This window comes from Polypterus senegalus, chromosome 14 (assembly GCF_016835505.1).
Source record: "Polypterus senegalus isolate Bchr_013 chromosome 14, ASM1683550v1, whole genome shotgun sequence".
In the NCBI taxonomy this organism is placed as follows: domain Eukaryota; kingdom Metazoa; phylum Chordata; class Cladistia; order Polypteriformes; family Polypteridae; genus Polypterus; species Polypterus senegalus.
In genome coordinates, this window is record NC_053167.1 from 10441436 (window position 1) to 10560367 (window position 118932).

General features: G+C 38.5%; 2 protein-coding genes across 7 annotated transcripts; one reads left to right on the top strand and one right to left on the bottom strand.

Annotated features, from left to right (window-relative positions):
* Positions 1-9086: 9086 nt before the first annotated feature.
* ppp4r1l (protein phosphatase 4, regulatory subunit 1-like) lies at positions 9087-75454 on the bottom strand. Of its 6 annotated transcripts, XR_005630539.1 has the most exons (24): positions 75304-75454; positions 51833-51874; positions 42599-42728; positions 41076-41182; positions 39302-39444; positions 39065-39211; positions 38876-38983; positions 35297-35362; positions 34980-35138; positions 34758-34888; positions 32065-32471; positions 31075-31301; positions 30915-30986; positions 29322-29507; positions 27975-28136; positions 27753-27853; positions 27532-27652; positions 27086-27220; positions 26799-26940; positions 26001-26646; positions 22652-23693; positions 20784-21042; positions 14983-15183; positions 9087-9319 (listed from the first exon to the last, which is right to left on the bottom strand). XR_005630539.1 is itself a non-coding variant. In XM_039735540.1 (20 exons), the coding sequence occupies exons 1-20, from the start codon at positions 75308-75310 to the stop codon at positions 26501-26503; spliced, it is 2739 nt and encodes a 912-aa protein (XP_039591474.1). In that variant the 5' UTR covers positions 75311-75454; the 3' UTR covers positions 24818-26500. The 6 variants fall into 6 exon arrangements, 1 of the variants encoding a protein (XP_039591474.1); XR_005630540.1 differs by lacking the exon at positions 14983-15183 and having other exon boundaries at positions 9088-9319; XR_005630537.1 differs by lacking the exon at positions 20784-21042 and having other exon boundaries at positions 9089-9319.
* A 54-nt stretch (positions 75455-75508) lies between these two features.
* Positions 75509-114750, top strand: rab22a (RAB22A, member RAS oncogene family). Its single transcript, XM_039735541.1, has 7 exons — positions 75509-75695; positions 86341-86420; positions 87051-87132; positions 112238-112309; positions 112387-112493; positions 112733-112842; positions 113051-114750. Exons 1-7 carry the CDS (start codon positions 75660-75662, stop codon positions 113146-113148), a joined length of 585 nt encoding a protein of 194 aa, XP_039591475.1. The 5' UTR covers positions 75509-75659; the 3' UTR covers positions 113149-114750.
* Positions 114751-118932: the final 4182 nt, after the last annotated feature.

A 118932-nucleotide genomic window follows, 5' to 3' on the forward strand; every position in this document is an offset into this window, starting at 1 on the left:
AATGATTGTGCAAAGCAGGGCGATTGGTGCTTTAATGGATGAAAGTAGTTTTCAAAGGAAAAAGCAGCGATGCACTTGGCAAAACTACAAACACTCTAACAATGATGACCACAGAATAAGAAAATGATTGTTGTAGACAAAAAATCAAAAAGAAAAACTTTTTGGGGGGCCACAATTTATTATTCAAGCCTTATCTGCATTCCCCTCCCCCACTTTACGTATCACTCAGCAAAGGTGCTGAGTCACGTCCATTTTGAAATCAATAGGAACATGCGCTAAATATGATGTATGAGTTAATTATAAAGGCAAGGCCCCTCCTTCCTGGGCCACTAAATGGTGTCCAAGCACAGGAAGTTGCATTTGATTGAAAAAATAAAATACAAAATATGGGAAACACATTCCCCAGAACCTTTAGACCCCCATGGATATGTAATTCATTTTGGAGAATTACTTGCAGTGCACCATTGTATACTGTGATTATGTAGGGCAAGACTCAAAATTTAAGTTTTAATCAGAGTTTAGAACAGGTGTTATGAAAGCCAAAGGGTGCCATTCAAGTGCCAGGCCCTCACAGACGTATGTGGCAGGGTTGAGGGTCACACCCCATCAGGCCCTGCTGGTGAATGTAATTGAATGGTCCCATGGGCCCCACTAAGCAACACAAATGTCAATCCACCGGGCACGTCGATGTGTGCGGCACGATTAATGAGCTGGGCCTCCCGCTTTCTGCGCCTCGCTGATTACTTCTGGGAGCTGACAAGGGCCGACAGCTAATGGGACCTTGAAGCGATTCATCAAAAGTGCAGCAGGCGAGGCGACGTCCTTCTCTGCTTTAAAGGGACAGTACAGTGACTAGGAAATCTCAAACAGTTTGCATTTTGATTCGGGTCTAAGGCATAGCCTTGAACCTGCGGTCAGGTGTTAGAAATGAACAAGTCCGCGAAGATATAAAACTGTAGTCAAACATTTCAAAAACGCTGTAAACAAATTCGAGAACAAAATGTTTAAGCAGCACATACCAGCCAGTCAGGTTGTTTGTGGCATGCTGTAGGCAACCGAGTGAAGAAGTAGGTTCATTGCTGCCATGAATTGTATTTTACAAAATGTCCCTATACTGCTACTATTTCAGCGTACAACTTCCCCATACAACTATCACCTGAGACTTACCGCCTGATATTTAAAACGTCACTACAGTCATGTAACCACCATTCTAGACTGGGAGCCATCAGGTGGCCAGGTGACTGACTGGGAGATCCCAAGTGAGCCCCTTAACAGAAACACACCAACAGTTGTACATTTTATGAACTGTATAGCTTAATCTTATCCACTCTCTCTATATATAAAATCCTAAGCCTAAAAGTGCAACGATTTTGTGCAACGATTTTATGTGACTTTTTTGTCAGGCTTATTTTAAAACCAACATATATATGTTTGTTATCATTCTTTTCAGACTTTATCAAACTTTAATGTGATGTTGTTAGATTTTCAGATTTGCATTCCGTTTTTAAATTATAAAAATGAAAAAATATCAAGAACTCACGTCCCACGAGATGAGACTTTGTGCCAAGACATTTAACCACGGCCAGCGCTGGAAATAAAAGACAAAGAGTAGGACAGCAACTGTACAGGCTTTTAAATGTTCGAAACACCATGTGAGATGCAGATCACGCGGCATGGCAGCAGCAGCAGCAATCAGCAGCTGATCGAGCAAAGAGGAGATAAAAAAAGAAACTGTATTTGTTTCCCATTATATCACCATTTAAGAGGGGGTTTCAGTGGAGCGACTGCATCTCCTTGGGGTGTGTTCAGCCCCCCTCTGCACAACGCCAGTGGCAGAGATGAAGTGGCTGGTGCGTATCGCAGGCGAGCGAAGCAAGCAGGGAGGAACCCTGTAGTTGTACTATAAGATTTTGGGGAGCCGTAGAATGTCCTGGCGGGCATTAGGTAGCCCCATAAATGGCACATGTTCATCACACTTACTCACAACAGTCCATCTTAAGAGTTGCCAGTTTGGGAGCCGACAATTGACTGTAACTGTGCTGGGAATTCAACTCAAGTTCTTAGAGCAGTGAAGTAGGAGCATTGGCTTGTGTGCCACTGATCTGCCCAGTACGTGTAATAAGCAGTCAGCCTAACAAATAAAGTGGCTACCATATTTGTATGATTACAGGACTGACTACAAGTTGATAAATTTGTTTTGAGTCCTGCAGCGTGGCCATCACTGACCGTTCCTCATCTTCGGCGCACCTCAAAGTCACGCTTATTTTGCACTCTCCATTTGTTTATGTCATAATGACAAAAATGGTTTTGTATGAGGCTAACTATAGAAGGTGCTATAAAAAAAGATCAATGGACATGCACTCTAAACAGAGAGCCCCTCTCACACACATACACAAACCTCACAGGCATCCCAAAAACTGTATGGTACGCTGTGCCAAATTGAAATTCAAAAGCAGCTTTGTGTGTTTCATAGTATTGTCAAAATATTAGCGACAAAAAAAAAAAAAAAAATTAGAAATAAAGAGGATGTCGTTCATGAAATTGTTAGAGAAGATTTGAACAAAAAGTATCTCTGTATTCAGACGACAAGGCACTTTGTATTTACTGGTCTATGCGCAAAACGTACTCAATGTATTGTCAAACTTTTTTTATATTTTATTAATTTTATCCATCCATCCATTATCCAACCCGTTACATCCTAACTACAGGGTCACGGGGGTCTGCAGGAGCCAATCCCAGCCAACACAGGGCACAAGGCAGGAAACAAACCCCAGGCAGGGTGCCAGCCCACCTCAGTATTGATTTTATTAATATCAAATAACAATCCATACACATAACTCAAGTTTTACAACAACAAAAAATAAATAAAAAGTTCTAAACAAATCAACCTCCACCCCGAGAAAGAGAGCAGAGCTAGGCCAGCAAAGTAAAACTTTATGCTAGTAAAGATAAGTGAATAAATACATTAATAAATGAATAAAGATAAAAGGAGTAAAAGACGGGAGAGAACCTGCTTCCTCCATTTAAATGCTTATTCTAAAATGTCATTGATTAGATCCTGTCAGGTTTTGAAAAAGATTTGCACAGATCCTCTAACTGAGAATTTGATTTTTTTCCAATTTCAAATAACATTTAACATCAGTTACCCACTGACTTAGAATTGGAGAGTTAGGATTCTTCCAGTTGAGCAAGAGAAGTCTACGTGCCAATAGTGTACTAAAGGCGATCACAGTTTGTTTGTCCTTCTCCACGTTAAGCCATCAGTGAGCCCACCAAAGACGGCTGTTAGTGGATTAGAGGGGATTGTGACACCAAGGCTGTCTGATAGGCATTTAAAGATTTTGGTCCAGAATGATGATAATTTGGTGCAGGCCCAAAACATGTGACCCAGTGAGGCTGGAGCTCGATTGCAACGTTCACAGGTTGGATCTTACCCTGGAAACATCTTGGGTAATTTTAAATGAGAGAGATGTGCTCGATATATAATTGTATGCTTTGTGCATATGGAGCTCGAGTGAATTCTCTGCATTGCTACCTTCCATTCCTTTTCTGAGAAGTCGAGTCAGAGATCCTTTTTTCATTGTTCTCTTGGGTCTTTGAAAGGGAGGGACAGTAAAACGGTATATATTACAGAAATGCGCAAGACTAATAAATATTTTTTCTGGCATAGAGGTGGGTGGGAGGTGAGGAAAACTGGGCAGGTTTAGTTTAACAAAGTTTCGAATTTGAAGGTAGTGAAAGAAATGTGTTGCTGGAAAGTTAAATTTGGAGTGTAATTGTTCGTTGGATGCAAAGACATTGTCTATGTACAGATGTCTAAGTGATTTCATCCCAAATGTTTTCCAGACATTAAAAACTGTGTACTTTGAGATGGTGGAAAAGGGTGGTTCTCGTGCAGAGATGCCACAGATAAAAGCTTCTCTGTCTTCAAATACTTTCTACACTGGCCGCATTTTCTGAGTGATTGAAGCACAATATTTGACAAACTTTATACAGTATATAAAAAAATTACTTACTCCCACATCATCTTGAATTTGATCAGTTCATTTTAACTGTCTCATGGAAGTTCACGTTCTTAGGCATCATAAGTATACAACCACTTAAAGACCAAAGACTTAACATGCATCACAGGAAAATTAATTGAAGGAATTATTAAGGATAAGATTGAGCAACACATGGCAAGGACAGGAGTTCTTCTGAACAGTCAGCAGTGGGTTCAGAAGAAGGAGGTTGTGTTTTACTAACATGTTGGAATTCTGTGAGGAGGCAACAAAAGGATACGATCAAAGTGGAGCTTATGATATTATTTATCTGGACTTTCAGAAAGCATTTGATAAGGTGCCACATGAGAGGTTGGGCATCAAGTTAAAAGAAGTGGGAGTTCAGGGTGATGTTTTTAGATGGGTGCAGAATTGGCTGAGACACAGGAAGCAGAGGGTGATGGTGTGAGGAACCTCATCAGAACTGACCGATGTTAAGAGTGGTGATCAGCAGGGGGCAGTGCTAGGGCCGCTGCTATTTTTATTAGATAGGAATATAAGTAACAAGCTGGTTAAGTTTGCAGATGATACCAAAATAGGTGGATTAGCAGATAATTTGGAATCCATTAATTACATCATTACAGAAGGACTTGGATAGCATACAGGCTTGGGCAGATTTGTGGCAGATGAAATTTAATATCACTAAAAGTAAAGTATTACACATAGGAAGTAAAAATATTAGGCTTGAAAATCGAGAGTACACCTTATGAGAAGGATTTAGGAGTCATAGTGGACTCTAAGCTATCAACTTCCCAACAGTGTTCAGAAGCCATTAAGAAGGCAAACAGAATATTAGGTTATATTGCACGATGTGTGGAGGAGGTTCTGCTCAACCTTTATGATGCACTGGTGAGGTCTCACCTTCAGTACTTTGGTCTCCGGGCTACAAAAAGGACATAGCAGTGCTAGAAAAGGTCCAGAGAAGAGCGTGGTCTTGGAAAGGAAGTGGGTGGACCTCTAGCTGGGCTTCTCTTCTGGTGTTCTGTGGAAGAGGGAGAAAAGACAATCCCTGACTCTGCTCCGTACCCTCCGTTAATCCCTTAGACTGCCTCCCATGTACGTGTGTGTGACAACATGCTGCGAGACTCTGGAGGGGATCTGGGAGAAATGACCTCATAGCAGCTCGGGTAACCATGGAAAGTACATCATGCAGAAATCCCTACCTGCATGCTTTGTTCTGTGCACCCCTGTTGAAAGTAACCTGGCCAACCTCTCTGAAATCCACAGATATAGACAGCATCTTCTAGTTAATCAGCTTTGGGACCTTTCAATTTAATTTTCCAATAATGAATAGAAGTCAGTTGTCAATAAAATATCCGTGAAACAGGGCCTACCCTGTCTCGAAATTATACTTCCCTTGTATCACACTCGACTATCCCACGTGTATCTGGGTCAAGACTTCAGGCACCTGCTTCACTGGGTCATACGCCCCCTGCTCAGAACTCACTGGAATAAAATGTTTCTGGATAAAACCCAACGGGGCAACATTATTTAATGAAAAATCTGTTGTGATGGCTTATACTGGGCTACAAGCCTGCATGACCATCTTGCTCCGCGAGATGAATCCTAACCCAATTACCCACTTACATCAAACTATCTCGCATGTTGCATCATAAGAATACTAAATAGCTCTGACATACTGTACAGATTTACTGCGAGGTCTTTTAACCTTCATGTTCTCCAACATCCCATCAGCCACCTTGACCTTTGTTTTGCTCTCATCCCTGACTATAAGACATTATAACTAGCAGAGGTCTACTTATAAATTGTCTATAAATCAACAGGAATTTAATTTATGCTTAAATCCTTTAAATAATCTACTACTTTTGATTCTTTCATAATTGTATCTGCTTTTTGTAAAGAAGTTTCAGCTGCACTTTTTTTCTATGAACATGTACAATGGGAAAAGGAAATCCTGTTTTTGTTAAAAATTAGGGAAAACCTAACTCACTTTACAAGGAATAGTTCACAGATCTTTTAGAATTTAGCAGGCACACATCAATGTTATGGGTGGCACGGTGGCGCAGTGGGTTCACTTCCCGAGTCCTCCCTGCATGGAGTTTGCATGATCTCCCCGTGTCTGCGTGGGTTTTCTCCCACAGTCCAAAGACATGTAGGTTAGGTGCATTGGTGATCCTAAATTGTGCTTGGTGTGTGTGTGCCCTGTGGTGGGCTGGCGCCCTGCCCGGGGTTTGTTGCTAGCTGGGATTAGCTCCAACAGACCCCTGTGTTACGATATAGTGGGTTGGACAAACTGCCGGACTGACCTCAACGTTATCCTCAATTAAGTGTACATCTTCGAATGATGAGCGCATGTGAAATGTTTTCTTCCTCTGCTCTCTAGACTTTACAAATCTCAAATGAGGAACCATTTGATCTGAATAAGACAGTACTGCATGTCTTACAGATCTGTATTGGGTGCATTACAATAAAAGCTTGAATTTATTAAATAAAATAAATGGACAACATGGTGGTTCAGTGGTTAGCACTGCTGACATATTAAAACGCCTGGGAGTCTGTATATTTTCTTAATTTCCGGGTTGGTTTTCTTACTAGTACTCCCATTTACCTCTCACATCCCAAAAACATGCATATTAAGTTTAATTGGCAATCTAGTACTGGCCCAGTATGAATACGTGTGGGTCTGGGAACAATTTTCTTTTTTTTTTTTTCTGGTGTGGAGAGCAGAAAGCCTAATAATCCATCACTTAGTCTGCGGTAGACACACATACCAGCTGGAGGATTTGCTTGTGCTTTATTTTCAGTTTCTCTCTTGTTGTGTCAGCGTATACCACCCAAAGGAAGAGGACCTCAGATATAAACACATGTGAAAGAATATGTCTGTCTCTCTGTTTGATTAACACACACAGCTATCAGTGTCTGAGCTGCTCTCACACACACACACACACCAGGAGCGAAGGCTCATGCAGGAAATACTAGCAACAGTTGGCAGTGTCACACTGAAGTGAGGGGGTGATGGTAGGCATCTCCCATACAATCCGTAAATAGATGATACACTACCCACTACAGGGCGGCTTATTCTTATTCTCTCTTTCCAACTTCCACATACACCCTCACTAAAATGTCACTGTCTTGCCTTCATGCAGCCTTCCCCAAAGACCTTCTTTTACATGCATACTGTAAACAGCTTCACAAAAATGTGAGACTCTATAATGTACACAGCCTCGTTACAGTATCACAGATATACTTTCACACAAACATAGGGTTGGCAGATTAGAAAATCAGAAACTATATACACATAAATTACTATATAGATAAATTTATACATGACCCCTTTGCTTTCAGTATCTGCTGTGACCCCCCTTTGCAGCAATAACTGCAACTAAACGTTTCTGGTAACTTTTGATCATTCCTGCACACCGGCTTGGAGGAATTTTAGCCCATTCCTCCGTACAGAACAGCTTCTACTCTGGGATGTTGGTGGGTTTCCTCACATTAACTGCTCGCTTCAGGTCCTTCCACAACATTTCGATTGGATTAAGGACAGGACTTTGACTCGGCCATTCCAAAACATTAACTTTATTCTTCTTTAACCATTCTTTGGTAGAACGACTTGTGTGCTTAGGGTCGTTGTCTTGCTGCATGACCCACCTTCTCTTGAGACTCAGTTCATGGACAGATGTCCTGACATTTTCCTTTAGAATTCTCTGATATAATTCAGAATTCATTGTTCCATCAATGAAGGCAAGCCGTCCGGGCCCAGATGCAGCAAAACAGGCCCAAACCATGATACTACCACCACCATGTTTCACAGATGGGATAAGGTTCTTATGCTGGAATGCAGTGTTTTCCTTTCTCCAAACATAACGCTTTTCATTTAAACCAAGAAGTTCTATTTTGGTCTCATCCAACCACAAAACATTCTTCCAATAGCCTTCTGGTTTGTCCACGTGATCTTTAGAAAACTGCAGAAGAACAGCAATGATTTTTTTGGAGAGCACTGGCTTTCTCCTTGCAACCCTGCCTCGCACACCATTGTTGTTCAGTGTTCTCCTGATGGTGGACTCATGAACATGAGCCAACGTGAGAGAGGCCATCAGTTGCTTCGCAGTTACCCTGAGGTCCTTTGTGACCTCGCCGACTATTACACTCCTTGCTCTTGGAGTGATCTTTGTTGGTCGACCACTCCTGGGGAGGGTAACAATGGTCTTGAATTTCCTCCATTTGTACACAATCTGTCTGACTGTGGATTGGTGAAGTCCAAACTCTTTAGAGATGGTTTTGTAACCTTTTCCAGCCTGATGAGCATCATCAACTCTTTTCCTGAGGTCCTCAGAAATCTCCTTTGTTCGTGCCATGATACACTTCCACAAACGTGTTATGAAGAGCAGACTTTGATAGATCCTGTTCTTTAAATAACACAGGGTGCCCACTCACACCTGATTGGCATCCCATTGACTCAAATTTCACCTTCAAACTAACTGCTAATCCTAGAGGTTCACATACATTTGCCACTCACAAATATGTAATATTCGATCATTTTCCTCAATAAATAAATGACCAAGTATAATATTTTAGTCTCATTTGTTTAACTGGTTTCTCTTTATCTACTTTTAGGACTTGAGTGAAAATCTGATGATGTTTTAGGTCATATTTATGCAGAAATATAGAAAATTCTAAAGGGTTCACAAACTTTCAAGCACAACCGTAAGTACCGTAAGAAGGTACTAAAAATATATTTTTATTATGAAATTTGAAAATGAACTAAATACGGGACATTTGGGTGTCCCTGAAAGGTCAGTACGGGACAGGAGACAAAATGATCAAATATGGGACATGTCCCATATATAAGGGATGTCTGGCAACCCTACACAAGCACACTCCAGGCAGAGCCTCTTTTGCTCATACACATTGTACTATGGGTATAATTCACACTACAGATTTTCCGTCTCTTTGACGCTCCCCACCCCAAAGTGCCCATTTGCACTTATTCTCTCTCTCCTTCCCTCCCACACATACGGTTACATATTCCTTTGCAAAAGAATACACAAAACAACGTGTAAGGTTTGGGGATCCACCCCGTATACTTGAAGTGAGGTCTTTACAGACATGAGCTCAAAACAGAACTGAAGAGGAAACAAAATGGCTGCCGTATATGTTTGGCAAATGGGAGGTGATATAATGGATGAGTGAATGGCATTCTGGGAACCGGAAATGACATCAGAAGGAGGTTGGATCGTGAGATCCACAAGAGGAGGTGATGTTGGTTGTCTTCTGAAGATCGGAAGTGGCTTTAGGATGAGGGTTTGTCGGCTGGTCTGCAGGGAAAGAGGAGAAAGAGTTAGATGGCAGTGCCAATCCCTGGTCTGGTGGGAACATACACATATTTGTGCCCATATACTGTCTCCCAAATGCACATGTGCGACACCTTACTATAGACAAGATGTAGGAGCAGACACACTAAGTACATATAGGCACACTGTGTCTGACACACGCTCCCCAAACGTGCTGTGCCACTTGTTCCATGTCTCAATACAATACCACACACATACCCACCGCCCCAAGTGAACATCGAGTACGTCCATATCATAAGGTCGGACTCGCACTCTGTTACTGACCACTTGTGCCACTCGCATGCACCTGCCAGGCACACACTCCACAAAGTGTATGCACTGCCCATGTTTAGTACTGAGACACATCAGTTGTGCTCAGGGCAGACTAACCCCAAACCCACCAATGCCACAGACACAGGGTCCGGTACTCCTCCTCACCCTTTTCAGTTGAAGTTGGCCTGGGTTACTTTAAAAATCTGTAGTTTCCACAGCATCTGCAGTGTCATACAACCTTGCTAATTTTATGCTGACGGCTCAAGCAGCAGCCAGCCCTTCATTATCCCCATGAAGCTAGCGTGCGTCTCTGCCCATCTGCACTGCCACCCTGCCATTACCAGTCTCTTGTAACATTCTGCCCGATTACACTAGCAGTCAAGTGCAACTGGAGTGGCAGAGGCTGAATTACTTTCACCATGTGCTTAAGCCAATGTAGCGCATGACAGTTCGTCGCCAAGCACAGCGGTGTGCTGGGCAGCTTAACTGATGACATGGAGTGTGCAAATCTGGAGTGATCACATCATCCTATTGCTTTGGCATCGCTCTTCAAAGGGTGCCTTCCCCCCTGGACCAGGTCACATGGCTGCTGCAGCCATACTGGGGTCAGCAACTGACCCTGAGAATCAATTTAATGACTCAATCTTCTTGTCCCCTCATTACAAACGCAATAAACCAGTTCTATTAGAAATATAATTGACCACTTGGGACGGTTTATGGCGGTGATTTGATTTTGTCTGAAATTGCCTTTCTGCACACAGCCATACTCCCCAATACTAAAAGGCACAGATGGTTCATTCAGGTATAAAAAGCACAATGCAGTCTGCTTGGGGGATCTTTCAGGCCAGAGCCGCACTGGAGGTGGAAGGTTCTGTCTTAATGCTTTCTCCTGCCTCGGCACAAGTTTAACTCTGAAGAAAACAAACTTTGAAGGCTCATCTCTCTAAAGCATTTGACAAAGTGGACACGATGGTTAGTGCTGCTGCCGCACAGCTCTAGAATTCTTCTTTCCAAGATCATACAATACAATACAATTTATTTTTGTAAAGCCCAAAATCACAGGAGGAGTGCCGCAATGGGCTTTAACAGCCCCCCTAGCCTTGACTCTCTAAGATGACAAGGAAAAAAAAAAACCCTTGTAGAGAAAAAATGGAAGAAACTTTGGGAAAGGCAGTGCAAAGAGAGACCCCTTTCCAGGTAGACTGGGCATGCAGTGGGTGTCAAGAAAAAGGGGGGTAAATACAATACACACAACAGAACAGAACACAAGTAATCCTCCATCTTCTTCTATAATATGCTACCATGGCTGTCCATTTGTCTGTCCAGAATTTTAAATCACCTGTAGCTCGCAAACCGTTTCACCCATTGACTTAAAATTTGGTACACATATGCTACGTGACGTCTACTATCCGCTTTCGGGGTGATGATTTTTATTACTCTTTTTTTTTTATTTTATTGTAGAATCAACTCTCGGCAGCATGATGCATGTGTATGGGCACCGTTCTCATTCCATACCACCTAACGCTAATCGTTCTTGAAGCAGATGGCACTTAAGTGAAAAATTAAAGAAAACGTACTAAGTAATTGCAACACAAAAACTAACTTAATCAGTTTTAATGCGAAAAGATGCCAACAGAAGAAGAGAAGCAGCGGGCTACTAGGGTGGAGAAAATAAGAATTGCTCAGAAAGCAGCAAACGAATGCTAAACGTACAGAGAAAGAGGAGGAAAACTATGAACGCTCAAGTCAAGTGGATTCACTGAACATTATCATGCAGTACGCCATCACTGGTCTGGAAGTGTGCGTGTCTGTCCGGCCCGGAAATGAGAGGTGGAGTCGGGGTAAGAAAACAGAAAACTAAATGTCTACACGTGGCCGTCCGGCCCGGAAATGTGAGGCTACTACAGCAAAGCGGCCCCAAGTTAGCGAGTCGGAAGAAGAAAGCGACTTTGTTGCCAAAGTAAAACCGCCAAGCAAAGCGGGAAACTCTAGAAGAAAGACAAAGCCGAGACTAGGACATCGGCAAAACGGTATCCCTTTTACTTTCCTCCTAACGCTAATATCCAAGCAATGCCAGCATGTCGGCAAAATGAATCCGCCTAGAAGAGAGATGCCCAGAGTTGTTCCTTTCAATTACCTGACATTTCTAGATTTCAATTTTTTTTTTCCTGATGATTTCAATGGTTTCTAGGACCCCGGGCTTTTCACAGCACAAGCTTACACAGCTAATCTATATATATAATTCACTAAGGGCACGCAAGACTCTGCCCGCCAACTCTAACTAAGGGCATGCAAGACAGAGCCCCGCCCGCCAACTCTAACTAAGGGCAAGCCAACTCTGACTAAGGGCAACTCTAACAAGACAGAGAGCCCCGCCCACCAACTCTAACTAAGGGCAAGCAAGACAGAGAGCCCCGCCCACCAACTCTAAGACCATGGGATACGCACGCATTTAGTGTATAAATGGATATAAGTAATTGCATGTAAACGATTCACCAAAATCTGTTGTATGTAAACGATACTGTATTTAACGTTATTGTTTTTCACCAGAAAGCCCGGTTTCCACGTCTACCTGTATTAGTTTAAATGGAACTCTTGCCACTTGCAATAGGGCAAAAGCGCTGACTTATCGTGTCGACTGGGCAACACAGTGAATGCGGCGTCTATCTATATATGCCTATGTTTTTGCTATTTTCGTAGTGGCCTGCTACAGCTCAAAGGTACTCTCATAAGTCAACATTAATTAACATTGGCATTGGCTGGAGAAAAAATAAAATCTGTAGGGGTTCCAGACCAAGAGACCGCCCAGTCCCCTCTGGGCATTCTACCTAACATAAATCATCATATTTTCATGGAAGGACCTGATGATGATGGTCACGTAGACTTCTGGCTTTCAGTCCATCATTGTTGGAGCATCATGATGCTTTTGTCAGTACGGATTTTAGAGCCACCTATTCAGCAGTGTTTTAAAGTGCTCTACTGTATTTGCCTATACATTTGAAGATCTAAGGTTACGATTTGGAATATAACGTGTCAGGCATTCCGATATATAAGATGGAGCGAGATTATTTAAGGTGGTTTCCTAGTGTAGTGACATCAAAACTGGAGAAATGATTTTCTTTTCCCAGTTAGGATTCTAGCAGCTGCATTCTGCACTTTCTCTTTTTGGGTAGTCCTTTACAGTAATCTAGTTCGTGAATTAATTTCTCAGCATCTTTCAATGATATAAGAGGTCTAACTTTAGCTATGTTTCTTAAATGAAAAATGCTGTCCTAGTGGTCTGATGAATATGCGATTTAAAATTCAGATTACAGTCAACGGTTACCCCTAAATTTAACTTTAGTCTTAACTTTTAATCCTAGTGCATTAAGTTTATTTCTGATAACCTCGCTGAATCCATTATTGCCAATTACCAAAATTTCAGTTTTCTCTTTATTTAGTTTGAGAAAATTACTATTCATCCATTCAGAAATACCAGTAAGACATAGTGTCATCAGGTGCGCAGCTGTGTGTCATCAGCATAGCTGTGGTAGCTCACGTTGTAACCTGAGATTTTCATTAGATTTTATTTGGAACACCCGGATATTTTCAGTTCAATGTAGGATTCAAACCAATTTAAGACACTGCCAGAGAGGCCCACCCATTGACTAAGGCGATTTCTAAGAATATTATGATCAATGGTGTCAAATGCAGACCTGATGCAAACCAGTAACTCACTTAGTACTGTATCAAGAATAGCATGTTTATTGAGGTGGTCATTTAACTGCATAATGACTGCCTTCTCTAAATTTTACTTAAGAAGGGCAGGTTAGAAATGGGTCTAAAATTTTCAAAGGCAGAGGGGTCAAGATTATGTTTCTTAAGAAGGGGTTTAACTACAGCAGTCTTAAGACAGTCTGGAAAGACCCCGTATCTAATACAATTTACTATGTCCAGAATATTGTTTAGAACGCCTGATATTTCTTTGAAAAACCTGGTTGGTATTGGGTCAAGGACGAGGTGGAGGATTTCAGTTGAGAGATTATACTATGTAATTCAGGTAAATCTATCCTGGTGAAAGCATTTAATTTGTTTATCAGTACCGGGCTTTGGAGGTTCTGCAGTGTTGATATACTATGTTATCTCTAATATCATTAATTTTTGAGTGAAAAATACAGCAATGTTCTCACAGGTTTCACTGGAAGTATTCTGGGGCATTCCTTTGTGTTACCTGGGTTTACGGTCAATTGTTGAAAATAAGACTCTGGGATTACTAGCATTGTTATTTATAATATTTTTCAGTGTTATTGATTCTGGATTGTATCAACTGTATATTGTTGTGATTAAGTAAATTTTTGGATAGTTAGTTTAGTTTTCCTCCATTTACGCTCAGCTCTGTGTTTTTAAAATCAGACACTCTTTGGGTCTTCCATGGAATAACAGTACTAGAGGCTGTCTTTTCAGGTGCAACTATGTCAACAGCAGTTCTTACTTTAATGAGTTTTCCACTTTACTATTTACATTATCCTCGCTATTATAGCTGGCATTATAAGCGCAACTGATTCTTAGAATAAAGCTTTAAGCTGCTGATGAGTCAGTAACAAGTTTTTTGGAGTTTAGTTTTACGTTGACAGTTGAAGACAGGCCGCATTGTGTACGGCGTATGAAAGTTTTGGCACCACAGTGCTTGCTACCAAGTAAGTTGAAACAGCATTTAGAAACCAATCATCCCAGCTTGGTTAGTAAAACTCATGACTGCTTTACCAGAAAGTTAAAAGAGTTAAATCAACAAAAAGCTTGTATTTATAAGCAGGCATCAATACCAAGCAATGCATTGCTAGCATCTTATAAGGTGGCACAGAGAATCACGTGGACTTCATTCATTCATTTATTCATGCTGGCTGGCAGGCTCGTCCTCTTTCTTTCACCCCAATGCCACGCTCTCACGCTCCAAGCCTTTTTCCTTTCCGTCTCTTTTTTTTTTCCCTCTCCTTCCGTGCCGGCCTGTTCTTAGCGTCTCAATTGCGTTCAATTACATTTTTTTTGTGATCTTAAATACATGTTTTATTTATTTTTACTTAACCCTTTAATCAAAAATATTATTGGCCATTTCGCAAATTACAGTTTGACGGGTGGCTGGACGTTGTGCACCTTGGGAAAACCTGGATTCAGCAAGGGCGCCAAGAATCACAAAAGTTTGGGAACCACAGTAATAGTGCAATAGAAACATTACAAGTACAGAGCAGAATTCAACAGTAGATGAAATCACATAATACGATTTGGATTTGTTCAGAGTCCTGGAGACCTCGGCCATCGCACTGCCAACCCCTACTGGCCATTCCACAGCGGAGTCAGCGCTAGGCCAGCCCAGCCGATGAAAGGACTCCTCTACCCACCGATTCCTCATCTGGTCATCAGTCCATGTGAAGTTTGCATGTTCTCCTTGTGTCTGCATTGGCTTTTTTTGCATCTCCTCCGAGTTTTCCTCCCACATCCCCAAATCACGTGTGCAGAGGTTACTGGCTTCAGGAGGGGGTGTTAGTGTAGGCATACGTGTCCTGCAGTGGATTGACACCCTGTCCGTATTTGGTTCCAGTCTTAATAAAAAATAAAAGAAAAAGAAATAGATGGATCCCTTGAATGTGGCTAAGCAGGCCAATAAAGATCTGGGCAAGAGCCTGCTTTCAAATATCGGGGTCATACAACCAGACAGTAAATAAATTCAATTATTAGTCATGTAGCTAATTGGAGCTCTGTTAGCAGAGTAATTAGGTGCTCAAATTGCCTGTGCAAGTTTCTTTCAGTTCTCGCCCCAGACACGATCGCCACCTTTCAAGAAGCAACAATTATGCAAATTAAGACTATTAGTAGCTGGGTGAAGTCGGCTTATAAAATCAACAGCTGCGTTTCAGAGGCAGAAGCACACAGAAGGAAATGTCTACTTAGGATCGGAAGGCGCCAATGTGGGAGGTTGTTTACTGACACTATACCATGGCTCATGTGTCATGGAAACATCCTGCGGGTAGCTCCTGTAGGACAATGGCCATCCCAGGTGAGACAGGGAAATGTACATTACTGGGTTAGGAGGTCAGGGCAACGACAAAAGCATATTGGCCGGTGGACCAGAAAAATAACTTTGTGTCCAAGAAATAATGGATGGACCAGCAACAGCCTGGAATCGGGAGTTGTTCCATCCCCTATACACTAGGCGGCAGTGGTCCTCATATGGGAATCCAGTCAGGACACCTGCAGGGATGCTGGGGAATTGGAGTGCAGCCCTGGCGGCGTCTCAGTGTATCGATTGTGGGTGCTGTCAGGGCAGGATCCTCCCTACTTTTCTCACGATGCCACGTCATATCCTCCGGGAAACACTTCCAGGCCATAAGAAAAGTAGGGTGGTCCTCCCTCGACAGTGCCCTCTATTGATACGTATTCCTACATGAGGATCACTGCCACCTAGCTTACGGGGATGGAACAACTCCCACTTTACAACAATTGCTGGTTATGTGTTATTCCTGCCAGCTGGACACAAAGTTATTTCTTTGGTCTGCCAGCCACTATGTTTTCATCGAAGCTCTGGCCTCCTGTTACCTTGTGTAATTTCTTTTTTTCTGTTTGTAATATTATAATTTTAGGGTTACTTAACCACTTTACAATGCACATGACTATAGAGGAATATTTCTGACATAAAATGTAAATAAATGTGTTTTGATATCCCTCTATTATTAAAGAAAATCCTGAGATGAGACAAGACTATTTTCAAGAGATTTTCTCAAGTCCTGTCCTCTTCTCAACCATATTCAACCACGCACATGGCCCTCTCACCTCTCATTCGTGTGAATGACACAGTTCCTGCTCTCTCAGCTCTTATAAATTTTGATGTTTTCCTCACTTTAAGATCCCAAATAAAGAAGACGTATTCTGTCCAAATCCTAGCACCGAGAAACGATGAAGTCAAACGAATTACCGTGAAAATTGTCGATCGGTTACGCGGCAAATTGGTTAAATGTGTATCAATGGACTATGGTGAAACAGTGGGTTGTGATCGTGTGGAAGATGAAAACATCAACTTACAATATCCCGAAGAATATCTACAACCGTTAACACCATCGAGCGGCAGAGACGCAAAGTGGCTAGGGCCTAGTGCCGGCCTGGGGGTTGGCGAGCAAACAAGCAGGGGGTAAAGCCCCCTACTATGACAAATAATAAAATGATACATGCGCCATGAAAGATGTTTTTGTTGCTTATGTACTCGTTACTTCACTTATTTATTTCAGTGACTCTGGAGACAATATAGAATACGAGGCGTTTCTAGCGAGTACTGTTTTTTGAAAGGTGAGTCGTTGCTAGTATGGACCTAAATCTACAGGAGATACTTCAAATGTAGACTCCTGTTGATGACGTTGGATCATCTTGAATCACAGTAATCGTTGGCAACTCTTTCTTGAAATTGTACCCTCCACAGACACACACAGTCACAACTTTGAAAAATGCACTTTTCGGGATGGGCCATTCGCAAAATATTTAATCATTTTGCACGACTCTTTTCCGAGAATCACATGAATTGGTTCGCAAGCCCTAATGAATTGAGTCAGCGTAGCTCTAAGGGACTGCTGAAGCGCATGCGTGTCGTGGGTGACTGTCACTGACATTTGTTTCGCTCACTCAGTAATATTCAACTGCAGACCCAGAGCACCATGCGTCACCACAGGTCTACACCAGCAGTTCTAGACCAGTAGATACAGGATGGAAGTTAAGGTTTGGGGTTAGCATGGTTAGTATGTAGTATAAAGTATTAAGGTTAGGGATTAGCTTTGTTAAGGTTAGGGTTTGGTGTGGTTGCATGTCAATCAATTTGATTTATGATGACCTATAAACGTTTAGTGCCAAACTGCTGGTTTAGATGTGTGGTGATGTCACTTCCTCCCTGAAACTGCTGGCAGAGACCTGTGGTGACATATGGTTCTGTGGCTCTGCAGGTCGATACATCTCCGCTGAATGTGGTAGATGTTAAAAGCACAGGAGCATGAATCTCAATTCATTTCTCATTACAGAGGGGTAGAGGTTAGTACCATGCACTGATACAGCACATTGCTGCACCCACCACACGATGAACCACCTCAGAAACCCACATTAGGCCCAGAGTACACCCATGCAACGAGTGACACCTCAGCACTGCACTAGTTGATTCGTTAACAAGTCACCAACCGACAACACGTCTAACGATTCTCATTCAATTGATTAACAAACGAATCATTAGAAGTTGCACAATTCTCATTAACTTGTCATTCTGTAAACATGCATCTTAAATGTGTTATCATCAATCATGCTTTATGTATGGCATATAAATTGTCATATTAAATTATTATATATAAGCTAATAATGATATTATATGCATCCACACATACATCTCTCTATTATATAAAAAAAAATCCTGGGGCGAGACGTGACTTTTTCAGAGAGATACTTTCATGTCTTTTGAGATGAGACTTAGGAAATAAAAGACAAAGAGTAAACGGCAAAGCAGAACGTCATAAGGAGGTTCCAAAATGTTGGCGCGATACACTTGCAGTGCAGGCCTGAGATAATGAAAGTACTAAAATTCAAAAGTCTAAAAAAAAAAAAAAGATAGTAAAGATTGCATTAGCACAAACAAACGGAAATTATTACTCTGTGAAATAATGGAACCGCGAAAAGAGATCAAATATATTGTTTGGCTTTAAACTTTAAGTCGGAGACTTGTAGATCGTCTAATTCATGTTGCCATCAGGGAAAAGTAGTGTTTCTTCCCAATGAAGAGGCCTATCCACGAGAATTAAAAGATTTGTTCTTTGGTGAAAATGAAATCCACATACGTGAGTGGCAGAGACGCAAAGTGGCTGGCATGTAGGCGAGCGAAGTGAACAGGGGGCAAAGCCCCCTAGTATATATTATAATAAAGTACATATTCTTAAATTAGTTATGATGTGTCAGAGTGGACCACCCCACCCCTGTCAATGGACTTCCCACATATCAAAGAATGAAATGAATCAAAAGAATCGATGCACTTCAACGGTTAGTTCAGATGAATCGAATTAGTAAAGTGAACTGAATTGACCATCGCTGTGAGTCACCAATCAAAGCACAGGACTCGCTAGACCCCACCCACTCAACTTTGATGGGTGAAAATGACAGGCATAAGACAGGAGTGCTGCGTCACTGAAATTCATAAGTATATAAATCAATAACTGACAAAACACATTTAATTTCATGATTTATTTAGTCTAATATTTACAATGCACTTATTTGCATATTTTGTATTTCATTTTGTTCAAAATATTCCTCCATACGAGACACTCAAGTTCTTTAATGAAACCTTATTTGCTTTATTGTTTATGGATAAATAAAATCCACGGCGTAGTAGAAACTCTCACTATTTGCTGGTTTTGACGTCCAGTACATTATATCAATTAGTGATTATCACTGAAGCAGAATCAATAAACTAAACGAAACCAAGTACTGAAAACAGCAAAAGGTGATTTTCTTATCAACTACTTGGGTAAATTCACAGGTGCTGGTCTCTTACGACCCAATGGATCAGTAAGAACTGCATTGGTCTTTCGATGGCCGCCTTTGATGTTTACCTTCATAAATAGGTGCAGGTCAAGTTAATTGCTGACTGTAAATTGGTATGATTCTGTGACATTGCGGGGGGGCTTTAGGGGCTTAATCCCCTGATATTGTGCCAAGCCTCAGATCTTTACGTCTGTTTTTTGTTGCCCCAACCATATCTTACTAAATGTGTATCAGCACACACAAAACCCCAAGGGGCAAGTCCAGCGTCAACTCCGCTCTTCAAGTTACACGCATATATGAACGTGCTCAAGGCATAACCCAGTGTGTTTATACCTAGACCCCCATAAAAGGGGGCTAAAGACACTGACACCATCAAATCATAGAAATGCCCCAAGTATGAATTGACTCGATGATGCTGGGATAAATTCCGCCTCCCCATGCCCCCTGAACTGGCTAACCGGGTACTGAGAATCGTCATATTTGCTTGTCCAGTGGGCCGGTTTATTTTAGCACTGTTGACTGGATTATCTTAGTTATAATGTGATGTCAGTTTGGCAGTCTGTTTACTTTGAAACAACAATAAAACCAAATTTAACTGAAACTAAGCATGCACCCATGTTCGTTTGCCCAAAACGCTGATTGACAAATAACCACAATTACAATAATAATGAAATAAACCAATGGCTGTACACTTAACGCTAGTTCAGGATTTCACACGTGTATGAGTGGGTTTTCCTCCCATACCCCAAATTACTCTGAAGTGCCCATATCAGCGAGTGCTGGGTTGGTTCCTACATTGTACCCAGTGCAGCCAGAACAGGCCCAGGCCCCAGTGACCCTGAACTCAACAAGACACACCTAAACATGTATTGTTGGATGGGTGGCCATTTTTAATTGTACAGTAACATGAAATATGTATACCTGTATATAGTTATTGTTTAAGAATTCTGTATGTATTGAGGTGTAGTGGTTACGGGTGCTGCAGCCAATCATCCTCCGGGTTTTTCTCCAATCACAACCCCATAACGAGCCTGTGACTTGAAGTTTCTCTTATGTGGGTCAGTGTGCCAGTTTAAGTAACGGCATTATATCCAACGCTGCCAGGATAGGCTTCAGCCAACCACAAATTTACAACTGAATTGTGTTCACTCAGAAACTTGACTGACAAATGGAGGAATGTGTGCAACTTAATGAGTTGTAACAAAATACAAAAATATATACAGTATATGGATGATGCAGGAGTAATCTTAAGCCAGTTAGTTAAAATAATGAACATCGACAGGCTAACTACAGACAAGCATGAATGCACAATTTATGATAATTAAGTGGTTTAACAAAATGTTTTGTAAAAAGAACAAAATTGATCCATCTACATTATCTGTAGTTGCAGGATGGCTGGTTTAATTGACCAATACATACAAAGATTCAATAACCGTGAACAGATTTATTTTTAAATGGAGGCCAAGACATTTTATGAAGATATCTAACCATTGTGAAATAGACCTGTCTTTACACTTGAAAATAACTGTTTGGCGAGGACTACAGCAGTAATACCGTTAACAGAACAGCCAGGTGCTAAAATATCATCTTTTGAAAGACATAAAAGGGGGGCTGGGGGATACAGAATTAAAAAAAACCAAACCTGATAATCTGATAGAAGTTTCCAAAGGCACAGTTAGGAAGTGTGGCAACAACTGTGACTAGTACTGCAGTTACAGTGACACAGGAGAACTCAGGCGGCTCCTGTCTTGCACCCGATGCTGCCAGGTGGAACTGCCAGCTGCAACCCCGGACTGGACTAAGTGGGTTTGGTAATGGTGAATGGACGTGTACCAATGTTCAAAAGCAATTGAATTATGGCACTTTTTGGAGGTCTTTGTTAGCAGTATTTCTGTATACTCCTGTGCAAAGAAAATACAGTATTAAAAGAAAGATTTAAATTGATTTGAGATTTCAATGATTAACCATCAAGAATTGACATCATCTATCTGAGGAAACTCATATTGTGTAACCATTCATTTCATAGTTACTTAGCTTTATATTAAACTAGGAGGCTCTGCCCCCTGCTCACTTTGCTTGCCAACCCCCGGGCGGGCAGTACACACTAGCCACTTCACGGCTCTGCCGCTCGCGTAGGGGGAAGCAGATGTACAATTTAAACAGATTGTTATTTTCATGGGAATTGTTACATATGCATATTAAACCTGAATATTTTGCATTACATCGAGTAATTAGACAATGCAACATAGAACTGCCCGTGAGTGAATGTCGTTTCTTTCTCTCTAATAAATAAACCGACTTTTTCGAATGTCTGTCCCTGTGATTTGTTAACTGTCATAGCAAAAACTATTCTAATGGGAAACTGTAAACGTTTTAATACGAATGGCATATCAAGATCTCCTTTGGTGTCTAATGTTTTCCGTGGAAGATGTACTACATTACCTTTCTTGTCACCTGTTAAAATTTTATGTCAGAATTGTTTGACCAATTTTGAATACAACTAATCTTGTCCTATTACATAGCCCATCACTCATACATAAATTACGTGACAACATTACGATACATCCTTCTTTCAACAGTAATTCAGCTGGTGGAAAACTGGATGGTGCTACCGGTTGTAGATATTCTACATGATATTGTAAGTTGATGTTTTCATCTTCCGCACCATCACCACCAACTGTTTCAGCACAGTCTATTGATACGCATTTAACCAATTTGCCGTGTAACCGATCAATAGTTTTCATATTAATTCGTTTGACTTCATTCATTTCTTGGTGCTAGCGTTGCCTGTGTACTCATTTCTTCTGTTGATAATGAAGAATTTCATCTGAAGGGTTAAGACTTGGACATAATAAGTCTTTTATTGGAAACTTAAAAGTGAGGAACATGTAAAAATTTATAAGAGCTGAGAGCGCCGGAACTGTGTCTGACAAAAGCTTTCACACTAATGAGAGGTGAGAGGACCGTGGGCATGGGCCGTTAACCATAAATGGTTAAGAGGACGGCGGGACTTGAAAAAATCTCTTGGAAATAGTCTCAAGATTTTTTTCTCTCTCCATTATATCCATCTATTACAAAATGATAGGTCTCCCACCTTGCTTTTCTATGGAAAAATAGAACAGTCTGCATTTTTTTTTTTGTTTTAATAGTTTTTTGGTACTTAGCTGTTTTTTGCATATACTGTAATAGAGAGATACACAAAAAAGGGGCTAAGTACCAAAAAGCTATTAAAACAAAAAAAATGCAGACTGTTCTATTTCTCCAGTGGGAGACCCATCATTTTGTTCTACTAAACAGTATGTCATATTGAATATTACAATAATAAAGGCAAACTGGCAATATCTTTTGCCCACCAGAGGATATCTGCTTTCAGACGGGGGATCTCAGGCCATGTTGTTCCTCCAGTACTGGCTGCAGCTGTACAACTGTCAAGCCTTTAAAAGGAGCTGGCCAGAGCTTCAGATTAACCCACCATAAAGACAAACCCCAAAGTGAAGTGCACTTGATTACCTTGCTTTCAGGTACGATGTGGCCTTCCACCGCACACGACTGATAACAGGCTTGTTGCTGTGTCCTTCGCAAAGTGTGACTCCTTTAGGCACAACAATGTATGTGTTAAAAGTCCCTTTCTTGAAGTATAGCTTCTTCTCCCAGACTGAGTTTAGTCACCGGCTCAGGAGATTGGCTCTTCCAGCAAATGATCTCCCAAGATGTTCAAGGGGACTCTATAAAATCACCAAGCAGAGTGAACTTCCAAAAAGAAGAAGAACAGAAAAGGAAAGATGTGTGTCTACTTTTTCATGGAAGGTGTTATTTCTGTCGATTGGACTGCAATTCACTTTAAGGTACTGGTAGAAGTCTGCTCATAGGTGCCAGGATGTGTTCTTCAGAGTAACCATGAAGTCAGTTTACAATTGTAGAGTTTAAGATGAATGTTTTTCCAGGTACTTCTTGGTCAATAGGAAAGATTCACATTGGTGGTAACAAAATAAAACTAAGTAGACCAGCTACTTAATAATAAAGCTGTAGAAGGATCTTTGTTTAGATCAGAAATGTAAAAAATAAGACACAGAGACACAAACACTACATATGCGATTTTGTAAGTAGCGTGCTGCTCAAATTTCGTACTTCCTGCTCTGAAAATGGCAGTTTGTGGTGTACGGCTGGATGGGTGCTGCGTCACTGATGCTGTTACTGTCCAACCAATACCCCTTTATCAACACCAAACTTGTAGCTTTACACAAAATAATTATTCAGGCAAGTTTTTCTCCCTTTAGCAGTGTCTTGGTGCTGCTTGTGTTGCAATAAATGAATCCATAAATGACCACAAACAATGCACAGGCAAGATCGAGGCTTTTACCATGGCGACATCCTTCGCAGCTAATGAATGTGTTTTAACAGCACAGTTCAAGGCTGACGTTTTCAGTGAGGCTTCTTGTGTGTTGAGTCGTCATTTCTTGGCAGTACAGTGCCCTCTGCTGGTCCTCCAAAGCAGATTTTATACATCAACCTTTCATTCTCTCCTGTGATTTGTCTTCAAGTTGCATAAACACTGTACAGGTAGTTCAAAACATAAAAATATCTTTTTAGCAGTCAAGGATTCTACAAATATATTGTATGACTGTCAGCAGCCAGGAGACTTAATATCAAACTCCAGAACTTATTCTAATGGCCTCTTCAAAAAAATATTAATGAACAATTTAAAATGATTTCCGATTTAAAATTTACACCACAATAATATACCCCTTTTGCCCAGACACACAAGACAATGACCTTTTCAATGACAGTTTAAACAAAGAGAATGGCTAGAAATTGACAGTTGCAGTGGCTTGGGGAGGAGGGCTCGCTACTTTGAGAATGCTGGCCTCCTTGAGCACACAAAGCACCTTAACGTAAAATCTATCCATTTTACAGATCCACTTACTCCATTTTAAGGTCATAGTGCCCCTATGGTCTCTTCCAGATTTACTGGGCACAAGGCAGAAATCCATTTAGCACAGGTCACAGTAACCTAACCAATACATTTTTGCAATTTGAGAGTAAACTGGAGAACCCTCAAGAAAACACACAAACACGGTGAGGTTGCAGACTTACAGTCATACAGTGAACCCTGATTCTTTGTGCCATTCGATGGCAGGTTTAAATACTGCACAAACACAACTGTTATATTAACTCCACACAGCCAAAATGCAACTTTCACAGACACAACCCAAATGGTTAGTATCTTCTGACAGGTCAGTCATTTGTGTTATCATGGTATAAAAAGCTCAAAAAAGTTCCAGCAGATTACGAAGTATGCAGCTAAAGTTACTGGGGTTGATGTAGATGATGTGACTAGTGTATGGGCAGAGGGCAATGTTAAAAAAACTGGAAATCATCTCAACTGATGACAATCATCCATTACGTGGAGAACTAAAGTTCAGTAAATCAGGAAGGATAGTCACTTTGAAAACCCACACAAATCGCTCCACAAACTCCTTTCTTCCTAGGGCCATATGACTTTTCAATAAGAAATATCAGAGATAATGATTAAGGTTTTGATATATAATCCTGTAACCTTTTTTTTTTTGGTGTAAATATGTATTATCTAACTTCTTTACCTTAACCTTTCTTGTTTCAATTTGTCTGTTTTATCTCATTCTGTCTGTTATTAGATGCAACTGAGAAGGCAAATTTCATGTTTTCTTGTGTAAACATGACTAAATAAAGAAACCTTAAACCTTATATTACTGGTGTTAAGAAAAAGACAGGCCTGCAAACTGGGAATATGCCGCAGCTATCCAGCTATTAATGCTACCGTTATAAAATATGATTTTAACTAGCCCTGATTATAAAGTTTTAAACCAAAACCAATCTTACTAATTTCTCATTGTTGTTACTGTATTAGTGAATAACTGAATCATCTGCACCTGAAATATGAAACCTCAGCTTTACAGATTAAAGCACAGAAGCTGCATACTGCTTTTAACCCTGTTTTTTTTTTTTTTAATTATAGAGCACTCTAAAAATCATAGACCGTCAATATACAGCTAAAACATGACATCTGGTATAAAAACTGATAGCGTAACCAAATAGTGTTTTGTTTTAGTGACAATAATTAAATTGATACACATCTCTCTACATATGTACTGAAAGCGGTTTGGATCACTTGCCAGTTCTGATCACATGAATAGCTAGAGTCAATTAACCCAAATCACACTATTGTCATTTTCCTTCATTTCAAAATATAGATTCTGTCTAGTTCTCCTTTTCTGCGAAATAATATTTGACCTTGGAAATAAAAGACATTTATATTGGCTGTTTCTGTTATAAATGTGCAGCTTTATACATCTTTCTGAATTTGAGTTATCACAGGGAGTGCCTTATCATTGGCACGGATTACCACGTTTGTTTTTCTTTTTTAACTAATCACACGTTTACATCAGAGAAATCTTTAAAGCAGCAAAATTATGTACAAAGACTTTCAGATAAACAAATGTCATAATAATAAAAATTAAACTCTTCATAAAAATTTATAAATATTTCTAAAACAAAAAAGAAAAAAAAAAACCCTAGCAAGTCCGTAGGACCCTGAGGGAAGCGTGGAACGAGCTGGTTGCGCAACCACGCCTTTCATTTGCATATCAGAGGATTCAATTGTGAAAATGTCCTGGCAGCTTTCTCTTTAAAATGAAGAGAATCACTGAGGCTAGGGAACACACAGTAATGAACTGGATGTGTGAACTAACCTCCCCTCCAATCAAACTGGCAAAAACACCCAACTAGATGTTACCTCTGGAGCAGAAATTGAACTCTCTCTCACACCCCAGTCCTCCATGCAAGAAGCTAAGTTGAAGTAGAAACGTTATAAAAATTATACCTCCAATCAAGAAATGCAGAGATCATGACAGCCCGGGAGTCCATTTAGGCCACTGAAGCACTTGGGAAACGAGATAAAACTGTTACGAAACTATCTCAAATACTGGGAGAGTCTCTTTCACCTCCTGAGGGAACTCCAATTCAGTTCCCTGTTGTCCATCCCCATCTAGTGTGTTGGCAAGTGCACCATTTTATCTCCACATTTTGTCCTCTAATGTCCTAGCTGGTGCCTGAGTTACCCTGAGTATTTTTAGAGTCCACCATCACAAGCTTCGACAATGCAGCTTGCAGAAGTTATGATGGGTATTATTTGATTGCTTTGCTACCAGCACCATTTTTTATTAATTTAAAAACCACAGCTTTTAGGGAAATGCTAATGCAATGTGCAAAGGATTCATCCACTCACAATGCAAGGAATGTCTATAGCAACTGATCAGTGGTATGGATGTCCAAGAATGTATAGAAGCCATTCTTATTTGTATGAAATAAAGGGAGTCACATTTAAATTAAGGCAAAGGTATCCATGGCATTTTTTGAGGGTTCCAGTGTGGCAAAGTAGCGCACATCCCGGTCTCTGTCCGACTGCAGGGTTATTATAGTTTCCTCTATAGCTTCGTTATGGGGTCCATTTGCCTCCTTGAAATAAGCTGTTGGAAAGAAGGGAGAGCAAACAAAAAATGATTACATTTCATTTTAGACAAGAAGACTGTAAAGAAACTCATCAAGTAACAACTTTGTACATTTCAGAATAAGACTTACTTAGTAAACATCTGAAACTGAACAAAGTTGTAAAACATACCTTTCTCTAACACAGTTTGTCGAAGGGCCTTAGCAACAAGCACTCTAACATTTGCTACTGGATCTGTAGAAAGCCCAAGGAGACTAGGAAGCAAATTCTGAGAAAACTGGTCCATTGGCATGAAGTCCTCTTCTACTACAGCCTGTGTACATCACACAATAGGCAGTCAAAAACTATAATGCATTCAGTTTCAGAATTGTGAGCATGCAGCTATCAAATATGGCAATTGCTGTCTTTTATTTTATTTTTTTTTTTTTTTAACGATGAATGAAGCTTGGATATCTCACCTGGCAAATGAAAGCAAATGCTTGCCTTCCCACCCACTTGGGAGAGTGGCAGAATCGGACAATGAGTTCATTGATGAAGTTCAAGCCCAGCTCGTCTGCCTCACTCAAGTAGAATTTACGCAGAATTTCTACAACCTACATAAATTGAATTAAGTATCACATAAACAAATCTGACTATTCTGAAGGAAAAACAAGTTAAAAAAAAAAAGTTTTACAATTTATGTTTTTTCCTTTTCTAGAAGTAGGAAAGCAGGTGGACTGCGATCAAACATACACATGCAGCTGTAACAACTCTGTTATGCAGTATCACACTGCACTGGCCAGCAGCTAGCTAATATGTCTACTATATCCCATACAATGATGCAAGACTTTCAACAAAGGAAACAAGTATTCTTGTGGTTATGACCACATATATTACTGCATTAGGGTGAATGTAAAGCACTTACTAGCTTGTACGAGATCCATCGCACTTGGGCCACCTTGTCAGAGCAAAGTGTTAGTGCAATCTGCCGTAGGTAGTCATAAACATCGTTGTGACTATATAGCTCCACAATGAGGATCAGCTGCCTGTTGGAATAGAAGGACCAATCAGACACATGTTTACTCGTAGACATACACTTCTGATGCTCTGTATAATATATAGTACTTTGACCTAGCCACTACTCACTCAGCCAGCTCATATCTGAACCTCCAGTTACGGCTGTTGTCTGTCACCATGAACTCTTGAAGCTGAAAAAGATACTCACGCCTCTTATCTGCATGAAGAAGCTTAAAAGAAGAACAAAATATACATCTCATTGAGATACTTGCAGTAATGTAACTGAAGTACAATTAACACACAAAAACAAAGAAGCTTTTTCTAAAATTGAAATTTTTTTGGCTTGCATACCTTTAAGAAATCGTAGAGATGTTTTAAGACTCCAATTCGCACTTCGTCAAGGTCTTTCAAAAAGCCGTTGAAGATGGGTACCAGGTCAGCTGCAGTCAACTGATCACCTAGTATCACTGCTAACTCGTGGATTGAAAATGCTAAAGTTCGGCGGACCTTCCACTGCAGAGAAAGCAGGCAACAAAGTCTTTATGAATTAATTCTTATTAGATTGCAGTCTTCCACAGTCCCATTTCGCTCCCAAGTATTGTGAAACAGCAATACTAGATACTACACCAGTATGTTAACTAACATTCTTTATATTAAATGCCTCCATCTTCTAAATAATTATTATAGTGGAGTTGAACAGCTACTGGTTCAGAATACTTCATCAAGTGCCGACTTAGAAAAAGATCAGGGGTTCTAGAAGCATGTCCTGAATGAAAACTGTGAATTATGGCCTACCTTCCAAATACATTTCTTAGTGAGAAGGCCAATTTCACCATATAAACTCAACACCATATTTAAATATGCTTGTTGTCTCCTCAGTTGATTAGCTACATTAGTGTTAAAACCTTCAAATAATTTGACTTTTCAGAAATGTTCATAGCTTTCTGTACTCAGGAGCCTATTCATTTATAGTTTCAGTTCAAAATTACCCTAAGTGATGAGATTAATTCTGATTATTTTTAAAATGATGTATCATCTCAACATTAAAAATATGCACATTAAAGAAGCAATAAATTCATGTCACAAACAAGCTCTCCAACCTGGGATATAGTTGAGATGAAGCCATACTAGTGCAAGGGGAGTCAACCCACTGGTCACAGTGAAAAAGAAGTGTGGGAATTTGAAGAGAGAATTATAAAAGACAAACAGAGTCTCAGAGCTTAAATGTTTATGTGCAAACAACTTTGTTTACATTTATCAAGCATCTCCATCTATTATTTAACAACCAATTATTGGCAGCACAAATACTGAAGACCTTTGAAAATGTGATGACAAGAATTGGCGAGTGTTCATTTTAAATCCATATGTCAATTTCTTTATAATTTGTGCTTCCTCTGCATGCATTCTTCAGAACTGTGTATCATGTGTAGCTTGCACAGAAGGACAAGTAAATCAAACCAGTTTCTTAAAACGTAACGTGCAATGAAATACCAACCTGAGTTACCACCTGAACCAAAAAAGTAGAGTTATAAACTGGACTTAAGCATTATTATGAAAATGGCTATAAAAATCTTTTGTAATTGTAATTATATAAAATACAATTGAAGAAAAATGTATTCAGATTTTACATAACACATTAATTTATTGCAGACTTAACAGTGAACATTACACTTTATTTTGTGACCACCTCTAACCTACCTGGACATCAGTGGCAAGAGTTTCATAGGTGCCCTTCAGGCAGTGCCAATTCTGCCGGCCCAGAGTCAAAGCTACGCCTGGAAGGCTAAAGGCACAGTGTTTGGCAATCTCCGTATCCACTGTCTGTGCTCGTGCTGGATCAGTCATTGACAGGTACTGGTCAAGGAGCTGCTGTGGAATAACATCCTAGGAAAAAGAAAAATGAACATCAAGCCTCTGACATTTTGGCATGAAAACAAAACTTTAGATAATTTAACTTAATTTTTCAATGACAAAGAACTGGCTACAGATTTGTGATTAGAATTTAGAAATTAAGCATCAGGTAAGGAGGAAGAGGAATGAATACAAGGTAAAGATTCATCAGGTCAAGGGACCCCTCGATTTAAGTGCAACTAAGTGGCATTTGACCCATAAACAGTATTTTTCTGTGGACCGTTGTTTTATAAAAAAAAATAAAAATAAAAGCATGCTAACATGAATAAAAATGCAAGATATTACTGATTTTGTTTTGTTAGAGTTCCTTTTAAAAAAAATAACATTTATCTGCATTTTAATTGATTGATAGGCATGCTGTTAAAAGGGCATATTACTAAGCTGGAAGTTGACATTTGAAATGAGCGCACAATAAAAGCAATATGAAAGTAATGTTAAGTTCATGAAGATTTATCAAGTTATTTTATAATTCATAGCAGTTAAATTTTTCCCCATCTTTATCAGTAGTTTTGTTAATGATAGTACTGTAATGCTGCATAATGCTGAAAAAAGTCAAAAGAATTTCTAATCTAATTTATATTAGAATGCCCTCTAGTCAAACATTTTCTGACAGATCAAACAGACACTGTACTAAATAACTCTTAACCTCAAACCTCCATCCCTAACCCCACCAAATAAAACTTTTGGGTATTGATGTAACAAAATGAAACCGATTCTAAAATCCTTAAGCAGCCCACTGAAGTCTGCCTTCTCTCTTGAGAATGGAAAAAAACCTATGAACATTTTCACAAGTTTGTAACAGTTGCTAATATTAGCAAATTTGTAAAGATTCTGATGCAAAATGCTTTGTCCACTTTAAAGTTAAGTGTTTGGGCTCAGTTTTGTTTTCACAGTGCTATAGACAAGAAAAATTTGAAATGAGCAGTTTGTAAGCATAACATTAAGATAAAGGACTCTGGTACACTACAAACCAGTGGAAAAATGTAACTTCTTGGACATACACTATTGCAGCGTTTCTCAACCCTTAAGTATTTGCGACCCGAGTTTTCATAACAGTTTTAATCGCCCCCCCCTAACATTTTTTTGAAATGTAGATGCATATTTTATTATACCTACTTAACTTTTATCGACATTTATCTAACTCTATATTTATTGTTCTAGTATCAGAATGTAGTTTAAGTTAATTTGTTTTGGTTTCAACAGATATTTTTTTCATATTTTTGATTCTTGTTTTCTTTTTTTCACATCTTGGCGCCCCCCTTTTTGTTACTTCATGCCCCCCTAGGGGGGGCCTACCCCACAGGTTGAGAACCACTGCACTATTGCAATCCTTCAATATTTCAGCATCCATACTGCCTATATAGCATAATAAAATTCTACCTGAACTTTTGTCTTCTCTTCATCAAATAGCAGATCTGGATCCTTTGCCATCTCCTGCACGTTTTCAATCAGCTAACGACAAGACATGGTTGGAATTATTTGTATGGTCAAAAGTATTGAAAGTCTATCTGCCTAATGCCAAGTAGGTGTTGAAACTCACCAAGTCAGAATCACTTGAAGACGTCTGTTCAGAAGCATGATGGTCTTCATCTTGCACTATGGGTTCCATAATTGATTCCTCTTTTCCCTCTTGTAGCTGAGATACAGACATGTCAAGTGATCCCTTATCAACTTTCTGAAGAAGCTCACTTTCTTCTTCCTCCTCCTCTTCTACCTCAGATTCTAGTTTGGATACTTTGAGGGCAGCAGAAAGGACCTGGACCTGTGCTGTATACATAAGAACATGAAAAGTAAACTTGCCAATACAGTTCTTTAAAAATATGTTACTACATGCTTCTACTTTCTTGTGCAGGGGTGTCCTATTCTGATCGTGAAGGGCCACAGTGGCTACAAGTTTACATTCAGCTTATGTTGCTAATTAACTTCATTTGATTAATTTGCTTTTTAAGACTCAGACCCTTTAAATCAGTGGTGAGCAATATCCGTCCTGGAGGGCTTCAGTGGGTGCAGGCTTTTGTTCCAACCCAATTGTTTCATGAAAAAGAATTTATTTTGATGAAGTATTTATTGCTCAAGTGACATTTTTATGTTTCATTTTATAGTAGTCTTGTTAAGATTTTGAACCCTTAATTACTTATTTTAGTCTTAAAACAGCTGGATTCACTGTTTTTTAATTGGCTGCTTATTAGCAATAAAATGCAAATGACAAACAAACCAGCGGTTCTCCATCTAGCTTGTTTCATACATAAAGAGAGTCTAATAAAAGTATTCAGAAGGAAACTAAACAGAAAATGAAGAACTGAAAATTACTCTTCCACTTATGCTTCAAATTTTCAAAGGAAAAAAAAATCTGATTTAAGACCGACCTGACACTGCAGAGTTAAAATACTAACAAGTCATGAAATTAAATAAGACCTGCTATTGTGAAGGATTTTCTAATTAAGCAACTGGATTGGAACAAAAACCTACTACTACTGCTACTGTGGCTCTCCAGGACCAATTTTGACCATCAAAAAATCTTTGTGCTTACCAAGCACATCTGGGTCATCCATCCGATGCTGAAGACTCTCCAGAACTTTCTGAATTGCACTGGTGGCTGGGTCCTCAGGTTTCCTATTTTGTTCATCAATTTCATCCTTCTCTCTTTGCATTTGTTCCAATTCCAGGCTGATATCTGGAAGTGGTGGTCTCCAGTAATTGAAGGTACTGTAGTGGTCCTCTGAAATATCTGAACAATCACTCTTCTGGGCCTCTTTCAAGGGCAGTTCTACAGTATGTGCTGATACTGCGCCCTGGTTACATAATACAGCACTAACACAATCTTTAGGGGCATGACAGCTATCAGCAGGTGGAGAGGCAGCATTAGTGAAGTTTCCAGACATACATGGAGGTTTTTGGGAGTCTCGAGTGTCTGACAATTCTCCAAGATTGTTGCACCTATGTTAACCAACAAAAAGAGAGGGGATATTTAAGGGAAAATAGAAGGCAAATTAAAGGAATTATCAGCAAAAGGAAGCTCAAGGGACACTTCATAGACACAATGCTCCTAAACAGAGTGAGCAGCAACATAATTTTCATATGTACAATTTGGCATTACTAAACATTCTCAAACTGTCTTAATTCAATTTGTGGATTCAGAGGCTGCAGCCTACCCATGCAGCACCAAGGCAAAACAGAAAACAAGCCTTAACAAATCACTAGCCCATCACAGGGTCCACTCACTCAAAACACCCGCACTCATATTCACACAGAGCCAACATGGAATCATATTAAAGATACCCAGTGGAATCCCACTTAGAAACTATGAGAAAGTACAAAACTCCACCAGACAGTGCCTCGGGCACAATATTTCAAACCTCAATGAGGAATAATGAGGCAGCAGCTTTAACCACTGAACCAGTGTGCTGCTCCATCTGCAATACACACATTACAAATTATTATAATTGGATACAAATGTACAATTTCAAGTGCTTTCTAAAATATTTACAGGATATTCCAGCTGCTCTTCAAATATGGATGAAGTGAAGTTTAATCAAACCTAAAGCATCATTAATGAAGTAGTTGCCCCTATTTGACAAGGCAACCACAAATAGAAGGCTTCTTTCTTGGTTGTTGTCTATGTCACCACTTTTCACCATCGAGTATAAAGTTGTGGTAAAAAGTTTTGGCAGTGACACAAATTTTGTGATTTGCAATATTTGCAGCTTCAGTTTTTGTTGTGGCAATTCACATTGTTTTTTTATTATTGCGCAGAGTGATCAGATGCATATTAATTAATTGCAAAGAGTTTTATTAACATAAAAATTTAACATTGTCACAAAAACCCATTTTCACTTATTTTAGCCCTGACTGAGTCGTCAGCTACAGAATCATGTTGCCACCAGTGCAGAGCTTGTTCAGTACTGGTAGCAGGTGGTTGTGAGTGCATCCGCATGCACAGTGAGGTGACGACTTTTGGACAATGGCCTTGTGTCAAGAAGGGCAGCAAAAAAGCCACTTCTTTCCAAGAAAAACCATCAAGGACAGATTGACAATACCAAGACTGGACAGCTGAAGACTGGTGCATTATTTTTGTGGATGAATCCTCCTTTAAACTGTTTAGGACATCTGGAAAATTGATTGTCTGGAGAAGGAAAAGGTGAACGCTACCATGTATCCATGTGTGGGGCTGCTTACCATCCAATAGAGTGAGCCCACTCACAATTCTGCCCAAGAACACTATTACAAATAAAAAGTGGTATCAAAACATCACCCAAGAGCAACTTCTCCCAATAATCCAGGTGCAATCTGGTGAAGATCTGTGCATTTTCCAGAATGATGGAGCACCATGTCACAAGGCAAAGTGATAACAAAGTGTCTTGGAGATCATAATATTGAATGTTTGGATACATGGCCAGGAAACTCCCCAGATCTTAATATCATTGAGAACCTGTGGTCAATTCTCAAAAGGCAGGTGGGCAAGCAGAAGCCCACAAATAGGGAGTGATTAACTCCAAGCACTAAGAAGTCAAGAATGGATCACTGTCAGACAAGACGACAGGATTTAGCCCAGAAGCCGATATCCTGCATGCCAGAGCAAATTGCACAAAATATGAAGAAAAAGGGTCAACACTGTAAATACCGTGTTTACATAAATTAATAAATAAACTTGATGTATTTGCCAATAAAACCCTTTGAAACTTATGAAATGTTTATAATTGTTCTTCATTATGCCACAGAAACGTAAAAGGTTCATAAGGCTCCCCTACCTTTCCCCTCCACTTCTCCATAAATGGGCTTAACACTAGATCCTCTAACCCAGGACGCAACTTTCCTTCTTTCAAACTAGTTAACTCAGATTTGTGTTTTGTTTTATAGTGTATTTTGCAAAAGCAGTAGAACTCTGCTATTAAGAGGTAATAACATACTACACAGGATATAAAAATCTTCACATTGGGAAGTGATGTCCTTCAAAAATAAGTATATATCCCAAGTTTAAAAACTAATGTTCAGTGACAGTTGGCAATACATTATATCAAAAGGCCACCCCTCTATGTGCTGCCATTCATAAATGCTTTGTTGCTTTTAATGTGGTCAGCTAGCTAAAAGGGTGAATAGCAACCCAGAGGTAACACCCTGATACAAACTGATACTTTCAAACTTGCTTGGAGTGCTTATGTGAAAGGGGGCCCTTGTTTCTCTGAAACCAGCTAACACTCAGTAAATAAAAGATAAGCTTCTCACCTAGACATGTCTGAACTGCATTTAGCAATCTCACAAAGGGCACCTTGCTCCTTAAATGGTAGCCCAGAGGCAGCAGAACTGGCAAAGGTCGAAATGAATCGCCCAAGGGACTGAAATGCTGCCTGCCTGACCTGGAAGAATTAAAAGGAAGCCAAAATGATAAAGTTTAGTAATTATTTCAACACATTTCTTGTTCTAATAAAATAGCAAATCTATACCCACCCAGCGTGAAGGGTCACTGATAAGATTGATGAATAGAGGAGAAAGTTTTGTACGCCGCACCTCTGCAGATGTGCAGTTGGACACCGTCATGAAGCACTCTGCACAGGCTTTACGTACTCCCCATACAGTGTCCGAGCATAGCTCAAAGAATTTGGCAATCTGAACCAAAGATAAGACGTCAGTTTCAAGGTACAGAAAAATCACATTTGGCATGAGTAACAAAACACAGGCCCTGCTGCAATGAACTATAGGCTATTCTTGCAGGAAATTCAGGTGTTATTCACTCAAGCACAATTTAGCCTCTTCAATTTGCTCACCAGAAGTTTTTCAGTGGCATCCTGTCCCACGATTGTACAGAAGTCTCCAAAATTAGATGCACAGACCTACAAACAGAGGTAACCCATTCTAAGAACAAACTTGTAACTTACAAGGAGCCAAAAGTCAAACAAATACCATTTCATAGAAATCAATATAAGAAATAGGTTAAAGTATATATTTCAGTAATTTATAGATATTAACTGATCATTTTACAATACTATACAACATATTTGTAAATAAAGAAATATACTAAATAGGTCCTAGGAAGTTTATCAGAAATTGTAAGTTACAGTACTTCCATGAATTTAACATGATTACATCCAACATCAGAAACATAAAGACAACTTGCATTCAATGCCATAATAAAATCAGTTTTAAAACCTATTAAACCATTATATTGTGAATATGGTATCTCATCGATTCCCAGTTTAAAACTGCATGGATTATTACTACCATCCCTATGCACTAGAAGAGGTAGATACTACTTATTTCTTAAATGCAAGTAGTTCACTTATTTTTTCTGGTTTATACATTTGTTTGATGGGTATGCCAAATTAAACATCATTAAATCCTTGTCAGTATTTTCCATATTTTAATTGCTTGTTCATTAAGCTAATGCTGTTCTGGACAACAAGACACTGCTTATCACTTGTTAAGTATGTCTATTTAAAATCTATACCAATGCTCAGAAAGTAAAACTTTATGAATTTACAGCAAGTACTATTTAACAACAGGTACTGCAGATATGAGGACTGAAAAAATATAACATAAGGAATGTAAATTGGTATTCAGTTCTTTATAATTGCTATTCATTTTAGACTGTTATTTTTGAGGTTTAATCTTTCTATAAGTAAAGGCAAAGTGCCAACTCCAATGTAAACAAACAATCATATGTAAAAGTATGAAATAGTCATTTTGCAAAACAAGCAAGCAGCCAAGAAATACTGCACCATAAATACTTTATGAGTTCGACAATGATATCTGGTTGGAAAATTCTAATCTTGACTGGCCTCTTGGATTTGTAGACTCAGTGATCAAATAGTAACAATGATGACAATGAACTGAAAACGTTTACAGCCATAGATCTAATGTTTTATACCTTTTTAATATGTTTCTTCCCCAAACAAGATGTTTTTTGAAATCAAAGGTGTATTAAATGAAATGAAAGTAAAATTAGATAAGCAAATCAAGAGCCCGAGAACACTTGAGCTTCTGGCTAAATGAGAATGAGGCAAGAGCAAACATTTGAAAATGCTGACACAAGATCATACAATTTGCCAACAAGAGTAGCCCGTTCGGTTCCTCCAACATCTTAAAATGCTTTAAAACCAATGTTGGGTTTTTATGCTTCAACAACATGACTTGCTTGATCCACACACTCTCATAAGACTTTGAATGAAATCAATTCCTTAATAGTTTGTCTTGAATGCATGCCCCTTGATTCCCACTGGTACACACACTTTTGTTATTTCCTAAATTGCATTAGAAATTTCTAAGCAGTCTGAGTGAAGCCAATGTCACATTACACAGTAAGGTCCATAAGTATTGGGAAAATGACAATTTTCATAATTTTGGTACTGTATACGACAATTGATTTGAAATAAAGAAATCATTATGCAATTGAAGTGTAAATGTTCAGCTTTAATTCAAGGGGTTTAATGTAACTACCATATGAGCCATTTAGGAACGACAGCAATTTTTATACATGGTCCCCCCATTTTTAGGGGCTCAAAAATATTTGGACAATTGACCAACGTTATTTCATTAACTAGTAAGCAGGTAGAAGTTCTGGAATTGATTCCATGTAGGGAATTTGCATTTGGAAGCTATCACTATGAAATCTCAATACGAGGTCCAAAGAGCTCTTCATGCAAGTAAAAACAGGCCATCATTAGAAAGAGAAAACAAGAAACCCATCCAAGAGATAGCAGAAACACTAGAAGTGGTCAAATCTTAAAAAGAAGGGCTTACAACAAGGTACAAATCACTGGTTAGCCACAAACATAGGAAGAAGAGATTGAACTTGGACAGTCCAGTCCAATTTTGGACCAGTTTCCCTTTGACAAAGGAAACTAAGATCAATATGTACCAGAATGATGGTTAGAGTATGGAGAATGGAAAGAACAGCTCACGATCGGTAGCATACTACATCATCTGTGAAACATGGTGGAGGCAGTGCAATGGCATGGATGTGTATGTGCATGACTTCAAATAAAAATGGATCACTACTGTTTATTGGTGATATGACTGCACATAGAAGTAGCAGTATGAATTCTGAAGTGTACAGAGCTACATCATCTACTCAGATTTGGACAAATGCTGCAAAACTGATAGAACGCTTCATGGTACAGATGCGCAATGAGCCAAAACATACTACAAAAGTAAACTAACTGCTTTTCAAGGCAAATAAGTGGAATATTCTTTAATGGCCACATCAGTCAACTCACCTCAACCCAACTGCATTGAACTTGCTGAAGACAAAACTGATAATACTAATAAAACTAATAAACAAGCAGCACCTGAAGACAGCTGAAGTAAAGGCTTGACAAAGTATCACTAAGGTGGAAACTCTGCACTTGGAGATTGTCATGATTTCCAGGCTTCAGGCAGTCATTGACTGCAAAGGGATTTCAACCAAATATTGAAAATGATTACATTTATAGTGGGTTTGGGTTACCATGTATAATAAATGGCTGCCTTTCCTAAATGACTCATTCAAAATTTTTCTTAAACTCATTTAAATTAAAGCTCCAAGTCTCACATCTTGATTGCCTCATTTCAAATTCACTGTGGTGGTGTACAGACCCAAAATTGTGAAAAGTGTGTCACTGTCCAAATACTTAACGGACCTAACTGTAGTTATAGGGTATGCCAGACATGGCAACTACAGCTGCTGATCTTGTAGCCAGAGCAGGTCACATTACAAAAACAGAAATTGAAAGGCATGTCAGATTAGCCACTGCCTGTGGGAAGGTTTACAGGTTTGGGGATTTCAGCTGCAATCTCTGCCCCCTTTTTCTTCTTCTGTTCTACTGTGGTGTACTAAATATTTCATATCAGACAGATGAACCTCTCTTCTGTTTGCGAGGTCCAAAAACACTTGCATTTTTATTCCTAATCTATTATATGCATTGTACCTCTGGGTAAGCAATCATTTGTTGTCCACTCTAGCATACACTGAGCCCATCCCTATGATTTAAGAAAAATCATTATCAGGGTGAGCTGCAGAACAGTCAAACTGAGTCACTATGTCACACAATGGGACTGGTGCTCACAAGAGCATACTGCAACTGTCCCGACTTGCTGAGAATATGTAAATGAAGTCAGCAGCTGAAAATCACTGTAAAAGTCATGTAAGGTGACATGCAATTAAACAAACTAAACTAACAATCATGAATCTATCCATCTGTATAAATCCCATATGCCCTGATGCTAATTATGTGGTAAAAAATGTTTTTTGGATAACCTACACACCTCATTAAATGAGATCCTTGAACAGTTTACAGAAATCTTTTGCTGAAATTGGCACACTTCTGCCAATTATTAAAGGAAAAAAAAAACCACAAAAACAAACTTACCTTGCGAACCTGAAAGAGTCGGCTATCGCTGCAGAGATCACAGAAACGTCGCAGCAGCAGATGCTCCACCGTGTCCCTTGTTAGCATGGACACAAGCTTGCACATGATCTATGAAGATTACAGATGTTAAAGTGACAAAACTCTAAAGATGAATGCTCTCCATTTCACATTTCCCCATCATCAACTTACAGCCACAGCTTCAATTTTGTAGTCATCGTCACTGTTTGGAGTAGTCAGTTCTAAAAGCACCGGGCAAACCTTAGACTCAACATCTCGCTTATTAATGACACCTTGTTCTAGAAGTACAAGCAAAGCTGCCTGGCTGGTCTTTCGCACCTGTAAACATAAGAAGATCCAGGAAAGCAAACATGCACTTAGTGTGTTTTACTAGTATATTATCAGAGTAGTTTCATACAGAACACTAACCTGGTTATTTGGATCTGTGAGGTAGCGAACAACAATTGGTACAAGATATCGTGAGAATGCTACTGGGAAATTTGGTCGGCTCTCATGCAGAAACATGGCAATATTGGGCAGTTGCTCCATGAGTTCTGCTCGAACTGTAGGCTCTAGAAGTGAAAAAATAAACATTAATACAGATCCTGCACACTGGGATGATCTACAAAAAAGTGCAAAGAGTTGAGGTTTGTAAAATCATTTCTCCACAAGGCTTATTTTTGACAATTTGAAATGGCTTGCTTAAGTGTGAAATTTCAGCCCGACTGTAAAAAATTTTGAGTTTGCCTCATTCTGCACATTTTATTTGTACAGTATTGTTACTGCATACATACTCTTGTGCAGGGTACTTATTAGGCTAAGTGATTAGTAAACAATTAAAAAAAATGAAAGAACAAATTGTAGTACTAAGGTAGAATTCACAGAACATTCTAGTAGTAAGTGGATGTTCCCAGAACATTCTAGTATGCATTAGGAGTTTTAAGAACAAGCTAGTAGTAAGTAGGAAATTATATTTTATTCCTACTTTATTCACAGTTCACACAGAAATATTTTTAGAAGCATTTGGTAACAAATGGTGCCTATGTAATTGTTGAAAACTTCACAACTTATAATGGCCGTAACAGTGTGTTACTTTAATAGAGGAGTTATTGACGTAATATGGCTTAATCTACTGTAGTTTAGGTCCGACCCAGAGAACTGATTGCTTGGAAAGCTAATCTTCCATTAATTCACAGCAACTACTAGGTGGACTAAACATGCTATAACTAGTCCAGGTGTTTATGTGTTGAAAATTTTTCACTTTAAATCTCATGTTAAGATGACCAAATGTGAATCCAAGATTATCACAAATATTGCTCTGTTTGTCAGTCTTGTTTTTATGTCAAACAGTGGAATGAAGTACGATTTGCAATCCAGGTTCCTTTCAATGCCATTGAGTTTTTATCAGTTCTTAAGAATTGTCCAAACCAGGCTGTTGCCAGCAATGCATATGCAGTATTTTCAAGGCACCTCTGTTTTGTGTCATAACATTTGACAGTCTTGGCCCTTTTTTGATGACAGAGTCTCAGCAGAAACAAAGGAACAGATATGCAAAGCCTGCAGCAGCCACTGTTACCTGACATTTTTTGATATCTTAACTTTACGAATGATTCTGAACAGCTGAATTTGGAGGATCTGGTAACTGAAACAACATTCTTCTTTGATGTCCTTATTGAAAAAGGCAAAGTCTTAGGCATTTCTCAAGAAACCATCAGAATGGTGGACAGATGATGCAGTCTTCAACAAATTTTGTGAACCGTTGGCATGCATGATAGTAGTGAATGACACAGATGAAGAGGTATAACTCTCATTAAAAAGTATAATGAAATACAGAGAAAGGAGGAGAAACAGAAGCAGTTTATTCTTCAAATGGTTACAAACCATCTCAAGAATTTCCCAACTTCATCTAATGTCGTAGTCCAGCTAGTGTGGAACAGATGTCTGCTGCTCTGTTCAGATGACATAAAAAACTGCCAAATGGAGTAATCTCTAAATGTTGCTTATTTTCATTAAAATGTTGTATGTTTGTTACACATAACACACAAAATATTTTATATGATAAAGAATAAAAATAGCCTTGTGGAGAAATTGAAGCTGTTAGTTTTTTTAATTTAATTTTGGAGCACCCAACTGCCGCATATCCAAGTGTTATAACCAAATTACATACCCAGTCTAGAAACCAACCACATCATTGAATACATACCACAGTCTTCTGACATCCGAGACACTGTTTCCATAACTGTGAGGAAATCATTCTCATTGTCACTAAATTCACGCAGGACATCTAGAAGTCCACGTGCCACTATCTGTCTTTAAAAGAAAAAAAAAATTCAAAATGACTGTAAAGATGATTACTGTATTCTCCTTAATAAGCAGTTCAAAATCTGGCTGCTTCCTAAAGTATTACATTTTCCATGACCAGTCCCAATATACACGCAAGCCCTGAATTATGCATAGTTTACCTCTGAAAACTGTTACACATGCAAAAGCTATTTTATTATATTAATTGAGCAGAAACTATATACATAGTAAGGGTACTGTTAAAGATTTAACTTGCTCTACACAATATGCTTTCTATTCAAGGAGAAACCTAGTCTATAAACACGGTACTGAGAGAGATGCAATGTACTGACAACTAGTGAAGTTTACAAATTAAGTTCAGTGGTGTGATGAACAGTTCAGATCAAGTTCCAGTTATAGACTGGAAAAAAACAAACCAGAGAAACTCCAACTTCTCTTCACATGCAGGTCTAAAAAGGCAAAAGCAGTAACCTTCAAAGTGAACCAGCTAAATAGCCCCTCTGTGGCTATTATTTGGAACTGAGCAGCTTTCAGTAATAACTTGAAATCCTGAGGCATAACACACTAGTTGGAGGTGTTACGGAGCTGTCAACATCAGCCAAACTCTTGTGGTAACATACTGTAGTGCAGACAAAGAGCCGAGCCAAACCACATATCTCTACAAGACAAACATCCCAATGTTGAATAGTGGCTGACAGGCCTGTTTGGCACATTTCCTGGTTTCTGCCACACACATCAAGGCATTCAAGCAAAGTCTTACCCCAATGCCTCCCCATGCTCTTTTATTAGGAAATAAACCACACCCGACAGTTAACAGTGCAGAAGTTCATAATGTGGGGATCATGGGAAAGATTTCTGAAAGGGGTATTAGCAGTACTTTTTAAAACCTCAATACATTCACACAAAAACTACCAAATGGAGTCTTAATGTGAAGCTTTTCTATTTAGCACTTCATTCTAACAGAATGTTAATGAAACATTTTTGTTGGCGGGAAAAACACCAGTTCCCTGCCCTTCCCCAGCCCCCATCCATTAGGCATGGTATTACAAATGGTTTTAAGAACAGACAATTAACATTCACTTGAAACTGGAACAACCAGTATCCATGAACCACACCCCCTTATAAAATTAAACCATAGTTCAAAAAAGGGATACAATAAGAAAGGATATATGGAGGACTCACTAGACCCAGCAGAATCAAATCTAAATCTTCACAGATGAAGTGTTTCTCTGCATCCATTACACATAAAATAATCCAAAAGCCAAGATGTCAACCAGGCTTTCCCATCCCATCCCCTTTCCCACTAGTCAACAGAATAAGAGTCAAGATACTGTTCTGGATATGTGAAATAACTCTATTGAGTCTATTTTCTGGCAGTGAAGTAAATCTAGTCAGTCTATTTTGTGGCAGAACTTAAATACCTACCTATTGAATACATTTTCACTGAAGGCATATTTTTCCAGTCGGCCCAAAGGAGTCAGATTATCCTGGCCAGCATCCAGAAAAGCTGTAATTCTAATGCCATCACATTCTCCTCCATAGTCATCAAACCCAACTGTAAAAAGATTTCAATCCAAGAGTTAGTGTCTACATTTGTAGTAAACATGTCTTCTTTATTTGAGACTGTCACACTGAACTGCATTCTTAGCTACTAAATGGTTTACTGTTACAGTATCTTTAAATTTTGAAGTTACTGAATAAATAAGTCAGTTCTACAAGCCAGTGTTTTGGAGTTGTCTTGCCAGTGGAACCCTTAGCAAAAGTATGAAGCTACAAGCCCTCATGAGCTGACAGTAGTTTGCCTGTAGCAAGCTTTCCCTAACAGATTTGTGCACAACAGCCAGTATTCATGGCTAATAAACTGACAAAAAGATTAATATCATCATAAAAAGTGCTTCTCAGCACAGAAATAAAGTGTGTTGTGTGCTCCACTTCTGTCTCTGCCGGTCCATGTCAGGTTAGGGCGGCTGTAAGCACCCCTGGACTTCACACTAGAAATTGAACCAAAACCTAAAGCAGCAGACTAGATGGATAGCTTGGTTATCAAACACAGGCCAAGATTCACAAGAGCGGTTTTTGTCTCTCTATTATAAAAAAAAAATCTTTGGGAGGGAGGCTAGGGAGACGAGACGTGATCTTCTCAGAAGACAATTTGAAGTCCCGTGAGAGACACTTTAACTTGCTCCCAGCTCTTAAAACAATGACAAGCAAAACGTGCAGCCTGCCAGGAGCAGAAAGCCAGCAGATGGTCCGACCGCTTCTCCTTCTGCGAGTTCAGCCACCCTAACCCAGCCCTTAATCTCCTCCCCCCACCAACAACACGAGCGGCAGAGACGCTATCTGGCAAAAGGACATCTGCTGTATAGGCTTTGAAATGATCGGGTAGCGCAACAAGCCAGCAAATGATCAGACCGCTTCACCTTAGCATGTGTTCAGCCCCCCACCCCCACCCCCACCCCAAAACACAACAAGCAGAGACACAAAGTGACAAAAGTACAGCTGCTGTACAGGCTTTAAAATGATTGACACGGAGCGTGACAGCAGCAAAAAGACAGCAGATGATCCGATGGCATCTCCTTAGCATGTGTTCAGCCGCTCCCGCCCCCTTCACAACGCGTGCAGGATTATATGTCCTGCGAGATAAATAAAGGACAAGTATTGTTTTTACAATGTCACACGTCAATGACAAGCAAAACACGCAGCTCGCCAGCAGTAGAAAGCCTGCAGATGATCTGACCACTTCTCCTTAGCATGCGTTCAGCCAACCTAACCAACGCCCTCCCCTCCCCACCCCGCCCACCATCCAAACGCAAGCGGCAGAGACACAAAGTGGCAAAAGTACAGGTGCTGTACAGGCTTTGAAATGATAAGGCAATGACACAAGCAAAACACTCAGCTAGCCAGCAGTAGAAAGACAGCAGATGATCCGAGGGCATCTCCCTAGCGTGCGTTCAGACGCACACCCTTCACAACACGAGCAGCGTTATACATCCTGCGAGAAAGAGATGTAACCACGCCCAGAGCCGGAAATAAAGGGCAAGTATTATTTTTACAAAAGTTTTAAAGTAAAAATGAAAATAATGCATATGTCATAATTTCCATGAAAATAATCTCTTTAAATTGGATATCCGGTAAACCAAACCCGGGGGTGGGCGAAGCCCCCTAGTCTTTTAAAGTAAAATAAAACATGCAGACAGGGAAAATAGCTTTCTGCTCTTTTCTAACCCTAATCCTAATTGCTATCCACTCTCTAAACTGATACACGTCTTTTTTTGTGAAACATATTTACATCAGTAATTAAATAAATGTTCTGTTTTTTCAATTAAAATACTTTTGACACTTTTTTGTATATAAACAAACATATACATTTTTTTAAAACTAAACATTAACTACATAAATGATCAGTTAACTAATGCTCTATAGCTTACGTCTAGAACATAAAATTATCCAATTTATAACGAAAATACAAACCTGGAGTAAATCTTTGGTCAATATATAAGATTCATTCTAGCTATTAAATTAGATTTAATTTCTGTTTGAATTTCTCATATATGTCTTAATTATCTGTGTTACAAATAACATCCTAGGTTTACATACTTAGATTGCACGCATGACTGTCAGAACAATCATCACTATTTGAACATATTTCAAATCTAAATAAAAAAATTGTCCCTTTTATTTTTTTTAAACATAGCACTAATTTCAGCTTTGCTATTCCAGAGACACTACGCTGCAAAACTATGCATTTTGCACATCTTTACCTGGAAAAGCATTTTTATAGTTATTTTAGACAGATTATTCTACCTCAATGCTCTGCATTTTGGTTAACAGGTGTAAAACAAAAGATTATAAACATGTCTCCAGCTCCCTAGAAGTACTGTTTTGCTCCTGATCATGTTCAGTTTCATTCTTGAACCTGGGAACCAGATGTACTGTTGTAAAACTGTTAAGCATTCATCACAGCAAACAAAAGCTGGTTTCCTTTTTATTAAACAATAATGGGAAATAGCGGTCATATTTCTGATTTTACTTTTATTATTAAAATGGCTGTATAATCACCATTTTAAACAGCACTTTCAGTGCAAGTAAAGCATACTTTGCTACCTTAACCATCACATATCTTTGAAGGCTCCTGGCCTGACATACAGTTCCTACACAAAGGCGAAATGAAAAATTAAGTTTACATGTGTTATATTTTTGCTGAATTTGCATAGGGGTAAAAGAATCTGATACAGTATAATCCTGTATGCTAGTCTGACTACCAGCACCCACTCTGCAAATTAATCAAAATCAGGCTGCTCTGCACGCTTGATTTATATTCCATAAGGTGTTTTTTTAAAAAACAAAAAACTATAGCCTACATGTCTTTAATTATGTTTTAAAATTTTGCTGTGCAATATTTTTTTACTTAGTAGAATTTTTAAGCTGATGTTAATGAAGGTTCTGCCAAATAAAAAAAAAATGAGGTGTGAATACTTAAAGATCCTTATAATGCAACATTTAATTTTACCAACTCCTTTTGTGTAATGTGAATAGACTCAACGAGCTAAAACCTATATAAGATATAGATGGCCACTGACTTCTCATCTTTTGCACCAGTAGAAAGGGACAGAGCAGAGCAGAGGGATAGAGGAGGAGGCCAGGTGAGCGATTTTGTATGGGATTCATATATACAGTTTTCATGTCAAGCGTACTGGTTCCACTTTCCGATTTCATCATATCGCTTTCAATGCACAGAGAATACTACGTAATAATACGTAATTGAACGTACAGTACAGGTTTTCAAATTTTTTCTTTTAAACAAGTATATGTATATGCTGTTGTAACACTCAAATGTATGGTTTTAAAGCAAATATCATCATTAGATATGAGCATTCCAAAATTTTACTATTTATTATTCTAACACAAAAATAAAATTATTTCAGCAATAAATGATAAAATGTCTATGTTGGTGCATACTTCGAAAGTTTTCTACCATCATACTACATTAGTAGGAAATGGTTTCACAATGGCCCCATGATTAGCACTGTTCACTCTATGTATTGTGTTTGCAGGTTCACTCAAATTTCTTCAGTTTTCCACACACAACACAAAGATGCGTGTGATATATTGATTAGTAACTAAAAAAAAAAAACTGTTCTTGGATGAGTTAGTGTAAGTGTGTGCAGAAGTCAACTCCGTGACAGACTGGTGCCCTTAAAAGGTTTGGTTGTCTTATGGTCGGTACTGCTCCTAGGATGGGCACTGGTGCATTTGACCCTGAATTAAACAAAGTGGCCAGGGATAATGAATAAAAGGGGGTGGGGTTAACTGACTTACTGAATGATCTGGCTTCAGTATTTGTGTTGGCTAATCACCCAAATGTCAAAGCATAAAAAAGACAAGTATTTGTTGTGTACTGTTCTATTCACCACATTTCCATCCATATTCTTATGTATGATGTTTCACCAATCAGCACACCACCTCACCAACCCCCTACCCCAAGACCAACGCTACACGGCAGCCACGTCGCATATGTGGGTTTCACTTTCACCAAATAAGAAATCTATTAATTATCGCAGATATGCCTCTTCATTGGGAAGAAACACTACTTTTTCCTGATGGCAACACGAATTAGACAATCTACAAGTCTCCAAGTTTAAATCTAAATAATATAATATTCAATCTCTTTTCACTGTTCTGTTATTTCACTGAGTAATAATTTCCATTTTTTTGCGTTAATGCGATCTTTACTATCAGTTTTTGAGACTTTCGAATTTTAGTACTTTCATTATCTCTAACCTGCTCTGCATGTGTATCGCTCCAATGCTTCTGAATTCTTTACGACGTTCTATTTTGTCATCTACTCTTTGTCTTTTATTTCTGGCCCTAGGTGTGGTTAAATCTCTTGCCACAAAGTCTTGTCTCGCGGGACGTGAAAGTATCTCTCTGAAAAAGTCACATCTTGTCCCAGGATAAAAAGTCTCGTCTCAGGATTTTTTTATTATAATAAAGACTGTGATAGACGGCTGGCAGCTCAATCCGACCGGGACGTCCCAGAACAGGAAGAGTGGAGAAGAGCAGCTTTTCCAGGAAACTGCCTCCCTCAGGACGATAGGTGGCAGCTCCCATGGACATTAACTGTACCCCAGATTCTGCAGGGCACCATTGGACATGGAGTTTATTTTCTCAGCCCTGTTGGGTGCCACCAGGGGGAGCTCATAAAGGATCTGGGGACTTCTACTTTTCCTACAACCCAGAAGTACTTTGGAGTCATGAAGACGGAAACCCACAGTACTTCTGGGATGCTTGAGGAAGGATGATGTGGTGTTTGACCCGGAAGAAGAGGAGACGCACTTCCAGGTCATGGAATATATAAAGGATTGTTTGAGGCCGGAGTTGGGAGGTTGGGTGACGAAGCTGCTAGGAGTGGAGGATTATTGTTATTGAATTATTATTGAGTATTGTTAATGGAGAATTGTGCAAGTGTGATGCTTTGTGCACTTTATTGAAGAAAATAATTAAACATTCTTCTTGGTGCTTTTATACGTGTGTCCTGGACGTCTGTCTGTTGGGTTTCATGGGGCAACAGCGACCCCTAGCGTCCACAAGACATATATTACATTTACAGCCTATTTTAATTAACTGTGTTTACTTTAAGAAAATGTCTTCAAGCCATAGTAAACAAGCTGTCTGCTTCAACAATTTAGGGCTATGCGTGAGTGTGCCTTGAGATTCATTGTTTCCTCAGCTAGAATTGGCTTTCATCTTTGTCTGTGACCATGAACTGGATAAATGGATCAGAAAAAGGACAAACTATGACTGCAGTTACTTACCAAGTAGCTGCAATATATTTATTAACACAGGCAATTTAAGTAAAATAGTTAGTTGGTGGAGATGGATTTTCTTGCTTATTATAATGAGATGGTTTGCAAAGTGCAAAATGAGTTGTGATCACTAATCAGCTCCCACATATTTAACACTAGATCATATTTATAAAACAGCTTTCATTTTTTCCATCCATTATTCAGTGAAAGCAAATAAAGCAGAAATCTGATAAAGTTTGACATACTGCTCATGCAAGGGCATGTAAGTGAAGCTGATGGTTCACAGAACGCATTTCAAACCAGTTGTTTTTATTTGTTGGTGTGCATTACCTTGATCACTTGTCGATGCATTTTACATTAGAGTTTAACCCTGATAAACAAATACAGGGTTGCTATTTCTTTAAATGCACTAACCATGTTTTAAACACTAAGAGAGACATACAGTCAACTCCAGCTTTAAAAGCATTTAGTATGGAAACAAGAAATCAAGCCTCCCAGCCTAGTTGGAGGAGAACTTCAGAAAGGCATTTCCCAATCTTATACTTGTCAAAAGTGGGTTCAGAAAATGAATAGCAATGATCATTAACAGTAAGAGTAATGGCTTTCTTCTTGCTATCCTGCAATGCTTGCTAATAAAATCAGCAAATTTTTCTTTTTATGCAAATCACATTTTATTTTCAACCAGCATTTTTTTTAAGCTTGCGAACAAAGCAAACTAGTTTTGATAAGGATGAATGTCTGGCAGCCATCACTAGCATTTAGGCATAGTATAGTAAGGTCACCATTTTCACTTACTTTGTGATTTCATTCATGGATGGCACTGAATGTAAATGGTAAAAACAAGCTCTGTCACAGATAAGCAGCTACACTGACTGTGCCATCAGGGAATATAGCTGCTGAGAGGGGAGTAACTCACTGAACAATTACTCAGAGACAACATGCATCTCACAATCATCAGTTAAGTGGTGGCTTTTATGCTATTTCCATCTACATGTGATACCATATCATTATCAAAAACTGTATGTTTAAACGTAAGGTTAACATTCTGTTTATACCCATGGCTCATAATTTAAATAACTTGTGTTTCGTGAATTACAGTACAGAAATATTGCTTCACTGTCATTTTAATTCATTTGAAATTATTTATTAATTTATTATTAAATAAGTAATTCAGCATTATAAATGATTGCAAATTTCTCATTAACATACATTATAGTGTTTTCATTCATTTATAACACAAGACACTCCTATATTCTTGTTCAGTGTTTGCCCTACAATTCTGTACTAATGACAGATATTCTAGCACTGCTGAACAAACAATATTTCATAAAGCAAGTAGGAAAGGACAAATTGATCCATTTAAGTTGATTTAGTATTTAAGGAGTGACTCAACTTAGACTCTCTCCAATGGGGCGACACGCCAAAACGCGATTGACACATCTGTCAAGGGCTACTTGTCCGTCGCCAAAGCAACCGCAGGTTCATAGCACCACACTGGTTTGCAGCACCTCAAAATTTCACAGCACCACAGAATCAATAGCAAGCTCACCACCTCCTCGCACAATGCATCTGCTGCCTGATGGGCGATTCGGGGAACACCAACTTGGCCAGTGACCTGGCCCCCCAGCCTTGCCTGTTTGCTGTGTCTGTGTGTAGTAGAGTGGTAGTTGCCACTGCAATAAATAACCTTACTGTTCCTGTTTCAAATTGAGTAAGACTGATTTTCCTGAAATCAGTCTCAGCCTTGTCTTTTGGGTGCAAGGCAGCGACTCACGGGTCACAATAGCTTAAAATATTTAATTTTCCATCCGTTTACATTTAAAGATGGTGTAATGCCCCAAAATTGGAAAAAAAATCTTCCTTTTCTAATTGCTTTCAAAATATACTTACAAAGCATATACAGTAATTGTAACACTGTTGATCTAGAAGACTAAACAGTTTTCTATAAGTAATAAAAAATCTTGTCAGTGCCCTACTATTATTCAGGCACTAATAAGAACTATGCTTTAACCCATATATTCTTTTGAATTCACATATTCTATTACAGGGTCATTGCAATTTTAAGTTACTTGCAGTTTCTCATCATTAAAACAGTTTTACTTATGAAATAAGCTTATTTTCTTTGTGGTAACCTGGAAATCATCAACCCAATTTTAACATTAGCTCAAGTTACTGAAAACAAATCTCAGCTTATGAGTAGAAAAGCAAAATAGATCTCATCACTCTTTTGATATACAGCTCTTAAAACATATCAACCTTTGTACTTAGTATAAAACAAAGCTAATTAACAACAGCTTTTTTTTTTAGCATTCTGTCATGCAGCTGTCTTTAACAATGAATAAATAACATCATAATGTAAATTGCTGTAACTTTAACCAGCCTCACATTATACCATTTGAAATATGCTTTCTGATGCAACATCTGTTCAGATTTTAGTATTTGGCAGACTGGTGTTAAAGGGATTTTGCTTGTAAAGCAGTACTGGCATTTCACTGGAAATGTTTTGGAAGTATGTTGGTATAAATTCAGCTTTAATTTGGAGACTGACAATAACAGTAATATTATTTAAAATGCCTACAAAGAATAGTTACTCAGTTACTTATGTTACTTGCTGTTTAATACAAGATGTCTGTTCTGGTTATTGCTCCATCTATATTCTATATGGCGGAGTGGTGGCTCTGAGGCTAGGGATCTGCATTGGCAATCGGAAGGTTGCCGGTTCGAATCCCGTAAAATGCCAAAAGGGTCTCTGCTCTGTTGAGCCGTTGAGCAAGGCCCTTAACCTGCAATTGCTCCGTCTTGGGTATGACATTAATCTGCATCCGTCTCTGCATGTAGGCCCTCCAACCTGCAGGGAAAAACTTGGGGGTTGGTGGCAGAATTGGCATAGTTACATGCACTGGATCCTGAGTTGGTTTGTCATGTGGTGGGTGCGGCAATGCACTGTATCAGTGCGTGTTCCTAACCTCTCCTCTCCATTCTGTATATGAATTATGGGTATTTTGATTTGTGCAGTCTCTCGACACTGAAGTGGAAAGTGAAATATTCAGTACAATGGCTACCACCCTACGCACACTGAACAGTCGCTACTGTCTACAAAACAACTGATTTTTTTTTTCTTCAAATAAGACAGAAATTTAAAGATCATTGAAATTCAAGTCAATGCCATTACAGTTCTGAATAATTTTGGATGACTCTGAACTGTGGATTTTGTTTAAGGATGGAGTACCAAAGCTCACTGTGGCTTTAGAGTTAATCAGAAGGTACATGCTGCAGCATTAAAAATATGTAACCTAAAGCAAATAGAATCTTGAAGAGTAAATTATAGGTACATAATACAATGAATCATACCAATATTAATTTATTTACTTTCACTCAAGGGTCAGAAACTGTAAACCTGATGGAATTACAGTATGTATTGTGTTCTTTATTACACTTGCTTTACGTATCACTTACTGTAAAAATAACTGCTTCTAGATTTGTAGCTAACATAACTATATGCACTACTGGTCACTCTGTGGTGGCATACAGTAAAGAATTGAATGGGTGTTCTCAAAGAAAACAACATGTTGACTTTAAGTAAAGAATTACACCAAACAGTAGTAGTAGTTTTATCTGAGCAAAGGAAGCAAATCAAGCGGATTTTCTGACTGCGCGTCACTAAGCTGCTAACAACGAACTTTCATAGTATACTGGACAGTGTTTAAAATTATAATTCTTTCCCATTACATTTTTCCTGTTTCTTTTTTGCAGCAAACTCCTGAAAATTATCATTTTATTAATAAGACAAAATCTGCAAGACAGCTATGATTAACCCATCTAAAATTGATATGGAAAAAATAATCACACTTACAGTCATCTAGGTCATCATGTGCATCCTCAAAGTAAGACAGCCCTGGAGGGTAAGGAAGATTTGATCAATCTTTTATCATAAGATAGGATGACTTAAGAATTCTACAGGCTAGCACTTAGGTACTGTGTTAAGTTTTTTATTTTAAAGGTTGCTGGTCAATCACTTTACAGTAAGCATAGCTTAAAATGAGTAGATATTTTTTCTATAAAACAGATATGGGCAAGTCTTAACAAAGATCCATAGAATTAGAAAATGAAACAGGTTGGTAGAACAAGTAATAAACAGTGAAATAGATAACCTAGAGATTTACAGTAACTTAAAATTATGCAACTCCAAAAACCTGTCGAGACAGGATTAGTTGAGAATTCAAAGCACAGACAATACATCAATACAGCCTAGGTATTGTGTTTCAATTTCTATTACAATGTCACACTATGGCAAGAATAGCAAAAAATAGTACTATAAAAACAGCTGTGACCAAAACTAAATAAGGTTTCTTATAAATAAGAAATGAAACTGGGTGTACAGAATAACACACATAAATATAGACAAGAAAGATATACAACTTTGATAACCAATTTTAAGCATTAGAATGGTGCGGACAATATATCCATAAATAATTAACATAAAAAACATCAACAACAATCATACACAAAAATACTATTTATTGGATATTGGAAAATAGAAACAGGACTTTCAGTTAAACTCTAATAAGACAAAAGTGCACATGAATCAGAAATTCATAAATGAAGTACACATAAATGAAGTAGTCACACAGTTGCAGCATCCTCATTTCTAATCCCACCATTAAAGTCCACATATTCTCCCTTTGTCTGTGTGCCCCGACTTTCTGCCTACCCTACCAAAGTTCACTCTGGCGATTCCAAACCTGCCCTTAATATGATTGCACATACACTGTAATTCTTTATTCTTCAGGACACAATCAAAATTCAGCACTAATATATTGAGATTATCTAGTAAAAAAAAAATATATCCAGCAAAAGTTCTGTTGGTTCTATTCTGTTCATGTTTCCAATTTCAGATGCCCTCCAGGTAGTTCATCGTGTGGGGGGTGTGGCAATGCACTATAATCAGTGCCTGCTCCCAACCTCAACCTCCTCATCTTCCGCTCAAAACAAAAGCTAAAAGGAAGCCAACTTGCATACAGATTATTATTAATATGTGAATAACTTATTGGGAAAGACAAGGAGGTGGGAAAATTGCATATATATATACTCACCTAAAGCATTATTAGGAACACCATACTAATACGGTGTTTGACCCCCTTTCGCCTTCAGAACTGCCTTAATTCTACGTGGCATTGACTCAACAAGGTGCTGAAAGAATTCTTTAGAAATGTTGGCCCATATTGATAGGATAGCATCTTGCAGTTGATGGAGATTTGTGGGATGCACATCCAGGGCACGAAGCTCCCATTCCATCACATCCCAAAGATGCTCTATTGGGTTGAGATCTGGTGACTGTGGGGGGCATTTTAGTACAGTGAACTCATTGTCATGTTCAAGAAACCAATTTGAAATGATTTGAGCTTTGTAACATGGTGCATTATCCTGCTGGAAGTAGCCATCAGAGGATGGGTACATGGTGGTCATGAAGGGATGGACATGGTCAGAAACAATGCTCAGGTAGCCCGTGGCATTTAAACGATGCCCAATTGGCACTAAGGGGCCTAAAGTGTGCCAAGAAAACATCCCCCACACCATTACACCACCACCACCAGCCTGCACAGTGGTAACAAGGCATGATGGATTCATGTTCTCATTCTGTTAACGCCAAATTCTGACTCTACCATTTGAATGTCTCAACAGAAATCGAGACTCATCAGACCAGGCAACATTTTTCCAGTCTTCAACTGTCCAATTTTGGTGAGCTTGTGCAAATTGTAGCCTCTTTTTCCTATTTGTAGTGGAGATGAGAGGTACCCGGTGGGGTCTTCTGCTGTTGTAGCCCATCCGCCTCAAGGTTGTGCGTGTTGTGGCTTCACAAAATCCTAGTAACTGAGCAGATTGTGAAATACTCAGTCCGGCCTGTCTGGCACCAACAACCATGCCAGACTCAAAATTGCTTAAATCACCTTTCTTTCCCATTCTGACATTCAGTTTGGAGTTCAAGAGATTGTCTTGACCAGGACCACACCCCTAAATGCATTGAAGCAACTGCCATGTGATCGGTTGATTAGATAATTGCATTAATGAGAAATTGAACAGGTGTTCCTAATAATCCTTTATATATATATATATATATATATATATATATATGTGTGTGTGTATGTAAAAATAGGAAAAAAGCGCATGAAAAAGTACACTCCTTGATTTTTTATTTTTTTAAACATACAAGGGGGCTTTGCCACCTGCTCGCTTCGCTTGGCAACCCCCATGTTTCGTTTTCCGGATACACACTTTTAAGATTTTTTTTTTCTTTGAATTGTTGCTATTTCATTAGTTTCACTTTTATTTCAGAACTTCTGTTAAAACAATACATTGGTACCTTGGTATACGTCCGCTTTGGAATAAGTCCATCTTAGTATACGTCCTGTTTGGACACGAAAAATTTTGCTTGGTATACGACCTTTGTTTGGAATACGACTCGTGTGTTAGAACACCGTGTGCTACCCTGGTTTACCTCTCTCGAGACGAAGCCACGATTGCCCACGAGCGTCCAATACGCCAGTTGCTAGCATTCAGTGAACAACGCACGCGCTACCCTTGTTTACCTCTCTCTCTCACCACAAAGCCACGATTGCCCACGAGCGTCAGTATGTCAGTTGCTAACATTCAGTGAACAACAAATCACGATTATTTCATGCCAGACTGTTTTGATGCCTGCCACTTGTGGTTGCACATCCTGTTCTGGGCTCCAGTGCATGTCTTACCTCATCTACTCATGTCTGTCAACCTGTGAATGTCACCCTGATGTCTCTGCATTAACATGATTAAAATGAATAATAATCGAATTAAAATAACAACCAGTGAAACATATGAATTTGAAGATAATCAGATGGTTTTTATATTAGTATGACCATCACAATAAAAAAGAAATACATTAAACAATACAAACTAAAGTGCACATAGTCTTTAAACAAAAAAAGTGCATTTAAGTTAACCAAAAAATGCATTGTTAAAACTGAAACACTTTTCATATTTTAGTAATAAATGACAAAATGTAGACCTAAACTATATAATGTGTAAAGCCTAAAGTGCAATGATCAAATAAACACTTTCACAAAAAGTTCAAGTGACGATACAATGGCTTCCGTGGTGCAACGGTAGGAATTGTTGACTTATAATCAAGAGTCCCCCGGTTTGATCCTGACTGCCTTGTATATTTACCGTTATGAGCAATGAGTTGCTCTTATTGTTATTATACAATAAACACATACATTTGATTTGTGTCTGTAACAGCCACTGTAAAATGTACAGTTCTTGAAAAAGTTACATTTTTTACTTTTATTCTCTCAGTCACAATCACGATACATACTACTGTCCGCCAGGGATCTGACACTGTTACTTTTTATCTGAAACTGGGAATAACTGTAGATGTGTGTGGTGTTTTGAGACAATCAAACTGGAAATTCTCAAATCTGGATGGATAAAAGCTGCCTTATTCTTATCTCATTGTCACTTGCTTTTTTTTTTTATTCAGTTTTATTGAGTGTTCCTGTTTATGCTGAATTAGTATGCGCCTTATGGCCTGTGATGTCAAAGCTGCAGTGACAAAAAAACAGAGACAAAGGTAAATATGATATTTGGAATTATTCATTTTATGACCTTATAGTACATTTCGGAAAACATTGTGGCACGGATGCAACATTATTCATTTTCATTAGCCTACCTTCTTGCGGTTGTAATCAGTGACTGCGTTTTTTTTTTTTCTCCCCGATCTTGCCTAGTCTGCACAGGACTCCAGGACATGCAGAGGAAAGAATGTTTCTCTGCAAGGTGAGCCATGAATGCTCTTCTTTCTCAGTGGACCCTGTACATGCCTTGCACAGTACATGTGCTTTGATCGCCGCCAGGTCAAGCTTGTTATAGCACAAGAAACCGGCCACCTGCGTGCTCCTACTAGCACTGAATAAGCTCACACTTTCTGCTGTACTTGTAAAAGCTAGCTTTTTTCACTTTTATTTTCTCAGTCTCATTCACGCTCTCCCTCCCCTCCTGATCTGACCCTAACTAACTAACTAACAGCGCCAGCATAAATTCTCAAGAGACGGTGGCGTCACAGCTCACTAACTAAATAACAACAATAGCATAAATTCTCAAGAGACGGTGGCATCACAGCTCCAGGATGCTTGCGTTTCAGATGCTCATGCATCGCGGTGGTGCTGCGGTGAAAAGAAAGCTCTGCTTTGTATAATCTGCATTCAACTTTTTTTTCTTTTTCGGTGAAGTGATCCCACACTTTAGAAAGTTTCTGTCTCAATTTTTTTTCCATCTCCTTCCCCCTCCTCTATCTGACTCGCCACTGCAACCACGTTTATTTTCCTCTACGTTCTTCTTCTCCTCAGACGTTCTTCTTCGTTGGTAGGACTGTGTGCAGTCATGACAAACAGTAACAAATGATACTACCCCCTGACATTCATGAAGTACATTCCAGTTGCAAAAACCAATGTGGTTCTTTGTGACTGGAGCCTCTATTGAAGGTTCTGTTTAAGACGTATCGACATTAAAAAATCCACGTTGACAATTTTTTGTAGTCGACGTCCTCGATTACGTCGACTAATTGTTGCAGCCCTATCTTTGAATACGCAAATCAACATAAATATCCCATTACATTCAGTGTTCTGTGAAATGACAATGGCAAATGCAGAGGGGAAAAAGAAGAATTTCAGCGAATACCAAGAGGAGGCAAGGAAAACGTACTATTTGTTGGTTTAAGCAGTGGTATAAACAACAAAGGAAGATGATCGAGTGACACAGAGTGGCGGAGAAACTTTAAAGTTGAAGTTCAGAAAGCCGCACAGTACCTGAAATAAATGAGATGTGGTCAGATATCAAAGTCTCTGTGAAAAGGCAAGTCATAGCCCACTATCTCAGTGTCATAAGGAGGTGTATTAGGGTACAGAGAAAAGAAAAAAAAAAATAAGAACACAGTAGAAATGTCAACTTTAATCTCAAAATTTCCACTTTAATCACGTAGTTTATTTTGTCATTAAAGCAGAATGTCATAAACTTCGTCTTATAATCTTTTAATTTACTATTTTCTCAAATCCCATGGTAACTAAAGTAGCAAGTTGAATGCTATGTGTGTGTGTCGTATTCTATGTGTTCTTCTATGTACTCTGTGTGTGTGAATCACTACGTGTTTCTTAAATTGGCTTCCTCTTACACCGACAGGACACAGAATACATTACGTTCATGATATTACAGCTCTCTGAGCAATTTAAATACTAAGATGTATAATTGATATAATTTTCATGATAATAGGAATTAAAGCATGTATTAAACATGTGTGCATGGTGGCACAGTGGTAGTGACGAGCTGGCACTCCGTCCGGTGATTGTTCCTGCCTCCTACAAGACGCTTGCTGTGCCGTCCGCAACCCTCAATGAAATAATTTATTGGAGCAGTACTGTCTCTTTCAAACATACAAACCCCCAATTCCTGTCCTTCCTTTTCTTTCTCCATGCAACCAATCATCACACAATTAGCTCTTTAATAATTATCACGCCATCTGTGAGCTTAAAATATCGATTCTTCAAAAGTTAAGGAACTTTGAAATTGCTTCATAGTATATGTTTAATTACTCACTCACTCCATCCATCCATCCAGGGTTACGCCAGTTCCAGCAAGCATACAGTGCAAAGCAGGAACAATCCCTGAACGGGGCGCCAGCTCATCGCTACCGCTCCACCACCGTGCCCACACATTAACAGTATACCTTATTTAAATCAAGTTAAAAATTTATCTGTATAATGTAATATACATACTTCGCAATATATTGAATTGTAACCCCTGCATGATGATACGTATCGTCTCACAAAATTCTTGCCAATACACAGCCGTAAACAGATGCCTTAAACTAATAAGCAATATGCGGTAAATTTCAGTGTATTTCATAAATCCGCTTTAGGGATGTGAATCTAAAAAATAAAGGGAAACTACACAATAACAGTAGCACTGCTTTGATGCTGGGTGTAACCACTTTGCAAAACTGAGCCAAAAATTTGCATACACAATGGACTGAGCAGGCATGAGAATATGCGTGGCTTTATGCCAAGTTTAGTTTTTATACATCTCATTGTGAGTGTGGGAACAGGCATACGCAACATTTTTGTGCATATGCACCATTTATACATGAGGCCCCTGATCTTTGCCTAACTGATCATGGGTGCGTTTCCTTCTTGCCACAATGTTCTTTCTGGACAGCAAAGGTTTCCTCCTGGCACACTTCTCATGTAGGTCTAATTTGTATTACCTTTTCCTAATAATAGACACATGCACTTTGATATCAACAGTGGCAAGATCTACCTGTAAGTTCCGTGATAAAATTCTGGAGCTCTTAGAGACTTCTTTTAGCATCTTGCGCTCTGCTCCGAGGTTGAATTTTCTGGGAGCATCTGACTTGGACAACTTGGCAGTTTGAAATATCCTCCATCTGCAGATGATCTTCCAGGCAGTACAACAGTTTCTAATTGTTTGGAAATCTTTTTAAATCCCTTACTAGAATCACAGCCACAGGCATCTACTGTATGATCTTCTTTCTGAGGGCCTCAAATAACTCTTTTGATGTATAATATAACAATAACAAAGTGCAAACCAAACTAAAAGCCCTGAGGTTTATATGTGGATGCCCTACCAAATTATTGAACTCAGGCGTTTCAGACACACTCACTGCTAACACATGTATAAAATCAACTGCACAACCTTGTTATCTCTATTGTCAAACACTGGCCATCGAATAGGTAGTACTGAAGAGCTCAGTGGTCATAAACCTGAAACTGTCACAGGATTCCACCTTTGCCATAAGTCAGTATATGTAATTGCAACTCTGATACATCTGCCCCAGTCAACTGTGGGTGCTATTACTGTGGAGTGGAAGCGCCTACAAGCAACAACTCATTCACAAAGTTTTAGACTATGCAAACTCCCAGAGTGGGCCTGCCAAGTGCTCAAGTACATAACACATTTAAATAAACTAAAATCGGCTGTCTTCTATTGCATCACTTAAAACAGAGTGCCAAACTGCCTCTGGACACAACATCTACTAAAAACTGTATCAGGAGCTTCACAAAATGGTTTTTCATGGCCAAGCACCTGCACACAAGACTAAGATTAATACGCAAATGCAAAGAATTAGCTGGAGTGCTGCAAACCGCAGTACTATTGGACTCTAGAACAGTGGAAATGTGTTCTCTGGAGTGATGAATCACATTTTACTATCTGCAAGTCTAATGGAGGAATCTGGGTTTGGTGGATTTCAGGAGAATGCCACCTTCTGGACTGTAGAGTTGCCTACTCTAAAGTTTGATGCAGGAGAGATCATGGTCTAGGTCTGTTTCTCAGGGTTTGTGTAAGGCTTCCTGGTTCCAGTGAAGGTTACTGTTAATGCTATGCATACAAATTTTAGACAATTATGCATTTTCAACTTTGTGGCAACAGTTTGGAGAAGACCTTTTCTCTTTCAGCATGACTGTTCCCATGCACAAAAAGCCAGGTACATAAAGACATGGTTTGACGAATTTGGTGTGAAAGAACTCGATGAACCGTAATGTCGACTATAAACTATGTTTTCTCATCCAACCACAGTACCTAAATTCAAAGCTCTTTTGGCTGAATCAGCACCAATTCCCACAGGCATACTAGAACATCTCTTCCCAGATTATAGCTCCAAAGGTGGATGGGTTAGGAGGACTAATGCCATTGGTTTTGGAATGGGATATCCAACAAGTTCATATAGGTATGAAGGTCAGATGTCACCCATATATACTGTAGTGACTCATATTCCCAGCTACAAGCCTGTTATTAGACTGCAACCAGTTATCACCAGAATAGTGGAGCTTGGAGGCTGAAATGGCTCTGAATGACAGCTTCTAAATGACAAGACTGGGAAAAGATGCACAAGTCAAATGGGGAACAATATTCAGGGACTCTCACTGCATCACCAACTATATTAGCTTTTGTGTCAAAACAATGATACCCACAAAGACAGTATTGTGTTGCTTTCCTAACGAGCCCTACAATTCTAAGGGTCTAAAAGGTCTCCTGAATGAGAAAAAGACAGCATTCAAATCCACTGACAAAGAGGCTCGGAAGAACATAGACTGCACCCCAAAAGCTGTTAAGTCACGTGCCTATAAGAACACTTTCGCAAATTTACAAAAACACTTGGAAGTAAGATGATTTTTAAACTTGTTGTGTGCTCAAAATACTTTATAAATAACAAAAAAAATAGTTAGTTGCACTGAAAAATACCACAGTAAATTTCTGATAACCTCTTTTTGACTTGAACACAGCTTTGTCCAGTTGTCCAAAACAATAAGCTAGTACGACAGGCGGCATCATTTTTAAAAAGAGGCTCCCCTTCATTATATAATGAGAGGTACATTTAGCACAAGTACCTTTTTCTTAAACATGTCTAGTGTGCACTGGTAAGTTTAATATATTTAGTGATAACTTTCTGTATAAGAATAAAAGCACTTTCAAAATGTCTGGTTTCTAAAAGCTCAACACCAAGAATCCCTTGTTCCTGCATTATATGGTGCATCCAACATCCAAGGATTGGGCTTAGTCAAACAAAAAAAAAACAACAAAACAAAAAATCCTTTGACATTATACTGACCACACACTCATGCTGTATTTATCTTCCTTTGATATTATACTTACAACAAACTCATGCTACAATTGACAAAATATAGTTCTTACTTATCACCTGATAACTTCTGTAACCCCTGTTTACATTTTTTTTCGTTTCAACACTCATATACTTAAGGTTCTGCAGCTCAATGACAAACATTTTACTGTAGCTTATTAATCAATGTTTTAATTTGCTATTTAGAGACAACATATTAAATGTGTTTTTTTAAAGTTTTAAAAAAGTTTGCTCTTTATGCTGGTTCTATGCAGACTGTGCTTGCCTAATGTGAACAGGATTCAAAAGCCTTTTGTTTGCTAATGCACTTGATTTGCAGAACTATTTTTCTTTATAGGATTCTTTTCCGTCTCAAATTATACAATAAAATGACTAGGGGTCTCCGCCCCGTGCTCATTTTGCTCGCCACCAACTGGGGGTGGCCACTGGATACCCACTATCTCAGCTGAGCCGCTTGAAAGGCAGCTTACAGAAGGGTAAGCAGGGCGACAGTGAAAGACAGTTTGGTGCTTAGTTATTATGGAGAGAAAATCAGTTACTTGAGTATTTCACTACAACTGTCTATTTTAAATATCAATGAATAATAAAACGCAGTAAAAGTAAGTAAAAAATTTAATTACATTAATGCTTCATCAAAAACAATATCATGAATTACTTTATCCTCCAATTTACATTCTGTAAACGTTGCTTTTTTACATTTCTGTTCGCAGATTATTCGGGATATTTTTCTCTTTTTCATTTATTGGACGTATCTCTTTGTTCTTGATTTTTATTATGTGCAGCTCTTTTTTGTTCATTTCCTTTTTTTGATGTTCTTTATCAGCTCTTGACACTCTTTTTCTATAGCGATATAAAGTTCAATGTTCTTGAATACATAATTTGCTTTTCTGCCTTGCCATTGTAACTGGCTGTGTTGAAGGGCAAGTTAGCACTGAGAGTGTCACGGGGTGGTAAGGAGAGAAGATATGTGGGTAGGAAAAACAATTGGGCGAGCAATATGGAGTGCAGAGGTCATGGCTGAATATTTCGGACACAACAGAAGACTTTTTTTAATAGATAACTACATTTTGCATTGTCAACTGATATTTAGAGATGATTTTGATTACTTGCTTACCATGCATTTGTTATCATGATGTAATTTTATGCAAATTTTAGTTTTTGAAATATACATATTATTTCAGTGAGGTGCACTGTTAGTATAATAATCCAAGATGAGTATGATCAATTACAAGGTTAACAATATAGTAGCCTCATCGATTTCAAAGTGCAAATAGTATAGTGCACATGAATTAATAAAAATATTTGACTTGTTTTCATAAGTTTAAAGTAGACAATAATAAATACAGTTTGAAACCACTGCAGCTGCAGTATGTTAAAGTGGATTTTGGTTTAAAAATTTAAATGTTTTCATATGTTGAAATCCAGATAATACTGCATTGTCATATTGTCTCAATGCTTAAATCGGTCAATTTTTTCACATTTAATAGAAAAATTGACAGTTGCAGTTTTGCATTCAAGATTTTCTACAGAGTTTATCTACAATAAATGAAAACATTTTTCTATACAAGATCTAAATAAAGAACATACAAGCCTTATTAAATTCATATTTTAATTATCATTGTAAACTTATACCAGTAAAAACACTGTCTGCTTCCATAAATTTGAATCTCATTCCACTTGAGGAGAGTACAATGAGCTTTTCAACTAATGATAGGCCTACTTTTGAAAGAAGTGTACAATAATAACTTACACGTTGAAACGAATAAAGATGTGTGCTTTGTTTATATTTACGAGGAGTTTTTTTTATATTTCATAAATTTCAAAAACGTTAGCCTTAAGTCTATTTACCACATAAAGTGTAGTACACCATTTCCTATACAGGCAGTCCCCGGGTTACGTACAAGATAAGGACTATAGGTTGATACTTACGTTGAATTTGTATGCAAGTCAGAACAGGTACATTATTTTAATAAATGCTATTGTTGACCGATTGTAACCAAGTGCTCTGCCAATGAATGATGGAGTTTCACCTCAATCTAACTTTTTTATTATTTCTATTATTTTCAATGGTGATGGTTCTTTTCTTCTTTACTGTATCACCAGCACTTGCATCAGATTTGTGTTTCAGAGACATTCTTGAAGGGTGAAGACAAAAGGTTAAGATGAGCTCTTCTGCACAGCACTGTACACGCTATCACAGCAGGAAGGCACCCGTCGTCAAGACGTCTGATGTACTGACAAGAGACAACTTCCTGCTATGTGCATAACAGCACAAGCAGGCTTGCTATTAAGAATGAATGGGGGCGGTGAGGAGCGGTTCACCACCCTACCACCACACCGTCACCACAGTATGCTGCCTGCAGCGTCTGCCCACTGAGAACAAACACGGTGCGGCCAAAGGCAGGTAGTGAATCGCCCACCACCGCCCCCATTCAACAGGCAGCCATCCAAGGCACACTACAATGCTACCCTCTGCAACCCCGTTCACCCTCAATGGCCTCTGTTCAGCCACAACTGGGTAACGGCTTGCAGCATTACCAGCCGTCCACCGAGAACGAACGGGGCAGCCGTGTGTGGTGGGCGGGCAGTGAAACGCCCCCCTCCTCCCACTCCATCCGGCCTGCGTCCAGTTAGGAGCAGTAGCTGTGGCGGCGTGGTGGCGGGCAGTGAACCGCCCCATCAAGCCTCCATCCTGCACATGAGCGATAGCTGTGGCCCCGGTGACTATGGACCACGGGTCACTGCTTGCCGATGGGAGCCGTCTGAGGGACACTACACTTGCAGCATCCCCAGGCCGAAGATGATGGAGCGGCAGTTACTGAGGCGCATGCGTCGCAGCTGCAGCCCCATTCGTACGTTGTAGGTCGGATGTCCGGAACTTGGGGACTACCTGTACACACATATTATCTAACTGCTACGTAAAATAAAGTAAGTTTGTTTCTACTTTCCAATGCACAGCACAATTTGAGAATATTTGCTATCAATTAATACTAATTGATTTGTTTTCTAAAGTAACTGAACTGTACTTTGCCTTGAGTAATTTGTCTGTGCCTACTTTTTCATATATATTTTTTTTTTACTTTTAATTGAGTAGTTTCCATGTCAGATACTTTTATGTGAGTTAATTTTTGTCAATGTAGTAATACTTCTACTTGAGTAGATGGAGGCATATAAATCATAGGAACCCTAAAAGTAAGAAATACAGCAATTAGATTGAAGTCTAGTATGTGTCACTGGCAGCTTATAACCAATACAAAAAGACATACATTCGAAGGGAAAGAGAGACAATTTCTGTTCAGCACATTGTCTTATGTTTCAAGCTACATGCACAAGAGATAATGAAATCACAAATTATGCCCTTTATAGCTAGCCAAGCATAAAAGCAGGGTCATACACAAAATGACTACTTAAAAGAGACAAACCAGGGTTCCACAGGACAAGCATCCTGCTCACATTTGTTCTATCATTTTATTTTTTTTATATGCCAACAGAATTTGAATTAAAAGAACTCATATGCAAGAGCTCTATAAGAACAAGTATTAAAATCCAGCATGTGAAAAATCAAGCTCTATTATTTTCATAGGCAATAAAGTGTTATCTGGCTACAAACATCAGAATTTAACCTAGACCTAGATTTAGCAACATAAACTACAGTATAATATTGCCTCAGAAAACTTAGGTAGCTAACTCCAAAATGGCAAGCATGAAAAGGTATTTTCTTCCTTTGGAATTGAACACAGAGCATGAGCATCGACCAAGAAAAAAAAATTGCCCTAATAAGGTTAATATGGAAGGCAATAAAGGTGTGGTGGAGCAGATGCCTAGAGGCTTAGAGAAGGATAAAGCAGGTGGGGATGAGAAAGCTGCTGAAGTTAAATTGATGACTGATTTTCCCCACTTGAGTTTGACCCTGGTAAAAAGCTTAAGTTCTGAAAATGTTATCCTGCAACTGCGAGCAGGCATTTGGAAAATTCAGTATTTGTAACCAGATGGTCACTACATAAATAAGATAACGATAGATAGATTAGATAGATACTCCAGCAGCAGCACACTGATAAAAACAATATTAAAGAGTGATAAAAATGCAGGTAAAACAGACAATAACTTTTTATAATGTTAACATTTACCACCTCCGGGTGGAATTGAAGAGTTGCATAGTGTGGGGGAAGAACAATCTCCTCAGTCTGTCAGTGGAGCAGGACAGTGACAGAAGTCTGCTCCTCTGTCTGGAGATGATCCTGTTCAGTGGATTCTCCATGATTGACAGGAATCTCTGCCTCGGATGTCAAACTGTCCAGCTCCCTGCCTACAATAGAGCCTGCCTTCCTCACCAGTTTCTCCAGGCATGAGACGTCCTTATTTATGCTGCCTCCCCAGCACACCACTGCATAAAAGACGGCACTCGCCACAACCCTCTTATTGAACACCTGCTGCATCTTACTGCAGATGTTGAAGGACGTCAGTCTTCTAAGGAAATACAGTCGGCTCTGTCCTCTCTTGCACAGAGCATCAGTATTGGCAGTCCAGTCCAATTTATCATCCAGCTGCACTCCCAGGTATTTATAGGTCTGCACCCTCTGCATAGTCACCTCTGATGATCATGGGGTCCAGGAGGGGCTTGGGTCTCCTAAAATCCACCACCAGCTCCTTGGTTTTGCTGGTGGTCCACCTGCATCCTTGACACAATACCAACAAATTATTTCAAAGAAGCATCGGGCGTGCTAATTGATAATGTTCTTGACATAGTACATTCATCATTAGATACAGGGGTCTTCCCAGACTGTCTTAAGACTGTTGTAGTTAAATCCCTACTTAAGAAACATAATCTCGACCCCTCGGCTCTTGAAAATTTTAGACCCATCTCTAACCTGCCTTTCTTAAGTAAAATTCTAGAGAAGGCAGTCATTATGCAGTTGAATGGCCACCTAAATAAACATGCTATTCTTGATAAATTTTAGTCGGGTTTTAGAACAAATCACAGCACAGAAACTGCACTTGTTAAAGTAGTAAATGATTTGTGGGTGAATGCAGACAGAGGCCATTTATCGGTTCTCATCCTGTTAGATCCGAGTGCCGCATTTGACACCATTGATCATAATATTCTTAGAAATCGCCTTAGTCAATGGGTGGGCATCTCTGGCAGTGTCTTAAATTGGTTTGAATCATACTTGGCAGGGAGAAAATTCTTTGTTAGTTGTGGTAATTACAACTCAAAGACACAGGATATCCAATATGGTGTTCCACAAGGCTCTATCCTGGGTCCGCTGTTATTCTCAATCTACATGCTTCCGTTAGGTCAGATTATCTCGGGGCACAATGTAAGCTACCACAGCTATGCTGATGACACACAGCTGTACTTATCAATAGCACCTGATGAACCAGATTCTCTTGATTCACTAACACAATGTCTGACTTGTATCTCAGAATGGATGAATAGTAACTTTCTCAAGTTAAATAAAGAGAAAACTGAAATCTTCGTGATTGGCAATAATGGATACAATGAGGCTATTAGAAATAAACTGGATACATTAGGATTAAAAGTCAAGACAGAGGTAAAAAGCTATGGGGTAATTGTTGACTGTAATCTGAATTTTAAATCGCATATTAATCAGATCACTAGGACAGCATTTTTTCACTTAAGAAACATAGCTAAAGTTAGACCTCTTATATCACTGAAAGATGCAGAGAAATTAGTTCACGTGTTTGTTTTCAGTCGACTAGATTACTGTAACGCACTCCTCTCAGGACTACCCAAAAAAGACATAAATCATTTGCAACTAGTGCAGAATGCAGCTGCTAGAATCCTAACTAGGAAAAGAAAATCCAAGCACATTTGTCCAGTTTTGATGTCGCTACACTGGTTACCTGTGTCATTCAGGATTGACTTTAAAATTCTGCTTATGGTTTATAAAGCCTTAAATAATCTCGCCCCATCTTATATATCGGAACGTCTGACACCTTATATTCCAAATCGTAACCTCAGATCCACAAATGAGTATCTCCTTAGAATTCCAAGAACAAAATTTTAAAAAGTGGTGAGGCAGCCTTCTGCTGTTATGCACCCAAAATCTGGAGTAACCTGCCAATAGCAATTTGCTGGGCTGATACGGTGGAACACTTAAAACTGCTGAAAACACATTACTTTAACATGGCTTTCTCATAATTTCACTGTAATAAAAATCCTGATACTCTATCTCCAACTCATTATAATTATTCATGGTGGCTCTAAAATCTGTACTAACCCCTACTCTCTCTTCTGTTTCCTTTTCCGGTATCCTTTTGGTGGTAGCTTGTGCCACCACCATCTACTCAAAGCACCGTGATGTTCCAACAATGATGGATGGATTAAAAGCCAGAAGTCTGTATGACCATCAACATCAAGTGACTCCGTGAGAACCCTAAATAGAAAGAGGACTATTTCATTTATGTTAGGTAGAATGTCCAAAGGGGACTGGGCGGTCCCGTGGCCTGGAGCCCCTGCAGATTTTTTTTTTTTTCTCTAGCCGTCTGGAGTTTTTTTCTGTCCACCCTGGCCATCGGACCTTACTCCTTTTCTATGTTAACTAATGTTGTCTTATTTTAATTTCTTATCTTGTCTTTTATTTTTCTTTTCTTCAGTATGTAAAGCACTTTGAACTACATTTTGTATGAAAATGTGCTATATAAATACAGTAAATGTTGTTGTTGTTGGTGTTCAGGTGTAAGTGGTTTAAGTCACACCATTTAAAGTCCTTGATTAGGTTCCTATATTCCTCCTCCTGCCCACTCCTGATGCAGCCCACAATAGTAGTGTCATCAGCGAACTTTTGCACGTGGCAGGTCTCCAAGTTGTAATGGAAGTCCGATGTATAAAGGCTGAACAGGACCGGAGAAAGTACAGTCCCCTGTGGTGCTCCTGTGCTGCTGACTACAATATCAGACCTGCAGTTCCAGAGACACACATACTGAGGTCTGTCTGTAAGATAGTCCACGATCCATGCCATCAGGTATGAATCTCCTCCCATCTCTGTCAGCTTGTCCCTAAGGAGCAGAGGTTGGATGGTGCTGAAGGCGCTAGAGAAGTCCAAAAACATAATTCTTACAGCACCACTGCCTCTATCCAAGTGGGAGATCGATCTGTGTAGCATATAGATGATGGCATCCTCTGCTCCCACCTTCTCCTGGTATGTGAACTGCAGAGGGTCGAGGGCGTGGCAGACCTGTGGCCTCAGGTGGTGAAGCAGCAGCCGCTCCATGGTCTTCATCACATGTGACGTCAGGGCAACAGGCCGGAAGTCGTTCAGCTCACTAGGACATGATACCTTTGGGACTGGGGTGATGCAAGATGTTTTCCAAAGCCTCAGGACTCTCCACTGTTCCAGGCTCAGGTTGAAGATGCACTGTAGAGGACTCCCCAGATCCAGCGCACAAGCCTTCAGCAGTCGTGGCGATACTCCATCTGGACTCGCTGCTTTGCTGGCACGAAGTCTGCTCAGCTCTCTGCTCACCTGGGCTGCTGTAATTGTGGGTGGGGATGTCTCTCATATGCTGGTAATCAGCAGAAGGATGTGTGGAGGGTGCAGTACTCCAAGGTGAGAGTGGGTTAGGGTGTTCAAACCTGTTAAAGAAGTTGTTCATCTGGTTTGCTCTCTCCATGTCTCTCTCGATGGTGGCACCCCGCTTCGAGCTGCAGCCAGTGATGATCTTCATCCCATCCCACACTTCCTTCATGCTGTTATTCTGCAACTTCTGCTCCGGCTTTCTCCTGTACTGCTCCTTTGCCACCCTGAGCTGGACTCAGAGTTCCTTCTGCACGCGCTTGAGCTCATGCTGATCATCGCCTTTAAAAGCCCTTTTCTTCTGGTTCAAAAGGCCCTTGATGTCACTTGTAATCCATGGCTTGTTGTTAGCATAGCAGCGTACTGTTCTTACTGGAACTACAATGTCCGTACAGAAGTTGATGTAGTCAGTAGTGCAGTCAACAACCTCCTCAATGTTCTCACTATGTGACCCCTGCAGGATATCCCAGTCCGTAGTTCCAGACTGCTCTGCCACTTCCTGAATGAGCGCGTGGTTGTAGGTAGCTCCCTCAGTCTTGGTTTGTAGTGAGGCTGAAGCAGAACCAGGTTATGATCTGCTTTCCCAAGCACAGGCAGCGGGATGGCACTGTATGCGTCTTTAATGTTTGCATACAGTAGGTCAACAGTCCTATTTCCCCAGGTGTTACAATCCACATACTGGGAGAAGAGAGGTAATGTTTTGTCCAGCGTCACATGGTTAAAGTCTCCAGCGATTAGCACAAGCGCCTCAGGGTGCTGTGTTTGTAATTTAGCAACAGCATAGCTTGTTCATCACTATTCCATTTGCAGAGACTTGTTTTTGACTAAAATTAACCAATACCATCCAGGCATGCTACAGTAGCCTCATGGATAGAGCACATGGACAAAAAACTAAGGTATTTAGTTTTTAAAATAATTTAAATACTTGCTTGGAGTTCCTAAAGGCTCTGGATTTTGTTGGATTGTGTCGGTAGACACACATTTTTAACACTGCTTGGAGGCTGGGGTTTTGGGATTGGCAAACTGAGGTGGTGGTCCTCATTTTTAAAAAGGAGGACCAGCACGAGTGCTCCAACTTTAGGAAGATCACATTTCTCTGATTCTGTAAGGAGGGTCTATGCCAGGGTGCTACGATGGAATGTCGGTCTGTTATTCAAAACCACGAGTCAGGAGGGACAATACAGATTTTGTCCCAGACACAGAAAACTGGACTAGCTGTAAAAAAGGAAGTCATCCCCCACGAGCCACCCACATGTATTTATCCAGTGAATGTCAGGTGGTGATGGAGGGCAGGTGTTCACACAGCATTTACGGTGACAGAGCAAGCTGAATAAGAGCGCGTAAAGCATGCGAAATAGAAAGCGATTTACTGTGTTATAAAAGTGACATTTCTTCAGGAGCTGACAGTGACAGCATGACAGATTCTGGTTCAAGTGTTAGTGAAGCATACCAAAGTGATGATTTTGCTTTGAATATGTTCGGTAGCTTTCAAGGCTGACATTCACTGAATCTTTAGGGCTCAAGAGAGAAGTATTAGATACAGATAATCCCTTGCAGAATTTCAGTCTATTCATTAATAATGGCCGGTTAGGTGTAATTCTGACTAAGACAAGGATACAGTACGTACACAGCAACTATTAAACAGCAGCACACACTAAGCCAAATTCCAGGCTGCATACGAGTCTGTCATCCATTATGATGAGCTGCCGCATTTCTTTGCACTTCTTGTATATCAAGATGTAATCCAAACACCTTAAGTTGGAATGTGCTGGGCAAAAAAACCTTTATCGTATGGACAGAAAAATCACGAGAGAGTAACGCTTCAGTTTATTTCTCAGATGTCTGCGTTTGTTAACAATAACTGATGCCACTGGAGATTTCTCTTTCGAAGAGGAGAAATCCTTTTCGAAAATAAAACGGCATTGATTGAGAGACTGACAAGGTCAACATATAAAATTAGCATATTGATGCTGACCAATCACTTTTGCTTTAAAAAGGTCATTTAACAACAAAGCAATGCAAACCTTAAATTCCCGAGTTGGCAATGTCTCTACTTAACTACAGGCAGGTAGGTGAAGAGAGTCTGCCAACTGGAGAAAAACTAAACATACTAATGTGTTTCTGTATTTATTCAATATTTATTAATTTACCTTTTTTTAGTTTACATTCGTAGGTCAAAATACCTGATATTGTGAAAATAATCCAGTAGCAGAATTATGGTTTGAAATATTTGTCCCGCTTTTTACTATTTTTCTCTCTCTCAAAATACATTAGATAGTTGAAATATATCCTTTTTGTTCTTAACATCAGCCATATCATACATATTGCATACCAAGGATATTTTCTGACTTGCACCCAAACCTGCTGGGGTAGGCTCAAGGTTTCCTAAGATCCTGCTCTGGATAAGTGGGTTTAGAAAACGTATATATTGTTCCTAATCTCAGATTCTGTTTCTGTCATTTTGTGGCTGTCCATACACCTATTACCTACTCTTACTCTGCTCATTAAGGGTTTACTGTTCTTATGCTTGGGCTATTCAAGTCTCACTACCCCTAACCTTGACACTACATGTATGTTTTCCTCCCCATGATTTTCATCATCACACCTGTTAGAACACTGTAGAATCTATTTTCTGATTTTTTATATCTTTTAAGGCCTGCAGGTGACAAAATTCTGTCTACAAATTTTATGTGCCCAAGATGTAATCTGAGATTAACATGGCTGATAGAAAATAGCGTAGCCCAGTATGGGAGATTTTTGAATATTGAAGGTATTCATTATAAGCACATTGTTGTGGAGTAGGATATGTTGTGTACTGTACACATTTATAGTAAAAAAGCCCTCAAACCTTATACAGTAATTCACCTAAATTTCATTACAAAAGGGCCATTATGGACAATAAAATGTAAAGATGAAAAGTGCCAACAGTCAGCGCACATTTGTTCAGCAGAAATGACACAGAAAATATTTTAAAAATTATAAAATTGTATAAAATTGTTAATATTCAGTGTCTGGCTTTGATTATGCTTGTTTTTATCAGACAAAAAAAAACCCATGTAGTATAGTAAGCTTCCACTAACATTAAACTCATATACAATCCTGCTACATGTACACAAAAGTAAACTCCATAGTAGCTCTTTAACCATACTATAATTACTAAAACTAATAAATATAAAAATAAAATAGAAACAGTGAAATAAAAACTAAATTAAAACAAAAAATACACAAAGGAAAACTAAAACTAAACTGAATTTCCAAGTAAGTTCTGAAAAAATATATAAATAAAAACCAATATAAAAAGACAAAACTATAATAACCTTGTCTGAGGGTCACGTTCAAGACTAAGAAAATAAAGGAGTGAGTTATTGACAGGCAGATTGGAGTGACATCTGCAGTTATGTGGATACTATCCCAATTAGTCGAGAGAGAGAGAATAGCCGAAAAGGAAAGCTTTCAGTTTACCAGTTGATCTATGTTTCTACCCTTACCTATGGCCACAAGCTTACAGTAGCAAGATAGTAGTAGATTTTGGATACAAGTGTAGGAATAACTTTGCAAGGTAAGGAGCATCACCACATCGAAATCAGCCAGTTAGGGTGGTTTGGGCATCTTAGTAGGACGCCTCCCTGTGGAGTTGTTTTGGGCGTGTCCAACTGGGAAGAGACCTTGGGGCAAACCTGAAAAACGTTGGAGAGATTATATCTCCAAGATGGCCTGGGGACACCTCCAGAGTAGTTGGAGGATGTGATGGAGAAAAAAAGAGCGTCTCCGCATCTTTGCTTACACTGCTGCCCCAACAAGGAGGATAAGAGGTAGAAACTGAATGAATGAATGTAAATAAAATCTACAAACTCCAGTTAATTTAAACAGAGAAGTAAACACATGTCCTTCCCTAAAGTAAGATAGTGATAAGAATCTGTGATACAACCACAGTAGGATGCATTTTTCCCCCAAAATCAAAATCTTTTCTGTTTTAAAGTGGATGTATCCCAAAAGTTTTGTTTCCTGTTTCTTCTTGGTGCCCTAGAGAGAGACTGACTGCCCTTGTAACCACTGGGGAGATGGTTTTATCTGAATTTATAAATAATGCTTCCTTTAAAAGCACATGCTTCAAAGGGAAAGGAATTTATCCTATGATTATGAAAAGACAAAAAAGTTGAATTCTGAAATATCACATTTATTTTTTAAAACGATTAGCTTTTGCTTTCCTACCGTTAAAATATTCATAAAAATAGAAATATATCGTGACTGGCTAAACTTTCAACAAATGAACATGTTTAAGGCGGGCCATGAATATGATTTGATCACTAATGAAACTATGTTGTGTAAGTGTGTGCCAGGACCTTAATTTGTGGAAATAGTTGAACCTTGGCAATGTAACCTACTGTCATTGGTTTACTGTAGCAAAGGAATCTCAAAAAGCAAGTGACATGGTAGAAAGAAAAAGAAGACCAGAGACATATGCTAAGTGTCACTCAAACTGTAGAGGCAGATTATGTGACAAAAAACCCATAATAGGAAAAAAAAAAGATTAAGAGAAACATCTGCTGAGTGTCAAGCAGATGGCAAAAGGCAGTTAAGTGATGAAGAACGAGCAACTACAAGAAGACAAGACACTGAGGCACACAGACAAGCATGAAATAATCCTTAATATGGAACAACTGACCTGCAAGCATCGATTTTTACATCCTTAGATCAAAGATTGTTAGAAAAGCAATACTTAGGAAAGCTGGATCACCAATTTGATCACTATCGGGCTGCATTTTTAAATAATGAAAAAAAAAGAACCTGTTGGCAAAACTGAAAAGTTCCGCTTACTCTGTATTACCAACTTCCACAGTACAGGACCCGAATTACAGTCTTGGAGTACTACAATGGCTACATGTTTTTATTCCAACCAGTTTCATAAATAATTGGGTCACTCTTTTCTCATCACTCTAATTGTTTAACTGGCCTTTTTTTATTAGTCTGCTTTTAGAGAAGTGCTCTAGAATGATATGTGCATTTAGAAGAAATTTAGAAATGTGTTTTGGTTGTCATAGTTTTAAGCACTTAATATCCTTTTACCATTTTTTATTTCAATTCACCTACGTTAGTGGAGTTTGCTCCTTAAATTGGTACTAAATACTAACAATTAGTGATTAGCAGTAACAGAGCAAGATCCAGAAGACAGGAAGATCTGGAAAAAGATCATCCGCTGTGGCAACCCATAACAAGAGAAGCCGAAAGAAGAAGTAATGAGCAGTGCAAAATCAGGTGCAAATAATAGTGAAAATTAAAGCAGAGCCATTTCTTCAATGCTACACTGATTTGTGTGCTTATCTCTATTATGTATATGGTGAATTTCAATATACAATGTATGCATTTTAGAATATAATCACTTCAAACATTTAACTCATTGTATGGGTTACATAAATGTGCAGCTTGTAAATGACATACTGCAGTGTCCCTGTCCACAAAGGCCCTACAACAGGACCTCTCTTCCCTCCATATCTTTATTAAATGTTGCATCTGCAAATCCTTCAGCATCGTTGTGGGCTGCTCACCACCTTTTCCCTACTTTTTGTCCCACTTCCATCAGGCAGGAGGTTCTCTAGCATCAGTGACAGTTCTGCCAAGTACTGCAAAAGCTTCTATGCCTTGGCTGTACAGATCCCAAACTCTGTGCTGCTCCCTTCCCCTCAGATATGCTCTTTGTAGTTTACTTTATACACAGTACATCTGTTACTACGTTATCATTTATTACTGTTTCAATTTAATACAATCTGTTTATTTACCTATTTAGTTAATGTATGTGTTATGCACTTGTCACGTGTTTATGTATGTTATGTATGTATATTTGTCACGGTAGTGTGGGACGTTACTTCATGCCTACCTGCTTATAGTATAGTTCTGTACGTGTCTTGCACTTTTCCCGTCTTTATGCAACAGATTGCACTGTGGTCCTGGACAACGTTATTTCGTACCACTGCAATACTGTGTATGGATGATATGATGATAAAGCCACATGACGTGACTTGAAAAATAATATAATCCTGTTGATATGTCACCAAAACCACTGCTGTAGACTTTACTCAGAAATAATGAATTTTCTGGCAAACATTTTAGGCCCACCTGCAGCATAATTTGAGAATAAGGATATACATTTGCTGTCTGGCAGATTTTATATCTTGCATTAAACCGTATTTAAAGAGTCATATGCTGGAAATTTCTTAACCGTGACATGTTCTCCCGACCTTTCGATATGCCAGACCGATGGACACTACTGACTATTTCAAACCTGGCACACACTTTTTTACCTTGCAGTCCACCTAAAAACATTCTTAAGGACGCTGCATGAAATGTTGTGATTAAGTAATTAGCTTGTCACAATAGCAAGAACACTACGGAATAAAACTGCGACCGCAGTCGTTCAGCTGGTCTAGAACTTGCCAATTTCTGTTAAGTTCAACTTGAAGAATATCTAAATCAACAAAGAATGTAAAAGCACTGAGAATGGAATGAGACAGGCAGATAACTCTCGGCTAAAAGGGACAAGGGGTACGATGGGTCATTCGGGAAAGTCGCTTGTATATTCTTTTTAAGCGATTTGAAGATAGAACTGACTTGACGATACTCTCAGCAAAAGACCAGTAAGGACACAGCTGAGAAGAAATCGATCGCAAGGGAGGGGCAGATTTAGGGTCTGGAAAAACAGACTTAATTAGTTTATAAACGCACTACTTACTTTAGTGTTAGTCAAGGTGCATTCAGTTGAAGACGCATATATGATTGGAAGACTAAAACAATAAAGACAGCACACTGAAGTGTGTGCATAAGGGACTTTTAATTATACTTAAACGAGGATACCGCGGTGCCTGCTTACTGGGTATTACATAATCAAAGTTATGTTCATCGGTTTGTAGTTATTTATAAAACAAATCCAAAAATGCCACGTGTTAAATACCCAAATCCTGTGTGTGTGTAATATATATATATATATATATATATATATACACACACAAAGAAGGTGCCCCCCCTCGGTATACGTAAGGCCTGAATTTATGAACCCACTGATCCGTAGGCCCACGGCGAGATTTAAAGAAGAGAATGCGAACTTACCTGCCATCTTGGCTCCGACTGCACGGCAGGGAGTAGACGGCACTTTACGCACGAACAACCCCTTTGAAATGTACGTTGTATTTCATAAAACCTCTCAGTGGAAGCCAATGTACCTCAGCGTAGGCCTTATGAAAAAAAAAACCTGAAGGAAAAGCAGCAGCTTGAGGAAAGCCGGCGTCCCGTCAATCACGTGACCACGCAGGGCCTCCCCAAGATGGCGCCTGCGCCGAGGCCGTCGTCAAGGGAGGTGTTACTGTAGAAATCAACAGCGACAGAACCTCATCGGTCTGGTTTCTGTTGAAGGCCGGTGGACTCCGGCGAATGAATGATTGTGCAGTGGGGCTTGCTGATAAACGATGGCTTTGCGAGAACTCAAAGTTTGTCTTCTCGGGGTGAGTGTCCGTGACTACTTCCGCGTTAACGTTCCAGGCCAGCGACCGAAAGTTATTCGTGACAGGGAGAGTCGCGGGGCCCATTTGCCAGGCTCCCTAACTTTTTAGAGATAACGCAGAGACGCGTGAAGAGTCCCACATAGCCAGCAATACGCCAAGTTCTCCCTCCGTTATCCGGATTTTGGTGATCCGTAGACAGACATAAACACAGCGTGACGTAAACAGAGGTGTGATTGATCGTGTGTGCCACTGGTCCAGTTTGGTCACACGGAGATATGTATCCTCTGTGGAATGTGTCTGTTTTTACAGATGACCATCGTTAAAAAATTGTGTGTGATAGCGGGCTACTAAAAAAGGCCCCTTACAAAACTTTAGTTGCCAGGCTTCGGCTAACAATTGAAGTAATTAATACCTGATGTTTGGGGGGTTTTCAAGTATTAAACTTAATTGATTAAAAGAATTGTGCTAGCAAGACAACTAAGTCCGTCTGTGTGACAGGAAGAACTGCGGCACCCGAAGGGAAAACCTATGTGGTTGACAAATCTTAAACAGAAGTGGTTTCCTCATGTCCTCAAACATTCACAGATTATACAGAAGATGGAGTAGTTCCACAAGCCGATCATGACACATTTTTAAAATGCCAGTCTGGGAAGTTGTGGTAGGATGTTTTGTACAGTTGAGGCCATTAAAGTTAAAAGCTTTCAAACTCAAAATTCGCCATCTTTACACATATTACGCTACCATTAAAGTTGTGTTGTTAGACTATCAACGTAGATTTCATTAGTTTTCCTGCAAAATTAATGATTAAGATTTATAACAGCCTTTAACCACCATGTCAGATTTTCAGTGGGTTGACATTCTCCTTAAACGGCATGGATGATTCCAGAAATTGATTTAAATGATTTTTCAGCTTCTGATTTTCTAATTGTCAGAATTAGACATTAAATGGGACGACAGTTGGTGTATATAAAGGCCTTCCTGTAGAGCCAGTGCTGTTTTATGGTTAAGATGATGGGGGAATCGAAAGAACTAAGTAAAGACCTTAGGAGGAAAAGTTTAGCTCTTCAAAGTTGGTTTTCTCCCATCTCCAAAAGGTTCCAGATACGCAAGCAACAATCCATTGAACGAAAATGTAAAAAGCTTGAGACCAAACAGAATTTATGTCATTATGTCATTTATGTCACAAATTGACTCCCAGGGATGAACAAAGTTTGTTTCGAAAAGGTTCAACAGATCCCCAAGATAACTAAAGAAACAGTTAAGGAGTTGGAGGCATCAGAAACAAAAATGTCATCATCCTCCATTAAGAGAGCACTTCATCACAATTGCCTGGAAGGTTCTTGACTAAGAAATCATTACTCCAAAATTGACATAAGGCTTCAGTAGTTTGAAGTTACTCACCAGGACAAAGACATAACTTTTTAGAGGATTGTTCTCTGGTCAGACAAAACAAAATTTAGAGGCTGAAGCGTTGAGGCTCTTAATCCAAAGAACACCATCAGAATTATGAAGCATGGGGGAGACGGCATCATGTCATGTGGCTGTTTCACTGGGAAGGGGACTGATGCACTCCATAAAACCGATGTCGTCATGATGAAGAAGCCTTATCTGAAAATTGTGAAATAACACATCTAGACATCAGCCAGAAAGCTAAAGCTTTGTCACAAATGGGTCTTCCAGCAGGACAATAATTTCCAGCATACTTGTAAATTGGTAATGAAACAGCTTGCAAACAACAGCGTGACAGTATTTCAGAGACCATCACAAATCCAATGAAACATCTGTGGACTGAACTGAAGAAACGTATCCAAGCAAGGAAGCTAACAAGCTTTTCTCAATTTACACCAGTTCTGTCAGGAGGAATGGACCAAACGTTTGGCAAAGTATTATGAGAAACTTCTGGAAGGATGTCCTAAGGATTTGCCTCGGGTTACGCAATTTAAAGCTAATAACTATGTACTTATTTGGTGTTTGTAAAATTTTAACCCCCTGAAAATAGGGCATAATGATTCAAATTTAAAATAATAATTGAGACAGATGTATTTTGGAGAAAATCTCCAATGGAAGTTGTATCTGTTATGTAGATGCACTGTTTTGACTTACTGTAACAATATGAATTGTTTGGTAACGTGAGATATGTGGTCGGGGAAGTTTAAGTTTGAAAGTATTTAGCCAAGGTGTATGTGAACGTACAGCCTTGACTGTATTATCTATTGATAATATTGATAAGATATTCCCAAAAGTCACATTTACTGATCTGCTGTCTGAGAGAGGGTTTCAAGTTTTAAAGATACCAAGATATCCCTTTTTTGATGCAGATATTATTCACTGTACAACATGAAATAGTTATCTTTAAAGAATATAAAGTGTAACTGTAAAATTAATTAAACAATGAGATTAACCTGGAATAAATCTGTCTGTTACTAAAATTGTTTGCATTAACACTGTTATATGTGTCTGCACATCCATTCCTCTATTTTCCAAACGTACTTATCTTGAGCAGCGACGCTGGAGCCTGTTCCAGCAAGCATTGGGTGAAAGGCAGGAACAAATACACTATTTTCTCTATTGCTGTTCAAGTCTTCTATTTGCTGGGTCTTTTTTTCTGTTTTCTTTTTTTAAGCAGAGATTGGTCTCTTTGGGCACAATTGCTTCAAAGTTAATCATAGTTTTTATTGGAAATTTTCTGATCATCTACCTCTTAATCTTTGCACATTCTCGTTAATCTGCCTTATACTACTTGAACTGTCTGCTGCAAGAGTTAAGGGTGTTGGCTGGCTAAAATATTTCTAATCTGCACTCTATTGAGAGGCTTGTTCAGCATTACATGGATGAGAGCTGGTATTTGTTGTCTACATTAATTTCTTTTGTACAGCAGTGCCTGAGTTTGCCTCCTGGCTACATGGGGTTGTTTGATGAATGTTGGGTGTACTTAGTTTTACACTAATGTGTTTGAGTAAAATTCAATTTTACTTTATTCACAGAAAAAAATGCCAGAACTGAGATATAAATAAAGGATCAACATCAGAAAAGATTGAATGAGGAAAGCCATTTATACTGTATACATTGTATCTCTCAGATAAAAATGTTTGCTATTTTATAAACACATTTGGGAAAAATCAACAACAACTACTAGAACAGTGGTGAATTGTGACCAATCATTAATAAAATCTGTAATTATTGATTCCCAATCCCTGTCAGCATGAGGTATATGTTGTAGCAAATCTATAGGGAGACCTTGCTCAGGGTTCTTTCTCTTGCATACATCACACGCCAATACATAATTTCTAATATCTTGGTATATACATGGTGACTAGAAATATCTATCTATAGAATTTCTTGAGCTTGAGTAATACAATGATGATCAAAAATGTGAGGTCTATGTCCACAATCATTCATAGTGCACATAGAGATAATTTATCCTGATATACATTTTCTGGTACGTCCTGATATGAGAAAGAGGAAATATTTAATATTAATTCGTTGAGATTCTGAGATCCTCTGGCTAGGATGTTGGATATCTCTGGGTCTACAGCTCTTGAGGCTGTTCTCCAATTAGCTGTGAACCACCCAGTCTCACTGAGATTGTGCAGGTGGTGAGTCAGCTGAGGGTAGGGAAGGGTGCAGGGATCTGTGGTATCTGGGGTGAACTTCTCCAAGCTGGTGGTAAGGCTGTCCTCCTGGTATTGCAAGCAGTCTTTGCCTCCATCCGGGTGACAGGCATCATTCCAACTGACTGTAAAATGGGACTTATCATCCATATCTGGAAAGGGAAGGGTGATCACCTGCATTGCAGCAATTACAAGGGGATAACACTGCTCTTAGTGCTGGGTAATGTCCTCACTAAAGTCATGCTTAATAGGATCCATGGTCACTTGCTCACCTACCAGCGACTCGAGTAGTCCGGTTTTATGCCTGAGAAGTCTACTATCAACTTCATCCTGGCACTGAAGGTTTTCATCAAGCACACATGCAAATGTCAGCAGAGTTTCTTTGCAGCTTTTGTCGATTTTTGTAAAGCGTTCACCTCACTTGGTTGAGCAGCCCTGTGGGACATCCAGCTACTTCGGGGGGATCTTGTGAAGTCTCAGGAATTCATTGCTACCCTGTACAGTGGTACTGTGAGTGCTGTACAGAGGTTATGGGGTTCATCAGGGATGTGTTCTTGCTCCTACCCTGTTCAATGCTTGCAATGGCGGCAGTAGGGCATCTGTTGGTGAAGCGAGATTCACTGATCTTGACCTTGCAGATGATGCTCTCAAGAGACTGACTGAGACTGAGTGAGGAGTCTGAGTATCTGGCCTTGCAAGTGTCCTTGATAAAAACCAAGATCCATGCCTTTAATGCCATTAGCAGTGTGTCTTTCTTTTGAGAGAGTGTTGACCTCATTGAGAGGTTTACTTACCTTAGCAGTGACATTCATGTCTCTGGTAACTCATCCTATGATAGCTCTGTCTCCCCTCGACTTCAGCCAAGATCTTGGCACTACAAGATCTGTCAGAAGACAGTTTGGGAGACCATGAAGTAGGGGGGTTTGGTTGTGGGAGTCATGCGGTCGCTTGAAAGGGATGTATGGTGCTCCTAATATCTTTGCAAGAGGACAATGGTCCAAGTCTTTAGAGTCCTGGTGCTTCCTGTTTTGCTATATGGTTGAGATATGGACGCTAACCAGTACCTGAGGCAAAAACTGGACTCCTTTAGCACAGTGTCTCTTAAGAGAATCCTTGGGTACTGCTGGCTTGACTTTGTGTCGAACAAGTGGTTGCTCAAGGAGTCCCAAATAGTAATAATAAGGCACCATTACTTGCATTGTGAGAGAGCATTAGTTGCAGCACTACGTCCATGTGGAGCGATTCCTAGTTTGTGATCCGGCTCATAGGATCCTAATTGTTGAGGTCCTGAGCAGCTGGACCTTGACCTGACTTGACCTTACCTGAGATTCTGCTTCACAGTAGCTGGTAAAAAACATTCAGAAGGTTGAATATTTTTCTGGTGTAATCAGTGTTTTTTATTTATGGCTACAACAACTAATTGTCACAATCGATGATAATCGATTATTAAAACATTGGCAGTTGATCACTTTCATTGATTATGTCATTAGGCTGAATATTTGTGGTGCACAATTGCATTCACAACTGAATGAAGTAGTGACACATTTGAAAAATGACAGATGGTAAGCAATTGACAGAAAAGACAGTTCATCCTAAGAATTCCAGAGTTTAGGAACACTTCACGGTGATCACAGAAAAAAGATGGTGAGTTGCAAAATGTATAGGTCTGATTTCGTATGACACAAAGAGCACAACAGTTGGAAACATTGTTACAGGCTCTTTGGAGGAGAAAGACTTGCCATCATTCCAGTAAGTTGAATGTTACTTCAACCTTATGTGATACAGATGCAAGGAAACAATGTGTTCTTGTTCAGGCATAATAGAAAGATTTTTCATTTGAAGTGGGGAATAATTCAAGTTATAGTTCAGCCATCTACAATGCGAGTAAAACATTTTCATACAGAGTATGTGGCAGAATTTCATGATAGGCAAATTAAAAAAAAAAAAAATTGTCATTAACCAGTAGCTAGTAAATGTTCAAATTTTCACTTCCCATATTTGAGTGTATTTTATTTATTTATTTTTTTCCAAATTTACCTGGTTACTTTGCTAAATTATGGTGCTGCATTACACACTTACAAGCACAGGTAATGTTAGTGCGTGTTTGTGTACACAAAATGGATGCAAAGAAATGTAAGTCCCTGTCCGAGTAGAAAACTATTTTTTCAGTCCTGTGTACAAAGGAAATCAAAGATTCTAGCACCATTCAGATAAAATGAAGCAGTAAGTGAAGCAGTGAATCCCATAGCTTGCAACTGCAACTGAAAAGCATATTGCTCATTCTAGTCAAAAGGTAGGAGCAAGATTCCCAGAATATTTTACTGTCGGACTTAAGCTGGTTCCTGTAAAATATGTTGGAGGATGCAATGATGTACAAGTACTATTTTAGTAAGCCAATTTAGCCGATGTAATAGATTTTGTGGCAGGATCACACAGTTTCAAATGGGAAAATCTTAACTGCACACTTCCAAGAGCAAGTGACCTGCAACAGGCTGCAACAGTGTCTTGACTGTAAGCAAATGCACCAAAGAATTTGCTGTGGTAAAACATTTCCTTACATAAAAAAGAACCAATAATGATGCAAAAACATATGAACTTTCATTCAAAATGAACTTGGCGTATTATATAGTAAAGGAACAACTTTAGAGCACAAAAATGAAACCACTTGTTTTGCTGCAAAAGAAAAACAGTCTGCACATTTCCTCAACATATGACAGTGATGTTATTTTTGCTGAACTAATTTCAAACTTTGCTGCAGACTGCTGCAATAAAGGAATTCATAAAGTTACAATGGTGCAACAAATTTTTCTGTAGTGGAATATTGTGGTAGTCAGATATTTAAATGACACTTTACCAGTAAACCAACTCTTTCACAGAAAAAAATACTTCAATTACATGTTTAATTTTGAAGTATTGGTTCATTGTGATTCTGAATACATAAGCCACATTGTAAGTTTAGTTGATTTAGTTCGTTGAAAACATTTCAAGCAAATTTTGTGTGTGTGTGTGTGTTTGTGTGTCTGTTCATTGTTCAACCAAAGCCAGAAATGCCACTGTTTCATTTTTATTTATTAGTACTGTATTTGTAATGTATTATGTAAATGATGTAGAAAATATTTATTTTGTTTAAAAATTCTACACAAGTAGTTAATTTAAAAAAAAAACTTTTTATACGAAACCTTTTTTTTTTTTAGTAAAACGTTCCATTTCATTCACTTCATGCATTTAATTTTAAATGAAAATAATTAATGCTTATCATTTTTTTTAATCCAATTTATCGATTTATCAACAAAAATAATCACTCGATTAATTGAATTAAAGTAATCTTAATTTGCAGGCATAGTTCTTTTAGATTGTATATGCAAAGTAATGCATCTGCTTTTCCATTTTTGTTTCCCAGTCTATATGAGATGATAAAATCAAGGTGATTGAAAAGTAAAGCCCACCATACTTTTCTAGCATTTAAATATTTACATAAACAGCCAGGTTTTGATTTTAAAACTATGTTGTGGAAACACTCAGTCAATACATAGATACAAGCCTCCATCCTTGTTCTTATCCAAAAACAAAAATCACTGCCCCTATAAGGAATAATGAACTGTTGAATAAAGGCTGTTTTTAAATTTGCCTGTTTGTATTCATCCATAGCTTAACTTTCTGTACAATAAGGGGTGAACATTTTTCCTTCTGGTATACTGTATGTATATCAATGGCATAGTCATATACTCGTTGGGGGAGAAGTCAGTCAGTCAATCAGTCATTATCCAACCCACTATATGTTAACACATGGTCACGGGGGGTCTGCTGGAGCCAATCCTAGCCAACACAGGGTGCAAGGCAGGAATAAATCCCGGGCAGGGCACCAACCCACCGCAAGACACACACACCCACACTCCAAGCACACACTAGGGACAATTTATGTTTGCCAGTGCATCTAATCTGCATGTCTTTGGACTGTGGGAGGAAACCAGAGTACCTGGAGGAAACCCACGCAGGCACGGGGAGAACATGCAAACTCCACGCAGGGAGGACCCGGGAAGCGAACCCAGGTCTCCTTACTGCGAGGCAGCAGCACTACCACTGCGGCACCGTGCCTTGGGGGAGAAGTCCAGTGGATATTTGTTTATGAAGCATATAATTGAAATCGTGATAAGAGGATGGAAGTTATTCCATGGCCCCACAGTGCAGTGTGGGGAGGGTACAACAATTGCTTCTACAACAAGAGCTGCATTCTTTTATATCCTTTAAGATGCCAGTCAATAATGGGATTATGTTTTTTGCAATCACAGGTACCCCAGAATAACACAAGGGTGTTTGCTTGAAATCAAAAAGAAAAATCTTTGTTCTTGATGTTCTTCATCTCTATACAGGATGATTTTTAGGTGTCATTTGGTCTATTATCTGCATGTCCAAAGGTTTGCTATCCATAGACGTTATGAATTCTGTGTATTTTAATGTGAGGGGTTTTAGTTGCAAGTCTGTCGCTAGTCTAGTGAAAGTTTTCTGCTGCACCGGAATCAATTATCACTTGAGTATTTAGAGTACCAAGTTTGATGTGTATGTGTGTATATATACACGTTATGATGCAAGTACATATATATTTATAATGCAAAGTTGACTGACTTACTCACTCACTTACTTATTGATAAGAGCACTATTTCCTGTTTAGTTAAAAAGCTGAAATTTGGCTGGATTGTACTGTACATCTAGGGCACTAGGACATTTCACTATATCAGTATTTAGGGGTTAACAAAAAAGTTGGAAAATGAAATACCATCAAAATGTCAAAAATGCTTTGACTGATTTGATCAAAGTTTGCTGACACTATAGAAAAGGAAAATTAGTTGGCATTTGATTTTTTTTATTCATCAGTATCTTTCAGTAATAATGCTTTAACAAGTGGGTATTTTAGGGCACACCATTTTTTTTCTCTTAGCACAGACAGGACGCCAATTTAAGGCTACCAACACAATAGTACCACTTGCCAGTAGTGTGGACATTTTATGACAAGGGGAAACAGATGGGACAATATGTGACATTAATTCAGGAGTGGGAGAAGGAAGGTTCACCGAAGCTGAAGTAAGATGTGGTTGCACGCTGCCAGGGATGCATGCAGAAATACAGGAAAGGTTTGATTCCTCATGCCCAAGACAATAAGCTGCGACTAACAGTGCCAGCACAGCTCATCAGAGAGAGGTGATGGACAATGTATACAGTGCTGGTCAATTCATTAGGCGACATAGTTGAGTCCTAAATATGCATGTAACACCAAGGAGTGGTGTAGCTTACTGTAGTACAAATTGCAAAAAAAAAAAATGAATGATGATTTCTGCTTCAATCTGCCACTCAAGGCACCATTGTAGTCCATGTGCAGCCAAAATTGGCAGAGCAATTTCAGCCATAGGGTGAATGGGTAATAGTGAGACGGGGACCCAAGACATCAAAATTTAGTCCCTCAGTAGTCCAGTCTCTTCATGTAAGGTTTGCCTCGGTTTGCCAGACTTCCTTCTTTGAAGCTGGTTAAATCTTACTGATATCTACTATGTGTCAGAAGGGACTTTTAGGTCTAGCTCTAATTTCAATAGAGAACAGTGTTCGAAGGTCTTTGGACATGGAAGACATAATATCTGCAAGTAGTGATTTTTGAATGTGGCATTTTTTATTTCTATGCATACTTTTATTTTTTAAATATTAAATTGTGCAATTTCTGTTTATTTTACCATGTGCACCCTACAATTATTTGCATTTTGTATACTTTTTTGCTCATTTAGATTTTTAAAAATCTTTTTTCTATACAAATGTTATTTTTTGTAGTGTTTTATTTATATAATTGTTTTTTCACAAAATTAAATGATTTATGTTTATTAAATTCTCCTTGTTGATTTTATTAATTTAGACTTTGTTCTAAAATAATGGTTTTGAATTTTACCATGTTGGGACTCTGGGGAGGGTGAGTTGGAGGGCTCTGTGAAGTTTTTTGCATAGTGCACAGAGAGTCGCTAGAATCATGTATTTGGTTCAAACTTGGAAAGCAAAGGTTTTCAGCATTACGTACATTTTTGCAGAATAGGTGGTAATAAAAGTGGTATTCTTAAGAAATCAGTGATGCATTTGCTTCTCATTTTATTTATGCAAATGATCTTAATAAAAATATACCTAACAGCCTGAAAAAACATGCAGGTAACACTAAACTAAATGGAATGTTGGAAGTTAGTAGAATTATTTTATATGGACCTGAAACAATGTCTAGGTGGGCAGCTATTTGAAAGTTGAAATTTAATGTAAACAAGCATGATTTGTTACTAGTAGGAAGCAAAAATATTACTATACAATTATAATGTTTGAAATTTGAGAGTACACCAGTAGGAGCCTCAGTGAACCTATCACTGCTTAACTACACATTTGTAAGGCCTCATCTGGTATATTATGTGAAGTTTAGAAATTACAGCACTGAAGAAAGTCCATGAGAGTGACTAGATTTATTCCAGGGCTGTTGTTATGAGCTAGCAGGGAAGGCTGAAGAAGCTGAATCCTGTTAGTCTGAGCAAGTGGAGTCAAGAGTAGACCTGATTAAAGTGCTCAGAATTGTGATAAAAAATAATATAGTGGATGCCAGCTGCTACTGCAAAATTCATTCAACTAAAACACAAGTTTATGGATGGAAGCTGTCTAAGGAACAGATGTTGCCAAACATAAATATTTTCTTAATACAAAAAACCGTAGTTGTCTATGGAGTATGTTACAAAGTACTGTGTTACATTACGGTACTTCAGAACCTTTTAAATTCCATAATATTTTGCAAAACTTAACTGAATACTGGTTGTGTTTTGACTGTCTGAGTGGTCTGCTCTTGCACTTGCTCTTGTGTTCTGTAAAGATTCAATCAGGGTAATTTTTATGGGTAATATTTATTGGAAACATCTGGTCTTTCCCATACAGGACACAATCAGAAAGTACATTGGAGACCTGTAAAAATGGCTTTATACTTAGTTTCACTTACCAATTCTTTGTTTATTTCCCTGCCTTATTCTCAGGACACTGGTGTTGGAAAATCAAGTATTGTGTGGAGATTTGTGGAAGACAGCTTTGACCCCAATATTAATCCAACAATAGGGTAAGTGGTGATGCTCATTATGTGTAACTGCCATTGCTTAGGACAATTCTGTTGCAGATGTGTGGTATCTTTAAATTTACCACATGTGATCCTCTGCCAGTTTTAGTTTGGTTGGGCTCTGTGTACAGTTTTAAATAAACAAATGATACTGAGAAGACTACTGTTGTTAATGTTATTTTTGCATTGATATGTGGAAGGAAGACTGAGCTCATGCACAAAAACAAATTAATTTTACAGTGACTTTTTGTATACATAATAGGCACTGCATCCTGAATCGTGATGAAAAGTAGAGGTTGTAAACTGTTTGCCATGTCTTGTAGATTTTTGATTTTATTAATTACATTAGTTATCCATTGTTCTTATGTATACCTCAGTGTTTCAAGTTTCCCAATAGAAGAACTGTGCTTATTGTATTTTGTATGTTTACTTAGTGCACTGACTGAATTTTATTTCAGCTTAGCTGACAATCAGATTACTTTTTAACACTGTTGTTTCATATGTAAAGTTAATTGCATTTTCTTTTAATGTTCTGCTAAAGTGAAAAACCATTAAACATTGCATGTTTGAAAAATGTTTTTGTTACATTTACTGTCAATATACAAATTTCAGTCTATCTTATCTCATCTGCAGAGCTTCCTTCATGACAAAAACAGTGCAACACCAAAGTGAGCTTCACAAATTCCTCATCTGGGACACTGCGGGACAGGAGAGAGTATGTTGATGTTAAATTATTTAGAAGGAAATCTTCTTTTGCATGTTTCTCTATAAGCCTTTATCTCCCTAGTATCAAGAAGCTTGTGCTTTAAGCAGCCTGTAGTTCATCTGTAGTCTGCAGTTGGTTCATGTGAAGTAACAAGTAGTTATTCTTCTTCACAAGCAGATATATTGTAAATGTTATGTTTCCCCCTAAACAGAAAATACATATTTTTCCCTTATTTTTGAATTAACCATTTTTGCTGATATGGCAAGATATTTTTCCCCACTTCCATTCACATGTTAACTCGCTAAGGTGTTCTTAGTGGACTTTTTTTTATCCCTACCTATACAGTAACTTTAGCAGAGTGAGTATTAACTGTAGAAAGGATGTACAGTATCTGTTATGTTAAATAAACTAAAGCTAAGTTTGTTATGGAAAGACTATCGTGTCCCGAATCTTATCTATGTATTATTAGATTTTTTTCCCAGGCTTCATTTATTTTAATTATAGTAAACATTCTAATTACCTATAGGCCTTACTTTTCAAAAATACAATGTCATATTGTGTCATTTGTGCACAGTGATTTCAAGAACTGTTGAAGGTATAGGCTAGGAGTTGTCTGGTATAGTGTACACACAATGGTAATGAACCAACTCATAATTTTATAATACTTGGTTATAATATACTGTGCAAGAACTGCTGTGATATTTTATAGTATCAGCAGTGATCATATTGGATTGGAAATATACAGCGGTAGTTATATTAATCATGCCATTAATATCAGCCAGTTTGTGCAGATAAGGTTGCCTCCAAAAGCAAAAGTTTGGCTAACCTTGAGGATGCATTTAGTAAGTGTGTTACAAAGCTTAAGTGCTTGCTAAGCACTGTGGCTGTGAGCATAGTCAGTTTTTGTGCAACTGATCCAGTAGGAAAGGTATTCAGTAAATATTAGTACATCATCTTATCTGCAACCTTATAGAAAATGACAATGTGGTTACTACAGTTCCCATCAGCCAGTGTGCTACTCACGATTATTTCATCAGCATTCACAAAACTTAAATAAGGGAATCAACAAATACGGCATATCAGCAAAGGTAGTAACTGCTGCATTTTTTTTTTCTTTGCTACACTGAGATAACAATTTTACTGTCTCCCTGGATTACACTGTTTATTTTAGAGTAGATCTTTTTGTCTCATCTTAGGTATGTTGCATTTACATAAGACACTTTTCCCCCCATCTTTATTAATCTGGACCTTTTTCTGAAAAGTGTGTTGCCAAAACCAGTGCTATTGCAAACTCGCACATGAAATGTAACATAAGCAAAACGGTCAAGTTTCCTTTTGAATAAGTACCTATTGTGATGTTATATGGAGCGAGATTTAGGTAAACGGACAGTTGTGGTGTGATGTGCTTGGCCAAGCATGCACTTCATTTTACTGTGTCCACCATATGTGGTAATAAATATGAAATGAATGGATTACACTACTTTTTTTTTATCAGTGCATAGCCTTGCATTTTTGAAAAAGCCACTGTTTTTAACCGCATATCATCAAGTCCGCAATACCCATCAACTATTAATGCTTTTTGAAGTTAACAAAGAAAAGACAATTAAAAAATGAAAAGAAAGCACACCACAGTTTAACTGAAACAGTTAATTGAAACAGAATGAAGTGTGCTTTTTTTTTATACCAGATTTTAGATTTAGTAATATTTTTAGATTTAATAATAAATCAACTTTAAATTGCCTTTGTAACATTACTGAATACCCTTATTTAACGAAGTCCTTTAATGCAGAGTTCTGCTACAATCAGTTTCACACCAACGCCACCAAGAATTGTATGTAGCATGATCAACAGTAAATAACTCAAGTGAACTAATAACATTAGTCCCTTATTTAAAAAAAAAAAAAAAAAAAGCTCCACTCATATCATAAATCATGACATCTCCTACTGATTACCATTGCTGTCCATTTCTACTGATGTTGGGCTCATGTAGTCCAGAATGTTATTGACTGGCAACAGGTAATCTTCTTTGATGATGACTGCTGCATCTTCCTTTGTTTGAGGGTGGTGGAATTTGAACATGGAAAAAGAGAAGACTGGTACAGCCTGAATAAATTTATCAAAACAGTTTGCCGAATGAAATTGAAGTATCCAAATGAGGTGCATCGGTAACCACAAAATCTGGTTACCTCTGCTACTTTTTAGTTGTTGTTTGATATGTGAAGATGCAACGAGAAGATCCTGACACAATCATACAATAATTTTAATGGTAGTGCCACTTTTTAGTGTTTCCTAACCAGGTAGTGCCCATCTGCTTAAGTGATGTCAAACCCTTGTTTATAAAAAAATTAAAGCAACACTTTTTAATCCGAGTATAGAATCAAGTCAACCTACTAGTTAAGTAGCAGAGGGGTTTGTTAATCAGTTTCAGCTGCTTTGGTGTTAAGGAAATTAACAACAGGTGCACTAGATGGTCAACAATGAGACAACACCCAAAACCGGAATGGTTTAACAGATGGAGGCCACTGACATTTTTCCCTCCTCATCTTTTCTGACTGTTTTTTCACTCTTTTTGCATTTGGCTACGATCAGTGTCTCTGCTGGTAGCATAAGGCAATACCTGGACCCTACAGAGGTTGCACAGGTAGTCCAACTTCTCTAGGATGGCACATCAGTATGTGCCATTGCCAGAAGGTTTGCTGTGTCTCCCAGCCCAGTCTTGTAAAGAAGGCTTCAGGGCACCCAAGAATGTCCAGCAAGCGCCAGGACCGTCTCCTAAAGTTGATTCAGCTGCAGGATGAATCCCCTTTCCGATTGTTTGAGGCATCTGGAAAAAAGATTGTCGTGAGAAGAAAAGGTACGTGCTACCATTAGTCCTGTGTCAAGCCAACAGTAAAGCATCCTGAGACCATTCATGTGTGGGGTTGCTTCTCACCCAAGGGAGCGTGCTCACTCACAATTTTACCTAAGAACATAGCCATGAATAAAGAATGGTACCAAAACATCCTCTGAGAGCAACTTCTCCCAAACACCCAAGAACAGTTTGGTGACGAACAATGCCTATTCCAGCTTGATGGAGCACTGTGCCATAAGACAAAAATGATGATTAAGTGGATCGGGGAAAAAAACATCGAAATTTGTGGTCCATGGCAAGCAAACTCCCCAGACCTTAATCCCATTGAGAACTTGTGGTCAATCCTCAAAAGACGGGTGGACAAACAAAAACCCACAAATTCTGACAAACTCCAAGCATTGATTATGCAAAAATTGGCTGCCATCAGTCAGGATTTGGCCCAGAAGGACAAATTGTAAAGGACTTGGAATAGGAAGGGCCAACACTACAAATATTGACTTTTTGACAGTTACATTAAGTTTATGCAATAAAAGCCTTTGAAACTTATGAAATGCTTGTAATTATACTTCAGTATACAACAGAAACATCTAACAAAATCATCTAAAAACACTGAAGCAGCAAACTTTGTCAAAACCAATACTTGTGTCATTCTCAAAACATTTGGCCACAACTGTACTGTGTCTGCCTTCCTCAGTCCTCATTTACTATATGTACAGAATCAATTTTAATGTTTCACAAAAATAATTTCATGTGAAAATATTAGTAAAGTAAACTAAGATACTGTTATGCCCAGTGAAGTTTGTGTAAGTGCATTTTTTAGATTTGAAACCTGGCTCCACAATTTGCCATTAGAAATTTGTCCTCCTTGTTTACAGCACTGCAAATGTTTTTCAGTATTTTCCAAAGACATCATGCCTTCACAACAATGTGTCAGGCTCAGATATTTAAATAATTCCACAGTCGTTCTTGTTCCAATGCGAACTTGGTACCATAAAGATTATAAAGGTCAGGTTTGTCTTCAGAGCCTGCCACAGCTTGGCCCCCCATTATACAGCTTTCCTCTGTTAGCACAGTATGTTTAAATGAGTTAACTGACATATACTACAAGTAGTCAGTGATGAAAAATATACAGTGTTGCAAATCTTAACCTTAAACACACAGAGGAATATTTTAGAAATTTAACTTTGAACATACTGAATATGGATATTGTGTTTATAAGAATTACTTTTGAATGATTTAAAATCACTTATGTTTTTTTTTTTTGGCCTGGTGCCTCCTGCCTCACTGGTATGAGACAATACTGTATATTGTGCAGGATATTACACCCATATGATAAAGAGTAAACCAATAGGTGTCTTCAGCAAACATGACCTGATAGGCTTGTTGATGTGGCATGCACAACTTCCAACCCCAGGTGTTCATCCCCTAAAGCAGGGCTATTCAATTACAAATTCAGTTGGGCCAGATTGTCAAACCAAGAAGGTTAGCTGGGCCAGTCACTTTAGCGGCAAAGCAGCTCGTAATGACAAATTTTAAAACCAACACAAACAAATTTATTCAAAAACATAAGGTTTATTTGTTGTTTCTCCTTTAACTTTGGTCAGTTTGCAAAGCAAAAGGTGCATACAAAAAGAGCTGAATTAACAGAATCTGAAGTAGCCTCTATTTTTTCCACTTACAAAAGAAAAAAAAAACTGACCTAGGCTACATATCTGACCTATCTGATCACAAAGTGCATAAAACAAAATAGTGCACAGTAGTAGGCTATTAAAAATAACATTGTTTCCTTTTGAAACAAAATAAATAACTTGCACACATTTGACCCAGGAACATCTCAAAGTGCATAAAATAAAAAGTGCACAGTATTCACAACTATAACAACACTGAGGGAACATATTTTAAATCACCATGTGTGATTAGGCATGCAGTGTAGGCATGTGTAGGCTGCAGTTACCCTGCTGACTTAGTGGGAGAAGTGACATTTTTTGTTTTGAACGAGAGCAGTGACTTTAGGCTCGTAAGTTGTCAATGCAATTCGAAGGCATTGGTGGAGAGTATGGTCAGTCAGGGAGCAACGAGAGTTGCTTTTTATGGAGTTCATGTGTGAAAAACTTGACTCACATGTATATGTTGATCCAAACATAATGAGCATGACGATCGCTACTTTCTTAATGTTAGGGAACTGATGTGCGTTGACATCAGTCCAAAACATTGCAGGCCCGTTAGTGGAAAGCTCCTGTGCCATGGTTACAGATGACTGCATGTCAACAAGTTCGAGTGTGAATTTCCCCTCGTCAATGGAAGGGACCAGTTTCTTAGCTCTGGCGGATAAGTCCCCTTCTATTGCAACAGTGAACGGGTCTCTGACAAAAACGGCCAACTCTGTGGGCAGATCAAGTCCATCCAATCGACCAGCAAAGTTATTTTTCAACATCGCAATGAAATCTGTCATCACATCCGTGATTTGTGCGGGGGATGAGATGCACTTGCCGAGTGTCGGAAAATGCAGCATTCGGCCTGTGCTCAAATCATTTGCGAAATGGTCCAGTTTAACTTGGAATGCGGACATCTGTTCCACAAGGTCGATGACATTTTTGTCTCTGCCTTGTAGTCCCAAACTGAGATCGTTCAGGTGTTTGAATATGTCGCTCAGAAAGCAGGCATCGGCCATGAAGTTGTCGTCCAGTATGCGACTCAAGTGCGTTTCTGCCTTTTTGCTTGCTGCCGCGGAGGAAAGTTATGATCTCTTCTCTGAGACCGCAGAAACGCTCCAGTGCTTTGCCTTTGGACAGCCACCTCACGTCATTATGCAAAAGAAGGTCGTGGTGCTCAGCAGACATTTCTGACAGCAGCATGCGGAATAAGCGGTGTTGGAGGCTTGATGTGGAGCGAATAAAATTAATTATAGCCATAACGCTGTCCATTGTCGTTTTGAGCGCCCCGCTTAGTTTTGCGCACAATACCGCCTGATGCACAATGCAGTGTAAGGAGATCAACTGAGGTGCAACAGCGGACCAACGTGCTGCAAACCATTCACTTTCCCGGTCATGGACGGAGCCCCATCTGTCACAAGCATGCACACACGCTTCATATCCATACCACTGTCTTTAAAAAAGGCGGAAATTTTCCCAAAGACTATATCGCCAGTTGTGTGTCCTTCTAACGGCAGTAGGCGAGCAGCTCCTCTCGGAAGCATTTGCCATCAAAAAAACGGACATATATGCACAACTGAGCAGTATCAGTTTTGTCTGTGGACTCATCTACTGCTATAGACATAGTATCAGCTTTCATCAGGTCTCCTAACAGCGTTTCATACACATCTGCAGCAAGAATTTCAACCCTACGAATGTTTGAAGTATCTGACAGGGGTACGTTTTTCATAGCAGATACCACGCTCATTTTAATTTTATCGTCATTTATTACCTCATCCACGACAGCCAGCATACAGTCCTTCATGGTTTCAGAGTCTGTGAATGGCCTTTTCTTTTTTGCCAGTATCCAGGAAACACGAAGGGATGCTGCAGTAGCTCTCACTTGGGCTGTGAATGACCGCACCATGGTAGTACTGCTCCGGTTGTAAGATGCAATCAAACTCTGCACTTTTGCAGCCCTCTCTTGAGATCCCTCTGGAAAATTGGTGCGAAAAGTGTGGTGTCTCCGCACATTGTAATCTTTAAATACTCCAACGCACTCATTACAAATTAAACACATCGGTTTGGCGTTTGGATGTGGCGGTAAAATAAACAAGTATTTGTCAGTCCAGGCAGGGTTAAACTTACGGTTTTCATTGGCAATTTTACGTTTCAGTGTTGAGAAAGACATATTGATAATAATCTAAGCTACTACCGGCACGCTCTGCATTGTTGCGTGTTGCAGGCTACGTAATTTACGTAGGAATGCGCGTTTTTGGCGGGACCGTATACCTAATAAATACTTTATATTTATATTAATATACTATATATTTATATTAATATAATATATATATATTTGTATTAAATTATATTAAATAACAATTTATGAATAATATATATTATGAGGGATCAAACTTCTTTTCACAAAGCTTTAAAAAATAGGAATCAGTAAAATAGACATGTGGAGTGCCATTTTATGCTATATTCTGGATGCTAATCATGGATAAGATGACATTTCTGACATTTGATTCTTTACTGATGGCCCTAGCCCTCTAAAAGCCAGAAGGTAAAAATGAGAAACTTAAAATATAAACTTACAGGGTATCTTTTTGGATAGTTTCAAGGTCAGTGATTACAAATATGATGTAATTTTTGATAATTTACCTTGAATATGACCCTTGATGGATTTCTGCCAGAAGATAAATATGAAAAATTCTGTCGAAACTGTCGACTTTGAATATTGAAATTGAAGACATATTTTAATATTTTACATATTTGATTCAACTAATTTTTTTATTATTATGTACTTCTGCCTCAAGAAGTGACTCATTTAATTTCTTATGAATGCCCCAAATTAGTCTGACATACTAATTCAGATTTTGAACTGTTTAAGGATTGATTTATTTGAAAACATTTAACATTTACTGTATAGGAATGTAATTTGACTACATTATTGGCGGCCTAGTGCCAGTATTTATTTTTTTTGACTCATTGTCAATGTGAAAACACACCTCTGCAGAGTGGTCTAAATCATTTGCAAGTCTGAAACACAAGGATTGCATAACACATGTATATCATGACAGCAGACAGTTGTTTTAGAAGTCACATAATTAGCTAAATGGAAATCACTTGTCTGTACTATAAATGCGCCTATATCAAAAGGGTCCAACTTTTAGGGAGTCAGTATCGTAGTGTGAAAAAATTATTTCTTATGTATTTTTTCTTTATCTACAGTATATATAATAAATGTTATACTTATATGCACACATATACTGATAATATAGAACAAATAATTACTTTTTAGCTGTGCCTAAAACATAGCATAGCTTGGGTGTTGAGATAAGTTGTGTAGTGTTTCCACAGTCTTTATGATGAATTACTGCTTTCTTATCTACATCTATATATGTCTAAGAATGTCTTTGTATAGAAGATGACGAGAAAAGACACTTCATGCAACTCTGTGAAAAGGTGTTTGAAAAGCATAAGTCGGGGGATGGATGCAAAAAAATTTGAAGTCACTGAATATCCCTTGGTGTCCAGTTAAATCAGTCATTAGGAAATGGATAGAGTATGGCGCAGCTGTAAATCTGCCTAGAGCAGACCATCCATAAAAAACAAGTGATTGTTCAAGAAGACTAGTGAGGGAGGCCTCTAAGAGACCTGTGTTAAAGGAGTTACAAGCTGAAGCGGCTGGGCCTGGATGGACTGTATATACTGTACAATGACTGTTGCCCAGGTGCTTGACTAGTTGTAGTTTTGTGGAAGAGTAGCAAAGAGAAATCCATTGTTTTTATATATATATAAAAAAAAAGCCTTTGCCAGAAGACTCATGAGAAGACTCTTAAGGCAACAGAAAGAAGGTTGTGTGGTCTGATGATACTAAAATTGAGCTTTTTTGGCCATCAAACTAAATACCATGTGAAACACTGCATGTTTTCGAAACACACCATCCCCACCATGAAGCATGGTGATGACAACATCATGTTGTGGGGATGCTTCTCCACTTCTCCTGTCTGGAAGACTTGTAAAGGTAATGGGTAAAAAGTATGCTGCAAAATACAGGGAAATCCTGGAAGAAAACCTGAGGTAGTCTGCAAGAAACCTGCACCTTGATAGAAGATTTGTTTGCCAGCAAGACAACAACCTCAAGTGTAAAGCCAAAGCTAGACAGGAATGGCTTAAAAACACCAATCTTAATGTCCTGGAGTGGCTTAGTCCAGACCTCCGTCTGATTGTGCATTTTTGACTAGACACCCTCTTGATCCCCATGCAACCCGACAGAGCTTGAGAAGTTTTACCAAGAGGAGTGGAGAATAATTGCATGATATAGACCTGTGCATACAGACACAAGGCTGTCTTGGCTACCAAAGATGCATATACTAAATACAGACTTGAAGGGTGTACATACACAATCAATTATTTTGTGTTTTATATTTATAATTAGCTCTTTTACCTGACATCATCAGAACAGTGATAAAATGTATGTTTCATTTGTTAAGTAAATAAAAAGCAGGTCTGATGCTTGTGATCATCTCATTATGGCAGGAAGATGTGTTTTTTAGTAGTATTTAGCATCTAGTACTTCTGAGCATATTAAGCTTAGTGTGAAATTAATTGTAAGATTTAGATAAATAATTTTGCAGTGAAAAACAATTCATAGAACAGCGTTGATTATCTCAATAGTTTAGTAATAACATTGAAATATTATAATGATTTTTAGAGTGCACCACAGTCACAATTGTTGTGAGACAAATGAGGATCAAGTGGCACACAAACCAACCTCCTCCTTGAGCAGCGCTCATGGCATATCCCCACAAAGTATCCACCCTTTATTATTCCTGCAAATTCAGAAGGACTTTTGTTACTCCAGCTCAAGCATGGATCTCATAACAAATGGGTAATTTGCTGGCTTATTATTTGCCCTAGTCAAAAATTGAATATAGTCCTTTTTGTTCATTATAAAATGAGCATTCAGGAAAGAGGGTATAGATTTTTGATATGATCACCTGTTAGAGTTAAGTGTTTCAACATGCTTAAATAATTTAAAATTCTCAATATCTGTTGTACCTGTAATTGATTTGTTACACAATCATTTCTAATTTTCTTTTGAAGTAAAAATCACATTGATATAATGTTGTGTTGCCGGAGCTGTTTTGAATAAAAGGCACATACATCCTGCGAAAATGGCAAATTTTAGTGAGGTTTTCTTAGTTTTTCATTTTTCTTGACATTTATACATAGAAAATTGAAACTTTTGTAAACCTGTATTCAAAGTTAATCTGTACTGGAAATAACTGCAAAGGTTTATAGAAATAGGTGTGATGGAATAACTGATAATAGTTTAATTAAGATCACTTTGCAGAGATCTTTGTTCATTTTGTCATTGAAGAGTATTTTTCTGCTCATCAATGTGAGAAAAGTCAAATTAAATCTGCTGTAATTCAATGTTGTATAATACAGGGTACTGAGGAGGAGACTGAAACGTTCTGATGACTGGAGAATGAGATGTCATCTTTGTAAGTAATCTTTGTAAACGAAGGAGAAGCAGCTGAGAGTTCTTTGTGTTCTGTTTAATTTTGCTCTTACAAACTTTGTGTTTTGGTTGCTGTTAAAGGGCCATGTGGGAATTTTTAAAGCTTTTATCCCCTTTAGTGTTTTTTTTTTTTTTTTGCTTTTTTATCACCTGCATAGGATCAAAAGCAGCGGAGTGTTTGGAAAAGTATCTTGTTACTTGGACTTACTTGTATTCAGACTAACGTTGGTAAGGCAGGGCAGTAACGGACACCGGAATGTCTGTACATAAATAACCTGTGTTGTAGTAAGAAACAGAAGCAATGCCTTAATCGGGGAGAGGCAGTGGCAGACTTCAAAGTTAAAGAGCTTAGTGGTACCTAGGCAGGCGGCTAGCATTAAGGTGCTGATAAACCACAAGCAGCTGTAGGAGCAGACAAAACAGTAAGAAATTGACTAGCAGTAGATATTCAGTAAGCAAGTTTTTCTGGATTGAAAAGTTCTTAGCAGTCAGGAAAGTAGAGCAGTCAAGAGGGCAACAGTGTAAGGGTTCAGTGATACGAAGGAATACAAACTATGTGAGTGGAGAGCTTTTAAGTAAGGAATAAGAGGAGCACAGTTAGGAGTATAGACAGAGAAAAGTAAAGTTAACCTCATACTGTAGAAGGACAAACAGCAGACAGTCGAGGGAGAGAATATTCATGTGCTTAATGGGCCAGAACATGTAAAAATAACTCAGTTCTTTAATTTTTTGGCTTAAACTTTTTGTAGTTTTACCATTTAAGTTAAATCATTTAAGTTTAATTTAAACAAGTAAAACAGTTTTAGTTATCCAAGGTCAAATTTTAATAATGTGGCCAGTGCAATGCAAGTCGTATTGGATGTTGGGCTTTTTAGAGAATGGCTTGGAGGAGTCAGGCTTCTATGAGTCTACATCTGCAGTAGATGCTAGCTGATTCAGCACCCCAAGCTTAGGGTCACTGAACTGGAAGAAGAGATGGCTTGCCTGCAATGTACTAGAGAAGTGGCGGACCTGGCCCAGGTGTCCTTTAGAGAGATAGTGTGCACTAGGTGGCGTGGGAGGAGACTTCATACCAAACAGGTAGACATATGTGGGTCACAATCACAAGGTAAAGGGTGCACACTGTCCAGGGGTATCAAACCCTGAATTGGAAGTGTCAAACCATTTTCAGGTCCTTGTGGAGCTGGACGGTGTCTTAGACAATTTTGATGTGGCAGGCTGGCAGGAGTAGCCGTTGCAGGCTGCCTCACAACCAGCTCTCAGAAAAAGAGAGGTAGTGATAGTTGGGGACTCAATCATTAAAGTTCCACACATTGTGTTGCTTTCTGGGTGCACAGGTGAGAATCCTTCCTGGAAGACTTGATAGGCTCTTGGATAGTCTGAGTTCTGCGATCCAAATTTAAAGAGTCATCTGCCAGACTGAGAGGCAAAACTGACAAGATAGTCTTCTCCGAAGTTCTGCCCATGCCACATGCCAGCCCTTATAAGATTGATGAGATTAGAATGCTTAATGTTGGGGCTCAAATCTTGGTGTAGGGTTGAAGGGTACAGTTTATGGGGCATTGGGACTCCTTTTGGAACAAATGGGACCTGTTCTGCTTCAATGTGTTACATCTGAGCCGAAGGGGGGCCAATATGTTGGGGAGGCTTATGAGTAGGTTTCTCAAGGATTGTTTAAACTAGGAAGCTTGAGTGCACGAAATTTAGGACAGGCCAGGTTTAGAACTATACATGAAGGAGCAAACAATAGTGTAAAATCAAAATGCATAATCATGTAATTTCTAACCAAATGTTTAAATGCAAAAGGAATGTGAGTAACAGATTAAAATAGGTTTTCTTAATGCTAGAAGTATAAAAAATAAAACAAATGAGTTAAGAGTTGTATGTAGCAGAGCATAACTATGATATTATAGTAATAATAGAAACCTGTCTAAATAAAAAAGATGGGGATGAGTATAACATAGAAAGATACGCATTTTTTAGGAAGGATAGATAGAACAGAAAAGAAGGTGGGTTGCTGTTTATGTCAAACAGAATTTAAATGCAAATCCACTTCAGCTGAACGATGAGCCTTATCTTAGTGAGGACATGTTGCTTCATCTGGAAACCATTTGGGAAAGAGGCCTTACTTTAGGAGTGTGTTATAGACTACCCTATGTAGACAGTAATATCAATGAACATCTTTTTGGTAATGTTAAAAAGGCAAGTTCACAGGGGGATATTATAGTCAAGGGAGACTTTAACTACACAAATATTAACTAGGATCACCTTGCAAATAGCGGAGAACAAGAGTTTTTAGGAGTAATCAGTGACTATTTTTTAACACCGTATGTTAAAGCACCAATGCGGGCAAAGCCTGTCTGGATTTCGTATTTTGTAATCGGGATAGATTTGAGGGTGCAGAGTTGATTGAACCACTAGGGTCAAGTGACCATAATATATTACAGTTCAAAGTGTTTTGAAAGAGTGTGGCTGCTAAGACTAAAACTGTTAGGTTTAACTTTGGTAGCAGAAATTTTAAGCAGCTGTGGCAAAGTCTAAGGAGGGCATATTGGAATAAGCTTTTAAGTGCAGAGACAGTCAAGGAGCAGTGAAACAGGTTTAAAACATTTAACATATAATGCGGGACAGGTACATACTGTACCTAAATTAGGAATTACAACCTATAGTAGGAAAAAAAAATTGCAGTGGGTTAATAAAGAATTGAAAAAGAAGCTGTAAAGGCAAAAACAGCTGTATAACACTAATAACTGCCACGTGAATCATAGGGCATTTGAGAATATGAGCGCAACTGTTAAAAAGGATATTAGGAAAGCTAAAAGGTAGTTAGAGAGGAATATAGCAGATAAGGCAAAATACAACCCAAAAAAGTTTCTTTCATTATTTTAATAATTAAAGAACAGTCAAGGAAGAGATTAAGTGCTTTTGGAATAGTAAAGGGGAATTTAAAAATATAGACAGTGATATAGGAGATGCTCTAAACACATTTTTCTGAGGTCTTCACATGTGAGGAAGTGTATAACCTCCCAGCAGTAAAAGGAACTACTAAGGAGGTACTGAGTGACTTGGAAATTGTAGAGGGATAAGTAATGCTAAGGTTAAATAGGCTGAAATCAAACAAATCACCAAGACCAGATAATATTTACCCTTGAGTTCTGTATGCATTCAGTTTTAGCAGGATTAAAACATGGTCTTATATCAAAATGAAATACACTCTGAGTCACAAAGTGAAATGCAATGCAAATAAATTTTCTTTGCTTTTAGTTATGACATGAGTTAAAATACAATATGTTTTTGTATTCCATTTTAAACTGACAAGAAAATTGTGTGCCATAGTGAAAAGCAATCGATCATTTGGTTGATAATGTTTTTAATTATGACACAATTAAACTGCCGAAATGAAATGCACCACATGCATATGTATTGCAATGTACTTAACATATTGGATTATATTTAAGTTTGGTACTAATAATGTTCCATAGAAATTATGTGTGCTTTATGATTTGACATATTATCCTGATGGAAGTATCTATTTGAAAAAGGGTCAACTGTGGCCATAAAGGGATGCATATTATCAACAGTAGTTGTTACATACACTGTGGCATTAATATAATCGTCTGTCTACTGCAAGAGGCTTAATCCCCTCTGGACAAAGCTGAAAGCACTGTGAGGATTATGTTTTTTGATTTCTCCATTGCCTTCAGTACCATTCAGCCATCACTGTTAAAGGGGTAAGAGCAGGGATATTCAGGTGGGTAAGCCTATGTTGTCCTGGGTAATGGGCTATTTGTCCAGTAGACCACAGTTTGTGAGGCTCAAGGACTTTGTTTCTGATATGGGTGTGAGCAACTCAAGGAAAACTCCTGTTTCCTTTTCTCTTCTCTCTGTAAACCTCCGTCTATAAATATAACAACCAGGTCAGAAATTGCAGAAATTCTAAGATGCTTTTGCACCTTTGGGGTGTATTGATAAGGGGAATGAAACTGAGTATAAGAATCCGGTAGAGAGATTTGTTTATTTGTGCAAAAAGAACTGTATGCAGTCAACATCAGCATCACCAAGGAGTTGGTAACAGGCTTTCACCACACCAAAGAGCCTCTACGTCCAGTCACTATTTAGGAAGCGGTTATGGAAGTGGTGCACGGGCTGGACTGGACTGGACTCATAAAACAGGAACTATAGAAGAAAGGGCTGCACTACTTTAATGTGGGTAGTGACATCCTTTACACGTTCTACAGCTCTGTAATGGCCAGTGTGATTTTTCTACAGTGTGGTGTGCTGGGCCAATAACATCACTTCAAAAGAGGCCCACCAAATCAACAAGCTAATTACAAAGGTAAACTCAGTTATAAGATGCAAACTGGACCCCCAGGAGGTCGTAGCAAAGGAGAGAATTACAACAAAACAGAGTGCCTTTATGAACAATGCAGCACATCCTCTCTTTGACACACTAACATTCAGTACTTTCAGCCAACAAATCATTCAACAGAAGTGTGTCAAGAAACGTTACTGGGGCTCCTTTAAACCAACAGCAGTATGCCTGCATAATGGACACTGTGACTGCCAGACTGCCAAGCCAAGACAGAACTTTTCTTTCTTTTAAATTTTCTTGCTTTGTAGTCATTCCAGTGTGTGTCAGACCAAAGTCTGTCTGTCTATCTATCTATCTATCTATCTATCTATCTATCTATCTATCTATCTATCTATCTATCTATCTATCTATCTATCTAGTGTATATCACTTTTATTAATATATACTGTTCAATTGAAGATCAAATTTTGACATGCAAGCTGGATGAATTGGTGATACTAAATTGGCCCGTGTGTGTGTAACTGGCGCCCTGTCTATGGTTTGTTTCTGCCTTTCCCCTATGCTAGTTGGGCTTCAGTCCAGCAGCGTCCGTGACCCAGGTCTGGATAAAGCGGTTTAGAAAGTGGTGAAATGTAAGAAACAGTTTCTCATAAACTTTAGTTAAGAAAATGCAATGGCAGTTTTCAGTGTACTTAACTATAGGAAAAGGATACTCATGTTTTTGCATGTCTATTTAGAAACTATCTGGATATATTATTTTTTCCACATTATCAGGACTTACCAAAATTGTTGTGGGATTTGTGATAGCAAGTCTTAAGTTTCCTGTATTGTGTAAAATAATGTTTATGGGATATTTATAAATGCGTTTGTTAGAGTTTTTGTACTGTGCAATACGTCATTACTTTTTTACAAGAAGAATGTAACAGAACTTGCTTTGTAATAGCTAGTTGCTTTGGAAAGGCATAAGGAACACATACTTTCAGACATGTAATGAACAAATACTGTTTCAGATTTTTTGGAATTTATGCTCGCTATATTGAAGTTCAACATTGTGGCTTTTTTCTGACTAAAATATTGGTTAAAAAGTTCTTCATGTCTGATTCTGTTAATTTGTATAACATTTTGGATTTAGTAATCCATCTGTTCAAAAAATATATATATGGAAAAATATATATTCTTGTGCTGTATATTTTTAATATGTTCTTATTTGTTGGGTGTTTTTAAAATTTACTTGACCCATTCTGAATCACATTTCCATCAGCTGAAATGTTTTATATAAAATATGTTCTGTTTGCATTGAAACTAAAAGGCACTCCTATGTCAAAGCTAGTCTTTCCAGACTGACTGGATTGTTCTGAAGATTTTGTTTTTGTCAGGCACTTTTTTTTTTTAAAACTACCTTGTATGTCTCACTTCATAGAAGTGAATCATTATTTTATTTTCCTACTAGGGGGCTTCGCCCCCTGCTTGTTTTGCTCACCAAGACCCGTGTTTGGTTAATCGGATATACAATTTTAATTTTTTTTTCTTTGGAATTGTTTCAATTTCATTATTTGCACTTTTACTTAAAAGCTTCATGAAAAACAATATTTTTTGGAGACACATTGTGACATCTCAACGTGTAACTGCCCGTGAGTGAATATAGTTTCTTTTTCTCTAATAAATAATCCAACTTTTTCTAATGTTTGTCTCTGTGATTTGTTATTTGTCATAGCAAAAGTGATTCTCACAGGAAACTGTCAACATTTTAATACAAATGGCATATCAAGATCTCCTTTGGTGTCTAAAGTTATTCAACAAATATATACTACATTACCTTTCTTGTCGCCTGTTAAAATTTGCATCGCTTCTCCGTGATCATAAATATACACCTGTCCGAATTGTGTTTTCTTCTAAATTAAATTTGTCGTTGCTTTAACTGTTGTGGGACTACAGATTCTCATAGCGTATGGTCCATTATTGTGTAAATCTACATTGCGAGCATTGAATGATGCGTAGGCGAAAAGATTATTGTAGACTTGTATATTTTGGCCTATAGTGTTTGTGATTCTGTGGTGGGCTATCTTTTTTCGATATTGTAGCGACCTCCGCGTCCGGCGCAAAAAGAGAAGTAAAACAAAAACAGACAGATGTAGTGAAGTCTCACAAAAGTTTTACTTGAACAATCAAGAAAAACAACGCTGACTGTAACCCCAAACACAACCTTGTAGCAACTTCTCCATCCCCTCCTCCAGTTCCGGTCCCCCACTGCAATACCCCGCTGTCAGTCTTCTGTGCTGTACTCCGCCCTCCCTTAATCGGACCTAACAGTCACTCAAAAAAAATAAAAAAGGCTTCAACCTGGCTGGGACGCTACAATACTTTCGAATTTTACTGCTTTCATATTCTTTACCTTTCTCTGAATGTGTATCGCGTCGTCTTTTTTTTTTTTAGCCTTTCGAATTCCATTGCTTTTATAATCTCTTATCTGCTATTTTTTCTTTCCAACGCTTTTGGGTCTCTTTTCTCTGCGCTGCTCTTTCTTCTTCGCTTAGTCGTTGACGTTTCATCTATAAACTATTGTCCTTATATGCTTTATATGAGCTGAGAGCACAGGATCTGTGTCTGCTACATGCTTTTACACAACTGAGTGTTTTACTGCCTGTGGTCTTATTTGATATTGGTTGTAAGTAGGGCGTGTCTTGCAAGAATCTCATTTTCCACATCCCTGTGATACGGTCCTGGGACAATCTCTTGGCACCAAGTCTCATGTTTACGGTCCCCGCGAGACACCTCGTGGCCAATCTCTTTCGTCTCACAGGTTTTTTAAGTGTCTTCTGAGAAGATCACATCTCATCTCCCTGGTTTTCCTTTCTAAGATTTTTTTTTTATAATAGAGAGATATTAGTCATTATTCAGATAGTTTCATTACATGACTCTCACCTGGATTGTCTGGAAATCCATCCATCTGTTTTTTTTTTTTTGCTATTTTGTATACAATTTGTTACATAGGTGCTAGACCAGTGTTCTTTTCTCACAGCTTTGGACACTTGGCAAGAATCAGCCCTAGCATCCTCATTGCCTAACAAACCCTTCCAAGTCTGAGTCACTAGTTAATCACACATGCTTTCCATATCTTGGGGTTACATGCAGGAAGAAAGTAACCAGTAATACTGTATGCATAAATAGACACAAAGCTTATGTTAAAAAAAGAAGGAAAAAGAGCAGAGGATAATCAAATAATCACTGAAATCAATTTATTAGCCACATTGGTTAAATTGGTGAATTTTAAAAAATTCAATTTGCGACTAAGAAGTCCACCATTTGACTGCATCCTGGCACTGATGGTACTTATCAAGTGCAGACGCGAATACCGGCAGAGTTTCTTTGCAGTCTTTGTTGATTTTCTTGAAGAGTTCGACTCAGTTGATTGAGCATCCCTGTGGAACATCCTGAGACTTCACAGGATCCCCCTGGAGTTGCTGGATATCAAGGCCAGCCTGTACACTGGTACTGTGAGAGCTGTGCAGAGTGAAGATAGAATCTCTGTGTTCTTCCCAGTTGATTCTGGAGTTCATCAGTGATGTATTCTTGCTCCTTCCCTGTTCAATGCTTGCATGGACTGGGTGTTGGTCAGGATTGTGGCTTCCAGCGTTTCTGAGACATCTCTTGGTAAAAATAAAAGATTCACTGATCGTGACTTTGATGATGATGCTGTGATCTTCATGGAGTCCATGGAGGCTTTGAGCAGGGCTCTCTAGAGACTGAGTAAGGAGTCTGAGTATTTGGGCTTGGGAGCGTCCTGGATAAAAAAACCTGATTAAGATCCTTAATGACCTCTTGGGCATAGCCATCAGCAGTGTGTCTTTCTGCGGACAGAGTGATGACTGTGTCAAAAGGTTTACTTAAATCGGAAGCAACATTTATGCCTCTGGAGCCTCATTGTATGAAGTCAGTAGGTGGATTGGGAGACCGTTGGTTGTCTAATAATGGATAGTGATAAATACACTGGGTTCACAAAACATTCCCCATCACCCTCCACTTACCATTACAGATAGATAAAAAAACATCTTTAATAGGTTTAGAAAGGTATCGCATAGTAAGCTACTTTATAATCTCCTTTTAAAATAATCAGAAGTTCTTTTTTACACTGCTAGCCTATGACAACTAAATACCAAACACTCACACCCTTCTACATTTGTCTATTTTTCTATATGTGCATTTTTATCAAAACATATGTATTTGCTATGAAAAGCCATGGGCTCAGACTGAGCCTAGTTTCTATATCATTTAGCATGTAGAGTAATTGGTAGACATTCATGAAATCACATTGTATTGAAATTGATAGTAGAAATACTGCAGTTTTAAGTCGAAGTTGCAAGTTACCTTAAATACATTTTTGCAAAAGTGTGATAGCTGCAGTAAACAGAGATTTGTTTAGCTTCAGGGGAAACTATAGCGGCTGTTATCTGGTCAGCTTGCTCTGAAGAACAGAGTGAAAAATGTTAAACTTAAATTGATGAGAATAATATTAAGATAGAAAATATAAGCAGCATAACTTTTTTCTTTTTATTAATGATGATGAACATCTCATATATGGATTTGTTGCCTATAAGTTAGTGTCTCGTGTGTAACTTTAAGACAGAATTGGCCATGACATGAAGTTTGCAGTGAGCATCTAGAATCACTGTCAATTTTCTCTAAATGTAATTTTAGGGCTGCTTCAGTATATAGAATAGGACATTGTTCTTATAATTCATGTTGCATCATTAAAATGCCATGATCACCTTATCCAATAATTAAACCACTCTTTTTTATTTTGCTTGGATATGTATGCAAATGCTAACATTTTTTTCAATCTCATTTTCCACTGTGCTAACTGTATGCCAGCATTTTGTTAGATTCAATTCTACAATATTTTTAGAAGTCAAATGAAGATTTCAGGTTTTAAACTTCCTTTTACATTGCACTGAATAGAGCAGGTAGTGGAATCAGAAAGAGGTTTAACCATTGCAAGATCCATGGCAATGTATGATAATGTCTGAATGGCATGAGGTAGCATATGTGTGTTAATTTTTATTTTTTTATTTTGTTTAAGTTTAGCTTGGCAAAATTGAAGTATTTCTTATTTGTGCACTCTATCTACAAGAGTTGTACAATTATAATCTGGTTTGTATGTATGAATTGTGCAGTATTTTGCTGAATTTGGTTTATTGATGATCTTTGAATTCTTCACTTGCATATTTAAATATGCTGGTTAGGCTAGCTAAAATGTCATCTAGAAATTACTCTCATTTCCCATATTAACAAAGGTACTGACTATATCTACACTAAAATTAAAACTACATTTCAAATGGAGATTGAATTGTCCATTTTGTTAGAATGCTAAAGCTGGAAAAAAAAGGTTTTCCTTGGAAATGGCAATTTTCCAAAGGTATTTTTCCATAGAATGCTGTATCCATACAAGCAACAGTAGCCTTCTTTTCCATTGCCTATTGAGCATGGTATGGCTTGATGGAAAAACAGACTCATGTAACCAAACAGCATGCAGAATATTTGACAGACTTGGTTGGATCAAGACTACATGTCTGGATTTGGATAGTATGCAGATGTCTTCCTAGTAATCACATAGTTTTAGTAAAAGAAGGGTTTTCTTAAATGAAAAAACATATATACTTTGTAATATTATACAGATCAACTTTACAAATCAACTATCAATTGTAGCAGTAAAAGAGTTAGCTGTGATACATGTTTTAAAGATTAATACCTACAGTATTTCACAAAAGTGAGTACACCCCTCACATTTTTGTGAATATTTTATTCTATATTTTCATGGGACAACACTGAAGATATGACACTTTGATACGATGTAAAGTAGTCAGTGTACAGCTTGTATAATAACCGTGTAAATTTGCTGTCCCTTCAAAATAACTCGACACACAGCCATTAATGTCTAAACCGCTGGCAACAAAAGTAAGTACTCCCCTAAGTGAAAAATGCCAGAATTGTGCCCAATTAGACATTTTCCCTCCCCGGTGTCATGTGATTCATTAGTGTTACAACGTCTCAGGTGTGTTAAATTTGGTGTTATCGCTCTCACACTCTCTCATACTGGTCACTGGAAGTTCAACATGGCACCTCATGGCAAAGAACTCTCTGAGGATCTGAAAAAAAGAACTGTTGCTCTACATAAAGATGGCCTAGGCTATAAGAAGATTGTCAACACCCTGAAACTGAGCTGCAGCACGGTGGCCAAGACCATACAGTGGTTTAACAGGACAGGTTCCACTCAGAACAGGCCTCACTTTTGTGAGATACTGTTTGTACTCGGTGCATACTGTATGTCAACAAAGGCGAAAATACAGTGTATTTTAATGTAGATGCAATTTACTGCCACCCAGTAATTTAAAAGCTGGTAAGAAAGATTGATGGATAGATTTGGTTTATTTATTTATTTATGTATATGTGTGTAATTCATTTTTTTCCATATTGTATCTAAATATCTGATGTACTTATATGTACTGTATATGTATATATATATATATATATATATATATATATATATACAGTCATGCTTATAAGTTTACATACCCTGACAGAATTTGTAAAATATTGGCCATTGTTTGGAAAATATAAGTAATCATGCAAAAAGCTTTCTTTTTAATTTGCAGTGTTCTCAAGTGGGGCAATTTATTATCACACAATTGTGTCTGCCCTTTTTGAATAATAATGATAACTGAAATTAACCAAATAGGCCTGATCAGATGTTTACGTACACTTGAATTTTGGGGCTGATAAAATACACACAAGCTGACACATACAGATTCAAATTAAGGGAGGGTGTAAACACTGTAACCTCTTGGATTGTAATCAGAGTCTGTGTATAGTCAATTAATGCAGAGCTGCACTGACTTTGCTGGATTCCAAGCCATGGGGAAAGCAAAAGAACTGTCAAAAGACCAGCGAGAAAAGGTTGTTGAATTATATAAGTCAGGAAAAAGATATAAAAAGATATCCAGAGATATAAAAATGTCTGACTCTGATTAAAAAAAAGTGAAAAGTTAGGGGTTCTGTTGTTACCAGGCCAGTCAGGTTGACCAAATGAGATTTCAGCCAAAAATGCCAGGATCATTTGTTGAACTGCCAAAAAAACCCACAAGCCTCTTCAGCTGAGATGCAGGCTTCTCTGCAAACAAGTAATATTTTATGTACTTGTATTTATTTTGCATCCCAAGACATTGTTTTTAAAAGAACAGTTTTATGAGAACTTGTGTATAATTTCAAGTTATTCAATAAAGGTCTCTTTAATTTTTTGGTGCTAATAAGCTTTTCCTACACTTTTAAACTAAAAGTCTTGCTTGTCTCCTCATTTGCCCTGGTCCATTTTGGTCATGACTATTAGATGTCAAAACTGAGGGTGGTCCCCATGGCTGCAGGCACTAGGCAATTACAGAGACATTAAGTGAGTAAACGATTTTAATAGTCTCCTCTTCACGTTTATCCTTAAATCAGTGCTTATAGGGTGCTGACCTTTATACTGTCACAGTAAGAAACCTTCTGAGTTCCACCTCAGTAACATATCCCATGTTTGCTTATCCCGGCCCTTTTCTAATGCAGAGAAAGTTGCCCATGCTTATATTCCATCCTTCATCAACTACTGTAACTCCCTACTGGCAGGTGCCTTTTGTAATCTTTTATCACAGCCCTGTTTAGTTTAAAACTCTGCTGCAAGAGTCCTTACACAGACCTTAAAGAGTGAGCACGTAACATGCATCCTGCTCTACCTTTACTGGCTCCCTGTTTCTTATAGGATTAAATATATAATTCTACTACTAAACTATAAAGCTTTAATTGACCTTGCATCAGATTAAATCGGTGTCCTCCTCCATCACTGTACTCTTGTTTGCCAGCTAAGATCCACTGATTTTGATAGTGTTGTTTTACCCCAAATAAACCTATGCTCTATGAGTGACTGAGCCTTTAGCTCTATTGCACCCAGACTTTGGAGCAACCTACCTTTATTAGATTATCTGGCTCAATTTCTTCTTTTAAAAATACATCTTCAAATACATTTTTTCAGTAAGGCATTTAACTTACCCTGATATTTTGACCAATTCTTTCAGTTTACCTTTTCTGTCTAGGTACACAGGTTGATTTGCACTTTTATCACAAATTATTTTATCTTATAGGGTTGTCTTATAGTAATTTTTATATTTTTATTCTGGTCTATTATCTCTTACTCTAATTGAAATGTTTGTATTTTCTGTATTTATCTTTATTTATTATTTTATGCAGATATTTTGTATCCAATATCATACACTCCTTGTTGTTTCTTTTGAATTTCTGTTAAGTGCTTTGAGCATTGGAAAGGTGCTATATAAATAAAATATAGTAGTTGAAATACTATACTCTGCACCCTTCTGGCTATCCAAAAAGAGCAGTTCTGTGGCAGTGCAATGTAAAATATATAGCATCCTGCAAGACGTGACAATATTTTAACTGCTATACTTGGCATAGTAAATCTCTGATAAGAACTTAAAATATCTAAATTAATACTGAGAAAGGATTAAACAAACAAAAATGATAACAAGAATAAGACCTCAAGCAGTTAATATATTCATAGTATAGCCAAGTTCACAGTGGAGTATTGTTTATGGGACATAAGTGCTTTGAAAAATAATCTCTCATTAGAGTACTCTTTCTTACATTAATCTTACATTATCCTGTTACTGTATATGCATTTAAACTAGAATAATCTTAAATTAGTCTTCTAGTTGTGAAACAACCACTAGAGGGAACTAAACAGACATAGATTCATAAAAAGATATCAAATCTGGTAGGACATCTGCCAGAAACAAGGTAATGATATATTGAGGATGAGTGGAGCTGGCAGAAGGGTGTGCATATTTTAGGGCTATGTCATAGTTCAGAAGTCTTGGGGAGTTGAACTAAATGTATAATAATTTCAAACCTACCTTTTAAATATTATTTATCAATTCAACATACTGTAAGAGCAAACAAAAACAGTTGAATTAAAAGTGTGGTTGATTCAAGGGACATGAAAATCTACAGTGAGAAAGAACAAGATTTTGTAGGCACATTTAGACTTTTTGCCAATTTGGATTTAATGCTGTTGCACCACACAAGTTATATTTACATTATATCTTGGTCTGCATCTCCTGTAGCAGCTTATTGCACTCTTCTGCACTGTTTTCACTAGGTATTTGATCATGGCATCTAACCTGACAGAGTTCAGTGCATGCTACATCAGGCTTCTGAGATAATGGCAGGAGCTAATGAATATCGTATACTGGGTGACCCATTAACATGCAGGACTGTTTTACAGAGTGCCATATTGAATCTTTCCTTTAAATGTTTAAACATTAAGTTTGGTAAAAAATATATTTGCATTTAATGCATGTAAGGAAAAGGTCTCCTCCTCCCTACAGCAGCCAAGTACACCAAAAGGGCTACTTATCAGAACTACACCATCCATGTTAGTTTCACAAGAAGGATGCATGCTGCCACCCTGCATATTGGAGAGGAGTGTATGGCCCTGGGAGTTCAGCCAAACCGTGTTGTCTGTGACAATCCTAAAAACAAACTTAAGAAAATCGCCAGGTAATCTACACAAATAATGGGTACATTCTAATACAAATTTGCCAAACTTAGTTTTGTAATTACTGCATTGACCCTGAAACATAGAAACTGGGAAATAACAGTTTGCTTAATTAGGCTAGGGTCCAATAAAAAAAAAGTTGTTTTTTTTACAAAAACTTGAAGCCACATAGAGTTCCCAGGATGGAGTAAGAACCACTGTTTTAGGGAATCCTCCCCATGGATTGCTTAGCTTGTAATAGTCTAACACGACATTTTTTAGTATGTGGAAAGAACAATTTTCAGCTCCAAATTTGCCTTTTATAAATGAGGATGAGCATGTTGGTGTACTCTATTTTGATTTATGCCAAGGGTTAGTCCCTTGCAGAACCTGCCAAGTTAAGCTGTAACTTCCTACCATCCAGTCATTTTAAAAGTTGGTAAGCTGGATTGATGGATAGATTTGCCATTTTGGTTTTTGCTTTTTGTTTCTTTTTTTTAATTGTATATCCAAGCCACTTATGATGTCATTCATAGTCATACTCCCCTGCATGATTGACACGCATTCAGCCATTTGTCTAAGCCAGTTGTTATGTTGTCTACAGCAATATATTATCATTTGATAAATGGAAGCACATGCTAGTTATGGGTCACATGCACTTTGGTAGTGTCTTGGCCTCCTGTGCACATGAGCAGGTTAAGTGATAGAAACCCAGCTATCCTGCTGAGCAGTAAGACACTCTTATGCAGTCTGTAACTGATTTAGCCCCTGGGCAGCAGTGATAATTGCAGTTTACTTTGTAAGCCAGAACTAGCAAGGCTTTGGAAAATATTAGGTATTAAGGAGTTTGCCAAGAAGCTGAGGCTGTGCAGCTTAGTGCGGCCGAGTCTGCAGAACCTGCTTTTTATTAGAATCGTTAAGACAGACAAGCCAGTCTAACCGAGATACGGTATCTGCTGTCTCATAAATCCAAAGGCTTTCACTCCACCCTTGTGATCGTTTCCATGTGTGTTGGAGAGCTTCAGAGTCTGCTGAAATCGGGCACATGGCAGAAGCCATTGATGTCTTCACAAAGTTCTTTTTCTGTGCAACTTTTTGGTAAATGCTGAAAGCATCTTATGAGGTAGATAGGAATGACAACAGTTGAAACATTTTCACACATTTGAATTCAACAGTTTCTAGTTCATAACCTCCTCTTTTTGTTCTTTCAGTTTCGAGCTTTGGCACCAATGTATTACCGAGGGTCTGCTGCTGCAATCATTGTATATGACATCACCAAAGAGGTAGATTTTCTTGCGAGTATGAACTGCTGCAGTACCATCCTGAGAACCCTTAACCTAACCCTTTCTGTCTACTGCAGGAATCTTTCCAGACATTGAAAAATTGGGTGAAAGAACTGCGGCAACATGGACCACCAAATATTGTTGTTGCGATTGCAGGGAACAAATGTGATCTAACTGATGCCAGGTAATGTATGAAGCGTAGCCACTGTCAGGGATAAGCCTTATGCTTCCCTATGAACTAACTCAAATTTAGACATCGCACAAGGCCATGAATCTGCTTCATTTCATAATGATAGACACAGCCATGATGATTTTGGTTTTTTGTTTTTTTTTAAAGTAAGATATAGGGTTTCAGGTTTGGCTGTTTGCCATTTATAAGGGTCGTGGAAAACCAGATTAACTTTTAACTTTTTTTTTTTTTAGGGAAGTTTCTGAAAGGGATGCCAAGGACTACGCTGACTCCATTCATGCTATATTTGTGGAAACCAGTGCCAAAAATGCAATTAACATTAATGAACTTTTCTTAGAAATAAGTAAGTCACATAAGTAATAAACTAGAAATTTAGTGGTATCTGAAAGATCATTTCTGTAATAAAAAAAAAAATAATCTAAGTATTTTCGACCCCTTAATAACACTGGCAGAGGGAAAAGCATTCCTGCTTTCTTGTGTATGCTTAAAACTGCAATTGTATCATCATTTCACTGTTTATCTTACCTTGCAATTATTCCTTGTGTTTTCAGGTCAGAGGATTCCATCAATGGACAGCAGTGGGATCAGCGCAGGCAAGGGCTTCAAACTACGTAGACAACCTTCAGAAACTAGGCGTAGCTGCTGTTGATGAACTCCTCTGATATATAGACATCTGGATGCATGCTCCTACTTTGACAGTCAGTACCTGGTCCTGAACAACATCTTCTCCAGTAACTCATGCTGCTGTCTGTATGTGGGCAGCTCATTGTTTTTGAGTCCACGCATTTGGATGGCTGACTAGACAGCACTTTTTTTTTTTGTGCTGAAGGAGGTCAATGAAGCATGAATTGACTTTTCAGATTTATGACTGACAGAATTGTGCCATGCCTGTATTTCTAACATAACTTACCTCGCTTTCTGCTAAGCAAGGTGCTTCTTGAAAAGCCACCCCATACTTTAAAAACTGGACCAATTCAATGAATGACGGCAATCTTCGTTTCCACTCACCTGTGTGTACCCCCAAAATGGTAATGGTAGCAATGGCAGCTGATATATAAATCATATCAGTAATGTGTAAGATACAGGGTAGTTAACAGGAACGAATAGGTGACTTTTCACACATTCCACAAAGAAAAGAGAGGCAGTTTGCATTTACGTGTTTGTAATTCGATTCTGTTAACTACACAGAAATGCTAATTTCCAACACAATGAACTAGTATTTTTTTTTTTAATAAAAAACGTCTTTCAGATTCATTAGCCCAGTCAGTGCTATTGTTCACTGGGCCATCTGAGAGATGCTCATTGTTTTCATATATCTTTGTTTTTTGTTTGTTTTATATTATGCTTCATTTTCAGTTCACAGTTCACCAGGTCCTTTCTCAAAGGGGTGAACAGAGAGATCTAGAACAACGGCTACCCTTATGTATCTATTAACCCTCTGGTTGCTTCTAGCTGTCTAGGAGCCTGCCCTGTAACTAATTCAGTACTTAGAGGTCCTTATGCTGCAATCATTCCAAGACCCTACAACCTACAACGCCTGTGGCCTTCTTTTTTTAATTCCAGGGCTGCTGCGCATGTGCCAGTCTTTTAAATTACCCCATAAACTTTGAAATAATAAAAATCAGTTGCTTTTACCCATAATTTAAATATTTTCACATCCTGGCAATGGATGAAAGAAATGTTCTGAAATATGGGAAACAAAAGAAGTGTAATGGGCTTAAAAAACATTTACCTTCTGCCTGTAAATTGACAGGTTTGTTGGCTCACTTTGTTGTTGAGAAGGTGCAATTAAAATTTGCCACTTTCTTAAAAAAAAAAAAAAAGAGAATGGGGTTACTAATTTTATATTCATTTTTTTTGGTTTGTTTATTTTACCTGTGTTTATTTAAGTTCTGAGTCTGCCATGCATATAATGTCTGCAAACTGCCCACACTGCCGTGTTGAAACACTGGACAGAGTGGCCAGCTTGGCTTGTACAGGAGCTCTTCTTTAAGATTCAAGTCTTGGGCTGGTCCTGAGAGTTTAGCACAGCCATCCATGCTTTTAATTATCCTCTGACACGTTGCTTGTGAGGGATTATAAAAGCCTATGATATTGATTGTATGGACCATTTAACATTATTTTTTTAATCATGTCTTACTAATAATGTACACTTACATGTAATACAAATGCTTGAAATATAAACATACTGTCATGATGAATGTGCAAAGGGAAATGTTAATCATTTTATTAAAAACATTTTCTAAACATAGTTCTTCATATCATTCACTTCTACTTAACTGCTTAAGTATCTCCTACAACTCCTTGAATTTTCTTGTAAGACCTCTATTCTGGAGCTGTTGTGTGGTGTGTCTGCCTGTGATAAATAACTAGCCTTAGTGACATTGTTCTCAATTGTAATAGAGTCCCTTATAATGCTTGAGATAAATAGAGGATTCCAGCTGGAGGTCACTCCATTTGAAGCCTTCAGTGTGGTTCTGAAAACGTCATTGAATTTCAAATGCTACATACAGTGGTGTGAAAAACTATTTGCCCTACTAAAACTAAATGCAGTTTTTAAATGATGGTTTTTATTATTTAGGGAGAAAAAAAATCCAAACCTACATGGCCCTGTGTGAAAAAGTAATTGCCCCTTGTTAAAAAATAACCTAACTGTGGTGTATCACACCTGAGTTCAATTTCCGTAGCCACCCCCAGGCCTGATTACTGCCACACCTGTTTCAATCAAGAAATCACTTAAATAGAAGCTGCCTGACACAGAGAAGGAGACCAAAAGCACCTCAAAAGCTAGACATCATGCCAAGATCCAAAGAAATTCAGGAACAAATGAGAACAGAAGTAATTGAGATATATCAGTCTGGTAAAGGTTATAAAGCCATTTCTAAAGCTTTGGGACTCCAGCGAACCACAGTGAGAGCCATTATCCACAAATGGCAAAAACATGGAACAGTGGTGAACCTTCCCAGGAGTGGCCGGCCGACCAAAATTACCCCAAGAGCGCAGAGACGACTCATCCGAGAGGTCACAAAAGATCCCAGGACAATGTCTAAAAAACTGCAGGCCTCACTTGCAGTTAATCACTCAATTAAGGTCAGTGTTCACGACTCCACCATAAGAAAGAGACTGGGCAAAAGCGGCCTGCATGGCAGATTTCCAAGACGCAAACCACTGTTAAGCAAAAAGAACATTAGGGCTCGTCTCAATTTTGCTAAGAAACATCTCAATGATTGCCAAGACTTTTGGGAAAATACCTTGTGGACTGCTGAGACAAAAGTTGAACTTTTTGGAAGGCAAATGTCCTGTTACATCTGGCGTAAAAGGAACACAGCATTTCAGAAAAAGAACATCATACCAACAGTAAATAAAATATGGTGGTGGTAGTGTGATGGTCTGGGGTTGTTTTGCTGCTTCAGGACCTGGAAGGCTTGCTGTGATATATGGAACCATGAATTCTACTGTCTACCAAAAAATCCTGAAGGAGAATGTCCGGCCATCTGTTCGTCAACTCAAGCTGAAGCGATCTTGGGTGCTGCAACAGGACAATGACCCAAAACACACCAGCAAATCCACCTCTGAATGGCTGAAGAAAAACAAAATGAAGACTTTGGAGGGCCTAGTCAAGTCCTGACCTGAATCCAATTGAGATGCTATGGCATGACCTTAAAAAGGCGGTTCATGCTAGAAAACCCTCAAATAAAGCTGAATTACAACAATTCTGCAAAGATGAGTGGGTCAAAATTCCTCCAGAGCGCTGTAAAAGACTCATTGCAAGTTATCGCAAACGCTTGATTGCAGTTATTGCTGCTAAGGGTGGCCCAACCAGTTATTAGGTTCAGGGGCAATTACTTTTTCACACAGGGCCATGTAGGTTTGGATTTTTTCTCCCTAAATAATAAAACCATCATTTAAAAACTGCATTTTGTGTTTACTTGTGTTATATTTGACTAATGGTTAAATGTGTTTGGTGATCAGAAACATTTTGTGTGACAAACATGCAAAAGAATAAGAAATCAGGAAGGGGGCAAAAAGTTTTTCACATCACTGTATATATATAGAAGACTTGAAATGAAAAACAATTGTGGGTCGTGGTTGGCATCTCTAGATCTGTGGAAAAAGGGCCATCAACAAGCTAAATAGCTCAATACTCCCAATGGACCAATGTACAGTTTGCACTGGTGTGTTAAGCTGACAGTCTGAAACTGGCTGTCATCCTGTGGCTTCCTTCAGAGGTCAAATTACATCAGAATCAGCAGCTAGCTTCTTGGAAAGTAAGGTATGAATTAGCACTACTGGAGCAGACTAATTTAGTTTAATATTCTTGATAGTAGTTGCTTTTGCAAGTACAGTCTTTGTGTACTCTATTCTACTGTGAGTCCCTCCAACTTACTTGGTGCCTCTAGTAACTATTACTGCATGACTACCTTTATCCAATTAGAAATGTGTCTGCAAGTTTCAAGCACATTCACTTTTTGTGTCCACGTTACTTGCTTCTGGGGATTCTGACTTCTTCTCACACCCTAAATATATTTGTTTGTTTTGTCAATGTGAGCATGATTGTCATATCATCACTTTACTGGACTAGGTGAGCTGATACGATGGAAGAAATCAGTCCAGTTAAGTGAATATTTGTGCACATACAGTTATGGACAAATTTGTTGGTACAACTCCACAAAAAAAGAATACCCCACAATTGTCTCTGAAATAACTTGAAATTCACAAAGGTAATTGGCACCCATCATTGTTTATTCTGTATTTAACAAAACTCAGACCTTGCTTTAGAGTTTTGATTCAACAGAATATTTCAAATAATCACACAAATGAAAATGACATGGACAAAAATGATGGGACCTTTTAACCTAATATTTTACTACAGTCTTTACAAGCAATCACTTCAAACAAGCGATTCTTGGAGCTCTCAGTGAGACTTCTGCACCTGTCCACAGGTTGTTTATTAAAAATGTTTATTTTTTATTGTGTCTTCTATTTTTCTATTCATTTTGTAAAGCACTTTGAGCTACATTTTTTTGTATGAATATGTGCTATATAAATAAATGTTGATTGATTGATTGAGGTTGTTTGGCCCACTCTTCCTGATCAAACTGCCTCAGCTGTGTCAGGTTTGAAAGGGGCCATTTCCCGACTACATGTTTCAGTCTTCACCATAAGATGTTCACTAGGATTCAAATCAGGGCTCATGGAAGACCACTCTGGAATAATCCAATGTTTTGTTCTTAGCCATTCTTGGGTACATTCGGCTGTGTATTTTGAGTTATTGACCGGTTGGAGGATCAGTAACATCACTCAAAAAATGACATATGGTGCAGTCCAGCACTAATGGTCATTGACTTTGGAGTTCACCTTACATCGCTTTGGAAGTTGTCCTTGACTTTTTGTCTGCCATTCTCATTATCCTGCCCATTCCTGCACATCCAGGGAGGTTGACTACAGTCCCATGGACCTTAAACATCCTAATAATATTTGCAGCTGTACAGGAACATAAGGCTGTTTGGAGATGGTCTTCAAGCCTTTGCTTTTAACATGCTTGTCTATAATTTTCTTTCTGATCTCCTGAGACAACTGATACATTGGACAATTGCCTTAATTTAATCACCGTTCAGGAGGCATACGGCACTTTTTCAATGAGCTATAAGGGTACTGACAAGTTTGTCATTTGGTGCCCAAAATGAGGTATTGCTCAGGGATGTCCTCTGTAATAGGAATGATAAGGACCCAGCAATACAGGAGTACTTCAGAGGTGCCAGAGCATGTAGTTAGAATGCCCTTTTAGCATTTCCCACTGAAAACATTCCAAGACATAGTCTATTGGGGTAAGACTTGATAACAGACGGAGGACACACCAGGGGGATTACCCTAATGCAGGATATGCTGGATGGCTTATTCTGACAATCTTATATGGACATATGTCTCTGCATTATCCAGGAGTAGTTGGAAAAGGAGTCTGAGGATAGGGTGGCCTGATCAGTCCATTGCAGCATGTTGCTGCCATGACCCTAATCAAGACGAGCAGATTGAAGATGATAATAAGTGAATGTGAATGTATGCACCCATCAATGGTCCCCCATAATGCTGACAGAAAGGTTGAATAATTTGATGTGTTCTTGAAATGACAAACTGAGTTAAAAATGTTTGGTTTTGAAAAAACTCAAACATACCAATAAACTGTAGCATTTTTACAAAGTCAATGCATGCTCCCAACCTCCTTGTCCATCCAGTCAGTTGCACTTTATGGTTTTAAGCTGTAGATGATTGTGCCAACATAAAGCATGAATTATGCACATTAGAGAACCCATACAGGTATGTGTAATTCTGTAGCAACAACCTGCAGATGCATTAGAAAACTCTGAACAATAATTGCATGTATACAGGAGATGAGATCAATAACACTTTCCTATTCATGCGACAGCAAGGATGG

What these genes read in the sequence shown, in the direction of transcription:
- ppp4r1l (XM_039735540.1), bottom strand. An exon ending in GACTCTTTCAGGTTCGCAAG is followed by an intron (nt 35,363 to 38,875) that starts GTAAGTTTGTTT and finishes CTCTGTTTGTAG; the next exon opens with GTCTGTGCATCTAATTTTGG. An exon ending in TTCAGATATGAGCTGGCTGA is followed by an intron (nt 27,653 to 27,752) that starts GTGAGTAGTGGC and finishes CTATTCCAACAG; the next exon opens with GCAGCTGATCCTCATTGTGG.
- rab22a (XM_039735541.1), top strand. Translation starts at nt 75,660, where the DNA reads ATGGCTTTGCGAGAACTCAAAGTTTGTCTTCTCGGG. An exon ending in TCAAAGTTTGTCTTCTCGGG is followed by an intron (nt 75,696 to 86,340) that starts GTGAGTGTCCGT and finishes CCTTATTCTCAG; the next exon opens with GACACTGGTGTTGGAAAATC. An exon ending in ACACTGCGGGACAGGAGAGA is followed by an intron (nt 87,133 to 112,237) that starts GTATGTTGATGT and finishes TTGTTCTTTCAG; the next exon opens with TTTCGAGCTTTGGCACCAAT.